At 47.4% G+C, this 106441-nt stretch overlaps 21 protein-coding genes across 21 annotated transcripts; 11 read left to right on the forward strand and 10 right to left on the reverse strand.

The window, feature by feature from the left end:
- Positions 1 to 9986: 9986 nt before the first annotated feature.
- On the reverse strand, positions 9987 to 10858 carry H6S33_012717 (uncharacterized protein; the record flags this gene model as incomplete). The annotated part of the gene is made up of 3 exons (XM_044844599.1): positions 9987 to 10049; positions 10164 to 10619; positions 10676 to 10858. 3 exons carry the CDS (start codon positions 10856 to 10858, stop codon positions 9987 to 9989), a joined length of 702 nt encoding a protein of 233 aa, XP_044694426.1.
- A 6020-nt stretch (positions 10859 to 16878) lies between these two features.
- On the forward strand, positions 16879 to 17324 carry H6S33_012718 (uncharacterized protein; the record flags this gene model as incomplete). The annotated part of the gene is made up of 2 exons (XM_044844610.1): positions 16879 to 16940; positions 17093 to 17324. The coding sequence occupies 2 exons, from the start codon at positions 16879 to 16881 to the stop codon at positions 17322 to 17324; spliced, it is 294 nt and encodes a 97-aa protein (XP_044694427.1).
- A 4394-nt stretch (positions 17325 to 21718) lies between these two features.
- On the forward strand, positions 21719 to 24793 carry H6S33_012719 (uncharacterized protein; the record flags this gene model as incomplete). The annotated part of the gene is made up of 16 exons (XM_044844149.1): positions 21719 to 21921; positions 21982 to 22081; positions 22140 to 22239; positions 22308 to 22472; positions 22526 to 22596; positions 22652 to 22727; positions 22790 to 22836; positions 22891 to 22970; positions 23023 to 23146; positions 23203 to 23816; positions 23929 to 23973; positions 24045 to 24077; positions 24128 to 24181; positions 24248 to 24374; positions 24427 to 24524; positions 24598 to 24793. 16 exons carry the CDS (start codon positions 21719 to 21721, stop codon positions 24791 to 24793), a joined length of 2133 nt encoding a protein of 710 aa, XP_044694428.1.
- Positions 24794 to 26469: 1676 nt separating this feature from the next.
- Positions 26470 to 28101, forward strand: H6S33_012720 (uncharacterized protein; the record flags this gene model as incomplete). The annotated part of the gene is made up of 5 exons (XM_044844160.1): positions 26470 to 26789; positions 26858 to 27129; positions 27192 to 27562; positions 27615 to 28028; positions 28099 to 28101. 5 exons carry the CDS (start codon positions 26470 to 26472, stop codon positions 28099 to 28101), a joined length of 1380 nt encoding a protein of 459 aa, XP_044694429.1.
- Positions 28102 to 30651: 2550 nt separating this feature from the next.
- H6S33_012721 (uncharacterized protein) lies at positions 30652 to 31151 on the reverse strand (the record flags this gene model as incomplete). Its single annotated transcript, XM_044844171.1, has 4 exons — positions 30652 to 30686; positions 30758 to 30847; positions 30938 to 30985; positions 31073 to 31151. 4 exons carry the CDS (start codon positions 31149 to 31151, stop codon positions 30652 to 30654), a joined length of 252 nt encoding a protein of 83 aa, XP_044694430.1.
- A 4448-nt stretch (positions 31152 to 35599) lies between these two features.
- H6S33_012722 (uncharacterized protein) lies at positions 35600 to 37002 on the reverse strand (the record flags this gene model as incomplete). The annotated part of the gene is made up of 3 exons (XM_044844182.1): positions 35600 to 36149; positions 36226 to 36777; positions 36860 to 37002. 3 exons carry the CDS (start codon positions 37000 to 37002, stop codon positions 35600 to 35602), a joined length of 1245 nt encoding a protein of 414 aa, XP_044694431.1.
- Positions 37003 to 37541: 539 nt separating this feature from the next.
- On the forward strand, positions 37542 to 38153 carry H6S33_012723 (uncharacterized protein; the record flags this gene model as incomplete). The annotated part of the gene is made up of 1 exon (XM_044844193.1): positions 37542 to 38153. The coding sequence occupies one exon, from the start codon at positions 37542 to 37544 to the stop codon at positions 38151 to 38153; it is 612 nt and encodes a 203-aa protein (XP_044694432.1).
- Positions 38154 to 39245: 1092 nt separating this feature from the next.
- Positions 39246 to 41086, forward strand: H6S33_012724 (uncharacterized protein; the record flags this gene model as incomplete). Its single annotated transcript, XM_044844204.1, has 5 exons — positions 39246 to 39442; positions 39508 to 40027; positions 40083 to 40321; positions 40388 to 40658; positions 40721 to 41086. 5 exons carry the CDS (start codon positions 39246 to 39248, stop codon positions 41084 to 41086), a joined length of 1593 nt encoding a protein of 530 aa, XP_044694433.1.
- Positions 41087 to 43900: 2814 nt separating this feature from the next.
- On the forward strand, positions 43901 to 44353 carry H6S33_012725 (uncharacterized protein; the record flags this gene model as incomplete). Its single annotated transcript, XM_044844215.1, has 3 exons — positions 43901 to 44115; positions 44205 to 44239; positions 44292 to 44353. 3 exons carry the CDS (start codon positions 43901 to 43903, stop codon positions 44351 to 44353), a joined length of 312 nt encoding a protein of 103 aa, XP_044694434.1.
- Positions 44354 to 44816: 463 nt separating this feature from the next.
- On the reverse strand, positions 44817 to 46807 carry H6S33_012726 (uncharacterized protein; the record flags this gene model as incomplete). The annotated part of the gene is made up of 2 exons (XM_044844226.1): positions 44817 to 45684; positions 45741 to 46807. The coding sequence occupies 2 exons, from the start codon at positions 46805 to 46807 to the stop codon at positions 44817 to 44819; spliced, it is 1935 nt and encodes a 644-aa protein (XP_044694435.1).
- A 3587-nt stretch (positions 46808 to 50394) lies between these two features.
- H6S33_012727 (uncharacterized protein) lies at positions 50395 to 53076 on the reverse strand (the record flags this gene model as incomplete). The annotated part of the gene is made up of 2 exons (XM_044844237.1): positions 50395 to 50995; positions 51050 to 53076. The coding sequence occupies 2 exons, from the start codon at positions 53074 to 53076 to the stop codon at positions 50395 to 50397; spliced, it is 2628 nt and encodes an 875-aa protein (XP_044694436.1).
- A 1885-nt stretch (positions 53077 to 54961) lies between these two features.
- H6S33_012728 (uncharacterized protein) lies at positions 54962 to 56192 on the reverse strand (the record flags this gene model as incomplete). The annotated part of the gene is made up of 5 exons (XM_044844248.1): positions 54962 to 54969; positions 55032 to 55115; positions 55170 to 55577; positions 55634 to 56017; positions 56105 to 56192. 5 exons carry the CDS (start codon positions 56190 to 56192, stop codon positions 54962 to 54964), a joined length of 972 nt encoding a protein of 323 aa, XP_044694437.1.
- A 4715-nt stretch (positions 56193 to 60907) lies between these two features.
- Positions 60908 to 62557, reverse strand: H6S33_012729 (uncharacterized protein; the record flags this gene model as incomplete). Its single annotated transcript, XM_044844260.1, has 3 exons — positions 60908 to 61087; positions 61148 to 61921; positions 61985 to 62557. 3 exons carry the CDS (start codon positions 62555 to 62557, stop codon positions 60908 to 60910), a joined length of 1527 nt encoding a protein of 508 aa, XP_044694438.1.
- Positions 62558 to 65828: 3271 nt separating this feature from the next.
- H6S33_012730 (uncharacterized protein) lies at positions 65829 to 68655 on the forward strand (the record flags this gene model as incomplete). Its single annotated transcript, XM_044844271.1, has 10 exons — positions 65829 to 65916; positions 65975 to 66016; positions 66099 to 66337; positions 66420 to 66451; positions 66520 to 66704; positions 66772 to 66888; positions 67005 to 67390; positions 67447 to 67707; positions 67765 to 67953; positions 68005 to 68655. The coding sequence occupies 10 exons, from the start codon at positions 65829 to 65831 to the stop codon at positions 68653 to 68655; spliced, it is 2190 nt and encodes a 729-aa protein (XP_044694439.1).
- A 462-nt stretch (positions 68656 to 69117) lies between these two features.
- On the forward strand, positions 69118 to 71609 carry H6S33_012731 (uncharacterized protein; the record flags this gene model as incomplete). The annotated part of the gene is made up of 2 exons (XM_044844282.1): positions 69118 to 69801; positions 69858 to 71609. 2 exons carry the CDS (start codon positions 69118 to 69120, stop codon positions 71607 to 71609), a joined length of 2436 nt encoding a protein of 811 aa, XP_044694440.1.
- A 1774-nt stretch (positions 71610 to 73383) lies between these two features.
- Positions 73384 to 75245, forward strand: H6S33_012732 (uncharacterized protein; the record flags this gene model as incomplete). The annotated part of the gene is made up of 8 exons (XM_044844293.1): positions 73384 to 73535; positions 73593 to 73704; positions 73767 to 73821; positions 73869 to 74364; positions 74423 to 74843; positions 74911 to 75006; positions 75070 to 75170; positions 75221 to 75245. 8 exons carry the CDS (start codon positions 73384 to 73386, stop codon positions 75243 to 75245), a joined length of 1458 nt encoding a protein of 485 aa, XP_044694441.1.
- Positions 75246 to 76508: 1263 nt separating this feature from the next.
- Positions 76509 to 77812, forward strand: H6S33_012733 (uncharacterized protein; the record flags this gene model as incomplete). The annotated part of the gene is made up of 2 exons (XM_044844304.1): positions 76509 to 76602; positions 76674 to 77812. 2 exons carry the CDS (start codon positions 76509 to 76511, stop codon positions 77810 to 77812), a joined length of 1233 nt encoding a protein of 410 aa, XP_044694442.1.
- Positions 77813 to 79746: 1934 nt separating this feature from the next.
- H6S33_012734 (uncharacterized protein) lies at positions 79747 to 80213 on the reverse strand (the record flags this gene model as incomplete). Its single annotated transcript, XM_044844315.1, has 2 exons — positions 79747 to 79890; positions 79974 to 80213. 2 exons carry the CDS (start codon positions 80211 to 80213, stop codon positions 79747 to 79749), a joined length of 384 nt encoding a protein of 127 aa, XP_044694443.1.
- A 596-nt stretch (positions 80214 to 80809) lies between these two features.
- H6S33_012735 (uncharacterized protein) lies at positions 80810 to 81481 on the forward strand (the record flags this gene model as incomplete). The annotated part of the gene is made up of 2 exons (XM_044844326.1): positions 80810 to 81057; positions 81157 to 81481. 2 exons carry the CDS (start codon positions 80810 to 80812, stop codon positions 81479 to 81481), a joined length of 573 nt encoding a protein of 190 aa, XP_044694444.1.
- An 8354-nt stretch (positions 81482 to 89835) lies between these two features.
- On the reverse strand, positions 89836 to 91071 carry H6S33_012736 (uncharacterized protein; the record flags this gene model as incomplete). Its single annotated transcript, XM_044844337.1, has 1 exon — positions 89836 to 91071. The coding sequence occupies one exon, from the start codon at positions 91069 to 91071 to the stop codon at positions 89836 to 89838; it is 1236 nt and encodes a 411-aa protein (XP_044694445.1).
- Positions 91072 to 98284: 7213 nt separating this feature from the next.
- Positions 98285 to 98452, reverse strand: H6S33_012737 (uncharacterized protein; the record flags this gene model as incomplete). Its single annotated transcript, XM_044844348.1, has 1 exon — positions 98285 to 98452. The coding sequence occupies one exon, from the start codon at positions 98450 to 98452 to the stop codon at positions 98285 to 98287; it is 168 nt and encodes a 55-aa protein (XP_044694446.1).
- Between the last annotated feature and the right edge of the window lie 7989 nt (positions 98453 to 106441).

Consider the following 106441-nt stretch of genomic DNA (forward strand, 5'->3'; position numbering starts at 1 on the left):
GTGTAGGCCTGTCCCTTTGATGTTCGCTTCTTTGTATGGGAGGAGCTCGATCAGGGCTTCGTTGTTGGGGTGGGTTGCCTCGGTGCAGAGTATTCTGGATCCGTACTTTCTTGAGCGGTATGTCAGGAGGTGTTCTAGGGGGGGTAGTCCTGCTTCTCGGAGGAGTTTAGCTCTCTTGGTCCATCGAGGTAGGCCTGTAATGATTCGGGCAGCTTCGTTGTATAGTGGTTCGAGGGATCTAATGATGTGGTCTGCGCCCGTCCACCAGGCCTCGGATCCGTAGAGCAGGCTTGGAAGGAAGCCTTGTGTTATTAGATGATGAACTGTCTTGACTGTTATACCTGGCAGGCGGGCAGTGTTTCGGATTTGGTGGAGGGCTTTCAGGCCTTTTGCGATCACTGCTTCGATGTGGGGCCGAAAGGAGAGGGTCGGATCTATCCAGACTCCTACGTATTTCAGTCTCTCCTTGGGGTATATATTGGTGTTGTTAACTTTGACTGGAAGTCGTGGTTGTTGCGTGGATGATGTGGTAGGCCGGAAGAAGATCAGGTCGGATTTATCCGGGTCGTATTTGATTTGGAGTGGCTCAGCTTTAATTAGTCTTTCTCTCATTCGTTCCTCCATTCTCCTGATTGTGAAGCCTGGTGTTTTGGATATCTGCACCAGCACATCATCGTCGATGTAAGTTGTGTCCATCTCTTTTGGGCTGCTAGTTGGGTCCAGGATTACTCCGGCATAGATCATGAATAGTACCGGGGACATGGGGCTACCTTGCGGCACTCCAGAATCATAGGGCTGTGGTTCCTCTAGCTCGTGGTTAAATTGGAACTGTAGTTTTCTGCCGGTGTTGAATTCCTTGCACCATTCTGTCAGATAGGTGGGAAATTTTTGTTGGTGCATGATTTCCGCGAGGAGTAGATGATCGACACAATTAAATGCTCCTTGGATGTCGTTGGTTAGGATCGCTGGTCTGTCTCGCCGGGCGATTCCGGTGCTCTTTTTCAGTAGCAGGTTTTGTTGTATTGGTGTTAAGGTTTTCAGGAGGGCGTCGATTGCCGAGATGGTTGGTCTTCCTCCAAATTGATTCGCTGAGAGTGTGCCTAGGATTTCTCCAGCGGTGCAGAGTCTTTGGGCCACTATCTTCTCCAGGATTTTGCTGAAGTATTGTAGAAGGGAAATGGCCCGGTAGGCTTTTGCTTCATGATAGTTTGCCTTGCCAGGTTTCGGGATCGGGATACACTTAGCTATTTTCCATTCCGCTGGGTGTACACCGTGCCGGAGCATGGCGGAGAACATGTCTTGGATTAGAGTTGTGTTTGCTCTGACTATTGCTTTAATAAAGGTGTAAGGGATACCATCCGGGCCGGTCGCCGAGTGCGCTGGGCAGGAGTCGATCGCTTTATTAAGTTCTTCCGGGGTGATTATGTCGAAGGTGTTGCTAAGGTCAAAAGAAGGGGGTCTAGTGTTTAGAGGGGGTGGTCGGGGGACGTCCGTTTCGAGGGGAAAAGCTGGGCTCTTAGAGCTTGACACTTCCCGCAAACGTTTCTTCACCTTGTATGGTTGGTATGATTGTGTCTCTTCTCCTTCCTGCGTTTAGGATTCTCCAGACTTCACTACCTTTCGCTTCATTCATCGTCTTTTCCCGCTGGTCCGCTTTTGCCTTCCGGATCATGACTGTCCATTCTCTGCATGCCTTCCGGTCCTCCTCCACGTGGTTTGGGTTCTTTGTATTTCTCGCCTTCCTCTCTGCCGAGTTTGCCCTTGCCTTCATCTGTTTCATTTCATCTGACCACCAGGAGTTGGCTCTGACCCTCTCCTTCGAGAGTGGCGTTACTATGTTGATTGTTGACTTGACCAGTTCTAGGAAGAATTCGACAGTTTGTTCCGTGTGTTCCTTTGTTTCCCATGCCTCTGCGGGGAGGGAAAGGTTTGATATGTGGTTGTCCAATAGCTTCCAGTCTGTTTGTTGCCACATTCGTCTTGGTACAAAGGGTGGTTTTTCCAAGTGTAGATGGACAGAGGTTCTCCCGTGGTCTGAACCCGCTCCGTAGGGTTCAGTGCTCCATCGTAGGTTGTGGTCAAGTGTTGGGCCTTTTACAAATGCAAGGTCGATGATTGTGGGCCTTTTCCCTCTGTCCCTAGGGAAGTGCGTGTAGACTCCTGGTTCATTCAGGAGGGTCAGTTTCTGTCGGGTTATCCATTGCTTTAGCCGAGCGCCGTTGAAACGGTGTGCCCGAATATTGTTCCTATATTCATGTGAGGTTACTCCGTACCACATTTGATGGTGGCAGTTGAAGTCTCCCATTACTAGGCAATTACCGAGGGTTTGGATTGTACTTGCTATTTGAGCGAAGGGGCCACTTCGGCCTGTGGAGTATATGTTTAGGATTTGGGTTTTCTTGGTTTGGATTTCTACCGTAATCGATACTATGAAGTTATCATATGTATAGTGGTGTTTTGGTTTAAGATTGGCATGTTTGCGGACATATGTTGCGCATTTCGTATTGATATTGCTGGCTGTAAAAAGATAAAAGAGATTTGATTCTGGTGGATATCCCTCTGTCGAGGTCCATGGTTCTTGTAATAGTAGGAAATAAATACTTGAGTCTGTTTCTGCTTCTTCCACCGCCGCCTTGGTGATTAGTTCGCTCCATGCACAGTTAAGTTGGTGTGCGAGCGTGGTTGTTCGAGACCTAGGCATTATTCGTCATGTGTTGGTCATCTTCGGGAACGGGTGTGTCTCCGACCGGAGCGGTGGCTGGTACTTGGATTATTGGAAGTAGCTCTTGGGCGGGTGCGGCAGGTGGGTCCTGGGCGGGTGGGGCGTTTTCCTTTCCTTTGTTGAGGAATCGGCGTTTGACTCTTTCAGGGCATGCTGGGTCAGAGGCCTTATGGATTCCTTTACAGTTCAGACATCTAATTGGGGTTTGGGTGCATCTATATCCTCCCTGGCATTGGTTGCATGGGTGGAAACTGGTGAGGTGATCTCCGGCGCAGTGGCCGCATTTCCCATTGTTCTTACATTTCTCCTGGCGGTGGCCGTATTCGAGGCACTTCGCACACTGGGTATCCAGGAAGGTTGGGAGGAAAGCCTCGATATGGCAGCTTCGGTTGAAGAGAGATAGGAATTTAACTCCTAGTGTTTCCATTGTAATTTGTCCTGGGAGCGCGATGACCATTGATGAGTAGGTTTTCTCCATTCGAGTTTCTGCCCTAGAGATCCAGCGGGGAACTTGGGCAAGTTGGAAGTTCTCTCCATAGTTGCTTCTGATTTCTGATGCTACCAATTGTCCCGCCTCAATGCCCTCCCCGACCGTTGTGGGGATTCCATGGAGGAGAAACTTTGACCATTTAGAGTTTGCGCGGATGACAGCGACCGGTACCTGTAGGGTGAGGAGGGCCTCCTCGATTTCTTTGGCATATTCCATTGCCTTTGTTGCAGGGGTAACGAATTTTGTTTCCAAGATGAAGTTGTCCTTGGGTATTCTTCTTGCTGAGATAAAATGGCAGGACTCGTCTTGGATTCTTGCATTGACGAGGGTCCTGATCTCGGAGGGGTTAACATCGGATGGGGCAGTAGTTTCGACAATGATCTCCCTGTTGATTTTGGTGTACTCTGGTTTGAAGAGGGGGTCCGCTTTTGGCTTTGCGGACTTCTTTCTTCTCTCGATGACCTGGAAGTTTCCTTGGGCAGGACCAGGTGCCGAGGCCACGGCGGCCCAGGTGCCTGCCTTCCATCCTCGGGGTGGGGCTTGTTGGGGGGATGTGGGAGGGGGGGCCTGAGGAGCTGCCTGTGGCGCTGCTTGGGGAACTGTTTGTGGGACCGCTGGAGGGGGCATTCTCTGTCCTTGCGGTTGTTGTGGTTTTCGCTGTTGTTGCTGTTGTTGCTGTTGTTGCTGTTGTTGCGGTTGCTGCGGTTGCTGCGGTTGCTGCGGTTGTGGTTGTTTATTGAGGAGGGCGTGGATCGCCGAATGCATATTGGTGATCATGTTTGTCTGCATCTCGATTTGATGTTTCAGTGTATCCACTGTTCTCCAGAGTGTAGTCGTTTGCTCTTCGAGGATTTCAATCCTGTCGGAGGGTGGGCAGATACAGCTGGTGGCATGTCTGATGGCCCAGGTAATATAGTTCAGGTCCGTCTGGGTGTGAGTGTCCTGGGGGACAATACTCAGGTAGAGGTAGTCAATTCTCGGTTGGTAGGGGTCATTGTAGTCGGATTCTGTTGCAAAGGTCGAGGAGAATTCCTGTTCCTGAGTTCCGGATGGGGTTGGGTCGGGAACCTGAGTGTTCCTATTCTGCGAGGGGACTGTCCTTTGCTGGGAAGACTGGGTGAAAAAGGACTGGAGCGAAGCTTGCTGCGACATGACTGAGTGTCCAGTTCTTCTGGCGGCGTAGAGTGATGTTTCGGATAGGTTTCTTTTCCTTCCCTTTGGGAGGTCAAGGCTGGAGAATTCTTCGCTAGAAGCCAGTTTTCGTAGGTTTCTTTCGCTTGGAACAACAAAACGCGACCGTACGATCGGGGACGAAGTGGCTCAGCCTGCTATGGTATACCAGGGTAAACCGAGGGGAGTAAAATAAAGTGTTTTTGAAGCGAGGTTTGTTATCAGGGAGTTCTTTGCGAGCCTTAGCGAGCAAGTAGAATGCAGAGGTTGCGTAAAGAAAGAAGGAAAGAAGGAAAACAGATAAAATCACGAGGCAACGCCCCATTCTATATCCAACCATAGTCCAATGATGACTAATACCTCCGCGTAACAGAAACTAAAAGAACATAACAGAAATCCCCATTACAAATCCTAATACCACTGCACAATACCTCTTTTCCTCGTTCCAATTTATCACCTAGCCAAAAATACATAGCTGCCGTTACAATCCTTCGTATTCTTTCTCTTGGCTTCAATTGCAGCAGGACTGTCGTTGGGCATCAGATATCGTAAACCATGCATTGTGGATCAAGCCTTAATATGTAGTAATAAATCTCACCACAACCGCTTTTATGATGACTGCAAGTCTACCTAGCTACTTAAAAGATTGCCAATCCTCCCCTAAGTAGGCTAAAAAAACTTTCTATCACCTATCTCCCTACAATACCACTGAACTCACTCTCCAACCTGCATTCACTCTGGCTTGGCCTTCACAGAATATCACTCGCAGTTCATTCGAATGCAAGCTGCAAGACAGGATCTTAGAGACCTTCAAGACGACCTGGCGTTTCAAGCGCAAAATATCACACTATTAGTCTATTTACCAAGCAACACTAGGTTGGAGAAGAGGTGGGTCAGATGTTCGGTCAAATTAACAAATATCGGTAGTGTAGATATCGCAGCTGCTACAAAAAGACTGGGGTATAATATCCGGTGGTGTTTCAGGAGGGAGCAATATCTTGGATATGAAGACATACCCGAAGACATCGATAGCTGACGGGTAAACACATTCAAACAGCTCAACGTACCAGTCCTTTTACACAGCGAGGGTGACGAGAGGATAATTCACACACTTCGTACGATAGGAATGTCGGGTTATGAACGGGGAAACTAGTGCAACAACTGGGTCTGGTTTCGTCAAAAGCCAGCTGACTTTCATGGATCGATTAGTTAACACTTTGGGTTACGAGGACTTGGATTAGTCAAGAAGGTTACATTAAGTTCTATCGGATTCTGTCGTTCGCAAGGGTATGAGTCACTTTGGATTTGTCATCGCTGAGATTTTCTTGAGTATATTAGGAGGTTTTGTCCTCGCTTCTGTTTTCTTGCTCTTATTTCTTTTGATATGCAATGTCTTCTATACTTACACTGTCTATTACTATATGATAATATTTTCTCTTCTTTACTCAAGAAGACCACCGTGCTGCTGCTTCCCTTTTCCTGTTGACCCTTACCAACTCTAGAGTCCCTCAGGAGTCCTATCACAGGCTCTTCTACCGATCTCTACTAATTTCTTTGTACCCTGTAGAATACTCGCTACTTGAACTCTCGAGACTGACCTGGAGGCTTTGCAGGATTTATGTCCAGCAAGCCTGCTTGCACTCTGTAATCTCAGTGACCCAAGGCGAAGGAGGACTAGAACTCTGGCAGCAATACAACCATTGAAGCCGGACTTCAATGGAAACCCCAGTGTCAACCACAGGCTAATAAGAGTATCATGCTGCTGAAGCTCTCCTGACGATATATGGGTAGTAAAAATATAAACCATTTTGGGTGCCGCTCATTTGGTGCCTGAGAGGACATCATCTGTGAACAATAGATGGTTTATCAATAGTACGATCAATCTATCGATATACGGATCAATTTACTGAAGTAATATGGGATGTTGGACTGAGTTTTTTATAATGATACTAACGACATGAACAACAGACAAGAGACTTTAGATAGGTAGACTTATGACGATAGGTTTTGGGCAGGGGGAATTACGACGAACGGGGAAGATGAACGGGGAAGACAAACGGGAATTAGATGGGTGTCCTTAGACATGTTGAACAGTGGATATTCGACGCACTAGATTGTATTATATATATTAGGCGGAAGGTATTAGACCGGCCCGGTAGTCATTAGAGTTTGTATTTTAGACGAAGTAATTATTGGACTTGGATTTTGGATAGAAAAATTGTAGTAGTATGATGAGTTATTAGAAAGAGAATTATGTCCGAGTCAAATGAGGAGGATTTCCCAATTGAGCTATCTTCATCTTTTGACGGGTAGTGAAGACAGGGATATTTGGAATAAAACGAGCGTAAGCTAGATTGATTCAAAATGCGAACTAATGAGGTCGCACGATCGGTTTCATAATTGGAGCTCCAAATGGACAATGTTTATGGTCAAATGATGACTGGCCAAAAATAGGGAGATATACGATGAGATCCCAGAGCCAAAAGACAAGGTTTTGAGAGCAAAAGACGAATTTGGGCATCTGGGTGCTGGAATTCGTCTTGGGGAAACCCACTTTTTGCTGATGATACTTAAGTAAGTATTGCAAGTACACTGGTCATGCTTGGAAGGTATCAAGCTACACATTCCCGATTTTGCCTCATGTTTCAAAGCAAGGAATAAACAGAGAGCGGGCGGAAATACCCTCGCTTATCCAGTGCAGTGGATTGCAAGCCTAAAAAATACAAACAACATTGATACCCCCAAGTTGAACGGCAGCTCATTGTAAGCAGGAGAATACAAATGCCAGGGGGTGCATAGATGCAGCAGCTTTTGCTGCTCTTGGACGGACCTATTACTCCTGCAATTAGTATGTATTTCTTTTTAAATATTTAGTAATAGTGATGGAAATACTGGCACTAAGTCCTGCTCCTGATTTTGCCTTGCCTGATACCGAACCCTACGTTGCTCACGTGCATGTATCTGGCAGGAGAGTTCGAATATTTTACAACATCCATACACCAGGAATACGCCAACAATATAGCTTATCAAATATTGCTGACAGTTTTTTGTGGTGCATTATGACGACTGAGGGTGTATTCTGCTATAAGTTTGTCCTGTTTGCAGTTGACACATTTAATTGTGGACATTTTGGGGAGAAAAATAAATTTAGAATTTTTGGTGATCTGAAATTGGGTTAATTGGGTTAATTGTGGTGAAAGTGGGGTAGCCTCTGGTGTTCTGTTGTCATGAACCGGCATTTTCGGAGTAACCCTGCCTTGTCACCCGCCCTTTTTACCTCACCCGTCCCAATTTTTGGGGTGTCATGCCGGTTGCTATGGAGTTCGCGCTCCCCTGTCGCTCTCGACCAACCAAAGCCCCAAGAGTTCAGAAAACGAAAGACAGTACCGGGTGTTGAGGGTAAATACGAAGAATCTGATAAGAGAATCTTGCTGTGAAATAGGTGTGTTTATCTTATCAGATTCTCGGTATTTATGGTTAACCCTCGGTACATATTAGACTTGAGCATCAATACTTGTTTGGTCTCGGGCAGGTGTAAACTTACTGCAATAAAAGAAATCCTGTCTCCAGAAATATAGGCAACAGCTTTAGCGGTACCAAATCTCTATTTTATCAGAGACAAGAGCGAAGACCCTTGAGATTCCTATACCGCAGTGATAGGAATCAGAGCCGAGAGTTCCACCAGTTGATAATAACAGCGGAGTGATTTTAGCGGGCACTCTTGCCTCCCTGCCTGAGAGTAGGCCAAAGTCGTTCCTTTTCTGTTATTGACAGTAGCGGAAAGTCTCCCAGCAATCCGCACTCCAAAAGCCCAAGAAGAAAAGTGTCTTGGCGGAAATCTCGGGGGAAATCTCGGCAAAGTAGGAGAACCAGTAAGATGAGACCTGTTGGGGAGAACTGCAATCGTTTCGGGAAACGAAACAACGTCGGCGAAACATTTGTATTGAGAGTAGCTACCTAATTTTTAGTTAGTGGTAATGCAATAGATTTCAAGTAGGGTGTACTGACAACTGTAGTAAAAGTTTTGCGAAACGAAACAAACACTTGGATGGATGACTGATGGATGATGCAGGAGTGGATGAGTGATGGTTGGTGGAGGAGTGGATGAGTGATAGTTGATGGAGGAGTGGATGAGTGATGGTTCGTGGAGGAGTGTTGGAGGACGACCCTCACAGCTACAATACATGTACTTCAGTGGTGGCGAGTAATAAGTCACTAAACTACTTTAATACAAGCGGCTACCACTTTAGTTCCCCGAGTAACAATTCAAATCTGAGGGTGGGGGGCACCCCACCCATCAGATTAGCGATCTGAAAGGTCGCAACCATTTTTTCATTCCGGTCTGAACACATCAAATCAGCCATCTGAACGCTTCAGACCTTCCGGGAACGCATCCACTATACAGATACTAGTCAATCACGGTGGGTCGGTACGTACCTACCAGTTGCGGCCTGTTTCCTTTCAGGTATTTCGCCACACCCGTCCTCCCAACGCTTGGAACGGTGATAGGCAAAACCAAGTTAGCATTAATTTATCCGAAAATAAGTCTGGAACTGGACCATAAGCTTCAACACCCTTCTCACAAGGATCGGAGGTATCAAAATGGTGATATATGGCCCGTAGTGATGAGCACGAGACAACTTGTCTCGAGACTTTTTAGCAAGACGACACAAGACTAGATCCGGAAGTCTCGAAATAAGTCACGAGACTTTTTTTGAATTTTTTTCCTCACCTAACTAAATTCTCAAGCCCCAGCTCAAAATGGGATGAAGAAAACAAAGAAACCCTTGGCCTTTATTTGCATTAATTAGCATAATTGCAGTGCTTTCCCGGCCCCGTGTTCACATGAAACAAAGTGTCGAGACTTTCCAAACTCAGTGGAAAGGATACAAGGCGAGACGAGACTTGGGGAAGTCTCGCCTCGTCTCGTCTCGTGCCCATCACTATATATGGGTGATTTCGGTTACATGGGTCGCGGAATTGGTCCCCCACCTTTAGCCTAGACGCACCACCATAGACTTCTTCTTCTTCTAGATCTCCTTCTTCAATCATGTAATCTATGACCGACGCGTTGCTATGGTTACGCGAACCACAGAATATCACTCGGTCCCTGACACCGCTTCTACGTACATCTTCTCACAGTATGTTAATTCAGCGCGATCCTTCTGTCCTGGCCTTCCGCAATATATAGAACTCGCACCCCCACCAAAGTAACACCGCTCTATCTCCACTCATAATAATAATCCACAATTCTCTGCCAGAGACCGCGATATGGCGAGACATTCCCCCCGATCGAACTCGATCCTTCTCGCTGCCACCCCGCGAAGAGCAGCTGCCCGAGCGCCGCGTCGAGCCCATCCTGTAGGTAGGGTAGGAACGGGTACATCGTCCACAGATCCGCCACCCGTATGGGACAGTTGTGGCCGTGTTACGAACCCAGCGGAGGTTTTGGGGTGCGTTTGGGAGGACCAGACCTCGCTTTTCCAGCTGGTTGGCCTTTGGCGTGGAGATCAGGCATCACCCTGGTTGGTAAGGTGGAGGAGGGAGGAGAAGACCACCCTACAGCCAGTAGGGACCTGGTGGAAGGGGTAGGTCGGCCTGTGCCTAGATGGTGAGGGAGAGCGTGTGGCGCTTGCGCAGGGTTGCTATTGATGCGGAAAGAGACTCCTGTTTATGGGCACGGGGAGCATGTCAGTGATCGGGGGGATCTTTGGCTAGTCCTGTCGGGAAGGATATAGTATAGATACATGTATATATAGGGAATTATATAGGGAGACGTACATAATCGCCATCCAACACCAGCATCTTCAGCTGATCCTCAATATTCGGACACCCCTCCGCCATCCCGCACACCTCCTCTACCATCAAGCCTTGCATGCGCACCAAGAGCAGCCTTCTCAGCGTCTCCCCATGCCCCGCCAGAACGCGCACATAAAAAACCTCCATCTCGCAGCAGAGCTCCTCCAGCCCTTTATACGATGCCACGAACATGTCCGCCGGCCCATCAACATACAGACACCTCAGCGCTGCATTGCCCACCAGCTCCCTCTGCCGCGCTTCCGGTCCGCTATCCCGCCTCGGATCCGGAAACGGCGGCCACAGCTTCGGGGCGCGCAAAGTCCGCAGGTCCAGCAGCAACCCCCGCGAGAGGTCTAGCACTTTACTGAGCGCTGCCGCAATTGGCTGCGTGAGCGCCGGGATGTCGAGTGCGAGCTGCTCCAGTGCCAGTACAGTGATCTGTGCGGTAGCGCGGTGAATATGTCGACTAGGAGCAGCTGGTCGGGCCTGTCGACTGCGGTGAGGCAGAGGGCGAGGCTTTTGAGGGTTGTTGCGGAGGCGGTGAGGAGCGCGGTGAGAGATGCAACCTGCGTGGGCTTCTTATCTATCCAGCAGACGTCGAGGGATCTTAGTGCCGGCATGGGCCCGGGGAGGAAGACGTCGACGTTGCTGGTTTTCAGGTGGTGCAGCTTGGACATGGTGCGGATGGCGGCGGAGATGGCGGGCCGGATGTTGTCATTGTATTCGTATCCTGATCGCGATCGATCAGTGTCAATTCCCTTCTCTACCACGCCGGGAAATGCATCACAAATGTATCGCGAAATGTATGATAAAATGTATCCCCAGTACCAAACACTACGGCTGTGTGGTGTGTGTAGATATGCATCGGCGAATGAATCCTAAATGCATCGGCGAATGAATCATATATGCATCGGCGAATGCATCATAAATGAATCGGCGAATGCATTCCAGTCCCATTAGACGCCTTTCCGACGAATTTCCGACGACTTTACTGACTATGTAGGACAGCATCGCCAATTGTCCAGCGAATGCATCAGTAAAAGTATCAGTAAAAGCATCAGCAAAGGGACCAGTAAATGCATACACAGATGTTCCAGGAATAAAAAAACGATTTGTGTAGGGGAATTGAATATGTGTCGCTCCGCTTGGAAATCCCAGATCTTACCAGCTAGACCATCAGTTGATATACTAATGTTATGATTATCAATTCTATCTAGCGAGTGTTTGGCTGTTTTAAAGGTAGGACTTAGATAAGTTCGAAATCGGGAGGGATGCTGAATACTGCGGCTCGTAATAAAGGAGGGCCCTAATCATTTTCTATAACGACTTTCTTCATCACTTTCCATAGTAATTTCCCGACGATTTTCCCTGCCCCTAGGTGCGGCGGACTTATCTACCGTCGATCCCATGGCCATCTCTGGTAATAGAAGTGAACGTCATTGGTAAAATCGTTGGTAAAGTCATCGGTAAAGTCGTAAAAATAGTCGTTCCCAGGTACATTAGCGGTTTTTCCTACGATGTTCCCTACACCTTTCACTCCTCATATCATCTGGTTTTCTGGAGACGACTATGTCTACGACTTTACCAACGACTTTACCAACGATTTTACCAACAGCGTTCACTACTATCACCGGAGATGGCCATGGGATCGACGGTAGATAGGTCCGCCGCACCTACGCGCAATTGCCAATTTAATAGCGGTGAAATCGTGGGGAAATTGCTATGGAAAGTGGTAAAGAAAGTCGTCGCGATGAGCATCATGCACACCGCTCAACAGAGCCCTTGACAGTAAATGCATCAAGGGATGCATTACCCAACACCGTTTTGTATGGGTAATGCGTCGATAATGCATCAAAGGATGCGTTTCCTGGCGTGGTAGAGCTTTAATATCATTAATGCGGTGTTCCTCAGCTCCCGTCACCTAAATACAAGATAGAAAACAGAGGCACCGCATTATCACTAGCTCAGGGACCTGGTAAGGTGGAAATTAACATACTCGAGACGCTCCACCCTCGCATACATATGCGCAATCGCTCTTGAGCTCCAGCTTGGCTCAGCCCTCCAGCTCCTTCTCCGTCCAGTCGTCCTATGCGTGTAGGTGAATCTCGATGGGGCGGTCGTGCAAGCTCAGCGTTCGAACCAGTCCCGCTATCCTTTGGTTCCCGAGCGTGTCTAGCAGCGGGCTCGCAAAATCGTCGATCGCGATATGGCTATACAGCCGGGCCGAGGCATAGGTGCGGAAGCATTTGGACACCAGGAAGGGACTGGCGAGGGTTTGGGTATCGATGGGTGTTCATGAGGCGCCGGACAAATAGTACCGGAGGTGGTAGTGCCCAGCTGGATTAATATGCATCATGCGTGGTAGAGTATTGCAATCAGCGCAGGCACATACCACAATATATTATGCCCTGTAAAGTCATACGGCAACTCAAGTGGTCCCTGACGCCAGATTCATACCGCGTAGAGCCCTCTCTTTTCCTAGGGTTTATAACAGAGGTTACGCCAGGCAGGATTTTAAGAACTTCACGGTAGCCCTAACCCAAGATTCCCAGCGCCAAGATAACTCATCGTGTATCACTCGGATTTTGGCCGCGTGAGTCGCGGTGTATCACTCGCTAGCTTTGGTTGAGAGGTTCAGTCGAACTCCTCTCTCGACGGACCTGCTTGAACGGTATTTTTTACCAGAGTACATTCAGAAGGGTATGTATCCTAGTTTTCAGGATTTGTTTGGCTAATAAGAGTCTCCAGGATGAGAGGATCGACTTTCCGTTCACCGCTAACTAAACAAAGACCTCCCTTTTGAGGTCCAACCGGATTCGAATTCCAAGATATAAATTAAGAGTCAAATAAAGATACACTGCTATGCAACTCCGCGGGTATTGGGTACAAACCGAGTGATATTGCATGATGCGTCCCCGACATCTTCCCCCTTCCTTTTTTGTTTAATTCATTATATTAATTACATGCAGCCTTACGGCTACATGTATGGAAATATAACACCAAACCCTAGAACCTTCTATTAACCCCTTCCACCTCTCACAAAATAACAATCACGAAATTACAATAAACCAGCGCGATCCCCGTGTTTCTTACAGTATTTTCCTCCCAGCAATTTGTTCTTCCCGCCCGTACTCGTCCCTATGCTTGCTATCTATATGCTGTCTCTCAGTCCGCCCCACCCTAGTCTCATTTCTCTCAGTTCTTCTTCCTAGTATTCATCCCTCCCTCCTCTCTCGTGCCGCCATTATCGTTCCCGACATCGGCCAAACTAATCTCTATCCCAACCTTGTACACTGAATTACTGATTGATAAACTAATCTGCTCTTTGTCACTCTGTCACCTTTAAGCAGTATAAGTCCACTCCTGGCCGGCTCTACCCATATATATATATCGCAGCTGTTGAGATATATTAGCAAAAGTCTCAATGACTGCTACTCCCGCGTGTCGTATCGACAACTAAAGGGTATTTTCTATCTCGCCTCATGTACAGTGGTCTAGTTTATCAATAGCATAGCTCTTCAAAACACCAACGCATCGCTATTCACATATGTACCGGAGCCAGCCTACCTGGCTTTCGAGGAAGGACGATGGTTCTCATCACCGCGATACCCGCCACACTTCCAACTCACAGTCATAAGCGAACTGCTACGGAAGGCGTGAACGCAGCGATCAAATGGGCAACATGTCCGTCTTATCTGCTATGAGCGTCCATTTTACTAGTTTAAAACGCACAATCAATTCATCAATAATTTGATATCTAGTTAATACGGCTTCAAAAGAAAACAGTAAGCGCGTCACATAGTGCAATTTATAATTTGAATTATCTCCATATTTTATTCTAACCCGTTACAAAAGTGAGCTTATGTAGAAACAAACACAAATTATAGTGCGAACTTCGTGGTAAAACTGCTCTATTGTAAACAAATGTTCTTATTGGTCTAGCTATAGTTTCAATCACAATCCACACTAGAGTGTGATCTTGTCGATATTGTTGATGTCACTCATTACACTAGTATACCTCAGTAGATTGAAATGAGATCATGCTGTCTCGTGTCCAGCCTTCTTCTGATTGGCCAATAAATGGGTGTGCACTCACTACTTGCCGAATTTTTAAGTGTAGGACGGAAGTACAAGGAAGGGTGAGTTGCAAGCGTTAGATTTGCAACCTCAACGTCCTCAACGATGGGTGCATCTGATATAACACCTCGACGCCGAGAAAGTATCATTCATAATCATGGGTTTCGCTAGAGGAAAATACCCGTATATTGGTAATAATAATTATTAAGCAGAATAAATTGAATTAATTGCGTTGGGCTTCGTTGAGTTGGGCTTCATTGCATTACGTTGCGCCGTTGTGGCGCTGAGGTCGTTGTAGTTCCGTCCTACACTTAAAAATCCGGCAAGTACGAAGAACCTGCGTGAGGTACGAACCTTGGCGCCAAGAAACGTTGGCTGGGCACGACACAGGAGATCATGTGGTTTGGACTTGTAGCAAAACATCATTTTTATTTTATCGCGCCCCTAATTCAATCTAGCCTACTTGCGAATGTCGGCGATAATGCATACTTCCCAGCAAAACTCCTCTATTGGTGTTCATAATCTCTGATTCGCCCCGCTTCACAGGATCTCACTCGTTTATAGGGTCAGGTTTAACAATGTTTTTCCTCCAGTATCAACTGGTAGCTCAATTTATGAGAAGAAACGTGTTTGATGAAATACCCGCTCGTAAATGGACCAATAATACAAATTTTGCCCCACTTTCTTGGACAAGCCGGCTCAAGTCGAGCCGGCCAATGGGCGCGTGAGCTCGAGACCTTGGCTCCAGCCGAAAGCTCGAGCCAGACCAGGAAATCTAACCACCGATCTTCACATATCAATGTTTCTAGGCCTAGAGCGCTGGTCTTTCTACTTTGCGAAACCTCCCTAGTGGAATGCTTGCAATTTTAAAGGTTCGTAGCGTCATTTTGGTAGTGCATGTTATCTACGCGATTTCCTGAAATATTAGGCAGTGTTCTCTTTTTCTTCGCTGCAATACAAAAGGAAACAGGTATTAATGGATTTCCTTCAATATATCTATTGTGCGCCAACATTCGGTTATCTAGTTTTCAGTACTTTTCTCTGGAATTCAGGCTTTAGCGCTGTCGCCAGGCGACCGGCTTCACGGTCGACTCTAGGTATAGACGACCTCCCGGGCCATTCGGACACCCCCCTCACTCGGCCAGTTAACGTAGAAAAGAAAAGATCAACGTTTTAAGTGGCTTCAGTACCTCTTTTCAACCAATCATGATTGACTGTCCGAGTGAGGGGGGTGTCCGAGTGGCTAGGGAGGTCGTCTATCCCTTCGTCTGGCAAAAAATGCTGACCCCCTTAGAAAAAGCAAATTCTTCTGTGGCTTTACTAACAGATCTTGTTATCTCTCTTATCAAATAATAGATCTCCCATACAAATTTCATTCCTCTATTATAGGGTGGTCAGCATTGCCAGACTAAGGGATATGGCAACTTGCTAGGCGCCGACGAATCCCTGTTCACCACAACGCTGATCCGTGATCGGCTTCACGCACGTAGATGCTTTCTAATTTCCCACACCGCCCGAATATCCCTCTTACTCGCGTATTTCACGTGAAGCTCATGGGATCCTATCCCTTGGGTGTGTGAAATTTTGCGAAACCCCTCTCATGCATAAATATCATGTGATCTCGAAGTTTGGGTGAGGAAACGACAGGGTCCTTATTTCAGTCAATCACTTCCTGAATAGATCGCGCTAATGCATGAGAGAGATTTCGCAAGATGTCTCACACGCCGAGGGAAGGCTTGGAAGGCGTTTGTCCAATTGTAACTAATCAATACCTTGTCAATGCTGTTAGATAAACGCGCGGTTAGGTGCAGATGACAAAAACTAGCGTACGTGGGGCGAGCATGCTATGAGACCCTGTATCAACGCCAAAGGAGGTTAATATAAGCTTCTAGAGGCATAAGCTTATCGATTGTTGGTTAAGCACAGGTACTCGTAATTTTTTGGCGTTTCCGGACTGGACTGGGTCTGCATACCACCAAAATATGGTTGTTATGCACGATTTTCGCCCATATGCAGACCCAGTTCAGTCCGGAAACGTCAAAAAATTACGAGTATATGTCTCACTCGAGACTGAACAAAAAGCAAATCCCGCAGGTGGATACAGCGTGTGACGAAAAGCATCGCTTATAATAGTTGCTACGTGGGGTGCTAGAACTCGAAAGCTATTCATAGCCCTTTTGTGATAATCATGATCCAAAATGCCCTATCTTTATAAGGACTATTGTTAGCCTCCATAAACCCAACGATACGATACGATACGATACGACAGTGTAGTAATAACTTATAAGCAATATTAATTTCCACTATTTATTTGCAGACCTAATATTCAACTTTGGCACTCAAAGCTTTTGTCTCAATTTTCATCTCTTCCTCACTTAATCCAATAACGGATCCAATAACGGACTCGACCTAGATATGGTTCTGAGCAATATCACTTTACGGGTTTATGGGATACCCAGCGCAATTACCGAAGATGACTTTCTCCATGACATCGAGGCCTGGCTTTCCAAGACGTTCCCAAAATTGTCAGCAGGAAAATATATCACCAGATGGTCCTTCGCGCCAGTTCCTACATGTACATACGAGTACAGAAACAAAGACGGCTACACAAATAAGCAAAATGTTGCAACAATCACCCTTGACGAGACCCCAAATGCCCTTCACAATGGGGGTAACTTTGTCGTAAGTCTAAAAGGACGGCCTCATACTCTAGCATTTGATTCTCATTTTCATGGGTTGACGCCTTTGAATAATCCTGCTGATCAACCCATAGTGGAGTGTGCCTACCGATTCCACAATCTTGGGGAGCAATGTTAACAACTGAACTTGGACAGTATCATCGCAGTGACCGGGCTTGCTGGCCATGCTTTCGGTTCATGGAAGTCGCGCGGCGAGAATACAATGTGGTTGCGAGACTTTCTTCCGGAGCATGTGCCGACGGCGAGAATTCTGACCTATGGTTACGATTCGACTCTACACCGAAATCTATCAATCTCTGGCATTGATGACTTTTCCACCCGATTGCTGGAGGTTGTAGCGACTTCGAGATCCCATGAAGAGGTATAACCAAAGTCCTATCTAGATCTCTGAAGATAGGACAGCCTTTAATATTATTTTGTCTTATTCAGGAGAAACAAAGACCCATCATATTCATCGGCCATAGCTTAGGGGGAATTGTGATTAAGCATGTAAGCATTCTATATACTGCCGATGCATAACAGATAGCCAGCCTTGCGTCCAGTTTGTACCATGTCTAACCTCCACAGGCACTCATCAAGGGTTATCGATCAGAGTTGCTACAACAAAGACAAGTATTCATGTCTTCCTATGCAATGATTTTCTTTGGTACCCCAAATAGAGGCCTCCAGATCGACACATTGAGATCAATGGTGAAAGGCCAACCAAACGCGAGACTGGTGGAAGATCTAGCACCACGGTCGAGAACACTCAATGAACTTCATCAAGAGTATTGTAGATACTTAAGCTTCTCCTTCAGCGATACCCAGATCGTGTCAGTCTATGAAACACAGCCAACAAAAACGGTTGTTATGGTAAGATCCCCCGAGGATAGATGTCAACTCTCTCGTGGCTCCTGCTGATGATATCGAATTTGTAGGTCGAACCTGGGGTTTGGAGAAGGGGAGGACCCCCTGTCCTGATGGTGAACAAAGAGTCGGCAACATACTCCGGGCCGGACGAGAAAAGACACGACCAGCTGGCGATTGATAGGGATCATTCAGATATAACCAAATTTACTAATCATCAGGACCCCAATTTCATTCCAATCAGGCAACGAATCATTGACTATGTTCGCGACGCTCCCGTGGCCGTTCGTACGCGTTTTGATTCTCGAAATCACCGTAGGTAACAAATCACCGAAAAAGCATGGGGTTATCATCTCATATATATATATATATATAGGATTTGTTTTTGTTTTTTGTTTATATATATATAGGTTTTGAAGAGAAATGAAATTGTTTTTTGAGCATTTGTCTGCAGGGCCAACCGTACATTCCGACCTTGATTATTGAAGGGTCAGGATCGAATTCGAACTTTATCTCGATCTTATAGGCGCAGATGTTCGAAAATCTCACTTTAGCAGGTGAGGGGTTGAACAATGGTTCCTGGGTACCACCCAGTGAACTTTTTGCGGTTCTTTGATTCTCATCCCCATAATAACAAACTGACGTCTGTCAGTGTTATGTGGCGGATTTTCTGGGCGATAATTCTATAGATGTACGCGTCGATATGTTCAAGGCCATTCTATTCCCATCCCATACGTCTTGTAATTCGATATAGCAGGACATTCCTATCAATTTTATTACGGGGAAAAGAGCTGTCGAGCCAGTTCGATAAAGCAAATATTCGGTATAGTGGCATTTGTTACAATGAAGGGCCGTTAAACAACGCGAGTCCATAACGCGTAGTAGTAAAAATGATCCATGTTCACTTGTTACAGCTAGGCCAGATTTCGGATCTGTTGATTCATGCGCATCATGAAATCTCACTCGACAATTTAATGTAAACACATAGTTTGGCCCTGTTGTAAAGACGGAGATCAGGATACGTTTACATATTTACCTATCTTTTCCTTTTGTACAGAGCACAGAAATCTAATGTATAAGTGTAGACACGTAGCTAGCCGTACGGCTGGCTGTGAAGAATGTATAACGTATCACAAAGCTGAGCTCCTCTTGGCATATTATTCAGCGGCGACATAAATGGATCCTTGGCCAACGTAACGTTGTTCCTCGCCCACAGTCTTCTATCACCGACACATTCATCATCAATTCATTCAAGTACATATATGAAGAAACACAACACCGGATGTGCATATTTATCCCTTTGGAGGCCGAAATTATTTAATTCTGAAGATATCAATCAATGGATCTTTCGCCGAGCGATGGAAGCAGCGGTCGTGTCGACTGTGGAGGGAGGTTCTTTTGCTTTCCAGCAGCTCTGTGCGTGCATATGGTGAGGATGGTGTCTTGAACGGCAAAGATTGCCGCACCTCCAAGTACAAGTCTGTGTCAACCTTCCAGCTAATCATATACCTGCCGCTTCTAAACTGATACAGAGACTCAATGGCTGCTGAAAAGGCTCTTAAATAGAAGACTTTACTCCCCCTTAATCCGGCGCCACAAACGGGGATAAATGGATATCAGAATATAAAGAACCACATGATATATCTAGTATCCACTAGGCAGCGAAACATTGAAGGGGTAGAGGGAATATAATAAGTATCTTATCCTGGTTGGTTCTTTACCTACAGGAAGAACCAGTCCAGTAAGTCAATCCTCCATAACCGAGAGTAACTGTCTGGATTTCGTACAACGGCGGAATTGGACCACGCGTACGCTAGCGCCGCGAAGCCCTTCAAGTACCGGGTCACCAGATATCAGCCCGCATTAACCCATACACCGATTCAGAAATTATATTATGGACAGGTCGTACCTTCTTTAGCAACACTCTACTCAGGGCTTGGCCCAAGCTTTGTCCATCATGAATAATGCCTCATACTCACCGGGGGATATGCTGTTGTCTTCACTGCGAACCTATCCTCCTCCAAGGCAGATCAACAGGTGATCATAAATTGAAACATATAAAACAATCTCATACTCGGCGGCGCCGGATAACTGCGTAGAACGAAATTCCCACGATATCCAAGCATGATCTTACACAATGGTGTTATTATTATATTCGGGGAATACTCCATGGACGAGAATGGTCTGAGTATGATTTCCCCGCTTGATCAAATCTTTTTAAATAATTATATACAGCCGTAATCTTAATCTCCTACATTAGAATTGAGACAATGTGCTACTATCATTAGTACCAGATAGCCCCACGAGGGCAGATGGCTCCCAAGCTTTCAAGGCACGGGTTCTTCCAGGGTAGCGAATCAGAAGAAATAGAAGTAATAAGCATTAACGAAACGAAACTACCGACGAAAGCTTCAGCTTCAGCTTTCACGGAGTTGCCTTCTTTACAGAAGCAACAAACGGATAGAACTAATGTTAAAAAAATAGCTAATAGACGTTTCTTCAGCACCCGACTCTGTGTTACCCCGTGACTACGTCAAATATCTCCAGATACATGCATATGGATGCGGCTACTATCAAAGTACCTTCAAATAAGAGGTAGGAGTCCTAAAGCAGGTTTAGGCGTTAATTGTTGCCCTAGGCAAAGAAGGTTTGCACAATGCCATCCCTCCCATCGTTCCTTTTTATTGTTTCGCACTTTCATCGAAAACGGTTTTAGAGATCGATGAAATGCGCAAAGCTTTTGAATCAACCAATCAACGACCATGCGCATCGTTTAAGTAATCCGTTTCTAGCTTTTCGGCTGGACAATATTTGCAATAACGACCTGAACCCTAACATAAGCACCTCCCAATGGGGCTATGCGCGTTTTATTTCTTATTCCTCAGCCCTACTAGCTAGCGAGAAAAACAAGTCTGTCCCTTTTGGTAAAGAAAGATCGGTGTCCTCCCTACCAAAAGGGAAAGACTTTTTATTCTCGCCAGTACGTCGTTCGCTTAAACCCAGTAGTATTCCGAATCCATTACTGTGCCTGCATGCGTGCTACCATTGTGACCTCTTCATGAGGCAGTTGTGGCGTTTCGAAGCACAAAAGATAAGCTAACGAATCAGTAACGATATCCCATGTCCGTTAAAGCTGCCTATTGATCCGGGTGGCGTATTTTCAGCCGAATATTTACCCACCAGGACACAGTATAGGTCCGACATGGTGACACGAGTCCATAATTCTAGCTAAGCGTTCACTAGCGCGACACTACCCTGTCTTAATCCCTGTTGATTTGCACGACCGACCAACCAAACAGCTCCAAAATGTCTCATTTCCGAGACATATATATCGGTTGTATATTAGATGGGATAAAGCTTTGTGGCGTCTAAAAAATTCGTCTAGGTAACTAATGAAACACATTCCCAAGTATGAATTAGCTGAAATTCGCAGTAACATGAGGTCTTTTGTGTTCGTTTTCAGCCGTGGCGTTTGGAGTTTGGATCATTCTGATGGCCTGATGGAAAACCTGTCATACAGGATACAACACGATTTCATATAAGCCACAATATGAACTTCAGCTCAATTGAGATCCAGTACGGATGCTCTAGATCTTCAGACTATCCACAAACGCCTGATGGAGAGCTCAATACGCGATAAACCTCTTTCTAATGTCTCAGCATGTGGAAAGTGTTGGACAAACCTCTAATTTCACGGGAAGCTGAAGGCCCGGACATCATCACGCCGGGAGTCTTGCTCTGAGCGGAAAACTCTCATACAGGTCAATGCCAATGATATCATTGACAACAAAGGGTATTTAAGAGCAGGTTTATCCCGCCCTTTACCATACCCTTCGAACCTTCATCACTCACCACAACATTTCTCAATCCAATTCCAAGATATACAAATTCAGATAGTTATAACCCAACTCTTCAATGTCTACCGCAACCACAGACGCAACGACGCCAGCAAAAACAGCCTCAGCTGTTAAGGTGACCGGCAATGATACCGCGCAGCAATTCGATAAGGTTGCTCAGACCATTAGAGGAGCCATCATTGCCTCGCTTCCTTGTGCCTTTGAGCAATTTGTCACAATTTCCATGCCCGGCCAGATCATCGATACCAGGCCCGGCAAAGCGTGAGAATACAGACTCTCAAGATATTGTTTATCCCTTCAAACCGACTAATGTGGCTATAGATATGTGCCCTCTGCAAAGCCGAGTAGTGGCGAGCTCCACAAGATCCGTGTCAATGAGGCCAGGCTTGTGGATTCCATGATCCCTCTCGACACTATGATGGTAGACATCAATCTCTCCCAATGTTAATAATGTAACTCCATAATGACTGTTAGTACAGTTGGGACCAACCGGGAAAAGCGTGTCCCGAAGTTACCTTGCAGCACTCGACTACCTCGTTCCGAGCGAAACAGAGCTTACGCTGTCCCTAATTAACAAAGGTTAGTAATTAACGTTTCCAGTATTTAGCAGTCAAATCTCACAGATCTCGACTCTAATATCTGAACAGACCAAGACGATAAGCCACCCACCAAGTATGGTGCTGCAATGAGATACCTCCGAAAACCGCTCCCGGGTATGCCGACAAAGACTCCTGTTGATATTTATGTGGAAAAACAAGCACTTTTCACCGCTGCTCAGGCAAAGTGGGACGCAATTCAAGACAAAAATGCTGGTAATTCTAAGCTGTTCCGAAATTGGTAATTTGCAAAGCTGATACCTTGGTAGCGGAAATGGAGACAAACCCTGATGATATGACGGCGGAAGAAATGGAAAAGAGAACGTCCCGGATGAGAATGGTATGACTCTCAAGATCACGCGCCCATTTCGTGCAAATTCTAATATAGGAGGTAGGCCAGATACGAACTTCAAGCCCGCTGGATGGATTGGGTTGTCAATGGTGACAAGATTCTTGTCGATCATAATTTTGGTGAGATTCCCTACGCTTTCCTACGCATATATATAAGAGTAATTACTGAGCGATTGAACTAGCTGTTGTGGACATCTCGACTGTCATGGCACGTATTGAGGCGAGCAAGGTATGATCTCTCGTTCTTCCAACGATAAGATATATAATTAATGAAATATATTAGGAAGCCGTAAGAGCGTCCAACATCTTGGATCTTGTCGACGGTACTCAATGGGCCCAAGTCAGACTTGAGCCTCAGCACTGGTACGCATCTATTGGGAATCAAGCATTTTTCTACTTCTGATTAAAGTAATAGGGCTACGCTGTGCAAAGAGAAGGCAGAGGCCTGGGTTGAGAATAACCCAGTCTCGCCTGCAGTTCTACAGCGAGAGATTGATCGCCTAAACCTTCTTCTTGCGGCATATGAGGGTTTTAAGGACGTATGTAGCGGACAGTTCATCTAGGTGTTCATCTTGCTTTAGCTAATTATTTGTAGTGGAATGACACCAAAACCAACCCCGAAGAAAAAGGTGAACCAGCTGAGACACCGGAAACAGCGCAATACTCGAAGGACACATACCTTAATGTCTACATTGCCGAAGGGGAGCTCAAGAAAGCTAAGGAAGAGACACCGGACAACGCCACAGCTATTTCTGCCGCAGAAGAGAAGTATAAGAATGCCGTCATAACTCTTGACGCAATGATCAAGGCCGGCACAGCTCAGGGAGATGTAAAGATGAAAGCATTGAAACTATCTTCCGGGAGAGGGATCAACAACTCAATTCAAGCAAGGCTAAGGAGCATCAAATCACAGATCAGCATACTAGAAGATCGTCTGAAGGAGAGCAGCGAGTCAGTTGGTAGAGATATCAGCGCCCACCTCGCGGTCAACAAGAAGGGGGAGGAATATACCCTTGTCGATGCTACGGAGGCTCAGAGTGAAGAGAATAAGAACCTTCTCAATGGATCATCAACTAGATCTAACAAGAAGCCTGATCCATGGACCACAATCTCATTCGAACATGAGGCCAAAAGTGATTCGACTTCGACAGAAGCTAAATCAATGAGTGCCAAAGTCAACATGAAGTATGGCGGCTTCTTCGGCGGGGCGTCAGTCAGCTCTGCATACTCTAAATCCAGCCAGTCTGTATCCCTCGGGTGACTCATATCGGGATTGTGTACGTCTGGCTAACCGCACCACGTCTCCGTGCCTTGAAAACAGATCGTTCCATCATGAAATGGCGAGTTCGAAGATCAAGGGTACATTGTAAGTGACATTGATATATCCCTTATCATCATCTCAAGGTGAAACAACGGCGATGGACTGACGGAATATAGTTCGGCCATGATGGTTCGAATCTCTAGACCTTGGTAAGACTCACCGCACTAGCTGGCGGAAAGCAATTATTAACTCCTACCAGGCTTCACAGCGAGCTTTTCCATGACTATGAAATTGACACTCCACAAACAACCAAGTAAGGATCACGCCGCTTCTATGGATTGTTTGTATTTCAGTGCTGATGTTGCTCCTACGCTTCTAGACTTAGTCCTGGCGCAGTCCAAATTCAGGCCATGCTAGCCGCAAGGAACGACGAAGCGTTGGCAGAATATGGGCTTTTTCCAACATACCCAACTGCATTCATTGTTGCTGCAAATACTGAAATTGAGGTAGCTCTTCCCCTTCACTACGCGCCATTATACATTGTCTAACACCACCAAGATCGCATGTGGAGAAGCCCATGCAGATGAATTCATGAAAGCATCTGCATCAGACACAAACATGTCTGTTAGATATGGCCCTTGGGGCGCAAAAGCAAGGTAGGACCAGAGATTTATCTAACTAGATATGGTCAAATAATTGTTCAATTATATACTGATCTCCTAATTTTAGCGCAAATCTCAAAACTGAGAACTCGAGCGCCAACTCAAGAATGGAGGCCACCGCAACCGGAATGAAACTCTCATTCCAGGCACCACAGATCATCGGCTGGGTCAGCGAGATTTTGCCACAATTACCCCGAGCCAAGAAGACCCCAGAGGGAGGGTTGACCGGGGGCCCTATCGCGCTCTTCAGGAACAGTGATTAGATTTAAATAGACATCAGAATGGTGGCTATGGGTGGTGTCTTTTAGTGATTATGGGGACATTGGTCCGACTCATGAAGTTATTGGGTTTTCTTCTATCAAGAATGTATGCGCAAGAGAAATATTTGTAGGAATTGTTAGTGAGATTAGGATAGTTTTTGTTTTAAGTACGGTGTAGCGTATTACAAAGAGATTTATATGATAATTTCAGCTTCTCTATGCATGGTATCTCGTGAAAATGTGATAAAATTTGAATGAAACAATACCATCACTAGATACATTAGATGGACGAGCCAGGAACACTGCTACAAGCGCAATAGTGTGCAATAAAGTATGAGGAAAAGTGTCGAGAGAGGATGCCCGGGCACGACTGCGGGTACAGGGCTCGCGGGGCAGCTATGGATAAAGTTTAAATAAAAGTAAGAAGCGCACCTTATGATTCGTTTAATGATTCGTTTCTACACCAAAAATTGATTCATTTCCGCCAGTTTTTTGGCGGGCCACAGATAGCACATTTCCTACGATTCATTTCACACCAAAGAATTTGTGTGTAAAATTAATGCATAAACTAATTCATTTTTATAGACTGTAGAGACTCTTACTGCGACTTGAGACACCCAAATTAATTATCAATCAATCAATCAATTTGCGATTTGGGACAAGTCAATTAGCCGAGTGATATTCCATGAGGTACCACCGGGTAGCAAACTATTAATTGCATGTTTGCTACGTAGGCTGTGCAGCTGCCAAGATAATATAAGTCTCACCAATAAACTGTATGACCTGAGATATCCCTTATTGGGTATCTCGATAGACATTACCAGGTATTGGGCCTTTCGATGGCTCATTCCGGAAGGCCGTACTGTTCTTGAAGCTCATGTTCCACAACAAGAGACCGTTAGGTCAGCTTCTCATGTAACTGTCGACAAAAGTATTACATGCACATTGCCACCTTGGGCTTCTTCATTGCGCCCTACCGAGATGACAGTGCCAGCTGCGGTAAATAGTCCCAATTAAACTGTAGAGCAATCAAATCAATTGGAGGCCACACAGTGCCCGCAGAGACGGGTAGGGTTGGTCCCTATATCAATTGTGATCATGATAGTACAGAGTGACTGTCAATTAATTATAGTATGTGCCATAACTGTCAAAGCTAATCAAGCTGGTAACCAGCAACTAGCGCTATAGCGGGCGCCAGTACAACCCCAATATATGAGAGATATCAAATACGACTTCCATTTGACGTCCTCGTGCCGTTTCAGGGAAAGACTATTGGCTACATGGCTTAAACTACACAATTGGCTTGTGATATTTTAGGTTTTCCGCGTGCGGCCTGTAAAACCGCGAACAATGCGACCAATAGGAATAGCGCCTAGGTCGGGTACTACGTTAAGCCTATAGATCCGGGCACTGCATAAATACATGTACATGTACTGTATCAGCTAGCCGCTCATACCATACTTTATCAATCCTGGAGAGTCTAACTTGTCCATCCTAAATCATCCAAACCAATCCAAACATCTTCAAGAATCTACCTGAACAACGATTTACATCTCCTCCATCTCCATCTCCATCTCCATCTCCATCAACCCCATCCTCTTTCCTAGAATATCAGATCTCCTATTAGCGGAAAACAATATACTCCTCAAACTACGACACATTTGACAAGTAATCTTCCGATGCCTGGGTTCATAACAAGGCCAGTCAAATTGGAAGTGAAATTCACGGTCATCGTGGTTGGTGGCTCCATCACAGGTCTCACGCTTGCACATTCTCTAGACAGAGCTGGCATCGACTACATCGTTCTCGAACGCCATGAAAACATCACTCCTGCTCTAGGATCCTGTGTTGGGATCATGCCAAACGGTGGGCGCATTCTCGACCAGCTGGGGCTCTTTGATGCCATCGAATCCGAGATTGAACCAATCCATAGATCACACACATGTTATCCTGATGGCTTCAGCTTTACTAACGCTTTCCCCGATATCATCAACAAGCGGCATGTCTATCTTCTGTCGTTGCAGATAAGGAGTGTTGGAACTCGAGTGCTAACTGATGAAGGAACAGGTTCGGATATCCTCTCTCGCTTTTAGACCGGCAAAAGTTGTTATCCATTCTGTACGATACTCTCAATGATAAGTCGAGGGTTTATCTCGGAAAAGAGGTCGTCAAGGTTGAGCAGCTTAGCAACCTAGTCCGAGTATCCACAAATGACGGACATGTCTATGACGGTGATTTGGTTGTGGGTGCAGACGGCGTTCACAGCAAAGTCCGCTCCGAGATGTGGAAGACCGCAGATTTAATAAACCCTGGCCTGATTACTCCACAGGAGAAGCACGGTATGTTGTAATTTTCATGTGTCCTTTCGGCCATGGCTAACGCATGCTGGGCCGTCTCAAAGCAACAAAGGCGGAATACGCCTGTATCTACGGCATCTCGTGGAACATCCCTGAGCTCGTAATAGGCGATCAGGTCACGTGTGTCTATGATGGAGTATCTGTCATGACTTTCAATGGTAGTCAGGGCCGCATCATTTGGTTTGTCACCAAGAAGTTGGATAAGAGATACCACTATCCGGACATCCCGCGCTTTACCAACGTTGACGCCCAGAAAGTTTGCGAAGGCATTCAGACCAAGGCTATCTGGGGAAACGTCACCTTTGCTGATATATGGGCTGGCCGCGAGAGTTATTGGATGACAGCATTGGAGGAGAATGTTTTTGAGCATTGGCATGTTGGTCGAGTCGTATGCTTAGGCGATAGCATTCATAAGGTCAGCAAGATACCGTTCCTCCGCAAACTGATACTGACACACACCGTAATAGCTTACTCAAAATGTTGGTCAAGGAGCGAACTGTGCCATAGAGAGTGCCGCAGCTTTGGCAAACTCCCTACATGACCTCATCAACGTTCGAAATATTCACAGGCCATCAAATAACGAGATGGAGACATGTTTGAACTCATTCAGCGAGTCACGCAAGAAGCGAATGAAGGTTATTTGCAAGGACGCTGCCTTTGTGACACGTCTGGAAGCTCGCGATGGGTTGGTTTGCCGCCTCATTGGTCGCTACTACGCCCCGTATTGTTCGGACTTTCCTGCGGATGCCGCCTCAAAGTTGATTGCTGGAGCAGTGATGCTCAATTACATTGCTATGCCCAAAAGAGCAGGGGGCGGTTGGATGGCAAATCCTGCTATGGCAGGAGCTCAAGGATCGGACCGGAGAGGATTATTCGTAAAGGTTTGTGCCCTCATTATCCCGGGTGCTGTGATTGTAGTAAACTGAAGATAATAACGATATGTTCAAATAGTGATCAGCATCAATAAATAATTGCAGGAGCGCTATCTTTTTCTAGGTGTTGAATGAGGGCCATGCGCATTACGGTGAGAGGATACGGTGGGAGGATACGGTATTACGGATTGAAAACCTATATTTTTAACATGTAACAAATATAAATTTAAGCACTCCATCCCGCCAATGACCTCTTCTTTGTGTGTCAAGATCACACCAGCCCAGCAGACATAAACCCTGATAATTCTATGTAAATAGTCGGGTACATGGGGTCGCATCATACTATCTCACTCTTAAGGGAAAATCATAGCCAGTATATACTTAGATACCAAAACCTCGTGCTCAGCCTACTTAACCTGATGTGTTCTCCGATCGAGAGCTAAAACCCTAACCCTGTATGACAACCAGTCCACCTCGCTGTGGCTCGCGGGGGCAGAGAGCATTGTTGGCCACTGGGAGGTTCTTGCGACCGCCGAGAACCTCTGGCGAGCGCTTTCACCCCAAGCTCAGCAGCCCTCCTCTACGCAGTGTTAGACCTAAACGTCGCTCGAACGCCGACTGACTGAAGGATAATCCAGAACCGAGTGAGATCCTGTGATGCAGCGGAGAACACCAAAAGTACGCCTTGCGGAAGTATCACCTGAGGCGTACGTAGTAAACAAACCTAGTATATAAGTGATTCTGATTCTATATCCGCTCTTTCACGTAAAAATTCCCTAACGGGTTTGTATATGGAGTCGATATCAAACAATATTCATCTATTTTTGCTCCATCTATTCCGGGCGACTGGCAAATACCCCGAATTCGCGAATGGACTGCTTTCTCCATACATCTGTGACAGAACCGATCGATTGACGAATCAACTGCTTAAATTTTAGTAAAATATGGTTTTCAAAACTATTCTCCCACGGTTTGGACGCGGCCACTTAAGATTTCAGGGCCCTAATAGAGATCGATCATAGGAAGGATGCTGCGTATTAATCGAGTCCTTAAGGACATCGCTGGCTGTTTCTAGGCATTACGGAGGTATCAATTACTAATTAGAGCTTGCTTTTTGCCCTCCTTGAGGTCTTTGAGGTCGCTGGAGGTTGCAGGGATCCCCTCAGGCTACAGGGTTCATTGGACATTGATCTAAATCAATTATTAGTTGTTTGCGATCAATATTTATTCTTCTAAGACTACGTTTTCCCCAGTCTATTCGCGAATAGACTTGTCCAGCCACAGAAGTATGAGGCTAGTAGTCCATTCGCGAATTCAACTAGGTATTCGCCGGTGGCCCGGAACACATCCTCGAGCAAATCTTTTTATAATTACAGCTGGTAGCCGTCTAGAAGTCGGGATATTTACTACCTACTCGACTAGTTGACTGCTGGTGAGGACCCGCTTGGGGCCTGCCTCGGTAGAAAGTAATCAAATGTAATTTCAATCATCGATCCTCCATCATGGGTGGAGGACGAAAAGAGTTTTAAACGGGTTTCAAGGGAAGAAGCAACTCCTCGCTAGTCCTTATTGGAAATCTCCGTTTTCATGTAGTCAACGATGCTTTCTAGGCCCGCAAGATAGGTCGCTAAATATGATTGATTCTCTCAGAACGGAGTTCCGCTGGAACGCAGTTTGAAGCCACCATAACCTCGGTTTCGAATGTTTCACGGACGGGCCCTAAAGGTAACTAACTGGTTTCTTCACACACCTCGAGTTCTATCTCCACACCTCCACTCCAAGATTTCTACGGGTCTTTTCTAAATCCCTACAGATCTCCAGAGTTTCCAGCACGATTATATTTTAGCTTGAAAATTGGAGATATAAAGCGACATGCATGGCTAAAAAAGAATAATGAAATCTATCAAAGAGCGTCTGATGCTCCCCTCCAGCTAGCCAGCGTTACTCTCATGGTGGCCGACCTTCATTACCGTGCTGCTGCTGTGCTGTATGTGCATCGATCTCGGACAGCCCAGGCCGCCACGAGTTATCCTGAGCTGCAGGGACAGGTTGCACTTCCATTTCGTGTACTAGTATCTTCCTGACGTTTTTGAACTGGGCCATTATTGCATGCACCCAAAATCATGAGCTTAGCGTATTTTTGTATGGCATGCAATGCAATATCAGTCGCGTCCACAAACGTCAGGAAAATACGAGTATCGGGTGCTGCTGTACTGGAGGTTGTGGCGGAGCACCGTACTGCATATGTTGCGGTGGCGCCTGCATGGCTACAGGGCGTTTCCTGTTTCTAGATCTCTTATGTGCTTTCCATAGGAAAACCGACAGTACCACAACTACTGCAACGGCCAGGAAAGATCCTATCGCAATCCCAGCAATTGTACCGCTGGTCAGTCCCCCCCCCCCCCCCCCCCAGCTGCTGACGCCGGCGTGCTTGTGGATGAAGATGTGCTTGTGTATGAAGATGTGCTTGTGGCACTTGTAATTGTGGGAGACAGAGCTGGAGCCGAGGATAGAGGAGTCGCGATCACAGATCCGGATGTAGACGTTATGGGCGGAGAACTAAATATAGAAGTACCAATACCGCCGGTCGGACCGCAGTAAATCACTATGCCCGTTTGGGTTGAGTCTATTGCTACCGTTGTAGAGCAGTATGGATTCGCCAAGCCGCTATATACTCTCATTATTTCTGGTTAGGAAAGATTCAGAATTCGAGGAAAAATCGTAATATTAGAGATTACCAAGTGTAACACCCCGCGCCGCAGTCAGAAGGTCGGGTTTCGTAATAGCCGACGCATTTGTGCATCTTTGTGGGAGCAGCGTCTGAAGATCTAGTAAGTCACCGTCAGCAACGTCAGTTACTATACAACAAGCAACCTATATCGTCAAAAGGATAGATGTATAGACAGGCTGATAGCAACCAATTTCATTCCCGATAGTAAAACATGCCTGGACCTGTTGACATTGTACTAATCCCACCAAGTCAGTATAAGAAATAGCTACATTGTACGCATGTTGATCGGTTAATCTAGAGCTCAAATATATGCTTAGCTTACCACTGAAATTGGGCATACAGCATCGTACCGATGGGATGAAGCCCATCCCGCAATCCATATAACCCGCGGAATAACTCATTTCTGTGGTTATAAACGTTGATAATGTGAGTGGTTCTCTCAATTGTAAAAATCAGCTACGACGGTGGTATTTTTATGGGGTGTACGAAGTGGCTAAGAGGACGGGGCCAAAGGAGGTTATACTATGTTTGTGGGAACCCCATAAAAAGATAGACATTACAAACCCGAAAAGCCACCAGCGACAGCACCGGTCCTAAGTGAACATTTTGAAGTGCAAGTTTTGTACGGATACCTGTATTGGGCATTGCATACCGGCTTATTCCATCCCAGGTAGTTGAATCATGGAGAACCCCTCCACGCCGCAGCAGAATCAGCCCACTAAATCAGCACAGTAAATAGAGTACAGACATAAAGTTTCCTCTACATAACTAGACAACATCCATTTTATTTTGACATTCTTCAAGCTAGTGGAAATCTCTTTGCGAATCCGTCTGGCAATACTCATGTGATCGTGGAGGGGAACTAAGTAAACTGACTTTAGCATGCCTGAGCCGCAATGTTGGCACCAACATTAAATTGGCAGTATTGCGCGGCACCGGATAAAGCTGATTCGATGAACAACATGTACGAGTTACCTTTTGTGGACAGTGGCGTTATACAAATATCTGAAACCAGCCCATCGAACGGCGGTGGCGCTGTATGATTTAGACCACCAGACAAGTCACTAAAGATCTCAGCCCCAGCTGATATTAAGGCTCTATGAGCTAGATCCGCTCGAGCCTGTCGATTTAAATCAGCTTGTCCTGGAAACATGTAAACAGTACTCACCCGAGGTAGCAAGGAATGATTAATCTTCCATTTTTCTGACCATAAGGCCCAGAGGACACAAAAGGCTTATTCCCGTAGCAAGCTTGGAGCCGGAGCCAAGCCCAAGCATATTGATACGATCTCAAAGATTCATTTACGCTACTAGACGTACATATATATGTAGGCCTACCTAGGGCAAAAGAAACCACGATGGGCTGAGAAATTACATAATAATCCAATCAAATGGATTCATTTAGTCAGACTGGAACCGCCCCAGGCCAAGCCGGCTTGAAAAAACCACATGGTTCCTTTTTTTCAACCGCGGTTTTCAGAGTTCATGATATTTTGAGCCGCCATTCCTACGCATTGTGTGGCACGAGAAGCCATAGGTGGCCGTATTTATCGACCTCAGAGGACATAGTTTTGTATACATTGATGCCATCCCTAGAAATAAGAATCCGCTAGCCGTCAATAACGTAGTAGATACATGTACGTTCCTCAATTTCTGGCCTTATTTGGTAGCATATACCCCTAAGCTCGTTTATCTGCCCTCCTGTTCTGTAGATGTATAGATGGATACCGTAAGAATCGATCGATACTGTGTTTCCGGATGATGTCCGGGTCCATGATTAACAAGGTATCCAGGATACTTGGAGAAATGGGAATATAGGACATTAGCATATACAAGCATTTTCCGGCCTTTGGCCGGAGTAGGAACTGTTATGGCTTAAACAATATCAGTTTACTAACGCTTAAGATCACTGAAACCCCAAGATGCCCTGTGCACATATCTGATATACTATTTGGTTGACTCAAGGTATGTTGGAACCAATATCTACTGGCTGATTCAAACATATTTGATAGAATATCTACTAACTCCAACATATTTGATAGAATATCTACTTACTGACAAACATATTTGATAGAGAAAAAGAAAACCCCTCAAACCTGGCCAATCAAAACCTTTAAATAACACATTGCATATCGGTATATCTATATACTTATTAGATAGTGGCTGTAATTAAGCAGAGCGGGCTGTGATAGCAAAGAAACAAAAGTGCCAAAAGTTATTGGTCCGGCCCCTTGGTAAACTAGATCTGGATGAGAGGGAGCGCCCTGCATCATCAACTTGAGGGAAGCTGTGAAGACTGCTGAGGTTTGATCGGGGAACATTTGCAACAATATCGCATATGTCGTTTGATTCCTACGCTTGAAGTCAGCCCTACTTTCCTAGCAGGCGTTACTATAATCCAAAATTAAAGGGAAAAGTGGGAGCGTACTGAATTCTCCAATTCCATCTCAAGAGCGCTGTTGGCTGGCTGTTGTGACCAGTCTCTATTATTCACGACGATGGGAATAGAGCATAGATTAATTAAACCAGCGAGCTAATACGCGTATATACGTATATTGTGGTGATGAGAGATGACCGTAAACAAGAGAGGAAAGTAGCTAGAGGTATTCTTCTGCGGACATCTATATATCGTCTTCCTAAACGCTACGTTTCCACTACATGTAGTTCCCATGCTTCGGCTATCAGACACACTCACTATCACATTACCGAGCGCGTGCAGCTCATGTGCCCGACAGCGCTCAGGAAAGGCAGACTTTCACTAAATCATTCAACCAATCCGGCCTCGAGCTAACCTTTTCGCTCGTACTAAATCCGCCGTCCGTACAGCTATGAGGACCCTTAGCAGAGAGCTCAGAGGTTCGGAGCGCGCCCATCTAGGCTCAATATCCCCCTCCATTCCACAAGAGTAGCGATCATTGACCCTCTATATAACCCTAACCCTACACCAATCAGTACCCACCCGCCAAGTCCCGCTACCACCCCCCAGCAAAAAAAAAAAAAAAAGAGAAAGAAAAAAGTATTCCGTTGCGGGGAATTGAACCCCGATCTAGTCGGATCATGAATGAGAGCGACTGATGCTAACCATTACACCACAACGGATGATGCCCGTGATGCGTCGGCAGGGATTTTGAATAGTTTTTTTTTTTTTTTTCTAGTAGCGGCGCTGCGCATGGTGGTGCTTCAGCTATCATATTGAATTCACCCCGTTTCTAACTAGAGTTTTAGCTACGCCTAACTTTTAAAATCCGAGGAAGAAATCAAGGCAAACTAACCAGGGTGGTTATGTAGTAAGTAGCGTCAAATGAGGACCAATGACCAAACCAGGACCTAATATTTGCAGTGCATAAACTCTCACACTGGAGAAACTACCATTAAGAAAGCTTCGATACCATCTCCAAACGTTCATACAGACACCCAACAAAACCCATGGTACGGACATCTTTTGCCCCCAAATCACACCACAGGCTGGTATCTACCCCAAAGCTTTCCCCCGCGCGGGGGGGGGGGGGGGGGGGGGGTGTGGCCGATCTTGCAATGATAAAAATCAAAGCGGCTGTGGGTATAAATAACGCTTTTTGTGTGGGCCATGGGACCAATTGACGCATCTCTCCCCAGATAGAACCGTGGGATTTATCAACCCATATATTCGAAAGCAGGTCTTCACAAGCCTTCCCGCACCACACCACCCCCCCCAGCCTAGGTCTTTGCACACAACGCAGCATGCGGATCCTTACCCCATGTAGACCATATAAACAGCCCCCCCCCCCCCCCCCAAAACCCCCCCGCCCCAGAAGCCGCAAAACAATCCACTTCAACAGGCTCCCATGCTTCGTTATCACAACAATACCCGAGAAACACGCACTCAATCCGTGCTCACTCCCGAAACTGCCACCTTCTCTTGACTACCTCGGGGTCCAATCTTGTAGAACCAAGCTAGTGGTGCTGGCGAGATGAAGCGGACGGACAGTAGAGTAGATTATGGGGTGAGTGTGCATGTTGACGAATTCCGGGTGATGGGGTGTGATTGGAGATCGGGTGATGAAGCATGAACGAGGGATACCCGGTGATGAAGTATGACGGGTGAATGAAGACTGTCGGGTGCTGACGTATGAAGAGGAAGAACAACACCGGGTGATAAATCATGAAGTTGCCCGACGACGCCCACACCTCGCCCCCCCCCCCCCAAGTTCCAACCCCCAGAAACCACCCCCACCCAGCAGCACAAGACCCCCCCGCCATCCCGCCAGCTTCTGTGCTTATCAAAACAACTCCACCCCGAAAGCCCACTCCCCACCGCCACCACAAAACAAAACCGAACGACAGAGAGAACACCACAGAAGCGAAATCCTTGAGTGTTCGATTTGATGAATCAGCCGGGAATCGAACCCGGGTCGGGCGCAAATCATGCAAGCATGGCAAGCGCCCGTGATACCACTACACCACTGAATCCTGCCTTGGCGGTGCGGGAATGGTTTTTTGAGCGGGAAGCGGGTGGGTGCCAAGACGGGGTGAGTGATGGGTTGTGCTTTCATTTCACGAGCATGGATTGGATTGTGGACTGGAGCAGTGGAGAGTTGGAGGATTGTAGGTACATTAACGGAGCTAATTACACAGGATCGGATGTGACCTCCTCGTGGATGAGAAACGAAGAAGGAGAAAAAGAATCAGAATTGATGTACAAAAAAGAGCCCATGAAAGAAACCCAAGCCAAAGCCAATTAACCCAAAAGACTCCCGGCAAAGCACGCTCACACCACAACCCTAACCCTGCGTCTCTCACACAAGCCATCATCCAGACGCTTCCCCGCAATAGAAAAAAGCAAAACTCAACACCACCACCACCACAAACTACTACAAATTGCCCCTCTCCGCCTGGTCCCTCTCGATCGCCTCAAACAGGCTCTTGAAGTTGCCCGCGCCAAAGCCCGAGAACCCGTTCCGCTGTATAATCTCAATAAACACCGTCGGGCGGTCCATCAGCGGCTTCGTAAACAGCTGCAGCAGATACCCGCCCTCGTCGAAATCCACGAGGATGCCCAGCTCCTGCAGCACGCGGAAGTCCTCCTTGAGCCGCATGCCCGCGGCCGAGAGGCGCTTCGCCATCTGCGCGTAGTACGTGTCGGGGACGGTGATGAAGGACACGCCGCGCGCTTTCATGTTGATGACGGTGGTGACGATGTCGGTGGTGCGCAGCGCGATGTGTTGCACGCCCGAGCCGTTGAAGAACTCGACGTACTCTTCAATCTGGGACTTGCGTTTGCCGTGCGCGGGCTCGTTGATGGGCATCTTGACGAGCTCGTTGGGCGACGCCATGACGATGGATTTGAGCGCGGAGTATTCGGTGAAGACGTCCTTGTCGTCGACGGACCAGAAGCGGTGGAAGCCGAGGGCTTGCTCGTAGCTGTGGTTATGTCAGTATAGGTTCGCAATATCAGAAACCCGGAGTGCGGGGGGGGGGAGAAACTCACTAGTCGCACGCCGCCTCCATCTCGTTCCAGTCCTGGTTCCCCACACAGTGATCAATCGCCTCGAGCCTCACCTCCGGCAAGAACTTGGCCACGGGGTCCACCTCCGTCGCCGCCCTATACCCCGGCATAAACGCGCCCCTGAACCTGCTGCGGTCCACAAGCGTATGTATCGTATCGCCATACGTCTTCAGGCTCGCGACGACCACCTCCCCGCCCTCGTCCTTCAGCACCTTGGGCGGCGCAACGCTCACGGCGCCGTTGGCCATCGCGCGGTTGTAGATCTTGTACACGTCGTCGACCTGGAAGGCTACGTCCTTGACGGCGTCCCCGTGCTCGGTCATGTGCCTGTGCACGAGCTCCAGCTCTGCCGCGTCCTCGGGGGAGAGCTCGGAGGGTGTTGGGGCACGCAGTGGGGAGGTGAGCACGAAGGTCACGAGCCCGTTGGAGACGACGTGGGAGGCGAGGGAGCGAGAGCCGGTCTCGAGCCCGCGGTAGGCGACGGCGTGGAAGCCCATGCGAGTGATGTAGTATGAGGCCGCCTGTTTGGCGTTGCCAACGTACCTGGGAGATGCACGTTAGGTCGTGTTCGTGCTACAGTGGGACAGAGGTGAGTGAGTGAATGGGGGGAAGGGAAATGGCTCACCAGTGCACATGGTCGTAGCCGCGGTACTCTGTGTTGTCGCGGATGGCGGTGGCTGACTGGACGCCGGAGAGCGGGAAGGTCTCGCCCGTGGAGGTTATGATGTGCGAGTTTGGAGGAGAGGAGGAGAGGGCTGATGGAGGCATTATGGCTATAGGGCAGGCGTGTCAAGTTCGTGAGGATTTGTGTGTGCTGCCGTGAAGCGTTCGTGTGTAATGTGTTTATATGTGGATGCGTTTGCTAAAGTTCAATGCAGGAAGCACAAGATCAAGATGGAAGGAAGGCAGGGCAGGGCAGGGCAGGGCAGCGGTGCACAGAAACCAGCGCGACAGACGACTCTGGCGATAGAGACCAAACCTTGAGAGCAGGAGGAGTGGAGTTTATGAAAGAGACGTCTCCGAGTACTCAGTGCCAGCCCTAACCCACGGATTCACCTATCCACCGATAGCCGGGTAGACACGGCCAGACGCGGGCGTTGTGGTGATCGCTGCATGACGGCATCGGCACCGGGGGGGGTTAACGCAGGGGGGCAGCACGGCTAGAGCTGGCAAGTGGAGCCTGGCCTTGTCACATCTACACTCTGCATACATACATACATACCTCACATTCCTGCCTCCTCTACAATCATTTCTACACCATTCCAAGCTCCACGATAGCTACACAGCGACACAGCGACACAGCTACAATGGCCACCACCCTCGACCTCACCCCCAACGACCTCCGCGTGCTCACAAACATCTTCGACACGCCCCCACCACCGCTCATCGACAGCACCCTCCCCCCAGACCCGCACATCTCATCCTCTCTTCTCCCCTCTCTAAAGTCCACTGAGCGCCTCGCCATCGCCGCCGCGGAGGCTTCCGACCTACCGACCGCCCACTCCCTCCTCCTCACGCTTACGAGCATGCACCCGAACTACGCATCGGGGTTCAACAACCTCGCGCAGGTGCTACGGCTCATCTCTGCACCGATCGAGGACATCATTGCCGCGCTGGACACCTCCATCTCGCTCGCTGCACCGAAGGACGGCGGCAGCGTGAGTGCGTCCCAGGCGAATTTGCTGAAGATGGCATATACGCAGCGGGGGGCACTGTGGTACGGCGAGTGGAAGAAGACGGGGGAGGAGGCCTGCGAGGAGCGGGCGAGGCGGGACTTTGAGGAGGGGGGGAGGTGGGGGAGCGGTGTGGCGAGGGAGATGGCCGTGAGGACGAACCCGTATGCGAGGTTGTGTGGCGCGATTGTGAAGGAGGCGCTGACGAGGGAGTATATGGGCCAGGGGGGGGTGTGTGGGAAGTAGCTGGGGTTTCTTACGGTTCTGTTCTGTGCTGTTCGGTTTGATTCTTTGGAGGGCGTTTTTTCTATAGGCTGTGATTAGAGGGTTGGATTGTAGATAGCTGGTTATTTGCTGATCAATAATGACACTTTACAATTGCAATCACATCATAGGCTCTGCACGCGTGCAGGGGCATTAACAAGATTTTGTTATCCCGGGCCGACCCACATGGTCAACCGTTTGTAGGCGTTTGCAAGGCAGAAAGAATCGAGACGCGGGGAAGTAAGTGCAAAAGACACAGTAATGCTGACGTATACTTTACTGTCCAATACCACGGTCAAAGGAGCGTTCAGGTCTTGTCATGCTATCCGATAAATCCGGGGTTGGGCATATTCACGACCGCACAGACTGCTCCAGAGTACTGCTCTACATGCATACGCTGGGTGATAAGGGACTCACCAACTGCAGGTATCCGTTGAAGCAGCGGTGGGCGATCATCGAGATGACCTGTGCGATGCGGTAGAAGCCATATCCGTCTGTCGGTCGTATCTACTCCACCTGTAATAGTAATGCCTACCTCCATGCTCGACTCTACTGAATCGTGCGTTGTCGCTGGCCACATGCAGCCGCGTTACCGCAAATAGTAGAAAAGCTTATCAGTAGCGCGGCTGCCGTCGGCTGCACGCACGTGGTTATCGCAATCTAATCGCTTGGCCGCGTTCGCCTTCCCAATGCAGGCGTGCGATAGTGGAACGTCATTAAGCTCTGTGGTGATATTGTATGCCCTCTTCTATCCGTCTCAAAGCGAGTTGTGAAATTGATGCAACAATGGCAAGGGAAGGAGGGGAAGGGCTGGGAAGGAAGGGGAAGGGGCATGACATCTTCATCATGGGATGGGACCAGACAGCGGGAAGGGGGATGTAATATACGGAGTGCAGACCCAGAGACTGAGTAGTACTTATTGTGCACTTCCCCCTTCCCCCTTCCCCCTTCCCCCCAGGTGACATTCTTGTTGATTACCGTGTTACGAAAACCTTCATGCTGTCCAAATTCTGTCAACACACATCTCCTCCTCCTCCTTAACCAATCTACTACACCCATAACTGGCGTGATAATATGACCATCATCAAAGACTCTCTCCACTCGCTGGAGATCCCTGTGCTGCTCTCCCTCTCAAAGATGTCGGTTCTGTCGAGCCTCTCCATTCTGCTGTCCTCACTCGTAGCATATCTTGCCTCGCTCGTGTTCTACCGTCTCTACCTGCACCCGCTCGCAAAGCACCCCGGCCCGTTCCTGGCACGGATCACAGACTGGTTTGTCCTCCCCTTCTTCCCCCCCCGCAAAATACTAGGAATCAATGCTGAAATCCTCAATCCAGGTACAATGTCTACCACGCCTACCTCGGCGACCGCCATCTCGCCCTGCACAACGCCCACCTGAAATACGGCCCCGTCGTCCGCTTCGCCCCAAACCTCATCTCCATCAACTCCTCCACGGCCCTCAAGACCATCTACGGGCACAGCCCCGCCTCGCGCTCGCTGCAAAAGGGGTCTTTCTACTCGGCCTTCCCCGCCGTCAAGGGCGTCTACAACACGCACAACTGCATCAACAAGGCCGAGCACGGCCGCAAGCGCCGCGTGCTCTCGGCGGCCTTCTCGGAGAATGCGCTGAAGAGCATGGAGGACCTTGTGCTCGGGAACATCCAGGTGTTTGTGGACGAGATTGAGCAGCGCAGTGTGCAGCTGAAGAAGGGAGTCGATATGGGCGAGATGTTTAGCTGGCTGACGTTTGATGTTATGGGAGAGCTGTGTTTTGGGAAGAGTTTTGGCATGTTGAGGGATGAGACGACGAGGTTTGTGACGCACTTGATTGCGCAGGCGGCGCATAGCCACTACATCGTGAGTATCCCCCCAATAAAACCCTGGCTGCCGATTCATGTGCTAATTGGGCCAGAACGGAAACTATCTCCCCCTCGCCACGCTCAAGATCTCACGGATCCTCTTCCCCACGATCCAGCGCGACAGATGGCGCTTCATCCAGCACTCCCGCGGCTGCGCCAACGAACGCATGAAGCTCGGCGCCGACTACAAGAGGGACTTCTTCCACTACCTCCTCGATGCCAAAGACCCCGAGACCGGCAAAGGCTTCGAAACCGCCGAGCTCTGGGGCGAGGCCAACGTGCTCATGATTGCGTAATTAGTCCCCCAACCACCCCTGTCACAACGCAACTTCATGTCTAACTGATCATTGATATACAGCGGCTCCGACACCACCGCAACCGCGCTCGCGGCAACACTCTTCTACCTGCTCCGCAACCCGACGAAGCTCGCCACGCTGCAGAAGGAGATCCGCGGCATGTTCAGCAGCGCGGACGAGATTGTGGGCGGGAAGCAGCTCACAGACTGTCATTACCTCAAGGCCTGTATCGATGAAGCCATGCGTCTTGCGCCCCCCGTTCCCGGCCTGCTCCCCCGCGAGGTTACAGCGCCGGAAGGTATCACTGTCGATGGCGTTTTCCTCCCCTGCGGCGTAAGCACCCCCCCGCCCCCCCTCTCCCTATAAAATAGGCACACACACTAACACACACCCAGACCGTAACCGGCACTCCCATCTACGCCCTCCACCACAACCCCACCTACTTCCCCTCGCCCCACGCCTTCGACCCCGAGCGCTGGCTGTCACCCTACACCTCCGCCGACGACATCGAAACGGCCCGCGCGGCATTCACACCCTTCTCCATCGGCCCGCGCGGCTGCATCGGCAAGTCCGTGGCGTACGTCGAGCTGCGGCTCACCGTGGCACGGCTCATGTGGGAGTTTGAGGTCAAGGAGGTGGTGGAGGAGGGCAAGGGCGTGCTGTGGAGGGAGGGCGTCGCCGCGCAGGACGGCGAGTTTAGGTTGTTGGATCATTTTACGAGTAGGAAGGAGGGGCCAGTGGTGCTGTTTGAGAGGAGGTAGTGCGTAGGGGAAGGGGAAGGGGTGTTTTTTGTTTTTGTTTTTTGTGGGGTTGGGGTTATGACATGTGTAATGAAACTTGGTGGGTTAATGAGCAATTGTTGGATGTCCAGCGTGGAATAGGTGCGCGGATGGAGTCCTTGTCGGAGTATATAAATCACTCTACTCTACTGTCGTATCCCAGTCCTACTCGTGCTACTTGTAGTAAATCGGCCTTGTCCGCACAACACGCTAACAAAAAAAAGCACCCATCTTAGCACGCTTGCGCTAGCTTCATAATAGACCATAGCAGCCAAGAAAACAAGATTCAGTGGTGTAGTGGTATCACGGGCGCTTGCCATGTTTACATGATTTGCGCCCGACCCGGGTTCGATTCCCGGCTGATTCATCAAATCGAACACTCAAGGATTTCGCTTCTGTGTTCTCTCTGTCGTTCGGTTTTGTTTTCATTTGTTGCTTCTGTTTTTGTTTGAGAATGGTGAGATGAGTGGGGATGGACGGGGGCTAGAGGGACGGAATGTGGAGTCATGGTGTGTCACTCGGTGGGTTTGTGTGGCCGAAAATATTGATATTCGTGTCTTTCTCCCCAGAACGCCCCTCCATCCACCGCCATCTCGACAAAGGAGTGTCCGGAAATATTAGGCGCAAACAGAGCCAGCTCAATTTACTGGTGCCAACAACCTGAACCTAGGAACTTGAGTCTTTTGTGCAGAGCCTTTTGCGGTACTAACTTGTACGCACATAGGTGACTTTTCCGGCCATGGCTTCTGTATGCTCTCCGAATACACTTAATGAGTTTTTTTTTTTAAAAAAAAAGCGGGCATGTTCTGCTATTAGCCGTTTGTGGGCGGGTCTGTAGAGTAGAGTAGAGTTTGTTTGCTCGATGATACCCATACTATACGCTCCCAATCCTGTGCGATGCACAGTCTAGACAAGACCATCTCCTACGTGATCTTCGGATGGCTACAGACGTATTATTAGGGGTTCTGGGCTTTGCTGGTGGCCATGGTGTCGGTGTTGATTGATTCATTATGTTTATGGTGTCGGTGTCGTTAAACTACAGCTGTCTGCACACTCATGTTAGTTTCTTATTGGTTCGAATTACAATAAATGATGACTCTTATTCCCAAAGAACCATGCAACGCAGAAACCGTTGTTTCTCCGTTAAATCTTAATTCCGGGCGAGAAGAATCGTGGGTCTGCGCCGTGCACAGACCGTGAAGTTTGATATGGTGCGAGAAGGAGTAGAGGGAGTCCTTGACAACCCTGTACACACCACTTCAGCCAATTCTTTTATCGGCGCCGGGAAGCAAACATTGAGGAGCCTCACTTTTAAATCGGCCCTATGGTTGTAAGGGCTATATATATACCGTACTGAACCGGTGCGAACACTGGCTAAAGTGCTGCCAATTCAATTCGCCTTGGTCCGGAGTACTTGCCACATACAAATACCGAGATAGCGGACTTCTCGCGAAATCACGGAACTCGAAAGTTCTGTGGGGGGGCCTAGAAGAATTGAATTGGCACATGAATGACTGGACATGGACAGAGTGCCCTTTCCCTTATACGTATATCGATTCGACGCCCCATATCTACATGTATGTAGCTATCCGTACGACTCATTCTCAACATTTCCAAATATGCCTACTTACATATCTACCGCCAGAACTCAAAGAACTGGCTAGCTCCCATGGGATCAAACTTACAGATCGATGCTATTCAACCGATCACTGGTATAATTAATTGATGTAATATGTGGCTTTCCGGAGTAGACTGCAAGGAGGATTGAAGAGCGGTGCCTGGGACATTTTCCGGGTCTCGTACACACCCCCGACCTTATTGCTACAAGAAGTGGCGGAAATCAGATAAGTGCAAAACCCTGTAGCCATAGGTATATATACCTAGCTAGAGCACCCTGTACTACATGTAGTGCCGTGCTATACATTCATCATCATCAAACTCCTCGCACATCCACTCCAACCAAGAGACCTCCTCTAAGGTCTCCCACTACCCACTCCACTCCGAGCAATTGAGCCTACCAAATATTCTTCTCACCTCATACTTATCCCCCCCCCCCCCCCCACCCTCCGCCTCCACCAATGCCTCTAAACGCCGACGGTACCCGCACTGCGGATGGCCTCAGCCCCAGCGCCAGACTCTTCATACGCGGGCCAATGAACCTCCTGGTCGGAGCCCCGGTCGCAGTTGAGCTGACTCATGAGACGGATTTAAAGAAGCTCATGGAAGAAATCTCCTGGGGATGCCCTCACCGTAAAGAAGTTCCTGACGGTTGGGTCCTTGAACGTCTTGATTTTAATTTTGGAACGATGACTCCCTGGGGGGAGGATCAATGGAGGGAGTTGCAAGAAGAGTGTATTAGGCGCAGAGAGTTCATTCTCTGTCTGGCCGGAAAGAAAGATAGGCCATCGATAATCGTAGTCGTGCCAACGCCACCATATGATTTACAATACATGTACAGATCTGCAGATCGAGTAGTGATTGATGCTCATCGTTGTAAACTAGCTAGAGATCGAGCTGCTGCAAGGGAAAAAGAATAGTCGGCCAGACAGGGAAAAGGGGGGGGGGGGGGGGGGGGGACATAGAGGTGATCTATCACGGATTAGATTATGTCTTCCTATAGTTTTTTTTTTATGTATCACTTCTGTATCTGGTTAAATGACACGTTTGAGATTAGACCTGACGGCGTAAATGATAATAAATATATCTACTAGAGGACAACTATAAATCACTTCGTCATTTAACACAATAGTTTTATAAAAAAAAGACCACTGTTCAGCTAAATGACTATTTGACTAAATGACTCCTGCCAGCTATAAAAGCACCACCACCACCACCGGTGGCCTTCCTCTTCTTCAACGCCAACACCTCAGCACCACCAACACCTCCACAATAATTATCACCAATGTCTTCAGCATCATCCCCTTCGCCCCCATTTCCATCAGGTTCATCATATTAGATCAGTGCCCCACCTATTTCCCTCCATTCCCTAACCGTTCCCATCTGTTCCTTACGTATACTTCTTCCCCTCTGCTTCCCCTCCTGTTCCCCTATGTTTCCCACCTGTTCCCCTATGTTCTCTCCTTTTGCTAACGTAGTTCAGTGCTTGGGGTCACCATCACCATCACCGGTATCGAGGTAGGTCATATCCAGCCCACTGATTGATATAGCCATTACTAATAGGGGGCAGCAACAGCAGCGGGGCAGCAGCAGAAGCAGCAGCAGAAGCAGCAGCAGAAGGGTCAGTGGTAGCAGCAGTAGCGGGGGCAGTGGCAGCAGCAGCAGCAGAAGGGTCAGTGGTAACAGCAGTCGTGGGGGCGGTGGCAGCAGCAGCAGTAGTAGCATAGCAGGAGTAGTAGCATTAGGGATAATAAAATAAATTGATTTTTATATATATATCTAAACGACGGTCATTTATTAACGGTGGTCATACAAACGACGTTGTCATTTAGACTAAATGACGAAGTCACTTATACTAAACGACTCTACTAAACGACAAAGTCATTCACAGTTTGCTACTTATAGATATATCAGCCCATAGTCTAAATACTTTTTGATGAAGATCTTGGTAAATCTGGAGATCCGAGTGAGAGCTCGTGAAGAACATCCTACCGAAAAAAAAAAGAGAGAAAGAAACGCCAAAGCCAGAAGCCAGAACCAGAAGAAAGAAGAAAGCCAGCCAAACCCAGGACCTACACATCCAACTACCCTCTATCTAAGCCGGCGGTGGGAATGCGCCACCCCTCGCCAACTTCTTCGCCCTCTGGTCTCTCCTATTATGGTTAGCTCTGCTCCCTTTGCTTGCCTCCTTCTTGGCCCTTCCCTGCATAGTCTCCTTGTCTCCACTTGGGCCAGCCACATTCCCGCCGCCTCTACCTCTCCCACCTCGTCCACCTCTTCCGCCCCTCTCACCCCTAATACGACCACCCCTCCCCCGGTCCCCGCGGCCACTATCCTCCTCCCCCTCCGCCGGCGCACTCCACCGCGTACTCTCCAACACCACAGTCTGCCCGCTACCACCCACATCCCCATACCGCCGCTCCAACATCCTAAGCCTCCTTGGCTCGCGCTCAAGCATGACCTTCCACCCCTCGATAGCCTCATCCGTCATCCCCGTCTCGCCCTTCAGCGCCCTCCTACCAGCACTCCTGCGCGTCTCCGCATCCCGGCCAAACACCGCCCCGTCACGACGATAGGCCTCCCACAGCGCCTTCTCGGCAGGTTCCTCGTTGCTATCTGCAACTACAGCTGCGGGGCGCGGGGCGGGGTCCTCGTCGTTGGTGGGGTCGACGGCGCCGCCGACGTCGGTGGCGTCGTATGTGTCGTCGCGCTCGTCGTCGTCGAGCGAGATTGCGGCGAGGGCGGAGAGGATGGAGGTCTTGGAGGGGGCGTCGGTGGTGAGGAGGGCGTCGGCGGTGAGGGAGGCGTTCTTGCGCCCGACGTGCACGTTGCGGAGTGTGGCGGGGGAGAGCGTGTCGAGGGCGTCGTTGTCGTATTTGTTGCGGCGAGTGATGGGCGCGGGGGTGTGCCTGATGGTTGGCTGCGGGGTGGGTGTGGGTGTGGGGGCCATGTCTGGTGGAATGCTATATAGACATTTGTTAAGGTAGGACTTAGTATATAATATGAGGGTGAGACTTACTATTCCTCTGACCGGTCCGCTGTGACCAATGACTGCGGCAACGACTCCTCCAGCAGCGCACTGGTGACCTGCTCCACATCGCCATTAAACACCTCCAAGCACCGCCGAAGAAAGCCGCTGCCCAAGTCCGGAAACAGCTCCCGTATCATGGCGACCTTGCCCATGATCTCGATCTCCTCCTCCTCACTCAATCCCACCATCTTGCCCTTCCCCTTATCCCTCCTCCCCTCGACAACAATCTTCCTCCGCACAACCCTTGGCCGCCCAAAGCGCTCCAGCGCAACCAGCAACGCATCGATGCGCCCCTCCTCCGGCGTCTCGCGCGAAACCTTCCGCAGCGCGCTCACAAAACTCGTCTCCTCCACAAGGCTCTTGAGAAACGCCTTCTCCTTCCCCGCGCTCCCGCCAACACGCGGGTTCTCCGCCGCGCTGACAAGCACATACACCCGATCCGTCACTAGGCTCCAGTTGCCCTTGCGCCCCGTGTCAGAGCCTGCACCCTCCAGCACGGCGGTCCGGAACTCACGCACACGCCCGCTGTCGACACACACGTCCACCCAGTCGTCGCCTGCCAGGAAGGTCTCTGCTGCTCGTCGACTAAAGCGGAACAGGGCCTCGAGGCCTTCGCTGCCAGCACCCTTTCCGGCGATGACGCTGCGCAGCATGGTCTCGACGGCTGTCTCGTAGCGGCGCCAGACGGGCGGGGTGTCGAATGTTGTGCGCAGGAGGCGGGAGCGCGGGAAAGAGGTTGAGAGGGAGCGCAGGAAGGTGGGTGTCGTGTAGGGTGGGGGGAGGGCGATCTGGGAGGGGAGGGTGAAGAGGCGGTGCAGTAGAGTGGTGACTTTACGTTTGAGGGATTGCTGGGCGGGTGTGCTGGGGGGAGGAGAGTGTGCGAGGTAGGTGCTGAGGAAGGTGCTGAGGGCGGGGTCTGTGAGAGAGGTGCTGGTGAAGGTGGGGTTGGGCGTCTGCAGGTGGTGTGTGAGGCAGAGTGTCCATAGCTCGTAGGCGCTGTCGGGGATCGAGGGGTGCTCTGAGGGCGGGGGAAAGGGGGCGATGGGAATCGACATTGCGGGTGTTTGGAGGAGTTGAGGTTGAAGCTGGAGATGAGTGCTGGTGATTGCTGACATGACGCAGCGAGAGGTTCTGGGATCGAAAGGCAGGGTAACTTTGGTGCCTGCATGATCATTGACAGGAAATGATCGGTTGGTAGGTAATTGGGTGTGGGTTAGGTGTAGCTGGGAATTAACTAGTTGTAATAATGCTTGTGATATTACAATACGGCTGCTAATAGCAGTAACAGCTATTACCCAGCGGAGCGGTGGATAAACAAACATGCATAACTGACATTGACACTCCACCACTTAGCCACCACGGCACCAACACTGAGCGGTCTTGGCGGGCACCTTGCTGGTGCCGTTGTAGATACATGTAGCCAGTGAGGTGGTTGGCGACTTAAAGGAGACGTTTTATAGCGAAACAGGAATTCAGTATAGATGTTGATCCTACGGAAATCGCAGTGAAATTGAGCTCAACTCAAGCTCGGTTCATAAATAGTAAAGCTCGAATGGTTGTATTGTGATGATGAGAAAAAGAAAGAAAGAAGGCAAGACATAGAAGATATAAGCGGAGACACACTAAATAGCTACTACATGGGACACGGTAGTCTCTGTGTCCTGTCCTTTGACCCACAGGCTATCTGTCGTCGAGCTCGTATTCCTAGTTTCGGAGTAAATCAACCACAACGTCCGAGAGAATGGAATAGAACTGATTATACTATCACCAGCCTTATCCTTGGCAATTCTAACACTGCCAATAAAGCTTTTGTATAGGGGTGGTTTATTGATCTCCAGATTCTAAAGGAGCTTATGGTTGGGTCGGCGGGTGTGGAGTTGAGGGTTAGGGTTCTGTATCCCCATTGGGTATTGAACTATTTGAACGAATTCCCTGATTATTGTAATAGGGATCCGCTCGATTAATGATTTTATCGTAGCTGAGAGGATGTATGTATATGAGAGGCATGTTCATGTTTTCTCCGAGAAAGATAATATGAGGGAAAGGGGTTGGAGGGTGTGAAGTTCGGTGCTAGCTAGAGCTGATACTGACTGTTTGATTCAACTGCAGGATTATAAATAAACGGAGAACAAAGACACATGATGTTTAATCGGATATCTAGGAGACATAAAGATAGCATTGCCTTAAAGGCTTGAAAATAAACCAGAGAGAGAAACTACACAAGTACAGCGATGAATCTGAAAAGATATATTATAAAGAGGCCACTTCAGAATATAACGTTTAACGGTGAAGCCTCTATAGAAGTACGAGTAACGCAGATATATTGACTGTGTATGAACAAAACACCAAAGAAGTATTTTATTTTAACCCGTCAAAAGATTTCATATCAAGAATAAATTCCACCTTTCGACGATTCCGGTAATGCAGCGAAGGATGGTATCTGTCGATCGCGATCGTGTTCCGAGTCAAAGCCGGCTAGCTATTGATAACTTAATCTAACCGAAACTAATGGTGACATTTTCTGTGGACTGCATGGGCCATTCCTAAATTATAAAATCCCAACAAATAGTGGCAGTTTATTTGTTGATTTTGAAAGTGCTTCCGAGAACGTTGAGGAGGGTGCATCAGGTTGGATACTGTGTTTAAAATGCCCAAATTAAAAATACTAGCGTATTCGACGAGAAGCGTTGTCTCGAGTCCTCGACTCGAGTTTTTTTTTTTAGGTGTTATTTTGATCATATGTACTCAATATTCTTGGTCATTGGAGTAGAAACCCTAACCCTGGGGACATTTATCCAACAAAGAGATCTAGAATGAGTTCAAGGATTGATTTTCGAGGCCAATGAAGAGCGTGGGTGGAGCTCGAGACACTCGAGCTTTTACGAGTCGAGCCTTTCTTCCTGCTCGTCTCGAGACGGCTCCTCGACCACACTATTATGGTGCCAAGCTTATCAATGATCAAAAAATCCAGCTATTGCATCATTGACACCATGTTTCCATCTCCGGGGTGAGTCGGTAGATTACACTTTCGAAAGCCTGCTAAACCTAAGCACATCCGTTGATGGTATTTTTAGTACTCTACTCGTAAAAAAACTCTAAACATCCTGATATTAAACTTAACCCCGGTTTAACGAAACGTTTACCTCACAAATACGTACGTACGATTATAAAGAGAGAAGCCCTATCATAGAATGATATAAGCCGGTTCCGGTCTTCAGCCAGTGAGGATAATGAAATAAAGAATAGTGAAGAGTGTCACCAGAGAGGTGTACTACCTCTATCCTACTCTACTAAAGTGGTATACCGTTGATATATCACAATCCCAAAACATATCATAATCCCAAACATCTCAAAATCACAAAACATATCACAATCACGGAATAGCAGAGTTCAATAACAACAAAAAGAAACGGTAACCTAACATAACCTCCAACATAACCTTTCTTTTTAGCTGACTCGCCACCCTAAATATCAATAGCTCGAGAAAAAGAAAACATCCAAAACACAGCCAATCAAAACCTTTAAAATACACATTGCATACTCGGTATAGCTATATACTCGGCACGACGCCCCCAGACTTTGACCCTATCTTATGGGGCCCGGTGGTAGTCGTATGCCCTGAACGAAGGTCCCGAATTGGTTTCTAGTAAGTGCCTCCTTGCTCGTAAGGAGGGCAGCTACGCAACATCATGTTACTGATGATCTGATTATAATATTTGGAAAATTGATATGTTATTTTGGGCTAGGGTTGTTGGTCCACATGGAGTAGCCAATCAGAGAGCGATATAAGCTCTTACCCCCATACCCTTCACTTCGTCAGGGCACTAATTAAATTGTTAATACATATCTTCATTATTCTTGGTGGGGTTGTTCCACTGTGAAAACATGGTGGTTTTCAGTTGATTCTCTATGCCATATTTACATTGCCTAACACATTTCTACGAAGGATAAGGCTAGTTAAAGGGATTCAGAATCGTAAGAAAATAACTACATGTATACCAAGTCACCCTAGCTCCATATAAGTTCACAAGCCATTCAATATCGCGTATAGCCGCATCAAAGCACCACTTCAAGAAATGGAGTAAATGTCGTAAAATTCGTTCTGCATAACTACTCCGTCTTTGCCTTCGCTGTTGACATTCCCCCCATCTAACCAAGCACTTTTTATTCAACGCATCTTCCTACAATTTTACTCGGTACAGTAACTCATATCTTCATCCCAGCCTATAACCATCCACCTCGTAAAACAGGAACCAGCAGCGTTAATGAAAAAGAAAAAAAAATAAAGCAGAATGAAAAAGATAAAATAGCATACTAAAAGGTAGAGGAGCAATTCGTCAAGGCACGAAGGGGGAGGAGAAGGGGAGGAGGGGGGAGAAGGGGAGGAGGGGGGAACCAGAATGCCTAAGTAGCCATCAATCAAGCTGCCTCATCCACATAATCACAATATTTAAAAATGAAAAGGATTTTTCGAGATCCTTGAAAGATTATGCATCAGTGGTAAAAAGATCTTGCCATCTTTCAGTGCACTGATAAAAGAATGAAAATAGCCATTTTGTTTTTGTGCTTCACTTCTTCCCCCCCATTTCAGATAGTTACCCGCCCCTCCGTGACTTGCTTCTACGGTTTTCAGAGGCTTGGCTTAAACACCCAACCTTCTTCTAAGCTCACGCTCAGTCTCGCCTTCTTCCTCAATCATATTCTCGAGGCCGCGCACCTCCGCCTCCTGTGCCTGAGCGGCCGCAGCAGCCGCCTGCGCAATAAGGATAGCCTCACCGGCGGTCTTCTCGAGGTCCTGCTGCACGCCGCTGCTGATACCACCCTGACCAATAAGCGCAGGATCAACCATATCCATTTCGTTGTGCTGGTGGTGTGTGTATTCATTGGTGTCAAGATCCCCAGTAAGGGAGTTCATGGTGACGACCGGAGCAGGGTTGTGTAGAGGGTAAGTAGTATGATGCTCCTGATGAACATAGTCATAGCCGTTCTGTGGCTGTGGTGGAGTCTGGGTGGGCTGCATGGAGTGCGGTTGATAGCGTTCGGTCCGGATCTCAAGAGGGAGCTCGTTGAGATTAGACAGGAGGCGAGAGATGATCTCGTGCAGCGGGAGGCGACGATGGGGAAGATGGGCACGCATGGATTTGTATCCTCTCTCGAGGTCACGGGCACTCCACAAGGCAGATTGTTCGCCGATGTTGTCCCATGGGATGGATTTTTCCTCTTTAGCCTGTGATTCGCGGATTCTGGGGGTGTCAGTGGGGGTGTGTTATGGTAAAGGATAGAGTGGGAGAGCTTACTGTTCCAAGATCCAGACTTTGTCTCCGACTTTCATGTCCTCAACGTTGAGCTTGACTTTGCGCTTCTTCCACAGCGCACCTCGACTTTCACCAGTCGGAACTCCGGTGACTCTGGCACGCTGCTGCTTCATCTTGTTCCATTTATATCTGCACTGGATACGACTCCTCTTATTGCCCATCAGCTCGCTGACACTTGTCCAGTTAATCTCTTCCTCGCCTTCGACCTCGTCAGCCTCCAAGTCGACCTCCTCGGGCCTGATGTTATTTCCTTTATTGGCCCTGATAGTTGACAAGACAATCTTCAGGACTCTCCGGAGCTCCGATTCTTCATCGTCGGCCCATCGGTCTCTTCCACGGTCTTTACCACACTTGACGTAGTTCCTCCATCTGTCACGGCAGTCCTCGCCCATGCGGCCCATGGCATCACCAACATCCTTCCAGCTGCTTCCTTTCTCGGCGACAAGGCGAGCAAGCTCTTCGTCATCTTCGGCAGTCCATTTTGCTCGCTGCTGGAAGACATGGTAGGAGCGGCGAACGTGCTTGTAGATACTTGCCCTACTACGGTTGGGGAGAACGCCGCAGACGCTTTCCCAGAAGTCGTCCTTTTTACGATCATTGGACCAGACGCGTGAGCAGAGATCACCATGACTGAGTTTGTGAATCCCCATGTACTCTGAAAGGTGCTTGTCGATAGCATGACGTTCGTCGAGCGTGAAAGTACCTCCGTTTCCAGAAGCACCTGCGCCACCGGAGGTTCCGTCAACGGGAGTAGGGGCGGTGGTCGGCTTGCGGGCACGTGGTGGGCGTTTTGCAGCTACGGGAGTGGGAGGAAGGACACTATCGGCGGGGAGTCGACGTTTTCGCTTCGACTTGTCGCCTCCCATTTCGTCTGCATCGTCGTCTTGCCCTGCGGCAGCGTCGAGAGCACGAAGCGCGGGGTCGACTAGCTTATTAGGATCGTCTTCGGGGAGCCGTTTGCGTTTGTAACTTGCTGGGGCTTTGGCTTTATTGGCGTTACGAAGGGGAGATACCAAGGTTGCAAGATCAGCGTCAAACTCATTGCCGGTAAGCTCCTCACCCATCAGGACGTCCCCTAGATCTGGGATGTTGGACTGTGGAATGGGATTGTGCTTTGACATGTGAGCCGCGAGATGTTGGGAGATGATACGGTCAGAGTCTGGGATTTCATGAAGACTATGGTGCTGGAGGTCTGTGTATTGAAGGAGTGCGAGATCTTCGGCCTGGGAGTTAGGATTGGTGGTAGGATTTGTAAGAGTGGGAGGATTGGTAGGTGATGGTGGGGAGGGCTCTTCGATCTGCGGAGGGGCAACTGGGGCCGCAACAACAATTTCGTCCAAATCGGCAATTTCTTCTTCGGAAGGTTTTGTCTTGTTTGTTTTGCTAGTTTTCCGATTGCCGCGACGTTTTTTCTTTTTCGGTTCGTCCTGGCCGTCTCCGTCATCGGCGCCATCCACTTGTTCGACATTGTTAGGCGAATTTTCACCCTCCGGCGCCGTTACCACCACAGTGTCTCCGTCGGCGACCGAGTTGACTTCCTGAAGACCTTTGTTGAGAGCCAGCAGTGCCTGGGCAGATTCCTCCTCCTGACTAGTCTGACGATTTTTCTTTTTCCGTTTCGACTTTTCGCCGGAGGTTGTTGGGGCTGCTGTTGTTGTTGTCGTTGTGGTGGTGGTTGCCACTGTCACAACGTCCTCGATATCGTCATCTTCATTCTCCTTTCCATTTTTTTTCGACGTTTCCCCCTCTTTTATCTTCTTCTGTAGCAGCTGTTCTTGGTTTTCATTACTGGCATCCTCATCCACATCCTTTTCATCATCATCGACGCGTTCCTTATCCTTCTTGGACTTCTTCTTCTTGCGCCTCTTCACCTTCTGCACGTCGACGACTTCCTCTGCATTCTCACTCGGGGCATTTTCTTCGATAGACTCGGGGTCCTGGTTGACGAAATTGGCGTGGTCGTTATCGCCATCTCCAGGCTGCGATTGGGAATTGCCCATGGAGGGCATTTGTTGCTTCGGGCGGGTAACGAGAGGCAAGTCGATAGGGTAACTATTGTGAGTTTGTTGGAGAGGACTGAGGGTGAAGGAGGCCGGAGAGGGTAACTTCGAGGCGAGGAGGAGAGTTGAGGTGTGTGGTGAGAACTTTTCCGCCAAGGCCAAGGGTATGTGTGCCAAGAAGACGTGGTGGTGGAGGTGGTGGTGTTACTGGCGCCGTGTGCATGTGTGACAGACAAGTGATGGAACTAGAAGTGGTGCGTGACGTGACGACGTTGTCAACCGTACGTTCTAGGATTCAGTGTTTGAAGAATCATGAAACACCACGAAACGTTAACACCTGTGTGGGGTGCATTTCTAACGCACCATATATAGCTTTGATGGAGGCCTCATCCGACGTTATCCCTCAGACAACATTTAAATTGCTCTGTCCTCTCGAGCCACGGAGATTCGCAGGCAGGCCAGGACTGCATGCAGCGGCCTATCCACGGATAAGATTAATAATTTATATTTATGTACTGATCTGATGGTAGATTTCCCTGTACTACTGGTGGACCTACTACATAAGCTTCCGGATTCCTCAAACGGTGGCACAGAAAATTGGAAATATGAATACCTCGGAGGTGTAGTGAGCTTACATGGATTTCCTGCCACTTTCTAATACGTCTATCACACATCTACATTTATTCATGTGCTCAAATTTGAGCGGCGCGGTACATTATAATCATGCGGGACCAATGTTAAATATATTGTTTTCGAAACACTGGTTTAATTCCGTAGAAAGGCACACCTCCCCCCCCCCCCCGGGGCCCACGAATCCACTCTTCCTTGGTGTACATTTACCTACAACTCCTTAAGCTTGATTTATTTCTATGAAATGCTCCAAATAACGATACATACATGATGTACATACTATATCATAAAGTAAACCATCTCCATCACAAGCTGTATGTACAGACACAATACATAAATGTACTTACACTGCATTGAATTATAGAGCGAGCCATTTCACGAAAGAAATTACTTATAGACTATCTGTGAATCTCCATGCTTCTCTATGGATGTACGATTATTAAATACATAGTAGACCAGTGTATCCCCAGTGTATTACGGGTATGTAGAGTACGTACAAACCTCAAATCATCGAGCGGCATTCTAGTCCATCCAGGAATATACACATTCGGGGATAATCTTCAATAAATCATATCAAGAAAAAAGTAGTAACATAGTCGTAATGATCTACGTACCGGAGTCATAGTGCTATTTCCATACCAGCTGCAGATGTTGGTGCCACTCGTACAGGTTTCCTATATATTTGCCGTCCACCACCGAGAAATTATCCCGTGCTCTATATACAAAACTGCAGCGATACCAAGTTGAATGATAGATAATGTGCTTGAAATACATATATATAATATTTCTTACTCCCGAAGGACCCGCCCGTCATCCTGGAAATTTGAAGAATATTGGAAGACATTCATGGATTATCACTCGATCCAGCTAGAGGTGTTGATTTTTTTTGTTTTTTGTTTTTTGTTTTACTCATTAAAGAGGTGTTGTGATGTCAACAAGGCTTGAGGAAACAACGTGTAGGAATATATGTATTCTGGTCACAACAGGTTCTCAAAATCGCATCACATCCGCGCATAATTTACACATCAGAGCAAAAAGACCAATTCAAAAAACAGTCTTCTGAGACCAGCACTAGCAATTCTCATACTTTGGTATACGATGTTCACCAATGGGCTTATATTTCCTCATAAAGAATGCAATTGCAGGGTTATCATAGTTATATTATTAGTCCACTAAAAACAAGCGGATGTAGCGCCAAACAGAAACTACAAACGCCATCTCCTGCAAGTCCACATTACCTATTTACGATTTGATTGTAGCTTTTCTAACGGCCTTGATAAAAGTGTCAGTAGCTGAGTTGGAACGTTAAACCAAACCAGATAGATGTGGCTTACCCTTAGTATCGATATCGATATCGGCGGAACTGTTCGTGGAGCACACCTCTCCTACATCATACTTATGCATATGAGAAGGTAGGTCTGCGAATATCTTGTTAGTTTCTGGTTATCAAAGGAGTTTGATAATGTACAAACCGCGAACAAGTTTGCCGCAAGACGATCCCTCTTTGGCACAAGCGGCGTTCTCGGAAACGTCATCCATCTTGTGAGCTGCAGTAGGGGTCTTCTCCATCTTCTCATCATCCATCATCTTGGGATCCATCTTTTTGTGGTCCATCTTATGGTCCATCTTGTGATCCATCTTGTGATCCATCTTGTCGTCCATCTTGTCGTCCATCTTGTGATCCATCTTGTCGTCCATCTTCTTGTGGGAAGCTTTGTGGTCTGCCTTCTCGGCAGGTTTCTCCTCGATACCCATCTTCTTCTCGGCTTTGGTATCAGAGGCGCCATCCATCAATTTAGAATCAGCCGAAGATTTGTGCATGTGGGCATCCTTCTTCATTTCGACCTTCTTAGTAGCATCGTCAACGAGCTCAGAGTCGACTAATAATTTGTTAGTTTTAATAATAGCACTCAATTTGAGTTTGAGTTATATATACCTTTTTCATCGTTTGAAATAACGCCCTTGATAGCGTCAGAAGCTTCAACGTTTTTGCCAGCCTCTGAAGAAGATTTCTTCATAATGTCACAGGCCTCAACATTTTTCTCGGCGTCTGAAAAAACCTTCTTGATAGCGTCACCGGCTTCAACAGCCTTAGACTTACAGGCACCGCCCATATCAATGGCCCCCTCAGTGGCCGGTTTGATAAGACCATCGGTATTCCTCATAGTCTTAGTGATAATCTTCTGAGTAGAGCCCTCGGTATCCTTCGTAGACTTCATTGTAGCCTCACAATCTCCACAAATATTCTCGACGACAGCAGTGCAAGCTGAGGAGACTTTGGGGATGTAAGTCTTGGAAGAAGTCTCTTTGTCATCGTGGCCTGAAGCATGATTGTCAGCTTGGTATCTTAAACACAAGTAGGCGAAGGGATTTTAAAGAGAGGAAAGATTTGAAAATATGGACCTACCAGTCAAATTGCCAACAACAGAATGCATGGCATCCTTGGCCTTATCGAAGTATGAAGGAGGAGCATCGGAGTTGTTGGTTCCAGACATTATTGTTGTTGGATAGAGACTTTTGAGTACTAAAAAAAGTTGGAATGCGAAGAAAGTATGTGTAATGCTTGGTGTTGAGATTGAAGAGTTGAATGATGATGGAGATACGGAGGGGGGAAGGGGCTGTTTATATAGTCGAAGAACGGCTTTCAGTGACACCTTTTACGCCAATGCTGCAAATAAACGGGCCTTATAAATGAGACGCAAAACTGGCAAGATTCAGTGAAGACGCGTGTTCTATTGGGCTTTGAGCCGTTTATTCCAAGACTTTGCTTCGATTTCGCCGCCCAAGCAGTCTTCAATAGACTTTCGCCGCTCATATATAGCTACATGTACTTAGTAAGCTCAAGACACTCCCCAGGTTAAATCTGTCCTTCTGTGTACTTCAAGTGTATTTCTCATAACCCTGGGCGTCGTTTCGGTACTACATGTAGTTGATGGCATCGGAGTCTTCCATTCACGAGATTTCTGTCGGGGGCCAGGTGCTTGTGTAAGACACGTTTATGGTATAAACATGTGTGCATTTTAGGACATTAGAAACATCATATACACGAAGTTTCATTACGCAGCACGAAACATAGAGATTTTGTGGTATTTCTTGTCAAACATAAGAAACTGTGGGCCATTACAAACACAGGATATCACTCGTTCATGCCAAGACTCCCGATGGCGCTCAAAAATTCATATATGTAATCTTTGGAACCGTGTCATCCTTGACTACATGTAGATCTTCGTCTAGCATAGTTAAATACAGAAATTGCAGTAGAACCCTTCTATAATGACACCATCAAGAGCGATCGCCCATAAGGGTACTGGTTCTCCACCTATATTTTTTGTTTTTGCAGGGCTAGGAAACCACATACTCGGGTGAAGCAATAAGAACCAGAACATGCAAGTGAAGAGACAGGGATTATTTGTATGGAGTGGCGCCGCTCTTCCATACAAATAACCTCATTGCATGTTCTGGTTCTAACCCTCGTACCCGAGTACTGATTCCCTCTGGCTATTTGGTTATGTACTCGCCACATGAGGTAATATTTCGCTTTAACTGTATAGTTATAACGATTTCCTCTCGACTGGATTTCCTCTCGACTGGATTTCTCAAGATACATAGCTGCACAGCCTTTGCGGATGAGATGGTTGTCGCCGGTTAGTAATGCTCATAATGTGTCTCCAATACTAGTGGCCGGTGTACTACGTCCTAAATTCTGATGACAATATATCGATAGTAATCTCTGTTTCACAACATTCTGTAAGTCCCCGATATTAACAGTGTGTAAGTGTTCCTCCACAAGGGTAGACAAGTGGCCATAGGTGCTAATTATATTGGTCATTGGACATGAAAAGCCGTTGGGCCGTTTTTGGAACGTGGCAGATTTATCTGCACCTCAAATACAAATTGATGACTCCTATGTAAGCCCCAGTGTTGTAACAACGCAAGCTGATTGTTATTTCCACTCACACCAAAAAAAGCAATCTTGGATAAGTAACGACCCTGCCGTTTCAGAAACCGGAATATTGAAGAGTTGTCCTTCGATTTATCTCTGCACGGTACAACGTTGCCTCCGACTAGCGAGTTTCGAGTGACATAAGCTCCGGCCTTTCCGAATTGCTTGAGCTGACAGAGTGACAAGCTTTTTGGGAACCTGACTCTGTTACCTGAGTTCTACCTTCTAAACCTAACCCACAGCCGTTTTTCCGACTCAAAGTCTGGAGATGTCTCAGACGTTAACGACAAGCATTGCACTGCCACACTTATATGGCCATAACAGGTCTAGCGTCATGCAGCTGCATACCTTGTCCAACCCACTGGAGCCTCCCGGGGCGGAGTGGGTGTTCATCTAGGCCCTGGTTTCCAGCCTTCTTGGTAGAAGCCGCACGCAGAAATGCTAGACAAAAGGCCATAGATGCATGGACGTTGTAGTGTCAAGACTCAAGACAAGATATACCAAGCATTGGCTATAGATGTACGCGTAATCTAGCTTGGAGGGCCGGGATCATGATGTGCAGGCTCAGCTCAACTTCCTTAGACGAGAGCAATTAAGCGTGTCTACTCTATTTCAAGATAGAATAAACTGTTATGAGATAGATCGCGATGGCGCTTGGATATCTCGGGAGCCTGTGCAGAGACACAGTTAGTTCCGGGAGTGTACTCTTGAGGGATGATGAGACAGGTGTCGGAGAAGCTAGAACAGTGCTGGGAAACAATCGCCGAAGAAAGTTTGAATCGGGCGGGCTGGTTTTCGGGGAAGGGGGGAGGAAGGGGGGTGGAAGACAGAGGCCCTTGAAATGGTAAAACACTTGAACTATCGCTGGCAAGCTCTTCCACGTCATTCCTGGGTTGTCGAGCTGGTAGAGTAGAGTAACAAACAGTTCTGTGTAGGGACATACATGTATGTATGTACATGTAGGTAGTTTGCGCCATTACCGTGGACGATCATATTGGAGGCGTCTGCTACACATAGCCTGCAAAAAAAACATCTATACACGATCCAATCACATTGTGCGACCAGAGCACGAGCAGTTTTTTCCATCTGTGCTGGCGCGTGTCGATAGGGACCCTGTCAGCTCGTTCATAAGAATCGGAATCTTCTACATTATAAGTATATATCTCTCCCTAGATCTCATCTTCTTCCTTGTGCCTGGTTCCTTCGTGCCCATCTTGACAGCTCCTCCAGTCTCCTTCTCAAACCTTAGCACAACCAAACCTCTCAACCCAACCCCATCTACCTCAACTCTGAATGATGAAGAATCTCACATTTTCGCTCCTCCTCACAATAATCCTTCTGGCAATAACAGCCAGAGCCGGTCAAAACTTCGGAAGCGAGGTCTGCAAAACTACCTCGTGCTACGGGGTTATCCTCATCGCCGCAAGCTGTAATTACACACTCGACATAGCACAGGAAATCACTGCAACAGAAGCATACTGTACATGTCATAACAATAATTTTACTGCCTCAATCGAGCCGTATGTGTTCCTTTTCCCCTGCGCGCAAACGCCTTACTAAATCAGATCAAGATGTCTCGAATGTATGGAACCATACAACATCGCAATCTACAAAGAGAGCACCTGGGAGCGCCTTTGCCCTAATCTTCTCGAAGACGATGACGATGACAATGATAGCGACGACCAGGCAGCGCAAAGAAACGCTTCCCCGAGAAGTATTGATGGACACAAATTATCCACTACGGGGGCGCTTATTGTAGTAGCCGGAATGGTTTTTTCGGGGATGGCACTCTGAGAAGTGCGAATGCCGGCGCGGCACTCTTGACTTAATGATTGGCCCGGAGTTTTTTGCTTATCTATTTATTTTTTTGTTTTACTAGCGCGGCGGTGTCTTTTTACTCTTTTTCTTTACTACATTTACTTCGGCAGCGGCGCACAGGGATTGCAGTTACAGGGTCTCTTTTTTTTTATTCGGGGTCAATCGTTTTCACGAGCGATCTGTAGATATTACAGGCTTATGACTGACGCAGCCCAATTGTTTATTATTTCTTTTGTTTAGGAACGATTTTTGCATTGTAGCAGTACGATTAAACCTTGACGAAGAGCAGAATAGTACATGTATTCGCAGTTTATTAACTGCATAACTATTTATACACAAACTTGACTAGAAGTGCTTAAAGGTTACACAGATTGAAGGCAAATGTCCTAGAGATAAAATCAAATTCTGAAATGCCAACTTTCCCACACGTGTCATGACCTATGTGTACTTAAGTACATGTACGCATCTATCACAGCAGAGCCATAAATTAAAAAAAAAAAAAAAGCTTTCGATCCTTTAGGGCTTTATATCTCCCATGCACAGACTACGGCGACGTAACATGATATAGGCCGACAAAACAACACAGCACAATCTACATTACACCAATAAATTAATTCTGTGAATCCAAGGCGAGCAGACTTCGATGCTGCATTGGTATACATGGCCGGACAAAAGACTACCCACTGATAGGAGGACACCTAAACTCCCGGGCTCATACACTCACCAGTATCGATCACTCTGTTCTTGGTTTCCCTTTCTCTCGCCAGATCCATATTCCCCAGCTTTACTTGTACTGACTTTATGACTCTCAAAGCAGTCTACAAATATAGCCTGAGAGTCCGAGGGCAGGCTTCCCCACCTCATCAATTAAGCTTACCACACCAGTATAACTGATATACAATTAAATTTATAATTTACAGATCCCCCTGCAGCTGCCTGCGACACCCGAGTGATCCTTCATGCCCCATGCCAAGCGCTTAAGCCCCGCAGCAGCTCAGCGCGGATCCTTGGCATGCATGCAGCCGTAGATCGTGAGGAGTGAGGTGCTCACCACTACCGATGACAACATATATGTATCTTGCAACGTCTCTACTAGTAGATGGCCGTCAATGGGCCTCCCAGGCCTGCTTTCTGGCCGATTTCTTTCTCAGATATGGTTCTATCAAGATATTCAAGTGGATATTCAAGTGGATAGAGGAAGAGAGAACGAAGCTTGAGTTGGGTCATCTGATCATATCATTAAGCTATTACATCTAGATCTTGCTGGTAAGTTTCAACACGACCGCTCTCTAAGAACAAGGCTCTAACAAGTAGTAAAGCTCAGGCTCAAAACAACAAAAAAAAAAATTCATGGAAAAAATTGCAACCCAAACACACAAAACTCCCTTAAAGGATAACTCGGCCAGACAAAAAAAGAAAAGTATTACGATGCTCTCACATAGGAAAGCCCTAATTCGGGAACCGTCTCTTCTCCAACAATAATGTTCCAGAAGGCCCAGCCTTCTGGAAGCCTTGAGAGGCGGAATAGATCTTGTTTCCCCGGAGCCATGTTTCGACGACCTTGCCTTTGAGAGTCTTGTTCTCGTAGGGGGTGACTTTGTTTTTGAATTTCATGTCGTTGGTGGTAACCTATAGAAAAGTGTTAGTTGATTGTCGTCAGAAAATATTTAGGGGTAAAGGGCAACAAACAGTAAACTCTGCTTCGGGGTCAAAAATGCAGATATCCGCATCCCAGCCAACCTCCAACGCGCCCTTCTTCCCCAACAAACCGACCTGCTTTGCTGTCTTATAGCTGGTCCACTCCGCACATTGGACCAAGGATACATCTCTCTTTTGTCCTTCGGTCCATAGGATACTAAGTCCCAGCCCTACAGTTGAGATTCCACCCCATGCCTTGAAGAAATCACCATCGCCGCCGTTGTCTTTCAACATCTTTAAATCAGGTGTGCACGGTGAGTGGTCAGAGACAACCGTCTCTACCAATCCCTCCTTGAGCGCATCCCAGAGGAACTCGCGGTTGGTACCTTCACGGATAGGAGGGCAGCACTTATGTCTGGTATCTCCATCCTCGATTTCTTCGGCCGCAAGCGTAAGGTAGTGGAAACAGGTTTCCGCGGTTAGCTTTATTCCGCATTCCCTTGCCTTGCGGACAAGTGGGATTCCTTCTGCGGCGGAAAGATGCACGATGTGAAGTTGTAACTCAGGCGCTACATGTGCAAGTGAGAGGATCTCCTCGATAGCGTATGTCTCGAAAGCAGGAGGGCGCGAGGCAAGGAAGGTAGAGTATGATTCGAGGGGTCCAGCGGGAGCGAGTGGGGGATCGCCATGGAGAACAGAGTCTCCGAGAGATGGGGAGAGGGGTGGGAGCATCTCGGCGTGGAACATTAATGTTGTTGGTGACGTTGAGAGGGTCTTCATCGCAATTGATACATCTTCCGCGCTGACGCAGGGGAATTCTTCAACCTATTGATTTATCGGTATTAGCTAACATGAAATAGGTGGTTGGCAGGATTGCGTCAGACTTACACCAGAGTCAATAAGGAAACACTTGAAGCCTCTCACACCAGCTTCAACGAGAGGAATTAGATGATCCTGGTTTCCTGGGATAACACCGCCATAAAATCCAACGTCCACCCAGCACTGTCCTTCTGCTGCTTGCTTCTTCAACTCAAGATTCTCCACCGTAGTAGTCGGGGGAATCGCATTCAGTGGCATGTCAATAACGGTAGTGACACCACCAAATGCCGCAGCTTTTGTTCCGGTTTCAAAGCCTTCCCACTCGGTCCTCCAACCGGGTTCGTTGAGATGCACATGTGCGTCCACGAGACCTGGCATGATTACAAGAGGGGAGTAGTCATGGTATGGGGTTCCTGGCGGAAACGACCTACGCGGGAGGACAGAGGTATGAATTCGAAGAATTTTACCAGTGGTGGGGGAGATCAGAATAGTTGCAGGTGTGAGTGTTCCGGAAACAATGGCACGTGAGGAACAGAGAACTGTGGGAAGTTCCTGAGGAGCGGTGAGCTCGTAGATGCTGAGGTCCAGCTCTGTGGGAAGGGTTGATAGTGGGACAATCGGGGTTTCAAGATGGGGGGCCATTATGAGAAAGCTTGTTGATATGTGATGTGACAGGTAGGACACAAGAGAAGATACGGCGGTCTATATATCTTATTGAGAGATGGAGGAGCAAGAAGAGGACCAAGGAAGACGGAAGGGAAGAAACCAGAAGGGAAAATGGATATTTAAAAGGAGGAAATACTGCGGCAAAGCCCCCCGGGGTAATCATTTTGATCTAACTCCGGGGTATTCCCCTTGTGCTAAGAAAAGATCTCACTGATAACAAAAACTAGACTGCCCGATAAGCTAACACTCAGAGCTCTCCCCACCCGGACACATTCCTAACCGCATTAGACACCCCAAGCTCCCCTTTAAACCACCGCACACCCTTCCTAGGGACGCCAGTTAACCGAAAAAAAAGATGTTCAGGGTCCACGATTCTTCCAGAACAAAGCAAAGGCGAAAAAGAGAGAAAAATCAGCCATCAAAAGCTAATTCTCACCTAGCGCCACTAGCCTAATCTAGGTAGACTAGCGCGATACGGCTAGCCAAGAGAGCATGAGAAGGAAGGGTCTTCGTCCCTTGAACCCGCGATCCATGGTTGTCAGATGCGCTTCCCGAAAAAGGATCGGGATGTAACGGGGATGCAGGCCAGAGAGATGGACCTCTGTGCAGGGTAAAATAGAGTATCAGACCTACCACAGAGAGACTCAGAGTATGTACTCTACATGCCAATCTGCGTGTAACCACCAAAGGAAGCCGCTATCTACTGCACCCGTACATGTACCTCCACTCCAATTCAGTGATCAGCTATCTCTCCTCTCTATCCCTATCTATGCGTACGGACAGAAGGGAAGGGAAGGGGAAGCTGGTGGTTTAACCTTTGAGGTTATCGATAAGATAAGGAACACCAATCGGTTATGGATGCCGCAACCGGCCGATTTACCCCTAGATAGCCGGGGAACGCCGTGCTCAGCTGGATTGCAATTGCTTCAGTTTCTGGATTATATAGATAGACCTGACCTGCTACAGACCTGTGAGTTATATATTTGACTGCTGTACTCTAGAGGACAGTACATGTGCCTGCACATGTGAAAACATCATCTTGGTTCATTCGTGCGACAAAGTGGACACCTTTACTTTCACAGTATCGTACCTACACTTGGGAGGTACCTGATTCATCGCAGCCTCCCCATACCCGCAAAAGGCACCTCATAACCGCACACCGCGTGGTATCGTATGATTTAGCACAATCCAAGGAGCAAAGGACCACAGCGCTCGCATCCGCCCGCAGCTGGGTCATGTAAGGATTACTCGATCGAATTCCATTACTCGAGAGAAAGTCTCCGGAGGTTTCTATTACTCGAGAGAAATCCCTCCTGAGGTTTCTGTTACTCGAGAGGAACTGCGGGCCCAGACTCCACCCTTACGTAACCGCCAACTGTGGCTAGCCGAGTCTCGGGAGAAAGCTTGTTCTCCCCCGGTGCGGCGTTTGAGTGCGTGGGTTAGGGTTATTACGGCCGTCGGGGCAGGTTGGCGGTTACCCTAGATGCCTGCCGGCGGGTAAAACGGAGCTCTAGCGGATACGAGCCCCGCGAGATACCCGGGCTTAGTGTCCCTACGACGTACCTACTGCCAGTACTGGTCTCATGGCGGGCCTTATCGACTATCTTGGAGGGGGGTAAATACAAATTACTCGAGCAGCTACGCGATTCCGAACCTCTGAGTACAGGATTCAGGATTCAAGCGTCATAGACGTCGTCACAGAAACTTCGAAACAAAAGAAAACGTTATCATCAAATCAAATCTGCGGGGCGATAGCGAGCAAGCGAGCGAGCTGTCAGGTTTAGATAACTATCTTTCGAGAAAACGACGGCGGCTCCTTGACCATTTACCGGCCGGGTGGTGTGGGATGAAAAGATAAACCCCTGCGCGCGGCGGCCGAGTGAGATAGGATGACGGGAGGGATGGAGGACAGTTGCCAGATTTGGTGTTTGATCGACTCCGTGGAAATGCACGTCAGTTTGTTAGGATCTTCCGTTTGTGTACCAGGAGGAGGTATCATTGACCTTCGAGTAACGTGGTACAGTACGCCGGTCAGGAATGTTATCCTAGCGTCATTCCGAGCAATGATTGGCTGCACGGACAAGAATATTAATACTTTATATATCTAGAATCAGTAGGAATCGCGTTCTATCTGTACATGCAGTTGACTTAACTAGGCCATTGCATTAATAGAATCCTTACGCAAGCATGTCGTTGTTAGCACAGCAAGGAACGATTGACCGTGTCGCGGATCACACTCATCATGGTGATATGAATACCTAAGCAGTGCAGCGTTCAACAAACCCGCCCAAAAAACCTATAAACCAGCTATATACCTAAGCATTACTCTATGACAAAACCTGTGCGGTGTCGCAACGCGTCTCGCATAGTGATGGGCACGAGACAAGACCAGACCATTCAAAGTCTCGTCTCGTCTCGTCTCGTCTCGTGTTCTTTAAAGCAAGTCTTAAAAGGTCAAGACAACAGTCTAGTTTCCTCGGGGTCTCACAACTTGTGTATCCATCACTAATATCGCAGTCACGTCATACCATAGAACCTCCAATTAATTGAGTAAGGATCCCTCATCAAATTCCTCTGAAGTTCAGGGAGGTTTTGAGTGTAGTTCGGCGAATCAGGATTCGACTGCCGCCGAGGTCTGGACGGCTCCTAGTTGCTGATATTGGGCTTAGGGATAAAAACATCTAGATCTATAATATATAAAGGGTTTTTCAATAATCGCCTTAAAGTAAAGTACATATATGTAGTCTATACAAGCTTGAAAGAACATCAAACACTGTTGATTTTTATGCTGAAAAATCTGTAATCTTAACAAAGTCGAGCACTAGTAACGTGCAGTATCCCTTTTTTTAGTCCCATTCGCACCGAGTAATACCCTATGAGGATCACCAACAACCTTCACACTCTCTTTACCCGCTCCAAATTAACCCGCCTCCATCATTCAACAACCACTCTATTCCCTCTCACTTTAGATGCACGAAAATCATTTCCCCACCATCCCCTAGCGCTGACCGTTACAAGGATACACCATCCCCAATAGTAGCAGCCGAGCCTCAAACTTCGGATGCATCCCGCCCAAGCCCACCGAGCCAAGACACACACCACCGGTGGAGAGTGCACGTGTAGCTACATACATGTAGTTCAGAAAACACACGTAGAATAACCAGCCTTGATCATATGTGACTCCTAGTATAATCGTAGCTTCCGAAAACCTCTTTCTCCGAATACTGGCAGACAAAAAACGACAAATATGGAGCCGTTATCGCGACAAGTTTCCAGCGCGACAGCAGCCACGGGGGTGACTGCAACGACGACTGGTGGGCAGTCCCAGCTGGAGGGTATTTTCCATTACTATTCTATTATTTGGGCCGAAAACATAGCTAACTTGTGCAACAGACCCCGAGTGCAAAACACGTCTCAGTATACCACTCAAAGGAGGTACGTCTATTCCCCAGCTAGCTAGCTAGCAGGAGCCTGTAGTGGTTGCAGTGGTCAGTTGGCAGTGACTGATCTTGTATAGTTGCAGGGCGCGATGCTCCGGGTTTGAAGTGGCATACGAAGGGTTATACGGATGAACAGAAGACGCAGCCGAGGGTGTTGATGATTGATTTCCTGGAGGGCTATAAAGGTATACCCTGGAGGGAGGTTGTGCAGGGGGTTACTTACAAGGAGATAGAGGGCGACGGAAAAGGATTGGAGGAGCGGGTTATCTTTAATGAGATCCATGACCTACCGGTTCTGAAGGCTATGTACAGAGAGGTATGGTTGTCTGTTGCTAGGTGTTCATATGAGCCTCGTATATATAATTATAAGTAGTCACACTAACCACAAGCAAATATAGAACAAGAACCCATCACGAGCTCTCCGAGTTATGTACGACCCCCGATATACTCCTTAATAATTACGCACATAAGCAAACACTAACTAACCTGATTAAACAGCCACGTACAGAACTGCAGCTGGGCAACCAAATTCCTCATCTATAAATTCCGCATCAAAGACAACGACGAAATCATCGGGTTACAAGAATTCGGCGATTGGCTCTTACAGAAGAAACCCCAACGACGAGCTGGAAAACCACTGTTACTCGGGAAAACATGGAGAACTACATCTGATCCTTGGAGAGGTACGTACTTGTGGTGAAGCTTGAATAATTGCATAGAAACCTCTTACTAATATTTATTGTGAATTAGGAATCACAAAGTGCTCTTTCGGGCTAGATTACATGAAACATTATGTCTGTCCAGAAGTAGAACGACAGATAGACAAAGAGTCAAGAATTCTGGGACTACAAGGCTACGATTCAAATGGTACCGGGAATACACATATACATACTGCACTCATGCATTTACCCGCAAACCATACGCTGGAGATGACATGAGGTTGATACAACTTTTCAACCAAAGCTAACACGTTCCCCACACAGATAACGCTACACACCGCTACAATGTGTTCTCGCAACGGCTGTCTGTTTATGTCCAGTACAATGCCCCCGACCTACAAACCCCGGGCCCTGACATTGTATCTCCATACCGGGACCTCAACACCCTCGAAGAGCTCTACGACAACGGCAATACAATCATCATCTTCGACAACTCATACACACGACATATAGAGCACACCCTACTCCCCGCTAGAGGAGAGTGGGAGAGCAAGTGGAGGAGATTGCCGTTTGATCCACATGTCAAGGAGATGAATGTAGATGTGGCATCATTAGGATTGATGAATATCATTACGCAAGATATATTCAAAGCAGTGGCAGAGTGTTGGGAATCGCTGCTGGATGCGAGTTGGGAGCATGTCAGTATATTGGTACGGTGCTATCTCTTCGGCGACTACTCCAAGAAAAGATGGTTAACATAGAGTAGGAGGAGAAAATATACGAGCAACCTGCCGACGAGAGTCGTGCGCCTGAGCTTTGGCGGAACTCCGCACGTTGGCTTAAGTATGAGAAGCTTATGTTCACACACATCGACATCGTGAACGACATGCGAAAATACCTCGTCGATATCGACGGTGACCGAAGTGATGAGGGGAAATGGCTCCAGGAGTCTCCAGGGGATTATGCAAGGTTGTTGAATTTGATAGAGGAGGATTTAGTAAAGCGAACCAATAACCTGTCAGAATTAGTGAGTCCTGAAATATGCGATTTTGATCATTATCGCAGTTACTGACAACCATGGTAGATGTATAAATCAGTTGCAATCAGAGACTCCCGGCAGTCGTTGCAGCTAGGCACCAGCATGTGGAGATTATCCTGGGTGACCTTTATCTTCCTTCCTCTCACCTTTATATCCGGTTTCTTTGGTATGAACGTTGACATCTTCGAGAACAACCCTTCCATAAAATGGTACTTTATAACTACTGTCCCATTTGTAAGCCCCGTCCACTTCTCCTTTATTCTCCACTCAACTAACCATTAATAGATGATATTTGTTCTCCTATCTTGGTACATCCTCAAGCACGTTCTCTCTCGGCACCGACAGTCGCCCCAACAACGCGGAATCTACGAGGCCTTCTACATGGATCTCAACAACCGCCGCCCTGACCTCTGGACCCGTCAAGGGCCCAGGGACTTTGTACAGCCCGCTACTCGAATCGCAAGACTCAAGTGGTGGTTCATTACCCGCTGGGCAGCAAATAACCGCGCGCAAGTGAGGAATCTAGGAGATGATGAGCCCATCGGTGCCTGGAACCGTGTTAAGCGCTACCTTGTCTGGCGTTGGACCGATGATCTTCCCTTACTCGACGACCCCAATTTATTGAACCAGGATGCAGAGATGGGATTGATGGGTAATGGGAATGTTGCGGAGGCGCTTGAAGACACGATGGTGACAGCGATTGGGGCTGGAGCTACTCCTATGATGAGAATGAACTATGAGCAGTCGTTAGATCCGGATGGCGATCCGACGCCTGAGGCGATGTTTGAAGGGAGGATTAGTGGGGTTATGGTGGAAGAGAGAAGAGACACGGGAGAGCTGGTAACGGGGGAGAGGGAAGATGAAACAAATACACTAAAGGTTCCAAATGGAGATGCGGGTAGGAGGGGCAATTCGAGCCGCCACGACGACCCATGAGTGATGTGATGTCCCTTTTTTTATTTTTTATTTTGGTTAATTTGTTTATTGAACTAGTTCCAGTTGATGTTCATTTTGTAAGTTTGTTTATTGCGGTCGAAATCTTATTCAAGCTTAACTTGTCATGTATGTATGTAGTCTACGTATCGAGAAGATAAAGTCTCAGACAGAGGAGTTAGTGTGGTCTATGATTCCATTTGTCGTGTCGTAGCGTTCAGACGTTATGTGTTCACTCACACGAAGTCACTCGTCTTAGGCCAGATTAGATTAGATAAGATATACCGTGGGCCAGACCCGATTAGCCCATCAATGATGACTCTTAATTGCTCTTCCCCGTGACTCCGCCGCGAAACTACTAAACGCGTCCCCCGTCGCGACTTTTTTTCAATTCTCAGCACCACATCCCTCACACCTCCGAATTGCCACTGAACCATCCATCGTGTGAAGTCCACCACGACCGTCATGCATCGCCCCAAGGTAGCCAAGGTGGTAGCCGACGAAAACACAAAGACTCCGCTCAAACGAACCGCTACACGACTCTACGGTAGCGCCACCACGGACACACTCACGAAGCTCGTCAAGCCGTTCAAATGTCCCGGCTCAGCTCCACAAACCCGTGAGCGCGCCCTACCAGCAAGAAAGAAGCGTAAGGTTTCCTACAAGGATCAGGATGGAGGTGATGACGATGGCGAATTCGTGAAAGAGGGCGAGGAGAAGAGAGTTGTGCTGGGGAATTTGGAGAAGAACAAGGCGTTTCCGGTCTTTAAGCCGAAGGACAAGGAGACGATGTTTAGACAACGTTTTGCAGTCCCGCTTATCAACAAGAATGCCGGGGGTTATGATGCTCAGAGACCGGCACCGGCATTGGGGATGAGGAAGAGAGCCAATTTTATTGCGAGACCGCTACACGATCCAAGTGGCGAGTTTTCAATTGTACTTTACGACCCGACGGTAGATGATAAGAAGGTCGAGATTACAGAGGAAGATGGAGAAGTGAAGATACAAACAGTATCGAAGGTCCACAGGAGCTTGGCAGATATATTAGGGATAAATAAGGATGCAAAGGAAGAGATACCCAAGGTACCTGTGGTCATTGATCCCAGGTTGGCTAAAGTGTTAAGACCTCATCAGGTCGAGGGTGTGAAGGTTTTTATTTCTGCCAATCGACTATGATATTCGGAAAATGCTGACATTCTTTCTAGTTCTTATACAAGTGTGTTACGGGCATGATCGATCCCAAAGCCAATGGCTGTATCATGGCCGACGAGATGGGTCTCGGGAAAACATTACAATGCATAGCCCTCATGTGGACTTTGCTCAAACAATCTCCAGAGCCCGGAAAGCCAACCATTCAAAAGTGCGTCATCGCATGCCCTTCATCGCTAGTCCGCAATTGGGCCAACGAATTGGTCAAATGGCTCGGAAAGGATACTGTCACCCCGTTTGCAATTGACGGTAAAGCATCAAAGGCCGAGCTTACAGCACAATTAAAGCAATGGGCAATTGCCAGTGGCAGAAGTGTAGTAAGGCCTGTTTTGATAGTAAGTTACGAGACGTTACGTCTGAACGCCGGCGAGCTCGCGGGAGTACCTATTGGACTTTTGCTTTGTGACGAAGGACATCGACTGAAGAATGGAGAGAGTCAAACTTTCACCGCCTTAACTGCCCTTAATGTCGACAGGCGAGTTATCTTATCTGGAACGCCCATTCAAAACGATTTATCTGAATACTTTTCTCTCCTCAATTTTGCCAACCCTAATCTTCTTGGTACTCGTCTAGACTTCCGCAAGAAGTACGAACTACCCATTCTACGTGGTCGTGACGCCGATGGTACCGAGGAAGAACGTAAAAAGGGTGATGAATGCCTCAAGGATCTTGCCGATCTCGTTAATAAGTTTATCATCCGCCGAACGAACGACATCCTATCGAAATATCTTCCCGTCAAATACGAGCATGTGGTATTCTGCAAGCTTGCACCATTCCAGGAGGCACTATACAAATACTTTATTACCTCACCTGAGATTAAAAGCTTACTTAGGGGCAAAGGCTCTCAACCTCTTAAGGCTATCGGTCTACTCAAAAAACTATGTAACCATCCCGATCTACTGGATCTCCCCGATGATCTTCCGGGATGCGAGAATTTATTTCCAGAGGATTATATCCCTAAGGATGCCAGGAGTAGCCGAGACCGCGAGGTCAAGACATGGTATTCCGGAAAGATGATGGTTCTAGACCGAATGCTTGCCCGTATTCGCCAAGACACCAATGATAAAATCGTCCTCATCAGTAATTACACCCAAACCCTTGATATTTTTGAAAAACTTTGCCGCAGCCGAGGTTACGGTTCTCTCCGACTTGACGGCTCAATGAATGTCAATAAGCGCCAAAAGCTCGTGGACAAATTCAACAATCCCGAAGGTGAAGAATTCGTTTTTCTACTTTCGTCCAAAGCTGGTGGATGTGGTCTCAACCTTATCGGTGCCAACCGCTTGGTCCTCTTCGATCCAGATTGGAACCCCGCTGCTGACCAGCAGGCGCTGGCTCGTGTTTGGCGTGATGGGCAGAAGAAGGACTGTTTCGTATACCGGTTCATCGCAACCGGTACCATTGAGGAGAAGATCTTCCAGAGACAGTCACACAAGCAATCTCTCTCATCGTGCGTCGTTGACGGGGGTGAGGATGTGGAACGCCATTTCACTCTTGACTCATTAAAGGAGTTATTCCTGTTCCACCCGGACACAAATAGTAACACGCACGATACATTTAAGTGTAAAAGATGCAAGGACTGGAGACAGTTCATTAAGGCGCCGGCCATGCTTTATGGTGATACGAGCACCTGGAATCATTTTAGTGATACTAAAGGAGGCGGATTGGAGAGTATTCAGGATCTGCTATTGAGACAGGAAAGTGGGAAGGAGATCGTCAGCAGCTGCTTTCAGTATATTTCTCATTAGTTTCTTTTCTGTCTGTACATTGGGATTCTTTTGTTATTATGGTGTTTTGGTCTTGGTTACTATGGTTATGGTCGTATTGATAAAACGGAGGCTTTTCTATTGCTTTCTATTCTGGGATTAGACATTGATATACTCATTATACAATGTTTTTGCGAAATACCTGTCTTACTGGGGGTGATATCCTTGTTATGTTTGTTTATGATAGTCAATTTTCGATGAAGTGGTGCTTAATCAATTAGTTTCTAATTAGGGCATGCTAGATCATATTGTAGAGACCGCATAAGGTATCAGAGAGGTGCTCCTTCAACTAAACCCATCTCCTCCTGTTGATCAGATCATCTAAATCCCCCCAGCCCGTCAATCTAAGTCCACACTCCCAATCTCATACCTGTTATCTATAACATCCTAATCCATACGAACCCAAGTAATCGTACGAGATCGTATGTAGGTCGATTGTCCTGCAGGAATATGTGTTAGGTGAGAGACTCCATTCATCAATACAAAAGATTATCCGTTTTGCACTTTAGCTTACTTTAATCCCAGTAGATTTGGCTGACCAAATCATGCTACACTCACAGCCTACCGAGATATACCCGGTACTGATAGATCTACAAGCCATCGAAAGGTCGAAGGGAAAGGGCGAGAATGACTCGTGTGCCATTCAGATTGATGCTCCTGGACTATACCTATATTACCAAATACATATCAGATTGTCAAGTATAGATGTGGGTAAGTATAAGATAAAATCACTACACTAGTCCCGTAATTTTAAAGAAACTCGATATAGTTATCCTTTCTTTGAACTTCTTTAAAGGAGACCATTTCTCCTATTTACGGCCGTCTATTAAATTTAAAAGTTTCCGGAACTGGCGGGAAGCCCGGGGAAACTTCTTTAACGGTGTCGATTGGTCAACTGAATTTTATGAGAGTTGCTTTACTGTAGTACTACTATCGATTTGATAGTCATCTGCATGCCGACATAATCGTGCCTCTTTCTTCCCTGGACACGGGTAGCTACACGGAACAACCGTTTGAAGGTGACATATTTTCGTATTAAGCTTTTTTCGCACCGTTCCTCCTTCCGACCTCCTCAACCCAACCGCTACAAGCAACAGGAGGGCTCCTCCAGTAGCAATTAGCACCAGGTAGAGCTTAGTGTCAAGAATACACGAAAACCGCACTCTACTATGGCCTCCTTTATTAGGATACATGCTCTCTGGACCCTCAAGTTAGGAAGGTAAGAGCTTGTTACGGTACGGGATGTCATACTACATACAGTTAAACAGTTTATAACAATTATCAGCATGATCAGCATCTACCATCCGTACCTCAACAAGAATCGACATGCTGGAAACATTAGGATTTCGGCATTTCGATAAAGGCTGTCACAACTCCACACCTCAATTTTTGAGAGCTCTCATCCTCCGATTGGTCGCTCCATACCGACCCACTGGATCGCGTATCGCGCCTCCTTTGGCGAGATCATCACCGCAGGGATTAAGTACCGGGCAGGGTGCCACACACAAGGATTACAGAAAAATCCGCAGGAGGAGAAACGTAAGGACGGGGAGGGTCCGGAATTTACTCGGCGGGGAAAGGAAAAGAAGAGCGATTAGTAAAAGCAAAAATGATCTGCTCCCCTGCCGAGTCTCACGATCCGTCTGGCTGCATACATTGCGCGCGTGAGTAAAAGTAAAACACAACATCTGCGTCACAACATAAAGCCTGCTTCTCCAGCAGAAGGAAGAGTTCCTCAACACCAAAGCATCACAGCATGGAGAAGTTATCACAGCAATCCTCACTCAGTGGCGGTAACAGCGGAGAAGAAGGTTACGATGTCGAGTTTGAGAAGCAGCTTGTTAGGAAGCTGGATAGGCATATCATACCCGTGATTATGCTACTGTATCTTTTCAGTTTTCTTGATAGGTACTGGACTGCGCCCTGTTGTGATTGTTGTTAAGGGAACAATTGAGTTAATGGCAGCTTCTACAGAGTTAATATCGGGAATGCGAGACTTTACGGTTTAGAGGAGGACCTGGGACTTCATGGGAACCAGTATCAGGTCGCGGTATCGATTCTGTTTGTTACTTACCTTGTGAGTCCCTATACTTCTTGCATTTTAGTCCAAGAGTCTTTGCTCTGATACTGTTACTGTAGCTCTTTGAGATTCCCAGCAACCTCGTGCTGAAGAAATTTACACCCCGCCGCTACAGTAAGTATCTCTATTCTTACCTGGAATCACAACCACTGACAACATAGTCGCCCTCATCACCTTAATATGGGGTATCATAGCCACTCTAACCGGTCTCGTCCACTCCTATGGCGCCCTCCTCGCTTGCCGCCTCCTCCTCGGCGCCGTCGAAGCTGGGCTCTTCCCCGGCCTCACAGTGTATCTCACCTTCTTCTACAGCAAGCGTGAGCTGGCACTACGCATTGGATACCTCTTTGTCTCCGCTGCACTGGCCGGCGCATGTGGTGGTCTGTTGGCATACCTGATTGGTTTCATGGACGGCGTGCAGGACATGCGAGGTTGGAGGTGGATCTTGATCATTGAAGGGATTCCGACGATCATTCTGGGCATTGCTACGTACTGGTGGTTGGCTGATAATGTTGAGACCGCTGGTTACCTATCGGAGGAAGAGAAAGCTTTCCTCGTGAAGAGGCGCGGGAGAGAGGTTACGAATACGACAAGTGCGCAAGCATTCCACTGGGCAGATGTTAAAAAATGCTTCACGGATTGGAAGTGCTGGGCTTTGTATGTTGCTCCTCTGCCACGCTTTGAGACTTTACCAATGACTGACTCTTGGATACAGTGCATTCGCACAGTTCGGGATCGACACCATGCTCTACGGTTTCAGCACTTTCTTACCCACCATCATCAAAGCTATCGGCCATTGGTCCAACCCGCAAGTGCAAGCACTAACAATTCCCTGTTACGCTCTCGGCGCGATAACCTACCTCCTCGTTGCACGACTATCAGACGCACACCAGAAGCGCGGTCTCTTCGCGGTAATCTTTTGCTGTATCTCCATCGTCGGATACGGGATACTGCTATCAGATGCGTCCAGCGGCGTGCACTATCTGGGGTGCTTCTTGGTTGCCATGGGACTGTATGTTGCAGTAGGACTTCCACTGGCATGGCTGCCAAACAACTGCCCTAGGTATGGAAAGAGGACTGCGGCGAGTGGGTTCCAATTGACGGTTGGGAATGCGAGTGGTATCATGGCGCCATTTGTGAGTTTCCACCTCCCTCTACGGTGGTAAATGGATGATAACTAATGGTGATTATGTGGATTGGTAGATTTATCTTTCGGCAGATAGTCCTAGGTATATCAAGGGACATGCCGTGTCCCTCTCAATGGTAGGATTTGCGGGCCTCATTTATGCCTTTATGTGGGTACGTAGTATCATCCTTCTTTCTCCTAGGCGTATCCTTTAGCTGAGCATTTGTGCCATCTAGTTCTGGCTCTCGAGACTCAATGCACGCCGCGCGCGAGGTGATGAGGACCATCTAGTTGCCGGAATGAGCGAGGGGGACATTGCGGAATTGGGTGATGAGTCGTATGTTACCCCTTTCTCCAGAATTTCTGAGTATGTGCTGATTATTGTAGGCCGAGATACAAATACACGATTTGATGAATGAACGGGGGTGCTGTAAGATTGTAATGGACTCGATGCTGTTTTGTTTAATTAATGAGTAAAAGCGATTATTTTCTTTTGTTGGTTTTGTTGGTTTGTATGATTGAATAGCTGTATACCAAGCTTTAGACATGGAACACGAAGTATTGTAGCACAATAACTGGCCAAAGGGCGCCTGGGACCGAGTGCTTGGTAGAACGCTGTGAACGAAACCAATGCATGGTGGAGCTACATGACGGTCAGCACATAAATAGCGAGATTAGTTAGAGGCGAAGTACGTCTGAAGTACGTACCACCATTCGCGTTGAACACAATCCACACCTTCAATTGGACTCATTAGCAATCAAATTCCACCGCCAAAATCCGTCGAATACATAATGCAGCTTTAGAGCTACGAACCGAGCTCTGAGCTGGAGAAAAGGTAGTGGATATTGGACTAGAACCCTAACCCTGGCTAGCTAGTAGGTATTTACCGTACCTGAACGCCCCTCAGGTACATACGAGATACCCAGTAATAGACTCATAGATACATGACAGACACGAGAATGGATTGCCACGCAGGGTTCCAGGGATGATGGCCAACGGCTGTCTATAACTGTAGGGATGAGACAGAACTCTACCGCCGTCTGTCGCTCTGGCGCTCGCTAATGAACTCTAACAGCAATGACACCTGTCAGTACGGGGGTTATTATACCTATGTAGATATAGCAGAAGCACATATAGTACTTGTCCCAAGGCTTGATCCGCGGGGGAGGAGGAGGAGGGGTTTCATGCACTGTTTAGACAGTTTCATAAATTAAGCCACTTACCTCACCTCACTTCTGGCTCATGAGGCTCCCTCTGCACTCTCATCCCTATTGTGCCTCTGCCTCTTCGAACTTTCAAGCTCAGGTACGGGAATAACGGTACCTACCTGCCTGCTCATACCTATTTGCCCTCCTCTCCCACATGTCTCAATCCATGTTGTGCATGTGCATGCAGCAGGACAACCCATAACCCATCCACAACATCCATAACGTCCTCCACCACACACACACGCACACACAACTAACTACCTAACTGCACACCACACAGCCTTGCCTGCCTCTGCTTGCCTTACTGACGAAGCTTCGGCAACCGGAGCCCTCACAAACCGGTAATCCGATGACTCTGCTGTAGCAGGGCAGCCTATCTAGAACACCTTTCTACCTCTACCTCTATCTACCCACCCACGCTGCACTTTCCCCCACAACAACCTCGACACAACACCCACCTCAAACAATGAATCCATTCAGGAAGAAGTCCACTGCGCCGGTGTCGACAACTCCTGTGGTAGATGTGCCGCCAGATCTATGGGGAGATATAATGGATCCAGGTATGAGTCTACCATCCAGTTCTGCCCCCCACATGCCCCCTCCCAAATTAACCCCGGATTAACAATTACAGCGCCGATCGCCTCTCCGGAAGCTGTGGAGGAGAATCCATGGGCGGATGTACCTCCGAGTACCACTTCACCACCTCCGTCGGTGGTGTTGTCTCCAGCTAAGCCCACGTCAACGGCAGCCTCAACCCCCTCTGTGGCTGCCACAACTGCCTCTCCCCCGCAACCCAAGGTTGCCCCGCGAAGCCCCCCACCACCTGTAGCTCCCCGCCGTAGATCCCAGATACAGCGGAAAGCTCCAGTGCCCGAGCCGGAGCCTGTGGAACCCCCAATCGATGATCCCTTCAATACCGACACCTCCGAGCCGGAGACACCACCCCTTAACCCGTTCAATAGGAGCTCTTCGGAACCGCCTGAACCTGCACCGCCGAAGCAGAGGCAAAGTCTTGATGTTGATGCCTTTAAACGGCTCATGTTAACGGGTTATGCCGACACTCCGCCAGCAGCTACTACAAAGGACGGATCGTCGACTTCCGAAAGCAGTGGATCCAGATTGTCCATATTCGAGCCCATACTAGAGTCCAAAGGTGGTGAAACGCCACGGAGTAGTGAAGAAGTAGATGTGGAAGGTAGGCGGAAACCGCCGCCACCAAGACCTCGTAGGGTGTCTCCTCCGTTGGGGAGGAGTGCGTCGATACGACTATCAGTGCCTCCTCCACCGCCACCGCCTGCTCCGACGCTTACGTCGCCTGCCACTTCGCCTCCTATTGGCTCGGTCTCGCCAATTGTCAGGACCCCCAATTCACCGCCGCAAGCTTCACCGCCGGCCTCGCCAGCGACATCGCTCAAGAAACGTCTGGTTCCTTCACCTCCGCTTTCGCGCAGACAGTCCGTACGCTCTTCTGTGGAATTGGAGCGACCATCAACTCCTAGTGGTGGGTCGGGAAAAGTGAAGCCCCCGCCTCCACCCCCACCAGTGAGGAGGATGAAGAGTACAAACCACAGAACCCATGAGCGCACTCCAAGTATCGGGAATATGCCGCCACCGCCACCACCCCCGCCGAGAGGCAGGACCGTTAGTGGCAGCACAATAGAAGAGAAAGTACCGGAAGAGAAGGATATCCTAATAGATCTCCAGAAGCTGCAGAGAGAGGTCGATGAGCTGCGGGGGAAGTATGAGCAGGGGATCGTGACGGTGGATTAGGTATATAGATATGTAACTGACGCACCATGTTGGAGTTCGTGCTGGGCGCGCGGGATGGATATTTTTTCTTTATCCCTCTCTTTATTTTTTCTTTTTCTTTTATATGGGTTCTATACCTTTTTGCAAATTGGTCTTTCGTTATACCATATCCAACTTCTGTGTCTCTTTTCCTTCATTTCATTGCGTTTCGTGGGCTGGTTTGGTGGGTGGTTGGGTTGGGTTGCAATTGGTGGGTGGGTGGCTGCGAATTTGACCTTCGAGTACTTGTATGGGCAGTATGGTGCGGTAACTATCGGTGATGTGGCGTGTGGTGTGATGTGATATAGTGATGTGAGACGGTACAGTGATACATGAATGGAGATAATTTGGCGCTGGTGTGATTTATGGGGTTCTGGGAGGGAGGTATGTGTGTGCTGGGAATATAGAGGTTTAGGTGCGCGCAATTGGTTTGTGGGGTTCGTGGTTGTGTTGGTGGTTCGCATGAGATATCACTCGAGGTCGGTTTCCGGTTATGGTGTTGGCTAGCCTAACTCCGAGGGATTCTCTACATCTACCGAGCGACAATTCGCCGAGTGATCATCTCGTGCTCTCACTCGATTGATGGTTCATGCTCCGGCTTAACCTCAGACGCATGGGATTTCGGATTTGGGAATCAAGTCGAGTGACTACATGTATTTATGTTGAACCTGTCTGTTTGTAAACGAGTGAGTGCATACACTCTCGTCCGAGCTGAAGTGTCAACCGAGTAATACCTAACCGAGTGACCGCTCATGAACGGCCCAAAGCTTATTGTTAACCCACTAGTTACATAACATTTTCTCCCCCAAACTCCCTCAACCTACCACCACTGGCGCTGTCAAAAATAAATACAAAAAAGGAAAACAGAGAGCTATAATTGTTTAACCCAGTTTCTGTCCTCTACCTCGTCCCATTTTCCTTTATCATTTAGCTCTCTGAGTATGTACCCCCTTTATGCCATGTCTTGATGTATCCAATTGCCAGTTATCGTCACCGCTACCAAGCCCCCACTACACTAATGGTTAGGCCGCACCCTCTTATATCTGCAACCGCCCTTTTCCTCGACCGAGTGATCACCCATGAACGACTCACAGCTTCCCCAGCATGTGCAGTCGGGCAAATAGGTGGGTGTGTGTAGTATATAGGTTAGGGAGCTAGGTCTATCATAACTACGATAGATCGCAGAGGCGCTTCTACATCCATACATACTATCCCGGACCGTAAGCTATGATTTAACTTCATCGGTGCGTGGGTGTGTAGTCGAACAGTTAGTTATCCACAACCCTTTTTTTGTCGGGGCGAGTGATACGCTATGATGTGATGATTTGGTTTTCATCGTGGGGAAAGTTGGAGGTGGTGGTATTATGTGTAAAAGGAAATGATTGGACTTATAGGGATGCTACTTGTGTTGAAGACTAGCTAAGGGGGGGGGGGGGGGGGGGGAGGGGGTGGTGGATATCTGGGTTTTTGGGTACGCAGGGTCAATGATGGGCATCGGTTTCGGAATTGTAACAGCTAGAATACTGAAGCGTGCAGTCGTTGGTATGTGCTATCCCAACTAATATACCCGCCACTATCAGCTATATGGTATCGTAAGATTTCCACGACTTTCCCGAGGAATATATATTCATGTAGTTCACACAATAGGGCCAATTGATCCCGTATCTTTAGAGTACCAATTACTCCCCATCATGCCAAACAGCATCCCCAGAACCCGGCCGGTAGAGTATCTCTCCACCGCCAAAGGAAGGAAAGGAGATTTCTATGAGCTCTGCCTACTATAAATACAAGAAAACCGTATTTTTTTTTATATACAAAACGTCCCCACCACCTATCCATCTCCACCATTAGCACACAATCAGCACACCCAAAACGACCCCAGAGGGCAAGGCAAACACACTCACCACAACACTACCTCACGGCTTCCCCGCCTTCGGCTCCGCCTGCGCCTGCCCCACCGGATTCGGCATCCCCACAGACTTTGCCCCCTCGGCCTCCAGCTTCTTGAACGTCTCGTTGCGATTATACTCCATGACCCTCCTCTTCTTAAAGTACTCGACCTATCCCCCACCCCCGCCCATCACCCAGCACCCATCAGCCTCTTCCACGCGCCCTCCTCCTCACACCAGGGAGGAAAACCTACCCAGCTGCCCACACACTCCTTCTCGAACGCCGCCGACGACGGCGCACACTTCTCGCCCGCGGCGGCGCTGTTCTTGATGGGGTCGATGATGTCGTTGCGGTCCAGGCACTGGAAGAAGCTGTCGCGCGCCTCCCAGCATTTTGCGCGCTGGCTCCGGTTTGGGGCGACGCCCTCGATGGCCGCGGGGTTTGCGGCGCTGCTGCTGCTGCTGCTGCTGCTGCTGCTGCTGAACCAGCCCATTGTGGTGAGTCTGTGGTTGTGGGAGGTGGTGGTGCTAATTGATTGGGGGTGTTGGTTTCTTTGGTGTTGGGGGGGGTGTTGGGAGGAAGAGTACTTGTAATGACGTCGGGGGGTTGTTGGTTGCTTAGAGGGAGACTGGATGGCGGTGGTGGGGTTTGGGGGTAGGAGAGGAAATGTATGGATGTCTCTGCAAACGGCCGCGGGGGAGAGGGGCGGTATTGGCGAGTGTGGGGCGGCGCGGAGAGAGAGGGCTGGTGTATTTGTGCGTGGTTGTGTCACTGGTGGGCATGATCGACAGGGCAGGTACGTACAGGCAAGGCAAGGCAAGGCAAGGCAAGGCAAGACCGGACAAGACAAGACAGGCCAGGCCAGGCCAGACAAGCCAGACAAGCCAGACAAGCAAGACAAGCAAGACAAGCAAGACATGAGTGGTCCGTGTTCCCACCTCATTTTACCGTCCATCTAGCTCCAGCTACCTACATACCTACATACCTACATACCTACCTACCTATCCTATCCACAGAACAAAAACAAAACTTTCCCTCCACATCGCCCCCCTCCCCCCTCCCCCCCTCGCAAACACCACAAAAACACAAATGCCCAAACGACCACGCCGCATCCGCCGCCCCGCCGCAAACTCGTTCCAGCCGCTGCAGACATTCCTCCAGATCCTCTCGCTGCAATGCATCTACTACGTCACCTCGACGGCAACGATCCTCTTCAGCGCCCTCGTCGCCGGCGTCCCCTTCGGCCTCGACCTCATCTTCTCGGCCGAAAACCTCAGGGGCGACACGGCGATCGGCTGGACCCTCGGCATCCTCTGGGTGCTTTCCGCTCTGGTGATGTTCGTTGTCTCCCTCTCTCCCTCCCCGGGCCCCTATACCACCAGGTGCTCTAAAGCCAAGCTCGGGCCTCGGATGCTAACGCACACATGCATCTACAGGGTGATTGCGCAAACGCTGATCCACGCCCGCTCGAAGCTCGTCCTGGACTTCTCGCTCACGCTGCATTTCCTGCACCTGGTTGTGGTCGCGCTGTATGATGGCGCCCTGCCCGCGTCGTGGTTCTGGTGGGGCGTGCAGGTCGTGTCGGCGATGGTGATGGTGGTGGTCGGGACGTGGGCGTGCACGTGGCGGGAGCTGAGGCCGATCCCGTTTGGTGGGAATGGCGGCGCGGGGAGGGTGGGGGTGGGGGAGGGGAGTGCTGGTGGTGGGGCGGATGGGGGTGGGGAGTATGAGATGGTGCAGATGAAGGAGGAGGAGGTGTAGCGGCTACGGCTACGGCCGCGGATTTGCGTGTGGGGCTCGCTTTTTTCTTTTTGTTGGCGTTGGGATAGATCCTTTGCTGTTTTTTTTGTTTATTAGTTATAGGCTTTATTCCATTATTTTGGCCGGGGACAGCATGGGCTTCTTGTTACTTGTTTCTTGTTTTCTGTTTTTTTCTTTTTGTTGGGTTCTTTTTTTGCATGCATCATCAATACGTTTTCATCACAATCTCCCCGTTTTCTTTATTCTCTTTGTGGGTACAATATTGACACACTCCTGGGTTCCGGCGGTTATCCATCTGCTTCTTTTAACAAAAAACGCAGTCTAATTAGAATACTTAACAAATTGCTCGCTTTGCTGGAGCTACATGCTTAAATAACCAAAACTCTGTTGGCGCGTGGCTGGTGATGAGTATTTTTGGTAGCTCCGGGGATTGGGTTGGGGAGAAGGTGACATATAGACGTCTTCTCGGGCTAGATACTACATAAATTAACAGTACATACTCCGCCCAATTATTAGCACCCCGCCCGTTAGTGGCCCAATGTTAGTCCGTCCAGCTAATAGATGTAGTATCTCACCTCATACATTAGTAGCCAGCCCCCTTGCCCATTAGGAGTCCCCCGCGCATTAGTAGAGCAACACCCCGCCAATCAGCAGTACATGTTACTTCCATAGTAGCATCCTATACATCAATAATAAGTATCCGCCCAATGTATTAGTGCTACTCCGCATAATCAGCCAAGAGCCCTCTCGCCTACTAGCTAGCTAGCCTATTGGATAGGTAGTAGTACTGCAACATAGATAATCACTCGGTTTCTGAGTTCTGGGTGCTGGGTGTTATTACTTCCCGTGCATATGAGATGACGAGATTGGTGGCGGCAAGCTTAAACTAGTTTTCTCAATTGAAAAAACTCGAGCTTTTTGGGGTGTTATCTCTCTGCATATTCCCGGCTTGAGCCCATACTAGATCTATATGCTCATATTACCCTTCCGTCATTTGATTATAAAATCCTCAAGTATTCAACCCTAACCCTAACAACATATGTTTACACAAAGAGATCTAGAATGACTTCTGGAACTCCTATCTGGGGCCACTGAAAAGCCCGAGCTCAGCTCGAGCCACTCGAGCTTTTGCAAGTCGAGGCAAGTCGAGCAGCTGTTATCACGAGTCAAGTCAAGCTTTTCCTCCTGCTCGTCTCGAGCCGGCTCGTCGACCACACTACCGTCTTCTCTACCTGATCATGACTAACACTTGAGCCGTGAACAACAGCGAAGAAGAAGAAAAGGGAGCGAGGTAGAATAGGAGAGGAATAATTGGGGGTTGGGTGTGAGTGTGTTTGTGAAGACAAGGGAGGGGAGAGCTTCTGCAGATGACGGGACTATGATTGAGAAGAGAGGGGGGGGGGGGTTGTTGTAGAGCAGAATAGAGTAGTAGAAGCAGGAGATATTACCGGCAGAGCAGAGGTATCTTCGCCACATATCCAGCTAGCTAAAGAAACATAATAACCTTCCCAAACTACGTCTTATATAGCACCCGTGTGGGCCGGGCTGCCGGGGTTATGTTCTATTCGCCGTCTCTGTTTTTAACCCGGAACGAGAGTTTTTATTTACTGTGCAATTAACGCCAAGACTAACTATCATCCCCCCTTTGATATCTAATGGGTACACACTCAAAGAGCCGAAGACAAACCACGGCTACAAACAAATGAAAATTTAATTACCTCCCCACGACAAGAAAGCGCACCGAGTGACCAACCATGACGCAGAACCCCTACCCACCAGCATCAGGATATATCACTCGAGGCTTTGTCCCCTGCTTTGAATTATGGGATAGAGGAGTATTTTGTGGTGTGTCGATACCTAGCTATTTACAACCAATTCCTAGTATCATTTCCCGTGTATACAGCATAGCTCTATAAAAACTAACAATGAGGGATGAATATGTTGGTTTTACATTCTTCGCTACTTGCCCTTACTCTCAGCAGAGGCTAATGCTTATGCTGTCTGTACAGTCCTAATCGAAAAGCGTTTATCTTGTCTTTGCAGTCCGTGCTGCCCAATGAATTAAACAAAAAAAAAAAAAAAAAAAAAAAAAAGTCCGTGCTGCCCAAAGTCTATGTTGTTCGCAAGATACGTGTTTAATTTCACTCTTTAGTTGGTATAAAATAATGGCCTCTCATCCAGCTTCAGTTCCATCAGATCACATAACATACAACGCAATTCCCTGTCTGTCTCTACAATAGTTTTTGATTTCGCACAGCCATATTTCGAATTTCGGAACGGGCATTACGGACCGTACTCTCGGAAGAGTAGGGTTATTCATAGATTTCGGGTTATACATCGGATCGGGGTTCCGGGGGTATTTGTGTCCGTAATTCCGAAAGAACTCTAGGGAATTGAGGCCCCCAACTCTATCTCGAGACTCTACCATGCAGTGGGAAAAGGTGAATATATACAGCCACTGTGACAGTCGCTGGCTGTATGTAACTGGCTAGCTAACTGGCCATCTAGGTACATAAACAACACCGGGGGCATGTTACTGGGGCAATCCCGAATTTATTCCGTCCTAGGTTACCATTTAGCCAGATTAACTGTCGAAAACTTGCCCATAAAAGGTACATATGGCCTATTGCTTCCTCCAAGCCGAGAATACCGAATCTCTTACCCCGACTCCGAACTTATTCTCTCCTGTCTGCTACGCCACACATCACAAGCATCCATATAGGTGCTAAAATCATTGACCATACGCAACACTGCCAAGTATTCACATGCCTCCTTTGCATGCAGACAACTCATGTACGACAGTTTTATATTTATATCTGGTACTCGAACCTTCCAATCTTCCCCACATCTCCGCGGTGGGCCAAAATATCACTCAAATAGGTCTTCAACCGGTGAGGCTATCTCCACGGTTGAAAGCCTACTCCTGGGACGCTAGATAGGCAAAAACAAACTACTCGCTGGTATGAAAATAGTTTATCTGCTCGTATCGTATACGTACAATCGTATACGTACAGCCGAATACACAACACGGTGATATCCCCGAGGTTGATCAATGGTCGTTGGCGCCGCCCAGTTGATGAGTTAAAAACAACAACAATGATCATTGGCCCACCAACATGCCGACCCCAGGTTTAAAAAAACGAATCCTGTCAACCCTTGCTCATGGTAGAGCTGCATACGTAAGTCATGTCAAAGCTTATACGAACTGGTTATATGCATGTAATATCTAGCTCTCATAAGCCTCCTTTTTTTTACCTTTTTACTTTTTTTTTTTCAAAATTTCATCTAGAGATATGATTTTCAGGCTGACTCGTGGATAGTGATCGATGATGCAGATGATAGTGATGACGATAATGATATGTACGTACAAAGCCCTCAATCCTTTACGTAGTTCAAGAATATCCATACTCCAAGTATACCTTACTACTGTAGATTAAGTTCTTTTTTCTTAAGTCCGACTATGGCACTGGCTTGAAAACGCCACGATGGGGAGCCCTTCAAGCACTTATACCGAGTAATCCAGGCGGACGTGCAATTCCGGCATCTTCCAGACTACCAAAAGTTTGTAATCGCCGTGGCTCGCATGTCTGCGCCGCGCGTATCATTTAGATACGCCGATAGAAGAAAAAAAAAGGAACATACATGTATCTAAGCTTAATCTTAATTTCGACAGTGACAGTGCTGATCACAATATCACATCACCGCAGCAGCTATATACGATAAGTACATGCGTCCCTAATAATAGTCATCACCCCGCAACTCTCATACTATCCAACTACTAGTTCAAAGCCAGCATTCCCATGTCCAGAGAGGCTTATATCGACGAAGTGACTAACTAATCCACTCAAACCCTGATTACTTGCCCGCCAAAAAGTCTCCGGCCCCCCCCCCTCGTATTCCAATATGCTCCAATCAGTGCTTTGAAACTACAGACCTCCAACCCATTCACCGGCGTAATCCTTTCCATTTCTCCACCAATCTGTAATCACACCTCATCACTCGGCCCGCCGCCCGCCCCATCCAGCCAGCCCTAACCCACGGCGGCGGCGGCGGCAGCAGCAGCAGTATCAGCAGCAGGTCAGCGATCCGATCCGCCCGAATGGAATTGATCGCTAGAAGCTAAAAGAAGCACCACCATATGTCATCAAAGGAACGCACATCCGCGCACTCTATCTGTCAGCTTGCTTGTCGATAGGCAGACTGGCCATATGACTCTCTCGCATCCTCTCTTGCACCAGTGATTGACTCACCTTCGCTCGCAATTAATCAAGCTTCAAGAAAGTGAATCATGTCAAACAAGGACTTGGCCGAAGCCCGACACAATAGTTAGTTACAAGCACAAGTGTACCACAGCTCGCGTATGTATCCGAACCAAATAAGCACCATCCCCAGAACACAAGTCGAAGGCTGGGGGCTGGAATTTAGAAGTGTCTCGGAAGCACCTGGCTAGCGAGCCCTACTCTATATACACACGCACATATGTACTTATTCAGGTCATGTATGTAAGAGCGAGCGAGACTTTCTTTTCTTTGTTCGTCCGCTCGGGAGACGAGTAAAGGCTTGTAGTCAGGTAGCATAATAGTTTAGTGTAGTGTAATATGTGTCCTTCGGGGATGTGAACGCCCGGTGTCGGTCCGGAATACTAGTAACGCCGAAGGCGCGATTCACCTGAACTCACTCATTAATTGTGGATTGTAATTCTTCGCCTTTTAATTCTAGATACACTTCGACATACATACAAGCTTAAGCTGTACTCTCCATACCTTACTCGATCAAGCTAAAGCTAGATAAAGCCCATATCCATATGATGGCCATCTCGTACCACCCAAATCGACGAAATGAAATGAGCTGAGGCGATGCGGTGAAAGGCTACTATTCCGGGCTTTTGCAATCAAAGGCTTATCCATGCTACTGTACATACTCTACTCTGCGTACGATACATGGCTGTACCTACTCTACTCTGCTCTACTCTACTCTACTCCAGCTAGGGCACTCAACCCAGGACGCAAAAATAAGAAAATAAGAATAAGAATAAGAATAAGCAGGCGGCTGAGCGGAGGGTAGAGTAAAAAAGCTTTTCTCTCCTGTCTCACAGGGCTGAATGGCCGGGGGCAGATCCGGTGGTTAGAACTAGAGTTATGGGAACAGATCGACATACCTGTCAGCAAGAACTTAAGTGTTCAGAGTGAGGCACAATACCGACCACAGACATAAACAAAAAAAAAACAAGCTTGCCCTGCCGGATAGCACCGGTGCCGGAAAGAGCACAATACTTCACTTCTTCTCACATTTCTTACACTTCTCTCGCACTCGAATCATATCATGACTAACAAGTAGGTTAATTACCAAACATAACGCCGCACTTTATTTTTTCGCCAATCCTCTCCAACTCCCTACTTTTGCACTGCGGCTGAAAGGAGTACGCCCAAAGCACCGGGGCCTTGGTTTTTAGAGTGGTTATTCATGCTTATCGAGAAAGACCAAGGCCGGCGGAGTGCCGATATTACTTCCATAGATCTGATTCATGCCTTCACTCCAAGGAGGGGTGAAACGAAAAAGAAGCGAGAAATCCCACCAACCGTTTTCACAGACAGAAATGTTTGCCCATGGAGGAGCAGGGGGAAAGCACCGCCTCCGCCGTAGCAAGTGGATAGCGTCGTGGGGTCCTTACCTGTCTGTATCCAGTGGTTGGCTGGCTGTTTGTTCTCTTTTCTGTAATAACTGCTTGTTTCTCGCATCTTCTGACCTTAGCCAGTATGCCACCATTAATGACCGGTATGGTGAAGCTGCTCGGTGTGGTGCTTACATTCCATCAACTATGACTTTTTATCAGAAAAGCATAAACCACAACCCGTACAAACAAAGGCCAAACCTCGAGAAAGGGAGGCTCTTTTTCTCTCTCTCGCCCCATTAATGCGTACATGCATGCAGGTGTTTCTCTAGGCGAGCGCTTAATTTAAACTCCCCCCCATACACCCTCCCCCCTCCCACCAAAGCAATTTATGCTTATTTATTATTACCGTTTCTCCGCAAATGGGTTCATGTCAGTTTAGCCCCCACGTGGAGAAAAAAAAGGTCAAGAAACAGAGATCACGTAAAGAAAAAGAAAAAAGGTGAGCTCTCGAGAAGATCAGAGGGGGTGAAAAGTGGGAGGGTATCAAGCATCAAGCCCTCGACTCGATGCTCTACTCCGGGGTTGGTTACCGGTTCATGTAAGCTGTAGCTGTCTAGCTATCTGTAGCTGGATCGAAGCTTTTTTTTCCTCGTTGCTCTCCCTCCCTCCCCTCCCCCGCCTAGGCCTCTTTTCTTTTTTTCTCCTCCTCTCCTCCTCCTCTAGATGACCTGGTCCTTTCAAATTTAGACCTTTCTCGTTCATCAGTCATGTCAGTCAATCAATCAATCACTTCAATCTCGGTCTATCGGCTACCCGCATCATGATCACCGGCCTCCCTCTCGTTTCACGTAAACCAAACCACTGGCTGGCTAATACCTTAGGCGATCCCCTCCCCCCGTTCCTTCGAAAAAAAAAGCAAAAAAAGCTTGTGTGCTTGACCGCGTAAATTAATTGGGTTGGGGTGAGAGTACGTATGTCGTACCTACTCTACTCTACCCAGCTACTCTAGCCTAGCTAGAGTAGTTACTTTAGAGTAAGTACATGTAATAAAGCCACCACCCAGTACCTGTATAAGTTACTTCCTTTTTTCTGTCATGTCTTCGTTCGGTTCTTCGGCACCGAAGGGAAGAAGGACATGGTAGCTTGCCGGTTCCGAGGGAGGGAGAGAATCATCGAGAGGAGGAAGAGACGAGGAAGGAAGGGGGGCCAGCTTGCCGTTGTTGCGAAGAAGACGAAGAAGGGGGAGGGGGAGGGTATACGTATACCACGGGCTTGTCCTCCGCACCGGAGACAGCGGTATAATGAAGCTTGGCCCTTTACAATTATATTTGCTTGCTTAGGTTATATCTATAATCCATACCTACCGTGCCCGATATAAGCAAGCAAGGGCAAAAGTTTAAAGTAGAGTGGAGTAGAGTATATATGCAATCTACTTCAGTAGTAGCTAGAATAGAGTAGAATACTAGTTCAATTACGAACAATACCAGCACCCGCTCCAAAACAGCACACATTGAGAACGTAACCACCACTCACTCCACATTCCAAAGCCACCTGGCGCCGATATAACAGCCTTCTCTCTACTGCCATAGCCAGGAAAGAGCCAGATCTAGAGAGCAATTAAGAGAGAGACAGAGAGGTACGTACTCACCCACCACACCCTCACGGAACCTTCCATGTACTGTGCGTTTAAACATTAAGCCTCCTTCCCTCCTCTAATCCCTGGGGATTCTCGGGGCTGTTACCGGCATGGCATGGCAGATATAGGGCTTGATATTAATAACATGAGCTTATGCCCTAACCACCTTGAGCAGCTTTAAAGGGATTAAGAAAGTGAGTGGCATTGAACGTTTCTCCTAGGGTTAGGTTGAGGTAGGTAGCCTGATGTAAAGCTGATGTACCTCGTGTACCTATTTATTCCACAAGGCGGTACATTAAAGGTACCATCTGCTGTGGGTGGTGGTTGATCAATGGCGGTGGTGGTGGTGGAGGATCGTATTTTTTTTTCCCGCAAAGGCGAAAAATTGGCTTTTTTGTGATCTCTCATCTGATCGAGCCCAGCCAGATTCGTTTCCCAGGATCCAGGTGCATGATATGAGGGCGCAACAGGAGGAGGGGTGTCAACCACATCCTACTTGCTGATGAAGCGATTTTTTTTTCCTGTCATGTATGGTATCTCAGATAGCGGTGCCGATGGCAATAATGGTAGCAGACATAAAGAGCATTTTCAAATGTGTGTGATATGATGGTGATCGAGCATTATTTTTGTTTCTGTGATGACATGATGCCCCCTTAAAAGGAAAAGAAAAGGAAAAAAAACACAAAACGATCCCTGGTATTTCCCCGTTCCCCGCCAACCAAAAGTCCAATCTATCCCTACTAACAAAGAAACAAAAACTACCAAGGAAAAATAATAAACAAAACAATCCGGATACCGCCAATGTTAGGAAAACCTTTGAGGAAAAAAATATGAAAATCACGGCAACTCAATAAGTAGAGGGAACAAAAAAAAAAAACCAGACAACACCAAAAGGAAAACCCAATCCCGAATGGTTTACAAATGAAAATGGAATAGTAAGTAGTAGTAAGGAGTAGGATCCAATAATGTAAATGAAACGAAAAAAAGGAAATGAAAGCAGATATAATAAACACCCCCAAGCGATGCCACAATTATTTCCAAAAAAAACAAAACAAAAAACCCAAGATTTTTCTAGTTGTATCCTTTTTAATCGACGTGACGTGCTTACGCAGCAAAGCCCCGATCAAGTACTCTTAATGCCCGGATATCCTCGCTGAATCCCAATTTCACGGCAGGAATATCTTGCACCTCAAGTCCACTCCTCTCGGGGCTTCCGGCCTCCATTCCGTTGGGACTCTGTCTTAATGGGTTGATGTCCCAGCTATCTCTCGGGGGTGACCGTTGTCCAATGCTATTGGCGGGTGAGGTGTAACGATCCGATTGTGAAATGTGGGGAACAGGAAGGGCCGGCGGCGGACTGGACTGTTGCCTCTGATGCTGCGCATCAGCCATTCTGGGGGAACGGTGGAGGTGCATTAAGGGTGATCCCAAAGTGCGATGGGTTGCTTGCGACGGCAGAGAATCTAGATGTGGCAGTGGCGGTCGATCGTACTGCATTGGTGAGCCACTCGAGAGGGAAGGTGCGCTGTACGACATGGGCGAAGAAGCAGCACTATTTGGTGCTGGAAGCTGTGCTTGGTTTGAGTAGGACAACTGGAGCTGAATGTTTGTGGGAGGTGTCGATACAGGGCTCGGTGGCCAGCCGTACGGATTTACGCTTTGGGGGTAGTTATTGGGGTGGGTAGCGCCCTGTCTCGGTATTAAAGAGTTTGGAGACGATTGATGAGGAAAGTTCGTAGCGATCATGGGGCCCCTGGTGACCATAGGAACATTCTGCTGCTCGTGGACTGTGGACTCCGGGTACATTCCTTTAGCGGGCCTGATGTGTTTCAATTGGATATCCTGTGTGGGCTGCATCAGGTTCTGCGATGACGGATGTGAACGAGCGTAGTAACTGATGAGATGCAGTTTCTGGTGAGTTGCTGTAGTGATGGAAAACGACTGCTTCATCAGACCATCCGGTTTATAACGGTACCCATCCGGCCCCTCAATGTCCATGCCCTCCGAATCACTATCTGGATTCGGCGATTTCCCTCCTCGGCCAGACACGGCAAGAGTCGTTACTGGAGGCGCAAACGCATTTCCTCCTCGTTTCCCCTCCATCTCTCTGTAGGTCAAGAAACTGCCTGACACCCTGCTCGCACTCCACGACTTCCCATCCGTCCACCGCCTCATTCCAGCCTCCCTCTCATCCCAAACAAAGATGCTCCCAGACTTGATGTTTTGTCGCTCCTTCTCCGATAACCGGCGTTGTACCCGAGGAAGCAGACCTATCCTACAAGCCTCGAACAAAACGATAGCGTCGGCCGGTGACCGTACATGACCATGGTAAGTTTCCATATCTAGATATTATTCCCCTCTGGGTCGGATCAAACGGCTATGATTGAGGGGTGTAGGTGGTGGGGGTTGTGTGATCCTATTTGAGTTGTAAATTATTATGTGATGTTTTCTGTAGTGTGAGACTAATTCCGCTTGTCAGTCTATGCAAGATGATATGTGACTAGATTTTTTCTCTCTTTGTTCGTGAGGTAGGGGAGGGGCGACATCGACAACGCAGATGAAGAGGAAGATGGAGGGGGGTGGGAGGAGATTTATGTACCAGTATCAGTTTCCTGTTAAAGCAAGCCTTTTTTTTTTAAAGACTGGTGGGCGAAGGAGGGGACAACGGTGAATGTTGGTGACGTAGATGACTCCCGTGTATGGATGAGCGTTGGTTGGTAGTAGTGGGTCGAAGGGCCGTTGAGAGGAATGTATGGTTGGTACACACGAGGAGGGATCGAGAGGTTTCTGAGAAAGAAGGTATGAAAAAAGAGGAGGGGACCGCGGGAATATGTAGATGAAGGGGGGGGAGGGAAAGGAAGGATGGAGGGGAGAGCGGCGAGGTATATCTATGATTATCGGGGCGTGTAGGCACCTTGGCTGCTGCACAAGCGGCGGCGGGCGATATTCCCACTTCTCAAACAGCCAGTAGTCAACAAGCAGTAAGGATTGGAAAGTATCGCTCGGCTTCTCGGCGGCGGTCAGTATGCTCCGGGGGTCAAGAGATTCTACTAATCGAAGCAACAACTCGCGGCACAGGCTGTCTCTCACTGTCACTCGCACACACCCACCATCTCTACCTACCACACACACACCCTCTCCCACACACCTAAACAAAAAAAACGTTTAAGCATGTAGATGGTTAATTCCGATACAAACAGAGTAAAAGTACAGGGTCACAACTATAGAGAGAGAATGAGTAAGTATGCTCTAAATTATACAGTTACAATTATAAGCCTTGGGATCAAAACATGGTGCGCCAACGAACACCCAGCGAACAACGAACAGGGGAAAAGGAATAGGAAAATAAAACAGAAATAAGAAATAATAAGAAATAAGAAGAGCCACGCGGAAACGTAACCCAGGAACACCGATAAAACATGTACATGGGTATGTGGTAACTCAGTAGTAGTAGTAACAGCGGTGGAGACCAGGTACTCCATACAGACACATACAGACAGACACATCCAACTGTGGAGACGGAGAATATCGAAACAGTCTATAACCGTCGAAAGTCGGACGACGACGACGACGCTTACGCTTGCTTGCTCTTGTTCTCGAGAGAGCCCTCTAGCTGGCTAGGCCAAGTATCATTTCGCGCCATGACTCTCTCCGCCCTCTCTTTGATCCATGATCTTGAGCCTTGGCGCCTTGAGGTTTAGTACATGTATGTAGTACATGCGGTCTTTTCTATATCTCCACTCATTACGATTAAAAAAAAATTTTTTTTGATTCATTTTACTATTAATTCTAATTCGATTGTTCTTCTCCTATCTCTAGATCCCTATCTCCTATTTCACATATGCATGTTTGCCTCTATATATTATCATCTACTGACTATCACCATATTTGATTTACCCTCTTTCCGGTAAACTGCCTGAGGGATAAGCCAAGTGACAAATCCGGCTTGGAACTTATCAACATATTTAATTACTGCTTTCGTGTGCCTGGTCTCTCCCTTGCGCGGAGGAGGCGGAGCATGAGTACGAGTCGAGTAAAATAGAGAACAAGTAAGGTAAGTTACGTGTGCGTCGTATGGTAGCGCAAAGATTCGTAAAGTAAGATCCACGGAGCGTAAGGAATCCGTGTGGCTTAATAGACTACCCTATCCCTATCCTGCAGCAGTAGCAGAGCCGCGACTCGCGTTCATTCCTTCGTTCTCTCTTTCCCTCAACCACCCACCCACACCCACCCACCACCCCAAAGGAGGCATGGCAGGCTGGAATGTGAAATTAAGTGGAGGCTGCTAAATGCTTAGAAGGTGCATTTACTTCGTGCCGAGAAAGCTTGGAGACCCCCCTCCATTACGATTACGCTATGCACGCTCATAAACTATAACGGCGAATAAAACCAGATTTATTCGACCCCGTGCAGAATTCCACAGAAGTATATAGGGAGCTATTGTAGCTAGCTTGCTTTCTCTGCGTACAGTACTTAGCTGGTACATGGACTTTGAGGAGAAAACCGAGCTGAGAGCACCATTGCTGCTATCAGTTTTCAGCAATACCGTGAGTGCCTCTGGCTTAAAGAGCTACTTCTCTCTTTATCTTTCATCAAATGATGTCAGGTGATAGTATGGAAGGATGAATGGACCAATGTCTTGCTGAATCTTCTTCCAGTTGGTACCCTCGCCATCAATTCGTCCTTCTACTAATCACAGTCATGAAACTGACTGACGACCAGTAGTATGCTCTGAAAACGGTGGCATTCTGCATCAAGCCTGGAATCGTAACCATACATAAATATACATTCATACATATTCCTCTTACATACACTAGTACCTACGTCTGATATAGACAGACACATTCGTACCTACCTTATTTCTCTGGGTCTCCGTTATAAAACGGAGATTATCATACAACCCCGGAGCTCCCCTTCCTTGGATTCAAGACCCTTCTCGGAAGCGTGGGATATTAAACATCTAAATATCTGTCTACGCAACAAGCAACGAATCGGTATCATCCTATGGGGGGTAGGCATCTGGGGAGTTATTCCTGGAGTAATCTGTGGCGGAACCTCCCACACCCAACAGTATGGGGGAAAGAAAGTTCAGTTGGATGGAACTAGTGGCGCCTCTTCTTACTCTACATAACGTTTGGCTAAGGATGGCTGGCTGAATTCTCGACTGAATGAACCTATTCTTTCTTATGGGCTGCTTGACATTGATCTGGCTGACGACGCGCGGTCGGGGTACGGTTTGATGTCAATGCCGGCCTGCCTAGCTAGCTCATGCCCAATCGTCAAATGAAGCCCCATTTCCTTTCATCCCCCTTCACTCGAAGCTTCTTCTAGCTAAGGCAAGGCAATTACTTTAATAATTGAGATCATCCCTCCCTGGCCTGGAACAGGTGAGGACGGAGGGTGCCCGGAGTGAAATTGTGGAGAAACCCACCCCTAAAATCCGAAAATGAGACTAGTGGGGAAAGCGCAATTTTACCACAAATATCTTTATCTGAGATTAAGACCACGAGTACCTAAGGGGGATTGCTATCTGATCCGGGATCGAGTCGAGGCTTGCAGACTAACCGATACCCCGAATGCTTGTTATGATAACTGCCTATCCAATATCGATACGCATAGCGAGGATTTGTTCTTTATTACTTGAATTCCTTGCTACTACCTACATATGTAGGTATCTCTTTGGGCATTTTTGTACAAGGGTCCGGTCATGCTTTATTCAATTGATTTAAGAATTCGTCTTCTGTTCAATCGGATGGATGGGAGTTCTTGCGCAGGGTTCGATACCTGCAAGACAGTTTTACTCATTACATCACGCGAATAAGGCGTCTGGCCGGGAGAACGGTCCTGGTCCACAAAGAAGCCAGAGATCTAGACAGATTGTAAGACACGCCGCCCATCACATCGGTCGGTAGGTAAAAATAAGAAGAAGCTTAAAAGATACACATGTGCCATTCCGAGGTTCGGAATGTCCGGTGGTCTGCTTGCAGTTTACGTTTACTACACACTTTACGCGCGCGCGGTGCACTGAGGCGGCAACCAAACGAATGATGCTCAGTCATGAGAGGGATTGCGTCTCAAGTACAGCCGCTGCCCTCGTCAGCTGAATAAAGCCCATAAACCATCACGATCCTCATGTATGTACTCTATACAGAGAGGCGACCTACATGAAATACCCGTGTCTCCCGATCTTCCAATAAATGGAAGTACCGGCACTGATGCATCGTCCTTTCAAAGCAAAAAATGTACCCTGCCGCGCTGCGGAATGACGGCGGAGGCTGTTCTCGGTACCAAGTAATCATATGGGTATCCCAATTCGCTCGCAGACAGATTCTGAACGGTGAACTCAGATCTAGAGTATCGGATTCATCATCATCACCAATCTGCACGAGACCCTTTATTCGGTTCCACATCATCGCAGAGTACGCCGCGCCGCGGGCAAGCTCCCTCCTCGGACTCTTGTGGCGCCGATTAAGCTATCAGAAAATCATTTGTGAAGCAGCAAGGTTTAGTTAACTTTGAAAGATATGAGACACAACTATACCAACTCCACTACACTGCGCACCTCCTCCACCAAAGCAAGAAAAACACAAATCATCATAAGTGGGGCGGATACAACACTCAATTGCCAAAGTGTAATTTGAAACCTCCAAGGCAACCCAACCCAATTCAAGACAAGGGAGAGAAAAATAGCCTTCTTGGGGGAAAATCGCCGAGGTGGAACAGTTCTTAATTGCACAAGCTTCTTGGAGATCTTGGAATCGATGGAAGGTCCCGGGCGGAAAATGTGAGGACAGGTTCCGGAGTTCGTTCCTTTCCCTTCCTCCCCCCCCACGGCAGTGTTAATTACGTACTGTATCATGTATGCCGTGATTTTTAAGTTCTAACTGAGGCTTCGACAGACGCAAAGAACAAAGATTGGCACCCGCCGCCGAGCACACTGCAAGGCTGAGCAGATAGAAAAAGAGCCGAACCTTAGTAAGTGGAATGCCAGATTCCAGCATATGATGGAGTGCCAACGTGCTCATATTGTTAATATGGACGAAGGGGAGGTTTAATTTTTAGATGATCCCTTCAAATAATCTTTCCTGTTTGCCCGGTCATTTTTCTAAAAAAAAAAAAAAAAAAACAAGAAGGTGGGTGTTGCTCAGGAACGCACGGGACTTTTACCATAAAAAGCAAAAAATAAGCTCAGAAAAAACTCAAATTTCACCTCCATCCCTATCTCCGCTCCGCCGCTCAACTTAGCCAAGACAAAAGAGGCCAAGCCTCTCCTCCTCCAAGCCCACCACAAACCCACTTTACCCGATAAACTGCAGTTTTCCCTGGGTTACACTTCCACTTCCAAGGTTCCAAGGTAAGGGAGTAGAGAAAAACTTGCTCTTTCATTCTCTTTAGATTATGTATTATTCGAGCGAACGAACGACGCGCTGTCTAAAATAAAGCATGAAACACGCATGATGATCCGATCTGCAACATCCACCTCATACATACGCTTCTTTCTTTCTCCGTCCATAACGTTGCCTTTTTCCTCACCGGGGAGTGGAAGGGGAAGTGAACTTAAGGAGGAAGGGTCACTCGGCTTAGCGAGGTTTTCGTACCCGAGCGGCAACATCAGCCGGTGAGCTTAAACTTGAGATTCATAGCGTGGCGGCAGGTTTCACACGCGCCCTGATCTGTATCTGTATCTGTATGCGAGTAAGGTACAGGTATGTGGTACTACTACTAACACTTTATCTTGAGATGTGAAGAGAAGAAGAGAGAGCACATAACTCATGGTGCAATAGAGTGTAAGCTACACAACCTAGGCATAGGTACGCGTCACCGCGCAGGGGTGGTGGTATGGAAGAAGCTCCTTTCCCTTTTCCTATTCCTCTTCCCCCCCTTCCCCTTCTTACCCTAGAGTAAGAGCCTATTCTGTTTCAAAGGCACAACGAAAGGAAAGGAAGGGAAGCCCTGAAACTGAAACTGCCGACGATCCGAGGAGAGAGGATGGGAATGGAAGGGGACGAAGAGTACGAAAGAGGACACGAAGAGAGATCCGACTGGGTTTGGGGGAGTAAGAGTGGGACCTCGGAGGGGAGGGGTCTTACATCAGCGTAGGGATCCTTCCTTCCTTCCTTCCTTCCTTCCTTCCTTCTTTCCTTCTTTCACAATATCGTCATTCTTTAACATTGTTCCTTCCCACCCTTTGTAGGTCGCTGATGTGATCAAGGCCTTTCCTTGCGTACATGTTGGCACATGTGAGTGAGAGAGGAACCTTCAACCTTTCATTTTTTTTTAGAGTAGACGTACTTCCCAAGTAAGAAGATTAGGTTTAGCTGGAAAGAGAAAGCTTAACCCCGCTATGTACTGCATGCACCTCAGCTGTTGACTGCACTCCCTTGTCGCCACGAGGCGGTAAACTCCGTCCTAGTAAAGAAGGTAGGAAACTCTACTAACTTCTTAATAACAGCAGAGCAGAGAGCAGCAGAAGCATCAATCTTACGGTCAACTCCCTGCGTCAAATATGGCTCTACATGTAATTATGATGTACCTATCGTACGGTACAAACAGCTAGCCTAACCTAACCTCTTTATTTTCATAAGGGGTGTCCCATATAAATATAAACAACATTCAAACAAACCAACTATATCAGACTGCTTACGCGTCTCTGCCCGATGCAACAAAGCAAAGCAAATCCAAACATAAGGTAAAAGGGAACAGAAAATGGAAAAAGAAAAGAAAGGGAAGAAAAAAATTAAAATGCGGCGGAAGATCCGAGAAAGGTGTGCATCGTTCAGAACAAGAGTAAGTGAGCGAGTGAGCGAGGGCTTGATGTTCCGAGTTCCGAGAGCGGTGATAAGGTAAGCATACATAAGAGCTTATCCTAACCTAACTCAACTCTTTCCTCGCTTCGAGCGGCAAGTTCCTTTTAAATTGTTTTTGGAGCTCATCATCTCCGGCGAATTTTACATTTTAGAGCTCTCTCGCTCGAGAGAGGTGTAACCGTTGTACTCTTCGCCCCCAAAGGAGAGCGTGGTCTCTTCATGTATGTAGCTAACCTCTTCTTGCAATCCACAGTCCATAATTCCAGAGTGCAGTACAGTAGAGAGAACTGTCACTTACACCTCACCTTTCGATATACCCAGCCTACCTACATAGCTACATCCTACTCATGATACCGATACTTTTTTTTAAATTTACTTTATTTACCGCCTTGCACAGCTGCTACATGAGCTACATGTAACTGCCATTTCAACTCCTGCTGCTCCTACCCACAAACTGCTACTGTTGGCCGTGCTGTTACCGCTGCTATGGTTAATCATGAGTGATGTTCCTGATATGCCTGCCCTAGCTGCCCGTCTCCGGATAATAAACCGAGACCCCCCCGCCCCCATCATACATACGCAGCATACGTTACCTACCCTACATCTACTATGTATGTACTTTACATACTCTAGGCCCTTCGATCTCACCTTCCCTCTCTCCCCTTCCCTTCCCAGACACGCAACAAGCGCGGAGGAGCCGGAGGAAGGGGGAATGCAAAAAAGATGAAACCACCTCACCTCGAAAACTACCGGCTCGGTGCCGAATAACCTTTAGATACAGATACGGACAGTACTCGACTGGCCTGGGGGAGGAGGGAGGGGGGGGTGGGAGAGTGCGTACGTGTGTTGTCGTAGTGGTAGTCGTAGTCGTTGTTGTTACAATGTGCTCCATACTGAGGATGCCGATGAGACATGCCGATGGTCCCGTAGTTGATAGTTGTAACTGCAACTGTAACTGTAACTGTACGTATTGATAAGATGCTTGCTGGTGATTGTGCTATAGGTGATGACTGAGCAGGTGCAAATCTGGATTGATCTAGTAGGTTCAAGGCTTCGAATCTAGTATGTATCCACATAATTATAATATGATGGACTGTTATCATGTATTTACCTCATCTCATGTTCTTGTCCATTTTATCCTATCCACCTTGTTCTGTTCACAGAAACTACGCCTCGCTCGCCAAAAGCCAAGATATATACATATATCCAAGCGAAGAGATGGAACACAGGGCACGCGCAGGGCAAGCCGAAGGAGGCGTACAAGATGGCTTTTTGTGTAAAGTGCTTTAGTAGCCACTCTGTATGTACTCTATCTATACATCCATACGAACGGCACGGTGAAACGAGAGATGTGGGGGACCACATTGCACTATTACATACCAGCTGATTTGGATCCACCGCCTTTTTAATTTCTGATCCTCCCTCCAAATCACATTATTATCCTTCATCTTGCACACACGGTCCATACGTATGGAGTTTTGTGTGTAAGTACCGTATGGAAACAGCACTACATAATCCCACTGCATATCTTAGGAATCATGAGCAATTTGCCCTCGGCCTACCTGCTACTCACTCTACCAGTGTGACACATGAAGCAAGCTCTGTGTACCCAACCCGCGGCCATGTAGAGTAGCATCGATTGTCCCATAAGATGTAACCCACAGGATCGAAACCAACCACGCACATGTGCGCCAGAAAAGTTTAAAACTCCTCCCCCGTATCACCCAACGCAGGAAAAATAAGCTTACAGCCCGCGTGCAACAGTATTGGAGTTTAAGAAAGATCTGTCAAAATCGTTATAAAAAGATATATATATAAAGCGTAAGCACGATATGCTTAAAAACGTAACCTATACTCCAGCCCCAGGTACGAGACCAAGGAGACAAAAGTAAAGAAAGGAACCAAAAAAGAAGACTTCGGAGAATTCCAGTATATGACTAGCTTGGCAGGTCCTAGGGCTGCTGGTTGTGTGATCTTCCTACTTTCGGTAATCTCTGACGACTTCAGCTTCCTCATGCCAGTCCGAGAAGCTGAATCAGACATATTCTAGCCTAAAAGCGGCGAGTCCAAGAGTGTGCAATGAGAGGCAGAGAACTCAGGAAGGAGAGGGAAGGTCGACAGAAAGCCAGAGACATATCATACATATGCATACTTTGCATACCGATGGACGGCGCAACCTTATTAATCTTTGCAAAAGGGCCGAGCAGAAAGGATCGATCTACAAAACCCAGTCCACGTCCAAAACTCTAACTCAGCGAATCTTATTCCTAAACTTCACATAGCCGAACGATGTACGGATAAAGGACCGAGTTAATGCATATGTGGTATGTATCAGTCAGTATCATACATCCACTACTTACCTATCATAATCATGCAATGTTAAAGCTTGATCCTAGTGAGCGAGTTACTAGTAATTGAGTAAGTGCTTGAGTGGTTGAGACGTTTTATTCTTAAAGATACTGTCCATGCCGAGCCAGACAGATCATTTAATTCTCGCACTATTCGAAATCACACCTGGGGCAAAAATAAAATTGGCTTTCCCTTTGATCTTCTGATGACATCTCATGATCCACCCCCCCCTCCGGCCGGATATAAACACTGCACGGTTTCATCAAATCAATCAACACGAGCGCCAAGAGAGCGGTAATCCCCGGGACCCGGATACGTCAAAGAAACCAAGCTTTTCTACATACCACGGGTCATTCCCTTTTTTTTTTTTTGCCTGCCTTGCCTGCCTAAATCCTGTTGCAGTGCACCGCTTTCCTTAACCTGTTTACTCAACATAAAAGCAACAATTCAAATTTATCCACCGGGACTCGGCGAAATGGAAAATTGCCGCAGAAAAAGCTTGGCCTTGAGCCTTAATTATTAGGTTAAACCCACCTGCTGCTGCTGCCAACGCACTACCCTGGTGGTTGGGTTGGAAGGGAGCGACATGAACCCATTCCGGGGGTTTGCTCCGCCCTAAGATCATTGCCAATAGGTAGAGTATCGAGGCAAGGTTTACATATATATCTTACCTGAGCAGGGAATCTAGACTCTGGTCAGTTGAAACATCGAGAGTTCTTCGGGGGTTCTTCGGTGGATGAGGTCTTCATTTACTCGGATTTCGTCAGGAGTCATCGTCAAAATATAATTTAGAATAGGAGGGAAGGGAGATGGACAGATGCGGAGAATACATACACATAGTTTTTTGATCTAGATCGGAAAGCACAGGCGAAGGATCGCGGAAGCCCTTGGTAAAATAACGAGATAAGAATCTTGATTAAGAGCCTCGTGCCATGGTCTCACGGTGCAGCCGGGTTAAAGCTTTGTTTTTCAGCTCATTCCGCGATAGTTGTTATTGACTGGCAACCATTTCAAATACTCGTTTTCGCGTGGCGTCTTTGTGGGCCGTCCTCATCGGTCCTGTGTCCAGTGGAAACTATTCGTACGACGAGAGAGCCCGTTTCAGCATCTTTTCTTCAGTCGATTTGCTTCTTGCATCATATGTACTTAAGGTTCATGCATGTGTAACCCCACAGAAATGCTTGGATGCTGAGTTTAATTATTCTAACACAGCATGCATCATAGAAGCCAAGCTGGGGTTTGTAAAGCCTGGTACATTCATAGCAGAAGTTGGCATTGTAATAAGACCAAGTAATCTATTTCATGACTACATGTGTACCTACTACCTACTCTTGTCTCTAGGTACTCTAGTCTCTAGTCATAGTGAGCCAAATGAAAATATGACTGCGCTGCTCTGCCAAGTCTTTTTTTGATTTTTCCAAGAGTTACTATTTTAATCCACCTGCCAATGATTTTCCTCCATAAAATCCTCGGCGACTTGGAGCAAAAAGATGTCGCGCACGTGTAGGATTAAGCCACGGAAAGCCTTCGGTCCGAAACAACATGCCGAGATCGGGGCAACTGCAACAGGTGACGTATACGTATATATGCATCCAACGGTGGCTCTTCCGCTGTCTTGGTTGATCTTGGTACTAGAGGGGAGCAGAGAGAGCGCACGAGTGAGCTGTTGCACTCAACCCAGTATCTACAACCTACGATAAGATACGGTCAGCATCAGCATTAATAATTATTAGAAGTGGAGCTTGGTAGCTAAAAGGTTTACACATATTAATTGGCAACATGGAGCGTACGGGTGGAACGGCGCGGTTGAATTGAACAAACTCACAAGAACCCTGATCACTCAGTTCATACTCGCAAAATTGTGACCGGTTTGAGGAATTTCCTGGCCCGTTTGAAAGAAGCATGCATATACATACTCAGGTATGTAATGCGTCTCGAGACTGTGTTTAGGCATTAGTAGTTACCGTAGTATGCCTCGCCGGATCGGAGTTTATATTTCTACCGTGCGCTGAAGAAATTTTATGGCCGAGTTCCCGGAGGAAGAACGACAGCGAAAATAAGGTAAGCAGGGTTTGGGTTTTCCATCGCCTTCTTCTCCAATGCCAAGTAAACTCTATCACAACGTACGTCCTCGTCAACAAAAATAAATGACGCTCCAAGGGACGGAAAACCAGGTTCCGTGATAAATGCCTCTACCCGGAAAGAAAATTATCTAGCAACCGACAAGGTTATTCCAAGAGCGTTTTTCGGGGGGTAACTACTTTTCCGGTACATATTGAACTTAATAATCATGTCACGCTAGCCAGAGAGCTCGTATTCTAAGAGATATACATAGAGTCCGAGTGTGGACTGAACGTGATGAATTGACGAGTTTAATCAAAACGGATGGTGATGATGACTGGATATATAGTTATTTTTCCATTGTAGCTAGTTGTCCCATGGTTGTTGCAATGGTGTCCACTTCAGTGTTGGTTAGGGTGACCAGCTGATTCACCACAGCTAATTATAAATTTATAAACGTTGTCCTTCAGATCGCAAAGTATCTTTAACACGAGATTCGATATAGCCAGAGTTTCCCTCAATACATAAGTTAACCGCTTTAAACCAATAAATGGTCGAAGTAGATGAAGTAACTACAGTAGCATAGTAATATAGACCCGTGTGGGTCATGAATTTCCAGATTAGTGTAATACTAGAGCGGTATTGAGTCACTTCAGATAGTAATAATCAAATGTGCCTTTTTTTTTACATCCTCCACAAAAGGTTTTCTGTACTTTATTACCAACCGGAATCTTTCAGAGGAGTTGATATGATCATCGTAATTAATTAAATAACGTTCCGTGTGGGCGGGTACCGAAGGGGGAGGATTGTCCCTTTTTTCTGGGGGGCAGCTTGAAAAATAGTTGTTATATTATGTTAGTATTATGTTCACTATCATTATGCATATCGCCATCTGTCCTAGATCCGGAAGGTTTAGGTATAGACTATGCCGTCATATTCAGTCTTATTACTAGGATTTTTTTTTTTTGTTTAATTCATACTCGCATGCAGACCGTAGTCTATGGCGGCAGTCTTATTACTAGGTGAATTGTTTAGCTAAACAGCATCATCTATGTGCGAAATTCGTCTTGTCCTGCAGCTGGTCTTTGAATATAGGAGACTAGTGGTCGCCCCAATGCTACCGCGTTAGGAGGCAGGTACATCTAGCTAATGGTGTATATATATATCTTTAGAAATATCGGTACAGGATAAACACAATTTAATATGTCAACCCAGCTTCTTTGCCTTCTTTTATATATAGTTACACCTATGTACTCAGTACCAAATTCATCTTCCCCCATAGAATGTGTTGCAAGCTCGTTTGTTGATGATTATGCTCTAATCAGAAATTTCGTATTTCTTTAATGGGAATTTCCAAGGCTTAGGGATGGATGCTCTTTGACAGGACAAGTCTCTTTATCGTACATGTATAAGCCCGCTACATATTAACCCCACCGTCTAAGCAGGTTCCGGGTCTTCCTTCCATATCTAGACCAAATAGCAGCCATCATTTGCGAAAATAATCACATCTTGACATTTATATTATAGGTGATACTCTCTGATCTTGATGTGAATTCCAGGAAAACAATTGACGACTATTCCCTCTACTCCAGTGGGGTAAGTCCATATCATTGATAGTAGCCTATGCGATCATTACTGACGCAAACAATTTCCAGAGAGAGCACCACAACATCCCTAAAATCCAATGTACAGCGGTAGGTAATAAGTGATGGAACGGCCTGAGACACAGTGATACCTGTTTTAGGTGAAACGCCACCAACATACGGTGTTTGCGGGTATAACTGTACCTCATGGCGTTCCATCACTTATTACCTACCGCTGTAGTTATTGTCCGGTATATATATGTACGTACGTATCCATTTAGCCCAGATCAGTTTTACTGTACAACCATTTCGATGCATTGAAAGACACCGTGTACGTTGTTCTTTCAGTGGTTTATAGGTTAGTTGTTCAAATCGGCCCGGTCAAGTACCTAGTTACATGTAGTTTCCATCAGAGCATACGGTTTGGTAATGATTGATTTTACGATATACATGTCCTATACTAAAATCCACCAGGCTTTGATTATATATTACAACTTCAGTCAACATACGATTAAGGTATATATAATGAGACAACACACTCGAGCTTGTTGTATATATCGAGATAGTAAAAGGTGACTTGGGCCTAGATGTGGCTATGCAAGGCCGGGCTGCTCACACATGATCATGAATGCTAGCTATCCCTTCGTCTGTCAAAAAGTACTGCCCACCCTAAGATTGGTGCCAAAGTGTGCACGTGTATTTACTTACAAATCTCATTATCTTTCTTATCAATTACTTGATCTTTCATGATCACCAAAATTGCGGCCCTCTATCATAGGGTAGGTATGAGCATCGACAGACGAATTAAGGGATATCCTTTTCATTTAGTCAAATTCTAGCCATTGATCATTTGGCAATTGTTATTGACCCAATATATAGGGCTGAATTGTTGTCTCCCTGAAATAAACAATTAGGGTATATAATATAAGAGCAAAGCACTAAACTACCCTCCACAGCTAGCTACGCTTGGGTTTACAATGCCCTCGAAGGTTTAAAATACCCCCGATGGCAACGCAACGAACTGTGATTGATTGATTGATTACTTCATTACTTGTATGCAACGAACTGTGAGAAAAAAAGGCTACATTTGAGATTGTCGATTTCTTCAGGCGTTATGGGATAAACCCACATGAAAAACGGATACGAGAGGTTCAAAGACAGTACTAACATAACCACATATCCAGCGGGAAGTGTACTAACAAATACAGTTCAAAATTCTAAAGTCCTCTCTTTCACTCTCACTATAAACTAATGTTCACGTTATGCACAACCTGGACATGCTATTCGCACTTGTAGCTAGTTCACCACTAAATACATCTTTCCTTTTTCTCGCAGTTTGTTGGTTGCCGTCGGGGGTATTTTAAATCCTCAAGGGCATTGTAAACCCAGGCGCAACCGTGGAGGGCAGTTCAGTACTTTACTCGTAATATAATCATTCTGCTTCCATAGTATTTGGCCACACGTGAACCTTTACAGCGCTGCGATTCTCAAACGCTTAATCCATTGCATGCTCGTTTAAGTAAACTATTTCAAAGTTTAACACAAGATCCCTCTTCAGAAAAAATAGTTTTCCACATAGCAGGCAAATCAATCCAGGGTTTTCGGATTCATAAGGTTACTGTTACTGTTACACAGTGTGATCCACAGGGACGCTCGAGGCGAGGTTTTCGAACCGTCCTCGAGGTACCTCGTTCTTGTTAGCTCTTGTCCTTCACGCGCATATCTATCCTCGAGGCTCCTAGTGGCTAGTTATATTACTCCCTCTGAGTACGATTGACCTGTGTGCTGCGTGCTCTATATAATATATATATAATTACAATAACATCAATCGTTATATACTTAGCGGCGGTTTGGGATTTTTTATAAGCACATATTAAACCTTATTTAACCCTTATACAGACCATAGGTTTATAAGGACCTCTTTGGCATATAAGCTCTTTTTTAAGGCAGTTTTAAGGCTTACTTAATACTTAAAACACGCTTAAATCACACTTATTATAGTGAGTAAGGCTCTTATAATCCTATGGTGTACTAAGGTTTATATGAGGGCTTATAAAAATACCCGCTCGGGCGGTAAAGTATATAGTAATCATATTTGAGATATGATCCTCCTATATATAGACCATATTATAATACCATCATTGTCCTCGAGGCAAGAACACATACTGTCCTCCATGAACTTCGTACTTGTAGACCACTGGCCTTGGGTGTCATCGAGGCCATGTCCTCGAGGCAAGGACACAATTAACTAGGATGCTCGCCTTCGTAAATTACAGTCAACGAGTCGTCGAATTCTGCTACTGGCTCGAGCTGCTCGTCCATTTAGGAGGCCTTAATTCCCCGCTCGACTCGTGAGATCACCTCTACTTGTGACTAAACTCGATCGAGCTTTCCAATATTGTAAATATGTTTAATGCTTTAATAAATATAAGGTAGTGTGTTGATAGTATTCTTTGTGAAAATAGATTCTAGTTAAGCTAGCGGCCTCTCTAGTAGGTCGGGAAATGAATCAAACGATGCCTTTCCCTGCAAAGGAAATTTGGGAAACGAATCGTTTGATTCGTTTCTCGAGGGGATCGGTTGGAAATGGGACGGGGGATGCATTTCCAGGGCCGTTTGATGCATTTCCATGATGCATTAATCCGGACTTAGTGAAATTGAATGAAATTCCGAAGAAATCGCATGAGTTCAGTCTATAGAAGCACAGGTAGGTAAGAACTATAATTATTCATAGCTCAAGTGATAGATTCTAGGTTTTGTTAGCTGAATAACCTAGGTTCAGTTCCTCTATTTTTCGTTTTTTTTACACCAAGTAGTACCACATATGGCTACCACTTTTGGCAATAGGAGACGGTTTTTGTGTCAAGAAACTTGTCAAGAAACTGGTCAAGAAACTCGTCCAACGAGACT

The sequence above is a fragment of the Morchella sextelata genome, assembly GCF_020137385.1.
Source record: "Morchella sextelata strain SCLS chromosome Unknown scls_9, whole genome shotgun sequence".
In the NCBI taxonomy this organism is placed as follows: Eukaryota; Fungi; Ascomycota; class Pezizomycetes; order Pezizales; family Morchellaceae; genus Morchella; species Morchella sextelata.